Source organism: Neomonachus schauinslandi, chromosome 4, assembly GCF_002201575.2.
Source record: "Neomonachus schauinslandi chromosome 4, ASM220157v2, whole genome shotgun sequence".
In the NCBI taxonomy this organism is placed as follows: Eukaryota; Metazoa; Chordata; class Mammalia; order Carnivora; family Phocidae; genus Neomonachus; species Neomonachus schauinslandi.
Window position 1 is genome coordinate 117,669,619 of NC_058406.1, and position 144,179 is coordinate 117,813,797.

The 144,179-nt window shown below is 40.7% G+C and overlaps 1 protein-coding gene across 1 annotated transcript; it reads right to left on the reverse strand.

Moving 5' to 3' along the window:
• Nucleotides 1–27,578: 27,578 nt before the first annotated feature.
• CA8 (carbonic anhydrase 8) lies at nt 27,579–119,110 on the reverse strand. The gene is made up of 9 exons (XM_021688351.2): nt 118,742–119,110; nt 117,376–117,567; nt 106,464–106,588; nt 75,051–75,146; nt 69,120–69,182; nt 66,374–66,422; nt 64,644–64,756; nt 52,929–53,098; nt 27,579–27,605 (listed from the first exon to the last, which is right to left on the reverse strand). The coding sequence occupies exons 1-8, from the start codon at nt 118,839–118,841 to the stop codon at nt 52,964–52,966; spliced, it is 873 nt and encodes a 290-aa protein (XP_021544026.1). The 5' UTR covers nt 118,842–119,110; the 3' UTR covers nt 27,579–27,605; nt 52,929–52,963.
• Between the last annotated feature and the right edge of the window lie 25,069 nt (nt 119,111–144,179).

Genomic DNA, 144,179 nt, shown 5'->3' on the forward strand with positions numbered 1-144,179 from the left:
TGGATAGTCTTTTGGGGACCATATCACTGTGATCAAATCTCTCAGATTCTGTAAGACACCCTCAATATAATCAGGACAAATTACAGTGTAATATCTGTGTGGCTATTCTTGTGCAAAAGCACTGTTACTGCTCCATTACCTGTACTTTTTGATTATCTTCTAAAGTAGTAGAAACAAATAAAGATCGCATATAGAACTTTCTTTAAAAAAAAAAAAAAAAAGATTTTTTTCACTCAGGCAATATAAATATTAATCAGTTAAAACTCTAAAAGTCCTGTGACCCAAAATATTAAATCTAGAATAATTTTATTTAATGTTTAAAATATACAACAAGGAGCTTAAAGGGGAAAATAGAACATTAATCAAATAAGTTTTAATCAAATATGCAAAAGGCATGACTATAAATCCCTGGCCCAAAGTTAGCGATTAGATCGTTAGCTTCTCCCAAATTAACAGATTTAATAATATGAATAGATAAAGGCAGATGTACACATATATTTCTTAACAACACAATGGAATCTCAATTTGTAGCCCACTAATCAATTCAGATAGATGCCACAGAATTTTTTTAAAGATTTATTGATTTGTTTGAGAGAGAGAAAGAACAGGGAGAAGGTCAGAAGGAGAGGGAGAGAGAGAATCACCAAGCAGGCTCCTTGCTGAGCTCGGAGCCTGACGCGGGGCTCAATCCTAGGACCCTGAGATCATGACCTGAGCCGAAATCAAGAGTTGGCCACATAACTTATGGAGCCCCTAGGTGTCCCAATACCACAGAATTTTATAATTTATAAAGACCCTAAAGATATTCAAGATAAGATTTATCATCTGGGGCCTCAAATTATTCCATAACTTTAGTGTCCAATAGACAACTAAGCATACAAAAACCAAGACCCCATGAACAAAAATCAGCAGAAATGACAGAAAACTGAAATCGATCCAGACTACAGACTATGAAACAACTAGTATTATTATAAAGCCAAGGTTAAAATTATCAACACCAAAATGGAAACTATTAAACAGTGACATAGATGATTTGGAGAAAAACCAAGTAGAAATTATAAAAACTGAAAAATTAACAACTCAATGAAAAGGTTTATCAGATTATATCCAGCTGAAGCGAGAGCTAGTGAACCAGAAGATAGATGAAATTAGCGGAATGAAACATGAAGAAATGAAAAGACAGAAAATATTTTTTTAAGTGTTGGATATGCAAAAGTGAACAGCATATATAGTAAGAAAAGGCTCTATCATAGGTTTAGTTGGAGACTCAGGAGAGAACAGAAAAAATCAAGCAGAAGCAATATTCAAAAAACCAATGGCTAAACATTTTCCAGAACTGATGACAGATATCAACTCACATATTTGTGAAACCCAATGAATGCTAAGCAGGAAAATATAAAAGAAATACACATGTATATTATAGTGAAACTGAAAAAAATCAAAACAAATATACAACTTTAAAAGAAGCTAGTGAATAAAGGATAGATTTATTTAAATAACACAAAAGAACAAATAATCAATGACTCTCAGTTTTTGTTGGTCTGAAAAAAGTCTTTATTTTGCCTTTATTTTTGAAGACTATTTTGCTGCGTATAGAATCCTGGCAAAGGCTCTCAAGAGGAAAATGCTTCTGTCAGGAATGCAACAATGACATCACTAAAACTTCTATCTGGCCATTTGGGGCTCCTTATACCACCGAGCCAAGAGATGAAAAAGATGTTGGTCTACTAATTGGGGTGATTATTCCCATTTACCAAAGGAATATTGAGTTGCTGCCTGACAGTGGAGGCAAGGAAAACTACATCAATAACCCAGGGGATCCTCTTGGTATTTCCATGCCCAATAGTAAAAATTACTTTAAAAATACAAAAAGAAACAGAATGGGTGAGGACTCAGGCCATTCAGGAGAGAATGTTTGGCTCACTTCACCAGATAAAGAACCCAGGGAAGCTGAGATTCTGGCTAAGAGCAAGGGAGATACAGGATAGGCAGTCGAAGAAGACATAGCCAACAATAAGCTTGTGACAGAAGTGATGACTATATGAGCTTTCCATATTTTTTTCTTTGTTATGTGCATATATTTGCCTACTCTAGCCACTTACTTCTTTCTTCCCATTCCTATTTTATATATAAGTTACTAGAAATTGCATTTAGATTTCAGTTCTTAAGTAATAGAATAGTCTAGCTAAATTTGAGAAGGAATTAATATAATTTAGTAATGGATACAATGATTATTGGGACAGTGAGGTTTTTCCTTTTGGGGAAAGGATAGGAACTTTTACGTGTCAGATGGATGGATGGATCTTATTAGGTGCAAAGATAGAGTTGTTCTGATGATGTACGAAAGCTCAAATGTGTGTAGAAAAGTGCATCTGGAAGCTCGGTAGTCAAGAGGTGGACTGGGCCAGTTATCGGTTTATTGTGTCTCAGCTCCAAAGTCATATTTCACTGTCTAGTCTGCAAAAAAAAAAAAAAAAACTAGATCTGGACCCTTTGTCTATTTTTTTCCTTTGCCAGTGGCTGTAAGTTTTGTCAATAAAGGGTGCTGGGAAAGACACTGCAGTAGGAAGGGGCTTTCGACTGGGTTCTGGTGTGCTCATTTGGCAGGACTCTGCAGTGCATGCAGCCAACAGCAGTCCATTGCCAGCAACTTCCCCTGGCACCCTACTCAGGTGGTTTTGTAGCAGAGTGCCTTAGCGAAACACCTCCCCGTGAACAGCTTTCCCCAGTGCCCTAGAGTATGGAATGTTAGCAAGTTCCAGAGGGCACATTTCCAGCAAGTTCCACAGCATGGCACCACGGTGACTTCTCTGCCATCAGTGAGCCACAGCTGTGCCTCTGCATTGAGATCTGGATCTCAGCCCTGGATGGTATCTTCCTTGAGCACTCTACCTCAGCCCTAGGCTGCTCCTTACACTGCTGCTCCTGTATTCCTCAGAATCCTCTTTATTTCTCACTAGTGAATCTCTCATTAGGCCAATCCCCTATTACAGTTAATAATTCTTGATATTAAACCTTCCCTTTCAAATTCCTTTTCCTTTCAAATTACCATGTGGTTTCCCTCTTCTAGCTGGACACTGACTGACACACTGTGGTTTTCTCTATTTTTATTTTTCCTGAGGTTTATGGATTTTCTTGGATTCTAAAAAATTACTCTGTACCACCCTCTCTTTTTCCTCTTACTCTGAGACTCTGATTAAACATACGTTAGACTGCTGGATATTGTATCATAGGTCAGGAGATTTTGTTCATTTTCTCCAGTACTTTTCTCTCTCTCTCTCACTTTATTCTGGATTCTTTCTATTGCTTTGTCTTCAAGTTCATTTATCTTCTGCAGTGTCTAATCTCATGTTAATCTCATTCAGTCTGTTTGTCTTTGTGGATATTGTATTTTTCACCTCTCAGTTTCATTTGGTTCTTTATCATATCTACCATTTCTTTCCTCATCTTTTTCATGTTTCCTTTTATATCCTTGAGCATATGTAAGATTTATAAATGTTGTCTTAAGATCTTTATCTCCCGATTCCTTTATCTCTGTCGGTTTTTGTTTCTTTTATACTGATAGATCTTTCTCCTGGGTATCAGGCATATTTTTCCTACTTATTTGCAAGCAGACTGATCTCTTTAAATCATTTCCTGGCCATTGTGAATTTCATGTCATTGGGTGTTGGATTTTATTGTTTTCCTTTAGTATTTGGCTTTCTTACAGAATTTTACTTGCACATCACTTTGCTCTTTTCAAGGCTTGCTTAAGCTTTATCACGGTGGGCCTAGAGCACCTGCTTTAGGGCTAGATTGCCTGGAAACAATATTATGACCTTTCTGAGGATTCTTTCCCAAACCCCATGTCATACCAGGCTTCTTTACCCAGGCTGGTGCAAAGCCAAACTTCCCCCTGAGATCCACGTGAGCTCTGGGAATTATTTGGCCCACTGCCTTCTGGTGGCTCTCTTCTTGGCTTATGAAGATTCACCCCCACCTGCATGTGCAGACTCAGAGAGAACCCTATGTAGATCTCCAGAGCTCTCCTTCTGTGGGGCCCCCCTCTGGTACTTTGCCTACGAACTGTGACTACTTGCTGCCTCTCCAAACTACAGTCTCTGTCTCCCCAGTCAGCAAACCACTGGGCCCACTTGCGTTCTCTGTCTTGTGCCATGGCCTGGACACTGGCCCTCAGCAGTAACCTGGGGCGACTGTAGAGCTCACTCCATTGTTTTCCTTCTCTTGGGGTCACAGTCCAGTTTTCTAGGTTTCATGGAAGGAGAGTGATTTCCAAAGCATTTGATTCTTCATGGGCAGAAGTAGAAGTTCTGCACTAGCTATTATTTTATGCTTGCTTGGGAATTAATAGTGCAAATGCAACCCACATTTAAATTTATTTAAATAGCACACACCAACAGATATTTATTCCCAGGATTTTAATAATAATCACAAATCATGTTTTCCATCTAGCAAAGCATCTTTAAAAGAGATACTGGATGTACTCTGTTATTTGTGCAAATGTATGCTTTGCAATTAATACATCTCAATTTTTAAAATTATCCTATAAAGCTTTCATTCATTCACCCAACCACAACTTTTCTAAATAACACTAAGTTTTATGCCCTAAACTTCAACAACTACATTTGCTACTTGCTGGAGTTCTAAAGGGAAAAAAGCCAGAAGAAAGGACGCTGATGTTTGACAACGGTGAAATCTGAGTTTCACATGTATGTAATACTAGCTCACTTTCTGGATAGGAATAGAGGAGCACCTGCCTCAGGCCACAGAGCTAATTAGAGACCATGATGACTCTGATTGCAAGTTCAAACTCTTTCTAAACCATTACATTGTCTACACCCAGTGCTCCTGTTCCTCGTGATGACATTTAGCACTTACAACCTGCATAGAGAAGTGAAGTATTTATCCTTTGAGACAACTGCTACAGCCCACATAGTCATGCAATGGGGGAGAGCACTGAACTTGGAGCAGCTCACATGTATTCAGTGTCATCTTGCCACTGGTAAGATCTGTGTGGCCTCCATTCAGACCTCAGTTTCCACCTCAAGAACCACGTATAACCAGAGAAGTGAAATATAAAAGTTCCTCATATGTCAAAATACAATACTTTGTCTATTTATGTCTAAGAGTTTTAATCCAATTAAGTTCTAGGATATAAAGGTGTTAGCATCTAAGACTTTCTCTCTCCTCCTCAACCTGTCACCTGACCCTTTTCTCCTTCAAATATTTAATTACCTGGCTACCGTCATAAAATATTCACTGCTGAGGTCTGATATATGGAGGAATGAATATGCATTGTACTGAGTAGGCTGCCTGCCGCCCTCATTTACAGACTAATAAGGAATCTCACATGTGATGATCTGGCTGGTCAAGGGTTAAAGATTAGTAATTTCTGTTTCAAAAATGACAATACATTCCTTGTCACTTCCTAAATCTGAGTCATTCATATCAGCCTGATAGCTGACATTTTAAAGAATAGATCTTTCTCTGTGATTTTTTTTTTTCCATCAGGCTTATTTTTGCTACTTCTAAGGAAAGTGTCACAAGAAAGCAATATGTATGTACATCGTCTGAGCAGCCACCCTGGGTAAAGCATTAATGGAATGGGATGTTGGCTTGCGAGCAGATCTATGAGGAGGGGTAGGAGACAGGTGGAAGGATGCAGATAATCGAGGTGGGAGACAGAGAAAGAAATTTTGAAAACTTTGCAAAACAAAGCAATGCTATCAATGCCGAAAAAGGAAGAATTTTGGCATCAATATAACTACCACAGGAGGAAGGCTAAGGTTTTAACACTGTGCAAAGATCTTTCCTATAGTACAAAATTTACAAATGCTGTATGTTAGGGGTGCCTGGGTGGTTCAGTTGGCTGAGCATCCAACTCTTAATTTCTGCACAGTCCATGATCTCAGGGTCCCGGGACTGAGCCCTGCATTAGACTCTCCACTCATCTGGAAGTCTACTTGGGGATTCTCTCTCTCTCTCTGCCCCTCCCCTTGCTTGCGTGCTCTCTCTCTCTAAATAAATATTTTTAAAAAATCCTTCAAGGGGTGGGCCGCCTGGGTGGCTCAGTAGCTAAGCGTCTGCCTTCTGCTCAGGTCATGATCCCAGGGTCCTGGGATCGAGCCCCGCATCGGGCTCCCTGCTCCGCGGGAAGCGTGCTTCTCCCTCTCCCACTCCCCCTACTTGTGTTCCCTCTGTCACTGTGTCTCTCTCTGTCAAGTAAATAAAATAAATAAAATCTTTATTAAAAAATTCTTTAAGGGGTGCCTGGGTGGCTCAGTCGTTAAGCATCTGCCTTCAGCTCAGGTCATAATCTCAGGGTCCTGGGATCAAGCCCAGCATTGGGCTCCCTGCTCAGCGGGGAGCCTGCTTCTCCCTCTCTCTCTCCCCCTCTCCCTGCTTATGCCCTCTCTCTATATCAAATAAATAAATAAAATCTTTTAAAAAAATCCTATAAAAATGCTATATGTTAGAAAAGGTCTCATACAGTTACAAAGATGGATATTTCTGACATCTTTAGAAAGAAGCAATCTAAATGGCCACCAAGTCAGGAACAAATGAACAAAATACAAGCATAAGATAGAACACTCTACAACATGCAGAGACAGCAAAAATGTAATATTGGGTAAAAAAGATAAGATAAAATGATACTAACATAATAAATGCATTAATAAAAACATGCAATACTATGTAATTTTACATGCATTTTGATGAACTGGAAAGCTACACACTAATCATAGTGATTGCCTCAGGAAAACAGGTTAAATGGTAGGACTGGTTATAATGGTCAAAGGAGATGTCAGCTTCATGTTATGTTTCACATTTTTAACAAGCGAAGAACGCAGATATGACAGCTTTTTTTTTATACTTAACTCTTGGTGATAAAAAAGTCGGTATTCTTAATTCCATTATCATTGTTTTAGCTTTTTGTGAATTTTAAATTTACAAATTTATTGTCCAAAGTAAAAGTAAAATAAAAAGAACTCAAAGCCTGAGAATTTAAAAAATGATTTGTTTGGAGCAGTGATGGAGAGAAGACACTAGAGTCATGAGTGGATCAGAGCTGAGTAAATGTGACTTTATACAGTCTCCTTCTCAAGCTATGCACCCTGAAATCTGTGGAGGTGAATATATACACACACTTATTATTTATTATATTTATATAAAATTCTATTGCTTTTATTATTTATATATTATATGTAGTATATATATAAAACAAATATATATACATATACATATATATATTTACATATATATAAAACAAATCTGGTATGCTGAGATGTGCACTGTGAACCCCCAAGGAGAACCTTGGCTGAGGGGATAAAAAGCCATTTAAAAACCGACATTTCATTAGTATGGGATGGAAGTATTTGTATACTTTATATACTTCATCAGACTCTTTAAAAGAAACCCCAAGGGAAGAAGCAACGGCCAACGTGTTTTTGCAGGGGGGCTATTTTATAACGTTAACCAATAGTGGCTTAAGGACACAGAAATTAGAGACCCGTCGTTGGAGAGAAAGAAAGGTGAGAGGAAGAAGGGAGGAAGAACTACAGATGTCCATCAACGGATGAATGGATAAAGATAAAGATGTATATATATATATATATACACACACACAATGGAATATTACTCAGCCATCAGAAAGGATGAAACCTTACCATTTACATCAACATGGATGGAATTGGAGGGTATCATGCTGAGTGAAAGAAGTCAATCAGAGAAAGACAATTTTCATATGGTTTTACTCATATGTGGAATATAAGAAACAGCACAAAGGATCATAGGAGAAGGGATGGAAAAAGAGAATGGGAAGAAATCAGAGAGAGAGAAAAACCATGAGAGACTCAACTATAGGAAGGAAACTGAGGGTTACTGGAGGGGAGGTGGGTGCCGGGATGGAGTAACTGGGTGATGGATGGGCATTAAGGAGGGCACGTGATGTGATGAGCACTGATGATTTACTGAACTCTACACCTGAAACTAATAATGTTCTATATGTTGGTTAACTGAATTTAAATAATAAATAAATAAAATATTCTTAACTTTTTAGAGCTCTCCTTTTGAATTTTAAAAACCCCAGTAAGTCCTATATGATATTATTTATGCATTTAAAATCCACTGATTGAAAAAAATAATTGCAAAAACCTATTTTGAATTAGGCAATATTTCTCAAGAAGATTTACTTAATTACTAATTCAAAATTATCTTTCGATACTTGAAAAATAGTAGCATACTATTTTTGTTTATAGGCATTAGAGGAAGTATCTCTGATTCTGTGAAGCCTTATAACAACTTTGTAGACCCCTACCTCTTTCCATCAGACTGTGGCAACATTAATCTGGACATAATCTCTGGCTTTAGGTGTAAGATGATTAGAATAAATGGAAAAACAACTCCACAGAAATTTGTGGCATGAGTTCAGTAGAGAATTCTGTGGACTTAGAAATGGATTAAGAAAGCTTATTTGCCAAATGCTAAGTGGCAGAACCAGGACTCAAATTAATCTGATTGATTTCAAAGCTTGCGCTCCTTCCACCCAACACACAACACTATTTTTGAACATTGCATTTTGTACCTAACGCTAGGATGATTAAAACACAGTTAAAGCCAAACTTGACACAAGCCCTAAAGCGAAGATTTAAGCTTTAGATAAATCAGTTGATATATTATACTGGTAGAGGTTTATTTTACATTATTCCAACCAAGATCTTCCCTGGGAGCATAAGGCTGAGCAAACAAACCTGGTCCATCCATGAGGCAACCTGGCAATGTGGGCAGGGCCCTGCTGAATGGGCAATATTCACTGTCTTACTCTGTATCTGTGGATGCCTCATTCATGCATCCTGAGACCCTCTGTAAAAATTGTCTTTCCATTGTCCAATTTTAGTGAACAGAGAGTCAGGGCAGACCTGGATCTCCTGGACAAATATTTAACTGAAGAAAGTAATCAAATCACCTGGTGTTTAACAACCGGGTGCTCCTGACCAGGAACATGAGTAGCTAAGCAATGAAGCTGAAATCCTTAGTCATATTTCCAGGAGCCAAATGCTGACTCCCATTTGGAGTATGTTCCTGAGTAGAGTCCTGCCTCTATTTTGAAATGCAAGCACCATGGGAACAGAAGCTGATTCACACATCCCCCCTGCTAGCGCCCCAGCACCAGCACATAGAACAGTGCCTGAGACATAGAAGCACTCAAATATTTGTTAAATGAATGGATACTCGTGGCTGTGGGATTTTTATACCTTTCCTGTTAGTATAAACATAGTTCACTTGGAATAGTGATGAGACCTTTGAGTAGAAGACCAAGATTCAGCTTAAGAGCTGATAATCTCACTAGAGTACCTGAGAGCTTCAGCAAAGTGTTCACTCCCTTAACTTCCCCATCTCAAGGCCAGTGGGCCTTTCCAAGTCCTTCACCCATGATCAGTGATGCATTCCATAGGTAATGTATGTAGTTTACTTGCACCTACCTTACCTCATTCAATCATCACAGCTAATCTTTAAGGAGAATAATAATGCTCATTATTATTATTATCATCATTATTATTCCAATTTTACCAATGAAGAACCCAAATGTTCTTGTCAGGACTCAAACTAGTCCAAACAAAATGAAACACAAAAAGGTTAAAAAAAAAAAAAGTTGATTCCAAATAACTGAAATGTCCAGAACTGGATCCAGGTTAAGTTTAGAATCAGTGACTCAAAACATGTCAGAGCTCTGTCATGTGGGCTCTTCTCAGCTCTGTGGGCTTCCTTCTCTGCGGGTTAAAATTTATTCTCAGGTAAGTTCATTCCAGTTCCATAACTGGAAACTCAGTTAATACCATCCTTATAGCTTATGATCCTGGAGAAAAATAGCTCACTTATTCCTCTTTCCAAGAAACTTTAGCAAAATTCCCAGATTGCGCCAGTTTGGGCCATGTGTCCCCCCAACCCACACTAACCACCGTGGCCAATAAAGTGACGTTTACATTGCCCCAGTCCACATCATGTTATGGAGGGGCTCAGGTATTGGCCACCTTGTTAGGTAGAAGAGAGAGAGTTCCTACAGAAAATTGCTGGGCAGACGAAATGTGACAGACTGTCCTCAATACCAAAGCCCAAAAAATTCAGCTCCACATACACAATTCCATTGCCACTAAGAGGCTGAGCACCTGAGTGCATAACACATAAGTATTTACTGAGTAACTAAATAAATGTGAGCCTGTGTTCTAACTCCCAAACCCATGCCCCATCTACTATGCGGGTAGCCTCCTGTATTTTCAGCAAAATGCAGAACTACCCCCAAGTTCTCAAAGTGAATAGGATTCACCATATGGATTGACATAGAAAACTGAACCATAAAAATGGTCATTCTTAGAACAGTGCTACATAATATTGACCTATTGTCGAATGCTTTCTATTACTCTTGGTTGTAAGGATTTCCTAATTGATCTAATAGTTTGAAAATGCTTCATTTTCTGTGCACTTAGCCAGCCAACATCAGAAGTAGTTTCGCCCAATAGGAATGACAGAACTCGCTCCCTTAAGAGATAAGGAACAGGACCATCATGTTGCTACTATTTCTGTCTTCCATCTAGTATGTCTTATCCCCTCTCCTTTTCTGATTGATAAGACACTTGACTTGAATTAGTGAGAAAATGAGTGGGTAGCATCTGTAAAATGTTTTTAAACCTCCCTTTTATCTTGCAAAAGTCCAAATGATTTTTATTTTCACTTCAAGGAGAAAAAGAGAAACAAGCCTAAAAAGTATCAAGAGCAGGTGGAACCATTTGCATTTATGTTCTGACACTAAAGTATTTTTCTAGTGTCAACAAATGGAGAACTTTATTTTAAATGTTGCTAGACTCTGCCTAAGCTTCATTATTCCAGTCCGCTCCGATACAAAAAGGACAGATACTCTTTCTTTATAATCTAGGATTCCTGGGGAAAGATTGAGGCATCCTTTCTGGCTGGGAGGAAAATGTGTGACTTTTCATTAACGTTAGCAGGAGTGCTTTGTGCTGAAAAAGCAGACTCCATGTTTTTAAATGCTTGAGTGATGATTCACACAAAGCTGGGAAAAGCCTTTTTGTCTTATGCAGCTCTGACCACTGTTGCAGTACTGGGATTACGAATCACAGGAGGCTGTCCTTCTAAGACAGTTCATCCATCCACAGGCATTCCAGAAAGATGTCATGGCTCCTCACTGCAACATCAAGGGACAAGGCTTCCGGGTAACACTCTTGGTAGACCCTTATGAAAAGAAAGACTAAGTTAATTGAAAAACTGCTTAAGGCTGTATCTTTTCTCTGGTAGGTTTAAAGTCAGAGAAAAATAATAGTATTGCTCCTGTATTTGCAAAGGCTGAAGAAAATCCACTGAAGTATGTGGACACAAGAAGCTAATCCTGGTAATTTTTTTACCCTGTATTTACCACATAAACAGAATGATGCTGTTTTCTTATGTCCACTTCTAAATAAGAAAAAAAAAGTATAACTTTACAACCTTTTAAGTAAAACAATTATGAAATAAGAAGAGATATTAATGGTTTTTTAAAGATCCAATAAATCACATAAACTAGGCTTTCCAAGTGATATTTGTAAGTTACTGAAGATATGAAGAGAGGAAGAAATGACTGAAATTAATTCCGAAGACAAATCCCCATCAAAATGAGAAATAGTGCACTAGCTTACATTAAATGAAAAATCACTCGGGTGGCATAAAGCAGATAGAATAAATCCATTTTTTAAAGGAATACAAATATGCAAAGGAGCCCTGTGTAAAAATAAGCAAAAAAGAGAGCGGAAGACTGGACGCTGACCAGGTAAGGGATGAGCCCATGAGAGCACCACGGTGGGTTTGTCCCCCCTTTGGTCTTGCTCTGTCTCCCTACCCAGTACTCCCCCAGCCTGGGGACCTCTGTGTTCAAATAACTCTCCATGGGCCAGCAGAGGAAGGCCCAGTGCCCACCTCCTCTGCTTTGCCTTGTGGATGCCCATCTCCAAAGTCCTTTCCGATTTGTCTTCTATGGCTCGGAGAAGTCTGCTGGGTCTGGAGAAAATGGGGAACCTACAGGGTTACAGGATGCTGAGGGGGAAGTCGAGGGGGCCGGGCCCATGCATCCTCTTAAAGAACACTTTTAGAAAATACAAACAAGGTCAGAAGCTGATAAACAACCACATGGTCCATTAGTTTTTATCAAGAAGACACGCCCGTCCTGAGCATATGACCCTGAACAACTGTGTTGTCAGCAAATCGAAAAAAAGAAGGGTGATGTGGCTTTAGGATCACGTGAAGGGCCAGGAAGCTGCTGGGTGTTTTCCAGATCACAAATATTTCTACCGTGAAATCATGGATTCAGCAAGGATTGCTGAGAAGAGATGAGGGCTGGGGGAAACACACACACACACACACAAAGATTATGTTTTACATTCCCACAAAGATAAGTAAATTTGTATTTAGTTGTTACTGAGGTTTGTTTGTGTCTGGTAGCAAGTTCAGAATCTTTTACCTCATTGGGAAATCTGTCAAGCATCAGAAGTGTATGGGAGAAAACATGCTGTGGGAACCTATTAAAGAGACTGAAAATAGTCCTTACTTTGGAGGTGTTTAAATGCTACATGCGAGGAGCAGACATGGGCCCAATACCGTTTTTTGAGGGCAATTTACAAGTAAGACATTTAAAGCACGCAAGAAAACTATTTTCTATTTCTTGGAGTCTGTGGAGTAACGGGAAATGTTTGTAGATGACCTGTCCCACAGAGTAAGCTGAGGATAGCTACACTCATCTGCTCGTCAGATGAGTGACTCATGAGGAGAAGAGCTTATACAAAGTAAGGAGGCAGCCTCATACCCCAGCTCTCAAGCCAGGAGGTGGAGCAGGCACCTGTCCCACCTCATCAGCTTCTCCATCTTGCTTCTTGGCCCTGATCTGTCTCTGCCTGCCCACATCTGTGGGCAATGAGCCTGCCAGCCCCCAGGTTCCCCCCTTCCAGACCACCATGAATAACATGGGGGGCTAATCTCCAGAAACCTCAATCCCCTGTTCAAAATTCTTCTGGGACTTGTTGCTGGCTCTGTATCATTTATCCTCCAGTGTCTCCAGTGTCTATTATGGTGCATGCTACTTACGTGCTTGTAATTAACTTGCATAATGAATCCATTATCTCCGGTAGATAGATAAAGGTCAAACTTCATAATCTAGCTCTCAAAATACTCAGTGTGATTCCTTCACCTGCCTTTTATTGTACTATTTCTCCACTTTCTTGCATATATTTAGATTCAGAGAAAATGGCCCATTACCAACTCTGTACCCCATCCACCCTCCTCACACCTCTCTTCCTCTTTCTTCTGATCTATGTACCTGCCTCTCTAACCTTCCTCTCCAACTTTCAAGTCCAATGCCACCGTCCCCATGAAACAGTCCTTGCTCACCTCAGAATGTTCTTTTTTTTTCTTTTTTGAGCATATACTTCGCACCATCCATCTGGCTTTAGAAGATGCTCTGAATTATATTTAGGTGTGTGTCAGGCAAGAAGTGAATTTCCCTTAGCACGGGACACTAATTGACACACAGTAAGAACTCAGTAAGTATTCATGGAATACATAAATGATATGCTTGCATGCTGTCGCCCTCACTGCCAAGGGAGAAATGTCAGATGTTACCAATCATGTTTAATTACAACAGAAGAGAAACAAACAGAAGGAGGAGCGTATTACTGCACTTGACTTTGCCAGGTTTCCAAGGCCATCATAACCATCTTGTATATACCCTTCCTACTGTGCAACAGCCCTTGCGTTTGTGTATAGAGATGCCTGCTCACCGAAACATCAAATCTGCATCAGGACATGCATGGTATTAAAGATAACTATAGACTATATGACAAGCATTAAGTAAAATTATCATAATGGGCTTGTCTGACCCCAACAACATGTAAACCTTATTCTATCTTCGGCTTCAAAGTGAGTCTGGCCATCATCCCAGGAGGGATCTCAGTGAGCAGTACCTCTTACCCCAATCAGTTAGGGGACCCTGTCAGTGGGACTGCTCTCTAGAAAGCTCTACATCTCCAAAAAAAGATAATGCATCAACTAAATGCATCCAAGAAAATAATTTCCTTTAGGAATAGCTTCACAGTATTATATAGGGCGTTTGTTAAATATTTCTGATGGGTGGAAATTGAGAAGCATATAATAATATATGGTTACATAAATTTCACTGGTCCTGACTAGAGAGTTGGCGTGGAAATAAATGGAATGTGTACATTAAGAAAACTTACCAATGGTGATACCATAAATTTGGTGTTCTGTGATAGAAATGTATAAAGGAACACAATAAGGTAGTGTTCCAATAGTGTGGGATTAATTAGAAATATGTGAGAATGGAATTAAAAGGACTACTGTTAACTCACACTTATATTCTGGATCACCTCCCACAAACCGACATCCTGTCCAAGAAGGGACTTGTCCATTGTGTACGTGAATGAGACTTTCAGTCCCAGGGTGACGCTCAAGTCTCCTTGTCACTTAATTCTGTACTCAATGTGCTACCGCAAAGGGCCCTGCCCATTTCCTAACTATGCAATTCAATAATTCAGTAATTGCTGATTTTTTTAGAACCTTGTCTAAAACCCAGCTAACACAAAGCTACTAAAATTTTAATGTACTAGAACTAGAGCAAATTCAGTAGCTTTGAGTTCATAGGAACCAAATAACCATCTATTTTATCTGCTTCAGATTCTCTTGCTAGAGTGTTTTTAGGCAGAAACAGGAAAGTTCTGTTAGCATTGTATATTTGCTTGGTGGATGAAGGGCAACTGAAAATCTACTTCTGTGCAGACTTATTCATTTTTATGCACACCCCAAGATGAAGCAAACAGTCCATGCATTGCAATTGTTTGCCTTTGGTGCTCTATCATTATGAAGAAGTCTGATTTATCAATGTAGATGGCCAATTGAAGAGCTTACTTTCATTCACCCACCTGGCCCCAAGAGAGGCCTCATTAATGTGGGCAATGAACAGGCCACAGACTAAACAAATGCCGACTCTCCACTGGAAGCAGAAGCAATGAGTGTTGATATTTAGTGAATATAGGAAGTTCTCCAGATAACAATTCCACTTACCTTCACAGAGTTTTCAACTCTTTCTCACCTAAGTGGCTCTTGGAAATTAAATATTCTACTTCCATTTGAGATAAGACAAGCTCAAAATTCTTAACCTAACCATTATCTAGCACACACAAACCTGGGAATTCATGGATTAAAAAATATTGCCCCATGCTACCCAGATTTCATGTTGCTGCCTAGGAAGTCTGGTGTGTTGTGAGGGAATGTGGGAGGTAAGATTCCAGTCAGATTCCAAGCAGAAAGTGACTTTTTCCAACCAGATTGGTGCTAAGTATGACATCCATCATGATGTAGTGGAGAATGATATCACCAGAGAGAAAGAAGCTGCCATGGAGGACACCGAGAGCGCCTCCAGGACAGGAGGGGCAGAGAGCTGTGGCTTCATGTGGCCACTTCCATTAACAAGTCTGGGTAGCAGCCTCCATCTCACGGAACATTATGGCGGGAAGAGAGCCTTCAAAACAATCTGCTGAGAAAGACTCAGGACTTAACAACTGCATTTGGAATGAGTACGTAAGCAAAAATCAAAGAATTATCAGGGCTGAGGAAAAAAATTATGAGGAAAAAGGGAGTTGGCTTGGAAGAGAACAATCTGCAAACAAAAGGACAGGATCCAGAGAGAACGACATTGATTCCTTTTGTCACATTGCTTAAGGACTGACAACACTTCCTTAGTGAGGAGGAACTGCAGATTTATATTGGATTCCCTTGTCTCCTTTACAGTTTGTTGGGTATAAATAATAAGTAGGACTACCTTTACCGGTGTGAGCATCAAAACTGTTCACCTCTTTTTTTAGTGTGGCACTTGCAGCTCCACATAGCCTCATTCATAGAAAGTCTAAGTACCCCCTTGGGGAAAGCTGTCCAAGCAGGTACCATTTGCATCCCAAGGGAGCCAGTCTGGGCACTTCTGGTTTCTCCCATAGCCTTCAGAGTCACTCACATTCTGCATTGTTATCCAAGAGGGTGAAGGGTGGAGAGATCCAGAGAAGATTCCAGCCTCAGCCCCCAAAATACTGCCACCAGTCCTAAGCCCACAACCTTTAGGCTTTAGCTTTCATCGGATGTCCCAGATCAGCCTGCCCCTCCCACGTGGTGCCTTGTTTTGCTGGGCCTCCAGTGCCCTTCCCAAGCAGTGAACTACCACCAGGTTCCTCTAACTTTCAAACTCACTTGAGAGTCTTAGCTTCTTCCCTCCCCAGAAGGACCCTAGCTCTTCATGGAAATAGTGTCAACTCTACCCCAGAGCTCTCCTTACAGAGAGGAGCTCCCCTTTGTCACACTCCTCTGTGACCTCCCTCCAAGTGAGGCGTACCTACATGTCAACATGTGCATCTCTAAGAGGGGGTCCCTCAGCGACTCTGAAACACAAGGAAGTTACCTTGGGAGACTGTCTCCACCTAACCATACAAGAAGCAGGCACAGTCAGCTTTTTAAGCTATTTGCATCAACAGACAATAACATATAAAATGACACTAAGTAAACCTATTGACTCCTCATTTCAGAGTATGGCTTCACTCGTCCTTCACAAATTATTTCATCATCTTCCTTCAAGTAATTTGATATTCAGGCACCTAGTTGAGGCTGATCCTTCCTAAGGACTACAGCTACTTTTAGTGCCCAGCATGTGGGAAGAAGAAAAATGATGAGAAACTCCTCAGGAGATTTTGCCTTGGGGAATGATATTCCTCTCTCTCAGTATGGGGGTGACTAATATGGCATGTGCCACGGAGGGAGGTCCTGTCTGTGCGGAAGCCCAGGGAGAGCCAGTGGGCACAAAACCGATGATCCTTCCAAAAAGGCAAAAGGGAATGATAAGAGAAGACTGCCCAACACAGTCCCCTTCCAAAAGCCTAGGGCTCTTGGGCACTGGTGGTATGAAGTGCCTCCTTCATCCATGGACACACGGACCTGCCAACCAGCACGAAGAAAGCACAGAACCATAAGGAGGGTCCATTCCAATCTTATGACAGAGTTAATACGTGTCATTAACAAGGTAAGGCAATGAAACACCAGACAGTTACAGTTCTTCGGTCTTTATATCGTACTCAGTGTCATGAAAGCTTCTGTTTGCTATTTTGTCATCAGACTATTAAAGGTTAGAGAAAACCTACCTCTCAGTGTTTTGACCAAGAAATGAAAGACTGGAACTAGATATCAATCCTCTTGGATATGAAATGAGATCTGGGGAGATCTATGCAGTCTTGGATACGCTGAGAGGCTAAATGCAGAGGTGTACACATTGCAAAGTCTCCAGAAAGAGTGCAAGATGGGTGGGCAAGCTGAGGTTGCCAGGCAGCCTACCCACTGTCACTCCACAAAAGTGGGGATTGCTCTGACCCATTCTTCACTATATCCCCATCACCTCGCACAATGCCTGGGACTTATAAAACTGCACAATCAACAGTTGTTGCACAAGTGAATACATCTTTTATACATGATTAAGACAACTATATGGTAAAAGGGCTTCTCTAAGGTCTTAGACATTCCTATAAGTGATGGAGTAGTAACAGCAAACACTTAATTTAGATGCTCCCATGAGTGTTACAGTATTAAAAACGAACAACATAAGATTTAAATCTTGAGATCCAAAGATAAAGAAACTGATACCAATGTGATTAAGTACATGACTCTAGGTCACACGTCACTCGCAGGAGGACTCCGACGCAGAATTCAAATCAAGGAGTCTGGCTCCAGTCTATGCCTGGAACCCTCTAGAACACCAGCCCATGTGACCACCTGACACGAGGTGAGCACATAACTGGGAGTCAGTCAAAAACTTTGCCCAGTGAATGGTGTGAGGAATACCACTTTGAATCATCTAAGGTACTGACCTGTATTTATTACAGCCATTACTTTACTGTGGGTCTGGTTTCACTGAAATTCTTTGCTCCTTTTGTGACGTCTTCACCTCCTTTCATTCGTGCACCTGCCCCAGGTGCGTGCTCTTACTATATGTCACTTTCCACGTGCAGGCCCTGGTTTCCCTCCATTTGTCTATATGTTGGGGCTTCCTTTCCGCACATCAGCTGGAAGACATGGGTCATAGCTTCCTATTCCTGATTCTCCCACCTCACACGGTAACAGTGGGGACTAATGCTGTTGAGGCAAGTCTGCTTTGTTAAGAGCATTGTGCAATGCATTGGAAAGATTCCAAAGGAAATAAAAAATACAAATAATTCATCAGATGCAGAGGTTTGACCATAGGTACTGGACACATTTTTTTTTTCCTTTCTGGTCAAAAAAAGGAAAGAAAGTTTCCCTTGGCTGAATCAGAGGACAGAATTAAGAAACTCCAGAAATCAATTATGCCATCCTCTCTCAATAGTTTTTAAAAGTGATTTAGAAAGAAAGAAAGAAAAAAGTCTCTTCTGGACTCAATATTTTCTGCCTCCTTTGAACTAATTCCTATGGTATAGAGATTACAATGAGAAAAAAATATATTTAATACAAATGTGTGAGAATGTAAAAATACAGACCAATTGTTAGTAAGCCAGAAGAAAGAAAACTTCTCCAAGGGTAGTACTGAAAATATGTATCATCCTGCCAAAGATGTGTAAGTTAGCAACAATGTATCCTATAGTCTCAAGGAGGCTCTGAGAATAGAGCAAGGCAAGACTGGAACCCAAGGGTCAGAACTGCAGTAAGAAATAATAGGTGTAATCAATGTCCGTAAGATGTTTTCAAATATGTGGTTTTGTGCAAGGACTAGCAGTAATAATGGTCCTAACCTAGGTGTGATGTACCATCCCTTGGAGCTAACTGTTCACCTGCTTCTTGTCCCACACAACAGAGTACCACTTAGGATGTTTTCTCACATTTACATAAATGAGAAAATCACCTCCTTGGGGCTCTGAGGTATTAATTTCTCTTCCTGGGAAGACCCATCTCCCCACAAGAACTATATTTACATTTGCTTTGTGGGGACTTAGTAAATAAAAACCTGTGGAGTTATAGGCTTCTCTTAACTAGTCTCTGTTTTTCCCAGACTGCTTCACATTTCTGGTTATGGGTGAAAGCTGAGCTTGGCCATCTTGACTACTGAGCCTAAGAGCAGAGGCAAGTTCCTTTCTGCAAAGCCATCATAAAACACTCCCCTAGACTTGCATGTGAATTTTTTTAATAATGCCTCAAATATATTTATTGGATATTTGGAACCATTTCATATGAAAATAATTTCTAAGTATGAGTAGAAAAAAAGGGGAAAGAAGGCACATATATTACAGGAGTTTTTTTGTATGAAGATCATTTCATTCAAATGAGATTTGTTCAAAAAAAGTATACATAAGGAAATTTATTTAATATGACTGAAATTTCAAGGGCTCAATTTTCATCTCAGTCTTGTGCTACAATAATACTGTAGATCTCTTTTATGCCATAAAGAAGCATCGTTATGTTATAAAAGATAAAATGTTTTTCATGCAACATATAGACTTTAATCTGCATTTTAAGAAAATCCCTTTGGGCCAGATTCTAATACAATTTCACAGGAAAATTCCTATTGAGGCTGACTGAATTCCAATATAATTTGAAAGCAATTAAGGTTTATCAAAGGAATTATGCAGTAGAGTTATTCTGGAAATGAATCAGGCCCAAAGGCAGTAAAACAAGCATATTAGGTCTTTGGAGCAGCTCTAAGAAATTTCTTAAGTTCTATTGACTCACTAAAACTATAGTGTTCCAGTGGAGGGAGGGAGGACAAAAGCCTTATAAGGCAGTTTATACAGAGTCATTGAAAAGTTTCTTAAAACTTGATAATGTCATTTCCAAATGGGTATTCCTGTACAACCTGAAGTATAACACTTCTAGTATGCTTTAATAAAACATAATCTAAGCCTGATACAACACAAAATTTCCAATTTAAAATCCTTTCTTCTGTGTTGTTTTTATCTTTCTTAAAAATGTCTGAAGGGTCTTATTTCACCACCTCACTACCTCAGTGAGTGCCAGTTAAGAGTTTCACACAAAAGTAACACTGGAAACAACTCTAAACAAAGGAAGGGAACATAGAAAGGAAGGAAAGAATGTTTCCCTGTGCATATCCTCAGGGGTCACATTACATCATCAGTGTACAATACCTCATCTTTTCCATAACGTTCTACACTATTAATTAAATTTAATTAATTAAATATATGTTGCTTTTTACCATAGGAATATTTGCTGTATCAATATGCTCTAAAAAAGTGAATAGATTCTAAGGAAAATGAGATTTATCGGGAGTCTATTTATGCACATGCCACCTTAGGATTAAGTTTGTAGAGTTAACTTGAAAATCATCAGCACATGTTAGCTAATTGCTTTTAATTAGTTGGTTAAATAGAGAAATAAGATCTCAGGGTAATTAATTCCATAAGTTAGTGACTAGTATTATGTCAAGGTCATTTTCATTTTAAGAAATTTTACCAAAAACTACAAGTTTACCCTCAATCACAATGATGATATTTGACACAAAATTCTGGAAAATATGCTCACTCAAGTGAAAATTCCAAAAGGGAAATGATAGCCAGACATTTCAAGTTAATACACTATCTTAAATGAGAGAAAATTACATCCAGAATGACAACATGTAGAGCTTCACAGACCTGCTCCCCAGCAAAACAACTATGACTGATAGAATTGAAAAAAAAAACCAAAAGAAGAAATTTAAAAGTCTGAAAATTTTTCTAAGGACACACAGCAAAAGAAGAAACATTTATTCAAGAAAATATAAATCTCAGTAAGAACAGGAAGAGTATTTGGAATCTGAGCCATAAACCTACTCCTTCCCTTCCCCTACTCCAGGCTTACAGCACAATTAAATCTCCACTTTTGGTGAGGATGACCAAGAAGATGGGCCTCACCTCAATTCCCAATCAAGGGATACTAAACAGGCTGCAGTGGCTGAGCCCCTGAGAACTACAGCCAAGAGCTCACAGATCCCTTTCTTCCACAGCCCCCACTCATAGAGCAGAGGTTCTACACCAGATACAGCAAGCTGAGAATACTGGGGTCTTGATCACCTTAGCCCCAGCTCACTCATACAGCGGTAGTTCCATCCTGGGAGAGGCAAGCCACAAAGATCCGAGGCTATTGCCCCTACCCAGAGACCTATTTGCAAAGCAGGAGTGTCACTTGCATAAGAAGCAAGCCACTGACCCCACCCTAAGCTGAAGAGCTGTGACTTAAAGATTTTGCCTAGGGCAAGAGGCAGTTGGTAAGAGCAAAGAGCACCAAAACTTCTCCAAAGAATTAACTTTACTCATAACAGAGTGTGGGGAAGTTCAAGCCTGAGGTTGCTCTGGAAAACAATGGAGATTTTGGTGGCCAGTAATTAAGAGGAGACTATTAACTGTATGAAGGTAACAAGTTAAATCACTAGCTAGTTTATCAGACAGAACCACGGAAAGAGACAGCCAAGAACCCTCCTAGGATCAGAACAAATCTCACAGCTGGCCTCAAAACCATTCCAGCAAAGGGGTCCAAATTTAATTGAACCAGATGTGGAGCAATTTATGCCCCAGGGCATTGTCAAAAACAATGAAGCAACCAGCCAGGAAGTAGTGGACATAAGAGCTAGGGTGTTTGTGAGGCAAAGAGCTTAGCAGAGAGATCGAGGAAAGAGACCACCCAAGAGAGTCCTGTTACATCACTGTCGTCCCAGGATGACTGTGCACATGCCCAGAATTGCAGTTCTCTGAGAAGCTACATCACAGGCTTCACAGTGCATAGAGTAATAGATGTGATAAAAAAAAAAAGTCAAGTCATTAAACAAGTAAACAAAGCAAACAACAACAAAAACAAGCGGCGGGGGAATGGGAGGAAAGGGGAGAAAATGAGCACAGGATCAGAGAAATATGGGACAGTATCAAGTGTCCTAACAAGGGGTGCCTGGGTGGCTCCGTCGGTTAAGTGTCTGCCTTTGGCTCAGGTCATGATCTCAGAGTCCTGGGATCGAGCCCTGTATCAGGCTCCCTGCTCAGTGCGGAGTCTGTTTCTCCCTCTACCCCTCCCCCCCTGCTCTGGTGCTCTCTCTCTCTCTCTCTCTCTCTCAAATAAATAAAATCTTAAAAAAGAAAAGTGTCCTAATATTTGCATAACAGGAGTACCAGAAGGAGAAGAGAGAAGCAGGAAAAAAAATATTGAAAGAAGGAATGACCAAAAACATCCCAAATTTGATGAAACATTAATCTACATATCTAAGAAGCACAAAAAACTCTAAGTAGGATAAATACAAACAGATCTACACCCAGACACATCATAGTAAGAATGCGTAAGAGAGGGCGGGTAACAGGAAGGGGAGGAAAAAAAAAGAAGAAGAATTTGATAGCAGCAACATAAAAATGATTTGTCATGTAGAAGGAAACCCCATTAAGTTTAATGGCTGACATCTGGGACACCTGGGTGGCTCAGTTGGTTAAGCGTCTGCCTTCGGCTCAGGTCATGATCCCAGGGTCCTGGGATCAAGTCCCACATCAGGCTCCCTGCTCAGCAAGGAGCCTGCTTCTCCCTCTGCCTGCCACTCCCCCTGCTTGTGCTCTCTCTCTCTCCCTAATAAATAAATAAAATCTTTAAAAAAAAAGTTTAATGGCTGACATCTCATGAGAAACAATGGAAACAGTGGAGGCCAAAAGGCAGCGAGATATCATACTCAAAGTGCTAAAAGAAAAAAAAACTGTTAATAAAGAATCTTATATACAACAAACTATCTTTCACACATAAAGGTAAAATAAGTATATTCCCACATAAACAAAAAGAATCTGTTGCTAGTAGACTTGCCTTACATGAAATCCTTCAGTTTGAAACCAAGTGACCCCAGACAGCAATATGAATCCATACCAGAAACCAAAGAGCACTGGTAAAAGTAATTATGTAATTATAAAAGACAGTATAAGTGCATATTTCTTCCATTTCTTATTTAAAAAGCAGCTGTATAAAACAGTATTATATAATTGCACTATTAGGCTTATGACATACAGAAATGTAACATATTTGACACTAATAACATAGGAGGTAGGTGAAAACAAAGTAAGAAAATGGAGTAAGAAAATTACACAGATGGCAATGTGAATCCACAGGGCCAAATAAAGAACCAGAAATGATAAATAAGAAGGCTAACTTTATAAGAAATTCTATAAATAAGAAATTCTACTTGTCCTTTCTTTCCTTAGCTTCTTTAATAGACAAACAATTCTATAAAGTAATAATTATAACAATATATTGTTGGATTTGTAGGATATATATATGTAATATATAAAACAATAATAGCACAAAAAGGAAGAAGAGTGAATAGAGAACTATAAAGGTAATATTTCTGATCTCACTGTGATCAAGTTAGTATAAATCTGAAGTAGATTCTGATGAATTACATGTATATGGTAAGCTCTATGGGGCACCCCAGTGGCTCAGTTGGTTAAGTATACGAGTCTTGGTTTTGGCTTAGGTCGTAACTCAGGGTCATGGAACTGAGCTCCATGTCAGGCTCCAAGTTTAGCATGGAATCTGCTTGGGATTCTTGCCCTCCCTCTCCCTTTGCCCCTCTCCCTGCTCATGCTCTCTAAATAAATAAATACATAAACTTAAAAAAAAAAAAAAATATATGGTAAGCTCTAGAGCAGCCACTAAGAAAATAAAGTCCAAAGAAAGTAAAAGAAAAAAATCATTAAAGTAACTGAAATAGTACAATGGAAAATATTCACTTAATGCAAAAGAAAGCAATAAAGGAGGGACAGAAGAACAACAAAGACATGGAGACATGTAGGAAACAGAAAGCAAATTGGCAGACATAAATCCAACTACATCAACAGTAACACTAAACGCAAATGGGTTAAACAATACAATCAAAAGTCAGAGAGATTGTTAGGCTGGATGAAAAAACAAGATCCAACTTTAAGTTGTCTACAGGAGACACACTTTAGGGGGCCTGGGTGGCTCAGTCATTAAGTGTCTGTCTTTGGCTCAGGTCGATCCCAGGGTCCTGGGATCGAGCCCCACATCAGGCTCCCTGCTCCGCGGGGAGTCTGCTTCTCCCTCTCCCACTCCCCCTGCTTATGTTCTCTCTCTCACTGTGTCTCTCTCTGTCAAATAAATAAATAAAATCTTAAAAAAAAAAAGGAGACACACTTTAGATTCAAAAATACAAATACACTGAAAGTGAAAGAATGGAAAAGACAGATCATGCAAATAGCAACCATAAGAAAGCTGTAATGGCTATACTAATATCTTACAAGGTACTTTTAAAAGCAAAACAGATTTCTAGAGATAAAGAAGGACATTTTATAATAATATAAGGAGAACTCCTTCAGAAAGATATGAAAATTAGAAACATATATGCACCTAGCAATAGAGCCCAAAATGCCTGAAGAAAAAGCTGACAGAAATGAAAGGAAAAATAGATAATTCAAAAATAATAGTTGGAGCCATCAATATCCTATTTTCAATAATAGAAATAGGAAGATCAACAAAACAGAATACATGAACATCATAAACCAACCAGACCTAATAGACATCTACAGAACACATCAACAACAGCAGAATACACATTCTTCTCAGGTGCACATAGAACCATCTCCAGTATAAACCACATGCTAGGCCATAAAACAAGCCTCAACAGATTTAAAAGGATTGAGAACATGCAGAGTTAGTCCTCTCACCACAATGGAAGGAAATTATGTATCAATAACAGAAATTTGGGAATTCATAAATATGTGGGAATTAACCAACACACACCTAAATAATCATAAAATAAAAGAAAAAATCACAAGGCAAATTAGAAAATACTTTGAGATAAAGAAAGCAAAAACATAGCAAACAAAACTTATAAGATGAAGCAGAAAGCAATGCTTAGAGAAAATTTTATAACTGTAAATGGCTTTATTAAAAAAAAAAGATCTCAAACCAATAACCTCATCTTCCACCTTAAGATATTAGAAAAATCACAAACCAAACCCAAAGCAAGCGGAAAGGAAATAATAAAGATTAGAGAAGAACTTAATGAAATAGAGAATAGAAACACAGTAGAGACAACCAAGAAAACCAAATGCTAGTTTTTTGAAAGAGCGACAATATTGGCAAGCCTTTAGCTCAACTGACCAACTACAGAAAAGACTCAAATTATCTTAATTGACAAAACTTCTGAGGACGATATTACTTTACACACCATCAGGTACATTAATCACCATGAATCAGAGACACTTTCAGATGTGTAAGCTATGTGAAAAAGCACCTCAGCTTGTTGTGCTTTTTTTCCCTGTTAGGTAAACAAATCCACCCTAAATTACATTTCAAGATCCGTGAAATTTGTCATTTATCCCAAGTTAACTTCCTCCTACACCCCAACACACACACTTTTGCTTTGAGAGGCTCCTTCCTCAATTTCAGGGCCCATTACTACCTTTTACTTTCTTTCCCATGACACCATCAAAGCAGGATAGATTTGAGATCAGTTATTTGCACTTGTGTTGATTTACAAATTACACTTTCAAATTCATTCCTACACAAGCATACTCTCACCAGCGTTCATATTCTGAGTCTGAGGTACCAAAGTGTGGAAGGAAGAAGGGCTTTCCTATATTAAAGATTAGTAAGCCTCCACACAACCTTGCCAATGGCTACCATAAGCTGAATCAAGTAGTTCATGTCAGTCTTTTGACTCAAAACATAGATGGTAAATAAATTTGATTGCTTCAATTAAAAAACATTGGAGGGGGAAATATGGGCAACTAGATATTTCCCTACAGGTCATTTGAATTGTTATGTTTATTTTGTGTTTTTCAGGGACAGATGGTTGGAGACTACAGGAAGCAGCAGAAGTTAAGTCCAAGACAATCCCCTAGCTGCTCAGTACCAACGGCATCAGGGACAGAGGCTGGGTACCTGCACCCTGCTTTCAGGCCCCAAACACAGGCTCTACCAAAAGACTGCCAGGGCGCCTTTTGACTGGCTTCTCATCCACAAGAAAATGAAATCTTCGGAGGTCATCTTTAGATGTCAACTACTAATGAGGCAACACCTACAACCCATGTTAGGCGTATGTGGCATGTTTTAGTCGAGGAGAGAGGTCTTTAAATATGCTACAGTTTTTGCAACCATGCTTTGCCATTTCTTCATTTTTGCATAGGAGAAACTACAGAAAGAAGAATCCAGGGCTTCTCTCCACTTCTTAGAAGCTCTGTCCGATGCTGCCCTCCTGTGGTGCGGGGCTCAGGGCAGACCCCAAACCTTCACAAGCCCCCACGCTTTTCCTCACTCTGCTGCCATGCCCATCCTTTCTCTCCCTGCACAAGGCTCTACCAGGATCTTCCTTTGCTGCCATTTTCAGGGATACTCGGTGTGATTTTTATTTGTATTTAATGCTTTCATTATTTCAGCCTCTACCCAACACATCTAATATCTAAAATCTACCCAACACATACTTCTTGCACCTGTATGATTTCTAACTTAGACATTGTGCATCCCCAAATCCCTCCAAATTAGGACTATGAAGTCTTTAGTTTTACAATAATTATAACAACAAATAACATTTATTGAGTACTTGCTTTGTGCCAGGCACTCTACTGCTTTACATAGATTATTTCATTCCGTCACATCTAACTGCTTCTAAGCATATGCTTACATTTGCCAGTAGCACTTAAAATTAATTAAAATATATTGTTGATTATCTTGGAAAGCAATGTCTCAACATACTAAAGTAAAATCCATAGAATAAAATATTTTAAGGTCTTACAAAATGTACAACACTAAGTTATTATAGGATACTATTAAATTTATGTTTCTATCATGGAAAATAAAGCTATTTTCTGGCATGTTGTACCCACTTACTTTTAATCCTATTTTTATGCCTTTCTCAAACTCCTAGAAACCAGAGCTTCTAATATGTCAAATAAATACAATTAGATTCATACATTCAATTTGATCCTTTGAGAAATATATAAAGTGATTTTGTTCTTGCATTAACTCCCAAATTGTTTTGTATAATAACCAGCCTGACATTAATTGTGGCATGAGGGCTGAGAAACAACATGAGATATGACTTTTACTAATCCTTCACATTCCATTTTCAAGCCGTATGCTGTTCCTGATCAAAACTCTTATTTATTATCAAGAATTACATTATTCTCTGAATGAGTGAATTTTCTCTCAGAGACAGGAAATGAAGGATCGCTAACACTGGGAGTGTATTTTTCCTGTCTCAGTATTAATACATGATATATATTCATATTAGTAACAACTCTGAAAACTAGTTTCATTTCTTCTACACATAAGCAATAAACAGTATGTGCAAAAATCTGAGTCCTAGCAGCAGTGGTGTGGATATAGAATATTGGGTTTCTTTTGAAGGTACAGCCATTTCTAATACTTCATTAGAGCATGTGTAGAGGCAACTGTCACAGATGTCCATCAAAGCTGGATTAGATGAAGACAAACAATGCAGGCTTTGAGGATAAACTGTAGCTGCAGCTCAAAAGTTTCCGTTTCTCATCGAAGGGCACTATAGGATCATTGTCTTCCTCCTTGAGGCAAAAAGAATGAATCAGTTATGTTACTGACATCCCTCCACAGCAGACCGAAAAGTCTCTTTTGCAGTCCCACAAGAGACAGTGAGAACAAGATTTCATAAGAAAATGTGGAAATTTCAAAAATATCTTCACGCTCAAGTTTGTCATCTCTGCAATTTTCCCATAAAGTCTACCATCATTTTATTTCTGTGGCAGAATCTACTAGTGCAAAATTTCACAGAAGTATTTTCAACAGAAGTAAATGCTTGAACTACTAAACATTTCTGTACCATGTTTAATAATAAAATTCAGCTTTAAGTTATTGTCATTAACTTCATGTATATTAATCACAGATGGTAACTGCTTGCACACAAAGACCACTTCTTGCTAGCCCCCAAATAACTTTGCAATTCTATTAAGTAAATGGATAAATAATAAATACAAAATAATACATGACACATAGTCTTTTTTGAGATAGTGGATTTCCCATTTAGGAAAAAAAAAAACCGCTAAGATTTTAGTTCAATAACATCTATTCATGTTGCCAGCGATGGGAGTGGCAAAACCAACTTTCACATAGGTGCTGCACATTAACTGGTCCACTCTTTTGGACAATAAATACCTATTAAAATTCAGATGCATATACTTTCTGACCTGAAATTATATTCCTAGAAGCTTACTGTACAGATAAACCACCCAATCATACGAAGATTTTGTGTCGGGATATTCACTGCAGCAATTAAATGACTTCCTTCCTTAATCAAGTATAGAGTAGGACACAATAGAGTACTTGAAAAATGTCCACATAGGCTATGTGTGTATGGATGTATTATACATACACACATACACGTGTCTGCCCACATATGCATATGTACATACAGATACATGCAATTTCTGGAACAATTTATTAGAAAGTATTTGTAATGTGGGGTATATTTTTCCAAACCACACAAAGAAGATATAGTCCTAATCAAATCTTTAAGATCTCAGATAGAACTTCAAAGGTAAAATAGGATTTTGTGTATATATTTGACAATTATAACCCAGCAAATTTTAAGTCAAAGTGTCTCAAATGAAACTGATAATCAAAATTGTGAAGCCACAGCATTTCAGAGCTAAAAGGAGCCTAAAGGTCATGATGTATACATTTTCTGCAAAAGAAAAATAACCTGGAGTCCCCCATTACCTAAAATGTGTTCCACGTAAGTAAAAATTAGTTGGAAAAATGAATCCGTGTTCAAAAAAAACAAAACAAAACTGGAAACTCTGGTTAAATACAGTAACATATGGTTCTTATATGTAAAACCACCTCAGAGTTCTTATATACAAAACCACCTAACATGCTAATGTGCACTGTAAATCTCCTAAAGGAGGTTATGATATCCAGGATTCTCCAAATTTGTAGACTATCAGCTCTTGACTTAACAAACATCTTAATGGGTATCTTAATGGCTCCGCAGAACACTTTTGGAAAAGGCTAGTCGACAGGAATATATATTCCAAGTTTACCAGAGTAACGAAATTTCATTTTAAGAATATATGAAGCCATTCTAAAAATTAAACTATCATGGTCCAAAATACCAATTAAACAAAAGATAGTTAATATGCAGTCTCCCTAATCATACAAATTCAGGTCTTAACACAAAGCATTTTAACACTGAATGTTCATACACCCAGAGTGCAAGAGATGCACATACCCGTTGGTGTCTCATTCATTTTGAAGTTCTAAGGGTCTGATGTAAATGGTTCTCAACAGATGCTAAGTGAATTCTGGTCTACCAGAGTGTGGACTCTTCCTGGTAAATTTAGGTACTCACTCTGCTAAAATCTCCCTCAAGAAGAAACTAAAGATAATAATGCCCCCTGCTTGTTGGGCTTATTCTCCTCAACAAGGCACTGTGAGGATGATCTTTATGTTAGCTCCCCCCAAAGATGGATGCTTGATCTTGTTCACTGCAGAGAACAAGTTACCTGGGAAAATATTTCAATCGACTGCAATCTGCGGTATGGATTTGGAATCAGGGAGACCAAGGTTCAAATCCCAGCTCTGCCACCAACTTGCTGTGAGATTTTAGGCAATCTACTCACCCCTTCTGAGCTTCGGATGATAGCAGAACCAGATAGAACCTTCATAGGGTTGTGTGAGAATGTAACAGGACAACAGATAAAAGGTGACAACAGTGAGTCGCAGGCACATAATTGAGCTACTAGTGAGGATTTCGGTTGATTCTACAGACATCTCACGAGCTGAAAGTTGAACTATGCTATGGCCTATTATTTTCCATAGCATGTGTTCAAAATTTACTTTTCAGAATTTCAGAGAAAGTTTTCATGGAAGGAAATTACACTTGATCTCATTTGCACTGTGTTCCCAAGGTCCAATGCAATATCTGGCCCATAGCAAGCACTCTAAGAAAATCAAGTGTGTGTGTGTGTGTGTGTGTGTGTGTACATACATTAAAAAGTATAACAAAATGACAGGGGCAACTTCATTATATAATTTTTTCAATTTTTAAAAATTTGTATCAAAATTACACATTCACATAAAGGGTTAAATAGTTTTAGAATGTTTCTTATGAAAACTAGCAGGTCCCTGTCTCTTATGCCACCAATTTCCTCAACTCTTTTAACTGATTATTTCATTTACACCAAAGAGCTAAATAGTGTAATTGTATTACTCCTTTTCCATTTTTAGTATTGTCTCTTGACTTTCCCCATGGAGAATGAAGATTTGACCCTCCTTCCTCCTGTCAGACACCCCCCCCTCCCCGCCACACACACACACACCACCCACATGCATATAAACCCTTCCTTCACTCCATCCTTCCAATACGGTTATGTAGTAACTATGGCTGGATCAGTTTCTATTCTATTCTTCCCATTATTGTGATGATGTAAATCTTATCCAGAGCTGAATTATGTGTATTAATGTATCATTTTCTTCCTGCACTTCTTTTCCCCTTCTGGAGTGAATAACTGTGATTATCTTGGGGTTTTTCCACCTTAGTTTTCTATGTACTGAATCCAAAACTACCTCCCAATCCTCTGACACTCAGGAAGTTAAAGGCATATCATACAATCAACTTCTAGAACCTTCTCATTTGCTCACATCTGGACTCATGACTCCATCCCTACAACCCTACTTCACAAACATTCTGGGCATCTCCTTTGCCGTATCTCCTGGTTCCCAAATTCCCCATCTGTTTTCCCCATTTTGGTGACGCGTATCTTCTAGTAGCTTCCTAGGAAATAATCTTCAATGATCTTGATATTTAAAAATGGCTACTGTAAGTTTGGGTAAAAAATTCTAGATCAGTTGTAATTTTCACTCAGAATTCATGCTTGACGTTTGGCTTCCAGTGTTGCTATTAGTCTGATGTTCAAATTCCAGGTTCTTTCAATGTTTTTTCTCCCCGTAATTCCTCCCTCCGTGGCTAGGAATTTCACAATGGTAGTGCCTTGCATTTCGATCAACCGTGCTGGAAATTCAATGGGTCCTTTCAAACTGTAAATGTATGTCATGAGTCCTGAGAAAATGTTTAAATGATTTTGTTGCTGCTTCCTCTCTCCTCCATTTTCTCTGTTCTCTCTCTCATTTTCTGATTATTTGGACAATGGACCTCCTGCGCGGGTTCTCCAATTTTCTTATTTATCTCCTGGTTTTGCTCTATTTTCTAAGAAATTTCAGTTCTGCTTTCTGATTCTACTATAGAAGTTTTCATTTCTGCTATCATGTTTTCAGTTTCCAAAAGCTTTTTAGAATATTCCTTTTCTTCACAGCATCCAGTTCCTGTTTCATGGTTGCAATCTCTTCCCTTACCTCTCTGAAGATATGAATGATCACTTTTTTGAACTTTTCCTAAGTATTTATTTCTTATATCTTGCCTTCTTCTATTTGTTTTGGGTTCTTATGTATTATATGCCTTCTTCAAACGTCCGTAACTATTCATACCTAAGAATGGGAACCACCACTATAAAAACAACACCATCACCACCACAACAAAAGTCCAGAGTGGAGGCTCCGAGCACACAGAAGGCACTTATTTATCTGTCCTGCCTTCACCACAGAAGTACCAGCTGGGCCATTTCATTAAGAAGTCCCTGGGGTTCCTCAGATTCTCCAGAAAGACCCTTCCAGCCCCCAGTCTAGAGAGTAGAGGCCTTTCTGCCAGTGTCCTGGAGGCCAAGTCGGGGAGGAGCAAACACAAGACATGAGGATATTATTTAATTATCCTATTTTTCAGAGAGGTATCCTGATACTCAATTGCACCTAGGTCCCCTAATAGGCAGATTCTCTCTTCATCAGCTTTTAACAACTACACAGGATTCCAGCCTCCTCTCACTCCAACTTCTAGAGATTATCTGTTGCCACCAATTCCTGAGATTTTGAGAGATTATCACGTAAACAGGCTTGTTCCTCACATCTGCTAAGTCTGTCACCTCACAACCATCTGCTTCCAGCTTCCAAAATATTTTTGCTGCTGTCTCTTTTGTTTTCTCCATCCTTGGAGGTTTGTGCACTTAAAAAAAAAAAAAAACACACACACAAAAACCTTTCCTGTTATTTTAATGCCATTTGTGGTGGAAAACAAAATTGCCTACAATCAATGGATTACCATTATGTGATACAAAAGTTCTTTTTTATACATTTGTGTATTTTCTCAAGTTTCTACCATAACTATATTACTTGATAATCAGAATATATATTTATTCAGAAAAGCCATCTAAAGAAATGATACTTTCAATATACAAAGGCAATCAGACTGACTTGCTCCCCGCTCCCCTTTGGGACTTCCTTCAAATACCCATTTATGTATATATAAAAAATAAGAAAGCTTAACTCTAAAAAAGAATGTTCTGTTATACGATGATCACTGTTCATAACGAGACCCTGAAGTATGGCCATATCCTAAGAAGTCCTCTAAATCATCTGGTATTTCAGTATAATTGTAACAGATGCTATCTTTCACATGTGAGTATTTCTGAACCTTAAATTACCTTCCATGAAGAGACCCTAGGGAATGAGTGCAAATCAAATCACTACTGGGAGAATTTCCTGAAAAGCTATCAAAAATAAACTAGCACGTAAAATTAAAAGAAACCATAATAAAATAATAAAAAGGCACGCATGCCCACGTGCCCTACTTCTCAGAGGTCACTGCAGGTCTCAGGACTGACCTAAGTGTTAGTCTGGCTCAGCTCACTGATAACACATTAAAGCTTCCCTCCTTAAGTAAGATAATTCAGGGTAAAATCTCCAAAATAAGAATCTTTTAAGAAATAGGGAGGGGGATGCCTGGGTGGTTCAGTCAGTTAAGCATCTGCCTTCAGCTCAGGTCATGATCCCAGGGTCCTGGGATTGAGCCCTGCGTCAGGCTCCCTGCTCAGCAGGAAGCCTGCTTCTCCCTCTGCCCCTCCCTTTGCCTCTCCCCCTGCTCGTGCTCTCTCTCTGGCTCTCTCAAATAAATAAAATCTTAAAAAAAAAAAAGAAATAGGAATATGTTATACATGAGGATTCTCTCTCTCAGAATGGTCTCTTTGTCCTGTACACTAAAAGAACACTTTCCTGGGGGAGTTTTTATATGCTGTTTTAATTTGGAATTAGCCATGTACCTGATTTACTACCAACATTAGGCTGTAAGCCCCTTTAGGGAGAGTCTATATATGTCTGATTATGTTCTTATTTTCACACAGGCCCTAGAATGCCACCATACACAAAACAGAAGGCTAAAAATAAATGTCCTTCCATGACAAACAAGGATGCATGGCCACCTTTTTCCCCCCCCAACATACCCACTAATAACATCAGGTCATGAGGAAGGAAAGAAAGAGAGAAAGGAGGAAGAGAAAGGAAGAGGTCAGGAGTGTCCAATGCATTTGAAGATTCAAAGAAAAGAGTGAGGAAAATGCCATTGTATTTGGAAAGAGAAATCAAAGCATATCAGAAATAAGAAAGGGGTGCCAGATTATTTAACATTATTCTGAAAGTACTATATGGTGTGGTAAGTATTGAAATTAGAAAGAAGAAGACTGTCATTATTTACATATGTGATCATGGTCTGTTTAAAAAATTCAAAATAATCAGCTAAAATGTTACTGGAAACTATGTGAAAGGTCAGTTAAGAAAGCCAAGGACAAACCTAAGCAATTATTTGTTCAATGAAGAAATATTAACCCATAGAAAAATATAATGGAAAATGACACTAATCAAAATCGATAATGACAGCAATAACAGTAATAGTAAAGAAAGAAAAAGAAAACAATAATAGTAATAGCTCACATTTGTTGAACGCTAACCTCAGCTAGGCACCACGCTGTGCATTTTACCTTATTTCATTTCGTCCTCACAACATCTCTAGGAGGTTATTACTCTTAGTATCTTTACATCATAGATGAGGACACTGAGGCTCACAGAGTATATCATTAACTTGCCCAAGTTGTGGAGTAAGTGGTGATGCCAAGTTCCCCATCAAGCCACACCCAAAGCTGACTCTAGAGCCCAAGTGCACACACATCTGTAATAAGTCTAGTCATGACAAGAGAGAACCATCCAATGGATGAAGAACATAAAAACTTTTAATAAGCACCAACCTATGCATTGTTCCTTGATAGAAAGATTCGATACCAATTCTCCTTAAAATTATATATTCAATGCAATCCAAATGAAATATTCTAACAAGATTCTTTTTTTCTTTTCTCAAACTCTTTTCACACACCCCCTTTCTTTTACTCTTTATTTCAACCCATCTGATAAAATGACCCTATAGATTATCTGGAAGAATTAAGCATGTGAAAACAGCTGGGGGGGGGGTGCCACGGGGGAAGAAAATAGCCAGGAAAATTCTGCAGGAGGGGCTAGGTAAGGGATCTTGTCCTACCAAACACTGAAACATACACAAATGCCATAAACATTGTGAGCGATGCTCATGAATAGGCAGGTTGATGGAACAGGAGAGGGACTTCAGGAATAGAACCATGTAGTCACAAGATTCAATGTCGTAACATATTTTTATCCTTTTTAGTCAGATGAGCATGGATGAAAAATCTGAAAATAGTTAATGGTGGTGAAGGTGAGGAGAACTGTGGTTAGTGGAAGCATAAATGGATACAACTCCTGAGAAGAGCAATCTGCATATATACGTACTATAATTGCAACTCTCTGACCTGGTAACTCGTTACTAAGAAATTTTTAAGGAAATAGTTGCATAAATCAACCACAGTATGACTGATAGCAAAATACTGTAAATAACCTAAATGAATAATAATAGAGGAATAGCTCAATAAAATTTTGGTACATACTTAAAGGTAACTTATTTAAAAGGCAATCATTTAAAAGTATGGCATATATCTAGTCGACGGTATAAAAAGATACATTATCAAACAGACAGAAAAACAGCCTGGGGCACCTGCCTGCCTCAATTGGTAGAGCATGCAACTTCTGATCTCGGAGTTATGAGTTCAAGCCCCACACTGGATAGAGAGCCTACCTAAAAAAAAAAATAAAAAAAAAAAAAAAATTCCTCTGGGTAGCCTGGCTGGCTGAGTCAGTAGAACCTGTGACTCTTGATCTCAGAGTTGTAAATTCAAGCCCCATGTTGGGTGTAGAGATTACTTTAAAATAAAAAAATAAAATAAAAATTTTAGGAAAGAAAAAGAAAAATAGCCTGAATATAATCCCATAAGGAACATTCTATGTCTATATATCCCATAGAAGATAAATGCATAAAGAGAGATCAAATGGACAAAAATAACAATAAAGTTTAAGTATTCACTGAATACCTACACCGTGGACCAAAAACATGTTAAGCCCTTTACATTATCTCATTGTATCTTCCCAATCACACTATGAGGAACTTATGGATTTAACTGAGGAAAAAAGTAACTTAGAGAAATTAGTAACTTTTTCAAGATCACACAACTAATTACTAATTAGTGGTGGAGTCAAAGTGGAACCTGAGACATCTCCACTATGTTGTGGGGCCTTCATGTTCACGTCCTGGTGACGGCCGTCACTCACAGAGGATTTGAGAAATCATTGCTTCTTCTTTAGTTTGTTCTGTATTATTTGAATTTTGTCATGAACATGTATCATATTTAGACACATGGGAACAAAGAACAAAAAAAGAAAGAAATCAAAGGCGACTCTTGCCACAGCAATTTCAAGAGGTAGATGGAAGATGAACACATCTCAAGAAATCGAGGAGGAAAGAGGAGATGAGAAAGAGGTGGAAAGTATACTGAATGATAAAAAAAAAATTGGCAGAAACACCTTCTATAAAATATTTGATCAATGGTACAAGCGTACATACATAAAGGGACCCCATGAAAAGCTAGGGTTTTTTTGTTTTGTTTTGCTCCTTCTGCTTTTATTCTTGCTAGGACCCATACCCCTGCCTGCCTCACGTAACAGATAATGTCTGTCCTCGTTGCAGAGGTCAAGGAGTTAGTGATTTCTTTGGAGTCTTCAGCAAAATAGGTAACATCTTAGGAGTGACCAAGCAGGGTCATTATGTTTTCCAAGACCACTGACTCACCAAGAGCCCCGGCTCTAGGGCACACGTGACTTACGGAGGACATCTAAACACTCATCTTTGTTCCTGGATGTCTAAGAAGACATGTGCACCAGACCACAATCCCCAGTAAAAACCCCAGACCCCAAGTAACGACGAGATTCACTCTCCTCTCCCTTCCGAGTCTCCGAGACACTGTATCTGCACTCGCTCTATGTCCTCAGTGAACTCTGCTCTCACTTCGTCTTGGCTCGAGTTTGCTTTGTATCCTGCACTAAGCCAAGGACTATGTTGGCTGGTCCTGCAGGACCCACTCTGGGTCCTCGGGGACCCAGCCAGCCTGCATCATTAGCATAACCCTTATTATCATAACCCTGTATTTTAGCAATATGTTACCAAAAACTAAAACATGCGTGTTTTTTCCCAGAAATCTCATTTCCAGGAAATTATCTAAAAGAGGTAAGGAGGCAAAGATATACAAGGACTTCATAACTTTCTGCCCTTTGTTATTTGAAATGTGGTGCAGTAACAAGAGCTCCGGGTTTGCAGTTAAACTTACCTGGGTCTGAATCCTTGCTCTGTACTTTACTGGCTGTGACCTTGACCAAGTTACTCAACCTCTTTCAGCCTCGGTTTATCTCTAAAATCTAAGTCAAAACACAGGCCTCACAGGATTGTTGTGGGGATTAAATGAGATAAAATATAGCACCACGTCTGAACTATAACAAAGCACCCAATTCTTTTTATTCCCACCACTCGCTAATATGTTTAACTTAGAATGAATACATAAACTTTAATCAGAACTCTAAAATAAATCATACAGCTTGGTAATTTCTACATTATTCTGCATCCAAGTATCATAAAACATTAAACTTAGCTTTTAAGTTTGTTCAGTAGTAAACCTATGTTATGATACTTTGACACTTCCTCAATCTCAATTAGCTGTAAACCAATTAACAAAACTTTTATACACTACAGTGAGTCACATTTTTCTTTCTTCCCTAATCCCTGGTGTGTTGTAAGGGTGATTGAGTATCTAATTACTTCTTAATTGAATGCACATATTATACATTTTTCACTAGTTCAAGCTTAATGCTTTTAGTCCAGAAATCAAAGTCAATGAAATTAAGTTGAATTGGGATTTGGGCAACTATTACAATGAGAGAAGGTTTGTATTATGTCTAATTATAAGTAAATGTGGATTTTAGCATTATTTCCTATGGAAATATTTCAGGTACAGGAATGTTCCATAACTAATTTAGATGATTAATAACATTGTTATTCTTATTTACAATCTTTTATTCCTCATTACAGTGATTTTTATTGCTGGGACCCATTAAATATAATCATTCTTTAAAGAAAAGATACCATTAGAGAATCATTAGTTGTACCAAAATCAGAATGAACATTCACATGAGTGACTAGATGAGTTTCTCTGAAGCATAAAGGTTACAGGAATTCTCAAATGCTGCCAACAGAATAAAAACGTAACCTTGGAATATAATCAGTTACATTAATAAAAAATATTTATTTATGGCAAACCATAAAAACATTACTATCAAAATAGCATATCAAATTCAGTAAATACTTTACAGAGAGACTATTTTCATGAAAGGTTTTCTTCTTTCCCCCTTTGTGCATTATACAGGAGTGAAAAAAAAAAGTCTGAAGTAGATATTCTCCCAACAACAAAGGTCTGTTTGCTTGTTTATAGATATGGGGAGCAGCAATCTGAAATAACTGAGTTGAAGACCTCCTCCCACAGATGGCTAGATTAAGTAACTTTTTCAGGTCCAATTCAACTCTGTATTTCCAAGATGTCCTAAAAAGATTTTCTTTAGACAAGCCCTAAAGACCTTTATGAGTTTCTAAACACTAAAGTTACAACAAGAATTCAGAAATTTTGAAGGCGGTTAAAGAAGCACTGTAATGGAAAACAGACCCATCAAAAACCAATGTGGTTTTCTTGTTTTAACAATTTATTTTGAGAAGGTGTTACCTACCTAGTGGCAAATTTCTTGATCAGAGAAACCTCCACATTACCTAAAAGCGTATCAGATTCTGCCCCAAGATATTGGGTATTGTCTAGATTATTTTAGCTTTGTATGTTATCAAAACGAGTTTTAACTGGAACGTTTAATTAAACTGAAGTAGCCCCAGGGGGGAGAAGCAAGATGGCGGAGGAGTAGGAGACCTAAATTTGGTCTGGTCCCAGGAATTCAGCTGGATAGGGATCAAACCATTCTGAACACCTACTCACTCAACAGGGGATCAAAGAAAAGAATAGCAGCAACTCTCTGAACAGAAAAGCGACCACTTTCTGGAAGGTAGGACGTGAAGAGAAGTGAATCCGAGGCGATATTTGGGAAGATAGATGGGGGAGGGGGCCTCTGTCAGCTGCTACAGGCAAGTCATAGAGCAGTGGAGCACAAAATCGGAACTTTTAAAAGTCTGCTCCGCTGAGGGACGTCACTCTGGTGGCTAAGCGGGGGGTGGAACCCTCACTGGGACAGTGTGGTCTCAGGACCCTCGGGGTCACAGAAAGACCAGGGGTCCTTGAGTGTGGCAGAGCTCCCAGGTATTGGAGCAGGGAAGCCAGCTGCAGAGACGGAGCTGAGGTGCGGGCTCTCAGCTCAGGGTTGCCGTAAACCAGGCTCTGTGGCACAGTTGGGCCACTGCTCTTCCAGCAGGGACCCAACAAGGGGCGGATCTGGGGAGACTCCCTTTTCTCCCCCGAGAGGAGCAACACGGGAGGGCACCACAGGGATCTGCTGGGGTTGGAAACTCCACACGGGGTTGTGTGCCAGAGACAGAAAACGCTCGGTCACAGGCCGGGTGAGCACGGAGTGCAGATGGAGACCGGAGAGACGGGAGTGATGGACTGCTTTTCTCTGGGGCTCACTGAAGAGTGGGGCCCCGAGTTCTTGGCTCCTCCGGGGCAGAGATTGGGAGGCCGCCATTTCCTCCAATGCTGTACGGAAAGTTTGCAGGGAACAAAAGCTCCAGAGAGCAAACCTGAGCAGATTACTTAGCCCGGAACCAGCGGGGGCAGGGCAATTCCGCCTCCGGCAAAGACATTTAGGAACCATGGCAACAGGCCCCTCTCCCAGAAGATCAGCAAGAACAGCCAGCCAAGACCAAGTTTACTGATCAATGAGAACAGCAGAACTCCAGCGCTAGGGGAATACAGCAGAGAATTCATGGCTTTTTTCCCCGATTCCTTAGTCTTTCAAAGTTAATTTTTTCAAATTTTTTTTCTTGAATTTTTCTTTATCCCTTTTTCAACCAATATCTTATCAATCCCTTTTTTAAAAAATCTTTTTTATTTTTCATTTTTAGAGTCATATTCTATCCCTTCATAGTACTTAACCTTATTTTTGGTATATACATAAGTTGTTCTCTCTTTAAAATTTTGGGATACAGTTTCTTCTAACAGACCAAAATATACCCTAAATCTCTAGTGTATGGCTTTGTTCTAGTCTCCTGCCTGATCACATTCTCTCCCTTTTTTTCTTTTAATTCCTCTTTTTTTTTCAACCAACTTCTTATCATTTCCTTTTATAAAATCTTTCATAATTTTCATCTTTACAGTCATATTCCATCCCTTCATCGTATTTACCCTTATTTTTGTACATATATAAGTTTTTCTTTCTTTAAAATTTTGGGAGGCACTTTCTTCTAACAGACCAAAATATGCCCAAAATCTAGCATGTGGCACTGATCTATGCACCAGCCTGATCATATTTGATCATTTTTTTTTATCTTTTTCTTTTTTTTTCTTTCTTTCCCTTTCTTTTCCCCCGGTTTCAGGTCTCTTCTGATTTGCTTAGTGTATATTTTTCTGGGGTCAGTTTACTCTGTTAGCATTTTGTTCTCTCAATCATCTATTCTCCTCTGGAAAAATGACAAGACGGAAAACTCACCTCAAAAAAAAGAACAAGAGGCAGTACCTACTGCCAGGGACCTAATCAATACGGACATTAGTAAGATGTCAGAACTAGAGTTTCAGAATGACAATTATAAAGATACTAGCTGGGCTTGAAAAAAGCATGGAAAACATTAGAGAAACCCTTCCGGGAGAAATAAAAGAACCAAAATCTAACCAAGTCGAAATCAAAAAGGCTGTTAATGAGATGCAATCAAAAATGGAGGCTCTCACTGCTAGGACAAATGAGGCAGAAGAGAGAATTAGTGATATGGAAGACCAAATGATGGAAAATTAAGAAGCTAGGAAAAAGAGAGATAAACAACTACTGGATCACGAGGGCAGAATTCGAGAGATAAGTGATACCATAAGATGAAACCATATTAGAGTAATTGGGATCCCAGAAGAAGAAGAAAGAGAAGAGGGGCAGAAGGTATACTGGAGCAAATTATAGCAGAGAACTACCCTAATTTGGGGAAGGAAACAGGCATCAAAATCCAGGAGGCACAGAGAAACCCCCTCAACATCAATAAAAATAAGTCAAAACCCCGATATCTAATAGTAAAATTTATGAGTCTCAGAGACAAAGAGAAAATCCTGAAAGCAGCTCAGAAGAGATATGTAACCTACAATGGTAGAAACATTAGATTGGCAACAGACCTATCCACAGAGACCTGGCAGGCCAGAAAGGATTGGCATGATATATTCAGAGCACTAAATGAGAAAAATATGCAGCCAAGAATACTATATCCAGCTAGGCTGTCATTGAAAATCGAAGGAGAGATAAAAAGTTTCCCGGACAAACAAAAACTAAAGGAATTTGCAAACACGAAACCAGCCCTACAAGAAATATTGAAAGGGATCCTCTAAGCAAAGAGAGAGCCTAAAAGTAACATAGACCAGAAAGGAACACAGACAATATACAGTAACAGTCACTTTATAGGCAATACAATGGCACTAAATTCCTATCTTTCAATAGTTACCCTGAATGTAAATGGGCTAAATGCCCCAATCAAAAGACACAGGCTATCAGACTGGATTAAAAAACAAGACCCACTGATATGCTGTCTGCAAGAGACTCATTTTAGACACAAAGACACCTCCAGATTGACAGTGAGGGGGTGGAAAACCATTTACCATGCTAATGGACACCAAAAGAAAGCTGGGGTGGCAATCCTTATATCAGACAAATTAGATTTTAAACCAAAGACTATAATAAGAGATGAGGAAGGACACTATATCCTACTTAAAAGGGTCTATCCAACAAGAAGATATAACAATTGTAAATATCTATGCCCCAAACATGAGAGCATGCAATTATATAAGCCAATTAATAACAAAGGCAAAGAAACACATCGACAACAATACAATAATAGTAGGGGACCTTAACACCCCCCTCACTGAAATGGACAGATCATCTAAGCAAAAGATCAACAAGGAAATAAAGACTTTAAATAACACACTGGACCAAATGGACTTCATAGATATATTCAGAACATTCCATCCCAAAGCAACAGAATACACATTCTTCTCTAGTGCCCATGGAACATTCTCCAGAATAGATCACATCCTAGGACACAAATCAGGTCTCAACTGCTACCAAAAGACTGGGATCATTCCCTGCATATTTTCAGACCACAATGCTTTGAAACTAGAACTCAATCACAAGAGGAAAGTTGGAAAGAACTCAAATCCATGGTGGCTAAAGAACATCCTACTAAAGAATGAATGGGTCAACCAGGAAATTAAAGAAGAATTTAAAAAATTCATGGAAACAGGGCGCCTGGGTGGCTCAGTTGGTTAAGCCACTGCCTTCGGCTCAGGTCATGATCCTGCAGTCCCGGGATCGAGTCCCGTATCGGGCTCCTTGCTCAGCAGGGGGTCTGCTTCTCCCTCTGACCCTCCCCCCTCTCATGTGCTCTCTCTCTCTCATTCTCTCTCTCAAATAAAATCTTTAAAAAAAAAAAATTCATGGCAACAAATGAAAATGAAAACACAACTGTTCAAGATCTTTGGGATGCAGCAAAGGTGGTCCTAAGAGGAAAGTATATAGCAATACAAGCCTTTCTCAAGAAGCAAGAAAGGTCTCAAATATACAACCTAACCCTACACCTAAAGGAGCTGGAGAAAGAACAGCAAATAAAGCCGAAACCCAGCAGGAGAGGAGAAATAATAAAGATCAGAGCAGAAATCAATGAAACAGAAATCAAAAGAACAGTAGAACAGATCAACGAAACTAGGAGCTGATTCTTTGAAAGAATTAATAAGATTGATAAACCCCTGGCCAGACTTATCAAAAAGAAAAGAGAAATGACCCAAATAAATAAAATCATGAATGAAAGAGGAGAGATCACAAGCAACACAAAGAAATACAAACAATTATAAGAACAAATTATGAGCAACTATATGCCAGCAAATTAGATAATCTGGACGAAATGGATGCATTCCTAGAGATGTATCAACTACCAAAACTGAACCAGGAAGAAATAGAAAACCTGGACAGACCTATAACCACTAAGGAAATTGAAGCAGTAATCAAAAATCTCCCAACAAACAAGAGCCCAGGCCAGATGGCTTCCCAGGGGAATTCTACCAAACATTTAAAGAAGAATTAATACCTATTCTTCTGAAATTGTTCCAAAAAACAGAAAAGGGAGGAAAACTTCCAAACTCATTTTATGAGGCTACCATTACCTTCATCCCAAAACCAGACAAAGACCCCATCAAAAAGGAGAATTACAGACCAATATCCCTGATGAACATGGATGCAAAAATTCTCAGCAAAATACTAGCCAATAGGATCCAACAGTACATTAAAAGGATTATTCACCACGACCAAGTGGGATTTATCCCTGGGCTGCAAGGTTGGTTCAACATCCACAAATCAATCAATGTGATACAATACATTAATAAAAGAACAAGAACCATATGATCCTGTCAATAGATGCAGAAAAAGCATCTGACAAAGTACAGCATCCTTTCTTGATCAAAACTCTTCAGAGTATAGGGATAGAGAGTACATACCTCCATATCATAAAAGCCATCTACGGAAAACCCACAGCGAATATCATTCTCAATGGGAAAAAACTGAGAACTTTCCCCCTAAGGTCAGGAACACAGCAGGAATGTCCACTATCACCACTGCTATTCAACATAGTATTAGAAGTCCTAGCCATAGCAATCAGACAACAAAAAGAAATAAAAGGCATCCAAATCGGCAAAGAAGAAGTCAAACTCTCACTCTTTGCAGATGATGTGATACTTTATGTGGAAAACCCAAAAGACTCCACCCCAAAACTGCTAGAACTCATACAGGAATTCAGTAAAGTGGCAGGATATAAAATCAATGCACAGAAATCAGTGGCATTCCTATACACCACCACCAAGACAGAAGAAAGAGAAATGAAGGAGTCGATCCCGTTTACAATTGCACCCAAAACCATAAGATACCTAGGAATAAATCTAACCAAAGGAGCAAAGAATCTGTACTCAGAAAACTATAAAATACTCATGAAAGAAATTGAGGAAGACACAAAGAAATGGAAAAACGTTCCATGCTCATGGATTGGAAGAACAAACACTGTGAAGATGTCAATGCTACCCAGAGCAATCTACACATTTAATGCAATCCCTATCAAAATACCACCCACTTTTTTCAAAGAAATGGAACAAATAATCCTAAAATTTGTATGGAACCAAAAAAGACCCCGCATAGCCAGAGGAATGTTGAAAAAGAAAAGCAAACCTGGTAGCATCACAATTCTGGACTTCAAGCTCTATTACAAAGCTGTGATCATCAAGACAGTATGGTCCTGGTACAAAAACAGACAGACAGATCAATGGAACAGAATAGAGAGCCCAGAAATGGACTCCCATTCAACTCCATGGTCAAATAATCTTCGACAAAGCAGGAAAGAATGTCCAATGGAAAAAAGTCTCTTCAACAAATGGTGTTGGGAAAATTGGACAGCCACCTGCAGAAGAATTCTGCATTTCCTTACACCACACACAAAAATAGACTCCAAATGGTTGAAAGACCTCAATGTGAGACAGGAAAAATCCTAAAGGAGAACACAGGCAGCAACCTCTTCGACCTCAGCCGCAGCAACTTCTTCCTAGAAATATCAGCAAAGGCAAGGGAAGCAAGGGCAAAAATGAACTATTGGGACTTAATCAAGATAAAAAGCTTTTGCAAAGCAAAAGAAACAGTAAACAAAACCAAAAGACAACCGACAGAATGGGAGAAGATATTTGCAAATGACATACCAGATAAAGGGCTAGTATCCAAAATCTATAAAGAACTTATCAAGCTCAACACCCAAAGAACAAATAATCCAATCAAGAAATGGGCAGAAGACATGAGCAGACATTTTCCCAAAGAAGACATCCAAATGGCCAACAGACACATGAAAAAGTGCTCAACATCGCTCAGCATCAGGGAAATCCAAATCAAAACCTCAATGAGATACCACCTTACACCAGTCAGAATGGCTAAAATTAACAAGTCAGGAAATGACAGATGTTGGTGAGGATGTGGAGAAAAGGGGAACCCTCCTACAGTGTTGGTGGGAATGCAAGCTGGTGCAGCCACTCTGGAAAACAGTATGGAGGTTCCTCAAAAAGTTGAAAATAGAGCTACTGTACGACCCAGAAATTGCACTACTGGGTGTTTACCCCAAAGATACAAATGTAGTGATCCAAAAGGATACGTGCACTCCGATGTTTATAGCAGCAATGTCCACAATAGCCAAACTATGGAAAGAGCCTAGACGTCCATCAACAGATGAATGGATAAAGAAGATGTGGTATATATATACAATGGAGTATTATGCAGCCATCAAAAGGAATGAAATCCTGCCATTTGCAACGACGTGGATGGAACTGGAGGGTGTTATGCTGAGCAAAATAAGTCAATCAGAGAAAGACATGTTATCATATGATCTCACTGATATGAGGAATTCTTAATCTCAAGAAACAAACTGAGAGTTGCTGGAGTGGTGGGGGGTGGGAGGGATGGGGTGGCTGGGTGATAGACACTGGGGAAGGTATGTACTATGGTGAGCGCTGTGAATCGTGTAAGACTGTTCAATCACAGACCTGTACCTCTGAATCAAATAATACATTATATGTTTAAAAAAAAGAAGATCGTAGGAAGGGAATAATGAAGGGGGGGAAACGGGAGGGGGAGACGAACGATGAGAGACTATGGACTCTGAGAAACAAACTGAGGGTTCTAGAGGGGAGGGGAGTGGGGGATGGGTTAGCTGGTGATGGGTATTAAAGACGGCACGTACTGAATGGAGCACTGGGTGTTATACACAAATAATGAATCATGGATCACTACATCAAAAACTAAATGGTGATTAACATAAAAAAAAAAAAAACTGAAGCAGCCCCCAAAATAAGGCAAACCTATACACACATACACACACTCACGCACACACACACACACACTTCCAAGACCTATACAGTTAAACGAACTTTTTATGGTGTATTTTTACTAAAAATATTTTAAAATATGTTCTCACCCTTTTGAGGGTCCTATCAATATCTTTCTCTTATATGGTTTCTTCTCTAACTCACCGTTTTCCCTTCTTCAGGGGATGGCTTTCAAGAGGTCCGGGGTAGTTTCCTCCTCACTGTCACGGCATAATTCTTTCCTCACCCTCATGCCATTTCATTTCCATGCTGAGATTTTAGATTCCCTAGGTTTGCTATATGTAAGCAATTTGCTATATATAATCGTCAGGACCATAACTATTGCATAACAAAATGAAAATGTTAAAAAGAGGACTTCAGTCATTTCGTCATGCTTCCATGTTTCCTGGATAACTGCTAACACCTAGCTGCGGATCAGTAGCTCTAATGCAGATAGGTTTTCCAAAGCCTATTTTTAAAAAACTCTGTACCTTAAAAGCAAACATTAAATCAGATGCCAATAATAGTACCTTTCGTTATGGATGGCAATCACCACCACCACCAAACTCCCAACGGCAGATGTTGCCAACTAGTCACAGCACCCCTTCCCACTGTGCTGAGAGCGAGCTTCATTGTCCCTTTCAACCAATCACAGCTGACACACAAGCCTGACTGCACCACATCCTCCATGTCTTTTATTTTTATCAATCTTTCCTTAATAATCCTATGTAGACACCACATCTTCCGTGTCTTTTATTTTTATCAATCTTTCTTTAATAATCCTATGTAGAAGAGAGGGGGGTGCTCTTGTGACAGTCTAGGTGAGAAATGGGGCTAACTTCATGGGGTGTGATGCTGGGGATGGGGACACAGAGACAGATTTGGGAGCTGTCAGAAGGCAAATCTGCAGAACTGGATGATCAATTAGAAACGTGAGGTGAGGAGAGGAAGAGAGGTATCAGGTGTAACTCTGGTTTCTACGAAAACTGGAAGAGAGCCAGGTCTGTGAAGAAAGATTGTAAATACACCCTTGTATATATTGAGTTTAAGATGTCTTTGACACCTCCAAAAGAAAAGTCAGACAGACAGTCAGGCATTCAATACTAGAGTTTAATAGAGAGACCTAGTCTGGGACTAGGTCATCTGCAGTTGGTGGGAACAGAAACTGTAGGTTTTCTGTCCCCTAGCAAGCGAGCATGCCTCCTCACAGGTTGAGCTGTGAGGACTCCAACCGGAAGTGGCCTCCTGGAAGGTCCGAGTGCTGAGTGCTGAGCTTTTATACCTCCCCAGTTCCAGAATGACTGCTTTCCTCAGTCTCTGTAAACTCCATCATGAAAAAGAGAAACTCGAGAGAATGGACAGCAAATAAATGAGGAAACTGAAATGAGTGCCTCCTTAGGAGTATGGTTTTCTTAATAATTCATCTCAAAGTGGAAAAATGGAGCTAAAAAAAATTGATCTGAGGAAATTACCCAAAACAAGCACCCATGATGCAAAAGGCATAAGAGAACATGTTTAGAGGAGATCACCTGGTCTCAGGAATTTTCTTATGGAAAACATATGCACTAGGTTTAAAATCATGAAACCTACCATGTTTAAGGTATCAGACTATATGAATGTTCAACATACAAGTTGGCCCATGACTGCAAAATGTTCTCTTTTCTTCCTCCCAAACACAATTTTCTTTGAATTCATTGGGGGGAGGGGAGAGAAAAACCAAATCATTCTGCAATTTTTATCCACAATAAATCATTAACATTTCTAAAACATAGAAAGGGATATATGTGGAAGTAAGGATTATTTGCCTTGTTGAGTAATCTTAAAGAAATGCCTATACAGCTTTGATGCTTTTCATTCTTGGGTTAATAACAATTTTTATATCACATAATCAAAACATAATAGACAGGTTGAGCACCCTTGATATTTTGTCCTTTTCCTGAAATCATTTTGAAATCCTGTAGGAAATCATTCCATTTTCAAGAAATTCTATATGATACAGTAAATAGAAAACAGCTATATCCATCCAGTTTTCATTTCTCACCCTAATGCTGTGCATCAAGTTAAATTATTCAAGTGAGGAAAAGTCCAAGTTCTATTGACTGAAAATATGGCTTTGAGCTTTCCATTTGTCTAGGAAGGATAATAGCTTTTCCCTACTTGGTCATTCAGAATTGACGCTCTCCCTTTCCCCACGTAGCCCCTCCTTTTCTAGAACGCCTTATCCTTTTCTAACCTATAACTCTTTATGTTATAAAAGAGAACGGATAAGAAACTGATGCTTGTGATAGTGTTATTAAAGCTAAAAAGTCAACATTATTAATTGCAAAAGTACATGGGGGGAAGAGTTCAACACAGTCAAGGGCGGCTTCAAAGACCCAGAAACAGGGCGCCTGGGTGGCTCAGTTGGTTAAGTGACTGCCTTCGGCTCGGGTCATGATCCTGGAGTCCCGGGATCGAGTCCTGCATCGGGCTCCCTGCTCGGCAGGGAGTCTGCTTCTCCCTCGGATCCTCCCCCCTCTCATGTGCTTGCTCTCTCTCATTCTCTCTCTCTCAAATAAATAAATAAAATCTTTAAAAAAAAAAAAAAAAAGACCCAGAAACAAAAATGAGGGCAAGCCTGAAAAGGGATCCTTCAGAGTCATTTGGTTTATAACCCTCTTTTTTCTTCTTCCTTTATTTTTTCCCCTAATTTACTTGGAGGCATACTTAGATTTCTTCCCCCTTTTAAGGGGGGGTGGGGAGAAAGGAAACTATTTAAAGAGCATTGTGGCATACGTTTTACAGAAAATAAATAATTATAATTAAGTATAGTTACTGTACACATGTGCAGCTTAACGATATCTGAGCTACTGGGGAAACAGACAAGTCTTTGAGTAGTCAGAAAAGCTCTAAATAATGGGCTAAAACTTCATGAAACAGGCAAGTAATCATCTCATCAGAACTAAGTACCAGTATTAAGATACCAAGAGCAACAAGTAAACTGGACCAAAACTTTGGTGTTGTTTTTTGTTTGTTATTATTAAGATTTGGTTCTCATACAGAAAATTCAATGGGTAAAGAATCATTTCATGTCCACTGGCTCCCAGAAATCTGAACTAGCGCTGCCAAACTAAAGAATTTCCAGCACCTGGATGAGTTATGTGCTAGTTCTTTAAACAAGTATAAAACCATAGTTCATACTTCTTAAATGGTAATATAAAAAGTCACAGATTATTCATGGAAATAATAAGTCTTGGTTATCAAAGCCCTCCAGATGTCTAGACATGTCATGCAAAAAAAAAAAAAGTCATTTTAAGTCTAAAAACTAAAGTTATTTTAGTAAGACATAGCTAAAATAAACCTGAATTATTTTAAACATTTTTTTAGAGAACCACCAGAAAAATTTTTTTTTTCCTTTTCAGTTCCAAGAGCTTAAGTGAAACATTCATGCATTAAATTCAAAGTCTGACTGTCAAATCATTTCACTTTAATAAAAATTTGAATTACCTGCCTTAGGGCATTATTAAATATCAAATAAAAAGCACACATCCATAAGTCTGATTTCCCAATATAATTTTTATGTAGAACTATGACTAGATTTGTATTACACATTTCAAGATAAAAGGGTCAAAAATGTATTCATAGAAGGATGAAGTCAGAACTGGAGTTGCCTTTGAAAGAATTCCTGCACCATTCTTAGGAATTTGGGGGAAGGTGACCCCTCTTAAGTCATCTCAGTCACCAAGATAAGGATACAAATCCATCCTCCTTTCAAAAGACCTAGATCATAATTAATTTAAAGCCTTGAAAAATTATACATTATCTTCCTATCATATAAGGAATATGAAGCATCTGAAATACGCATAATCTCATCAACAGCATTTCAGTCTGTGTGCACGCATGGGGGAGATAAAAGAGTGATGGTTATTTAGATATTTAGAGAAAGGCAACTCTGGTCTAGGGCTAGATGTGGATCAAAAGTTCATGGTAATAATGTGATTTCATAAAAAGTGTCATTTACAGTTACTGATATTCAGAGAGGACACAAAACCTAGACTGGGGAAATTAATAAATTCACACTCACCAAACCTCACCACACACCTCCTGCCAGCCCACCTGCCCCTCCTACTGGGTCGCTCCTGCGAGCCCCCCATCCCCCTTCCCCTCTGCTCCAGTCTCCCACCTTCCCTTCTCCTCTCACCTCTCCTAGCCGCAGCCCCACTCTTCCTTAAATAAGAAAGGCAAGTCACGGAAATGCTAACTCTACAAACCACTGCCTCCGTCTCCCTTCCTATTACAGCCCAGAAAGTGTCCCTTCTGGTAATAAAGGCAATCTCCACATCTGCTTAGGATTTCATTGCCTTTCTTTTTTCGTAATCCCTACACCCGGGGTGGGGCTCGAACTCAAGATCCCCAGATCAAGAGGCTCATGCTCTTCCAACTGAGCCAGCCAGGCACCCCAGATTCCATCCCCTCTCAAGTCTTCAGAGACTGCACAGCTAGGATTAGCCCCCCTAAGAAGTGGCATCTTCATCGCCTCCCACCGACTGGCTCATTACCCCCACATACAGACAAGGGCTAGTGTTTTTTTTGTTTAAAAAGTGTCCCTGGATCCCTTCACCCCCTCTATTGCTGCAGCCTTCTGCTCTCCTCCCACCCAGCTCATCAACCACTGCCATCACACCGTATCTGCCCCTCCTCCCTTCCCACTGGACTCCACTCTGACACACCACCCTCACGGCAAGCTTGGGCATGCTCCCTGACCCCTGATGGGCAGTGGGTAAAAAAGAGGCTCTGCCAGCCAGGCTGCCTGGGTCCAATTTCAGCTCTGCTGCTCAAAGACTGCGTTATCTTGGCCAGTGATCTAACTTCTCTGTGCTTCTGTGAACTTATCTACCAAGTCTCACATTAAATTTTGTGAACACTTAATGAGACGATCCCATGCAGCATTAGAACGTGATACATGTATATCCAAGCTCCATGCCAATGACTCAATGACTCCCCTATTTGGTTCAGACCTCCTTTCTGATCTCCGCTTCTGAAAGTCCAGTTAGCTGCATGAAGGGTCCACTAGTGCGATTGACAGACATCTCTCATTCAATGAGCTCCAACTCAACTCTTTAACTTCCCAAGAGTCTCCTCCAGTTTTCCTGCTGTCATTCGATGACGGCACTTCACCCGCACACAGTTTCTAAAGCCCCCAAATCCCAGAAGTTATCTTTGATATTTCCGTCTCTCTCCACCATCATCCAATTTGTCAACTAGGTACTATCACTTTCAAGGTCTACTAAACACACTTTAACTTCTCCCCATTTCCACGGCTCCTGGTCTAGTATCCGAGTCTCTGCGTCTTTCACCTCGGCTACCCAGCACACTTCTAAAATACCTCCCTACTCCTACCCCTGGCCCACTATCATCCAATCTGTTCATTCTGCAACTACTGTGATCTACTGGAAACATACATGAGGTCAGGCCACGCCCCTGAGCAGAAGTCTTTAGAGGTTCTCAGTGCATCAACAGCAAAATAAAGATGCCTTAACGAGGCTGACAAGGCCTCCAAGATAAGAGCCCTGCCCCTTTGAGTCCTACACCCCAGACTCACAGGGCCTTCCTGTGTACCTCAATGCATCAAATTCTTACCTCCACAGGGAATAGCCCCTTAGGGCCTTTGCAAAAGATACTCCCTCTACCTGAAATCTCCTTCACTGCCTTTTTTTGTCTTCTCATTCATGGATTTATTATAAGTTGTAGTTGTATTTTTTCTGAAGTATTTATTTTAGTATTTATTTTTCTACTCTCAGGCTCCCCACAGGAGATTCTAAGTTTTCTGAGAGCAGAGACATCTATTCTTCTGACCTTTGATACCCAGAACCAATCACACGGTAGTGATTTTTGATCAAATATAATTTGAATTCTTTAACCCCTCCATCATAAGGCTTAGCTTAAAGCACTCTTGCATGTTCTCTCATGTTACCACATATGAATTACAGAAAGTCCCTTCGCAGCCCTACCAAAGCAACTTTGCCTGGCCCTCACCCTCTCCAAAATCCGAAGAGGAAGAACCATACCAGCTAACTCAGAAACGAAGAGTCAGGAAATGACTGGCATGTGGCTGGCTGATATAAGCTACGTGTAGCTCTCAAGAATTGCTAATGGGCCAACGGACATTCAAGACGCCAAGTGTTATGTGTCACGATGGATTCAAAGCAAAATGAACATGTTTCAACCCTTTAAAAGCTTGACTGTAACACAGAAAGTAAGAAATACACAAACAGCTAAATGGAAGAAAGAATGTGAATAGAAAGGTACAATTTAAGGGAGAAGCAGAGAATTCGTGCTGAGAACAGGATTTGGGTTGAGCCTGCAGGGTAGCTAGGATTTCAATAGGCAACAAGAGGGGTGGGAAGGACTGTATGAGCAAAGCACATTCACAAAGAAAAAAGACAGTTTGGATGGAGTACTGGATATATACGGTTATAGTAATACAGAAGCAAGAAAAATGGATTGGAGAACACATGGACAAAATGATCACCTCTGAAAATTCCCATGTCAACTGTCTAGCTCAAGACACTGTTTGAGCTTCTTGAAGCCAGAGACTTCTATTCATCTGTGACTCCCACTCTATACTGTTCCACTTGCACTCACCACGGTCCATTATACCAAGTCCAAGCTCTGTCCTGTTTACCTACGTAACTTCCAACCGATGCTTTCCTCTTGTGGGAAGCAGCAGTTGGCCAGCTATGTGCGCTGAACTATGTTATGCATTCTTAGGCAATTCACAAGGTAAAGAAATAATCCAGGATATAGTCATTTATGTATATTTGATCTTTGCCATGTCTGTGAGGTTTTATTTTGTCAGCTCTTTGGGGATAAGGTATGCATATATTCAATCCAATATATTAAAATGCATAGATTATATTTCAGTCAATAAAGAAACGTACCATATTCATATACCTAGTAAGTGCTTCTTGATCTTTCAAATAAAAGCACTTCCACAGGACAAGGATTTTAAAGCACGCCAGATCTGCCCTCGCCTACCCCGATAAAGAAGTCAAACATACATTAGATGAGGGTCAGCCCTGAGGCTCACAAACCCCTCCAGAGGATCCCTTTATGTTCCTCAGTCATCAGGAGGTGACTGCTGCCATTTCAAGGGTGCAGCATAGGGAGCCCTAAAAAGGACTTTTACCTCTTTACCTTGAATAAAGAGGGGATGCTTCTCTGCCTTGGGGCTCCTTACCTGATTAAGGCCAGTAGTAAAGCAAAATGGGAATTAAAGGCTGCTCTGGTGGGAAAATACAAGGATCGGAGGTTCTTTTTCAACACTGCATGAAATTTTTAAAGCCACCTGACTTGTAATTAAAAGGGTTTGAGAACGTGTCATCCCTTTCATCAAAGCGAAGTGCACTCACACTGCTACATCATCAGGATCACCGTGAGACTAACTCTGGTGTGACAGGTTTACAGGACTGGCAGCCCCATTTTCCTTACTCGATCTGCACATACCCAGGTGAAGGCCGTCTTGTTCCCATTCTCTCTGGCTACTGAAATGCGGCTCTAATGACTCTGTCACTAAGTGGCTGAGTGGGTCTAAAATTGTCTCCCAAAACCCCATCACAGCCTTCCACGAGCTCTGCCCCCTTCACATGTGTCCTCAGCCTGCGAAATTCTTCGATCTGAAAATAAAAACAGAGCAAAACAGCTTGATTATTTACTAGACATGAACAAGACTGGAGTTTCCTCAGTGACTTAAAATACGCATAAATTGTAGCTGTTTGTAAAAAGAAAATGAAAATTAATCTTCAAGAAGAGTAAGACGGGGGGCGCCTGGGTGGCTCAGTCATTAAGCGTCTTGCCTTCGGCTCAGGTCACAATCCCAGGGTCCTGGGATAGAGCCCCGCGTCAGGCTCCCTGCTCTGAGGGGAGCCTGCTTCTCCCTCTCCCACTCCCTTGCTTGTGTTCCCTCTCTCGCTGTATCTCTCTCTGTCAAATAAATAACATTAAAAAAAAAAAAGAAGGAAGAGTAAGACGGACTTAATTCTTCCAAACCTAGTAAGACATGAGACATCACTGCTGCACAAGAAGTGGAGACAGCAGAAGGAGAGGTAGTAAGGTCTCCAGACAACCCCAACAGCCACAGAAACCTGCTGGATTTGCTCATGCCAAAATGCAACACACCTCTCTCTAAAAGCTCTCACGCCTGTCTGTAACATAATAAGAGGCGAACAAATGAGTTAAGTGTTCCAAGCATAGCTTTAATTAATGAATTCCAGTATTACTGTATGTTAGCACTGATCAGGCGTTAGATTTATCAGATGGAGGTGTCCTTCATCACAAGACTCTCTCTGCTGCTCTTCTACCTTTTTGGAGAACACTGGTCTAATGAAAACCTTGGACTTTCCAAAAATGTAAGCCCAACTTCCCCCCCTTAGCAGTATCAATTTTCATGTTCATCTCCCTTTCTCAGGTGGCCTCCCCAGATCCCATGGATTCTCATTACACGTTAAGTCCCAGAGTCCCAAGGGTCAGTTTCTCTGACTTGACAGGTCTGTGCCCCCTAAGAACCTTCTGAGGAGTAGCTGAACCCTCCGAGAAGCTGAACCCTCCGAGGAGTAGCTGAACAACAAGCAAACGTGATGAACATTCGCCAGACTCATTCCCATCAGTCGATTTATCTACAGGACTCATCGTCTGCCATTCGCTTAAATGCCACATGGTCACATGACACAGTCCTCATTCCTTTCACAAAAGAGGAAAACTGAAAGATTAAGAGAGTTTCCACGTTAGCTGGGTCTGACAAGTCCAAGTCCACCTGCTCTTCTCCCAGCTCCACTGCCACCTCCTCAGAAATTCCCATCAAGCCAGTATAACCCGCATCTTCCATATATCGCAGGATATGGAACTGCTTTAAACAGCATCAATCCCCCAAAAGTCCGCCAGGTCTGTATCACAGGGCTTTATCTACAGAAGTTCTTCCTACAGCACAGACACAGAAGTCTGCCCTTCATGAACTAAAATGAAATGCAGGAGATCCACGAATTCAGGGGTTCTAATAAAAGTATAGACACCCCTAGAGACTTGAGGGACTCATGAAACCCCTGAATGATATGCAAAATTTTACACGTGCATTTCCTAAGAAGAGGCTCCCGGACCCCAAAAGAATGGACTCTCACAGGATTCTAATATTCCAAAAACTCGCATACATGTTGGGAAACAAAGCTGAGGGAAAAGGAAGTCGCTTGTTATATTAGAAAGCAAGTTAGAAATCTAACCTCTAAGGCCTGATTTTCTCATGTCTCCAAATGATTTCCCTAAATGTTGATTTCCCTACATGGGATAAGACTGACCCACTTGGTACTGTCCTGCTTTTTGCTTTTTTATCATACCTACGTGCTATCCTTCTACGGAAGTGCCAGTGACATAAGCAATTAGCTGTTTAATCTACACAGTGGTTTTTCCCTAGACCTTCTTGGGATCTTAGGTTGGGAATATAATATGAGCATCACCTACTGTTTGCTGCACCTGGAAAACTTCCAGAGCCAAGGCTGCATGAGAATCCCGTCCTTATTTGTGGCACGTATTTTTACTGAATTTTCTCTAAGCACGGAGTGGAAAGGAAATTAGTCAGGCTTTTTCAAACAGGAGGATATGAAGGCAGTTGGGCTATGCATCAAAAGCCCAGCTCAGAGGCACCTGGGTGGCTCAGTCAGTTAAGCGACTGCCTTCAGCTCAGGTCATGATCCCAGGAGCCTGGGATTGAGTCCCCCATCAGGCTCCCCACTCAGCAGGGAGCCTGCTTCTCCCTCTTCCACTCCCTCTGCTTGTGCTCTCTCTCAAATAAGTAAATAAAATCTTTCAAAAAAAATAAAAATAAAAAATAAAATTTTTAAAAGCCCAATTCACACCCTGGCTCGGACACCTAAAACCCAAACGACCAGACTACGTCTCCTCTTTACGCTTCAGTTTTCACATGGATGTAAGGGATGACAATAACAGCATTTGCAAGGACAGTGTAAGAAGCAAGATAATTCGGGGCGCCTGGGTGGCTCAGTCGTTAGGCGTCTGCCTTCGGCTCAGGTCATGATCCCAGGGTCCTGGGATCGAGCTCCGCGTCGGGCTCCCTGCTCAGTTGGGAGGCCTGCTTCTCCCTCTCCCTCTCCCCCTGCTTGTGTTCCTGCTCTCGCTGCATCTCTCTCTCTCAAATAAATAAATAAAATCTTAAAAAAAAAAAAAAAGGCAAGATAATTCATGAGAATCACTCAGCATACTTCCACGGCACACAGAAGGGTTCGGTAGATACTGGCACAACTTCTTTTGAAGCCAAACCTTTAGCATCTTGAGATAAATATTTAGCTAAAATTTTCTGTGCAAAAAGTATACTGGAAATAATAAACCAATTGACTGAGAAAACAAAGTCCTGCCCTCCTCGTACCCCCTTCTACGTGTAATCACAAGGAATGGCGGCAACTAGAATCCACACGCTATGCACGGGGTCACCGATGAGCAATGCGCACTAGAAAGTGTACTGCCTAAGCATATTTTAAGAAAGACTCCATTTCTGATTGACTTTGAAGCTTATTTTAAAACTAGGTTAATTTTATATTTACATATTCTGAAGTGATGAATAAATCTTTCAAGCCCCAGACCTCAGCCTGAAGCAAATTCTGTGAAAACAGCTTCTTCTAGAACAGACGATCAGAATCCACAGCCAGCCAGTCTCAAATCACTGCATTCTTGGAGAGAACTATTTCACAAGAAATGTTTTTCTCTGATCATAGCAACACTTTGAAGACTTCAAACATCAACAGAGATGGAGGGGAAAACACGTCTTTCTGAAATGCCAATTTTTCTGAAGTAACCACCCCTCAAAACCTTTAGTCACTTCAAATGGTATCAAGCGCGTACTGCGGTATCTCCCACTGAAAAGAGAGAGAGTGAGAAACGAGCAGAATAATACTTCAGGATAAAAGTCTGCAACGAAATTCAAATGTCAGGACAGTACAGAGACTATCACACGTATCAGTAGGGATGATTTCGTCAATTTTTAATGCTACTCTACTTAAACATGGCTATTGGTTTTTAACCAATTTACAAGAGAGAAAGAGAGGACAGAAACCCAAGCTTCAGGGAGACATGCTTGTCTTCTGAAGGCAGCAGAGTTGAGTAGCTATTCTCTGAATCGGGCGTGCACTCTGCTTGGTCTAAAGCATTGACTCCAACCTCCACTGACTCATGAACCAGATTATTCGCTCAAAGTTCAGCTTTAAAACCATTTTCTTTAGGAGTGCGTTTAAAGTGCTAATTTACAGGGCTTAGGGTTTGGCATTAATTATTTTTAAAAGTTCCCAAGTTCCTGTGCATATCCTCTAACAAATGTCTTTTCACTTGCATCTCTGTTACCACATTAAAATTAAGAGAAAAAGAACACATCAAAGTCAACGTTCTCATCTCATTTTTTCTTTTATCATCAGGCAACAAAATACATGAATTCGAGTAATATAATTCCTGATGGAAGCCATCAAGAAAGAGTCAAAAGCCAGCTATACTTAAATAGTCCATAAATACATATATATACTGAGATTATGTCATTGATAGGACTCACCACCTTTCATGTACTCAGTCTTATTGTTATTTCATTTTCTTCAACACACTATCTCACTTTTTTTCTAAAATCATTGCTTTTTTTTTTTAAAGACTTCTCATCCATAAACCAACTCATCTGTCACTGACTCCTTAGTCTCATTTCTAATTTTTCTGAGGAAGAGCTCAGAGAAGAGAAGATCCTCTGCCCAGTACAACTGATGCCAACTTGCCCTTCTTCCAATCCCCAGTCCTGGTCTCTGCCATGGGTCTTCCCATCTTCACTTGAGGGCAGCTACTGAGGAGCTACACATAATGCAAACTTAGTCAAGAATTACAATCTAGGGCGCCTGGGTGGCTCAGTCAGTTAAGCGTCTGCCTTCAGCTCAGGTCATGATCTCAGGGTCCTGGGATCGAGTCCCACATCGGGCTCCCTGCTCAGCGAGGGGCCTGCTTCTCCCTCTCCCTCTGCTTGCCACTCCCCCTGCATGTGCTCTCTCTTTCTCTCTCTCTGTCAAATAAATAAATAAAATCCTAAAGAAAAAAAAAAAATTACAGTCTATATAGAGTTCGTGACCACAGAGGAAGCACTATCATGGAAGACACTGAGGAAATACATCCCAAACTCCCCACAAGTGCCTAAAAACCACACATTTTAAGAAAGGGAAGAAGGAGTGTCCCAGGAGAATCTAGAGTTGCACGGTCTCAGTGTGGCCCCTGAGCATCTGAAATGCGGCTGGTCTGAACTGAGATGTGTTGGCAACACAGGACACACCGTGAAGTCAGACTTAGCATGAAGTAACCATGTAAAAAATCCCACTCATGCTTTTTTTTTTTTTTAAAGATTTTTATTTATTTGAGACAGAATGAGAGACAGAGAGCATGAGAGGGAGGAGGGTCAGAGGGAGAAGCAGACTCCCCGCCGAGCAGGGAACCCGATGCGGGACTCGATCTTGGGACTCCAGGATCATGACCTGAGCCGAAGGCAGTCGCTTAACCAACTGAGCCACCCAGGCACCCCCCACTCATGCTTTTTCATATTCATTACATGTTAAAATGGTATTTGGGGTACACTGGGTTAAAATATACTATTTAAATTCATTTCAGCTATTTATATTTAGACTGTTTTATTGTGGACACTAGAAATCTTAATCTTATATATGTGGCTCACATGGTTTCCACTGGATATTCAATGCTTCCCTTAAGAAACTCTGCATTCTGCTGTTACAATGCGGTTCTAAATTACACATGGAAGTAAACGCCAGTAGACAAGAAACAGGGGTCCTCAAAGCGTGCTTCCTGGAGTAAGTTCCTCTCCCAGTCCTACTGGATCGGCAACTCTGGGGTGGGGCCCAGCAATCTGTGTTCGAACAAGCCCACCCAAGTTTGAGAATCATGGATACGGAAGAAAATTCACAACAAATGTTCCCAATCACTTGAAATCATTTTCAAACATGACCATGTGGTGGTCCCACAGCAACTTGGGTCTTTAGAACCCACGTGGGGAGCACACAGACAAGAAAGGCCCTATTGCTGAGTCCTGGACCTAATCAGACCTCTTTCGTCACCCAGGACCAGATGGGCTCTCAGATCCCACTGGCCAAGCACACACCATACCCTGACTCGGGCTGTCAGGGCTAGGAAGAGTCCCACTTCTCAACCTCTAAGAAATATGTAACGGGGAAGGATGAAGAGGAGGCAAAACCAAGAAGAAAAGAAAATTGAAGTGGTTTTCCAAGTTCTTACAGACATATATCCACATAGTGAAAAACAGTGAACACATTTATGTTCCTTTGCTTCACTGGTGTTACTGAAGTTGAAAGAGAAAGAAAAAAACAAAGACAGGAGCATCTAACTGGAGAAAGCAGATAAACTAAGAAGTAGGAATAGATGAGTAAGGGGGAAACAGAAAAAGAAGAGAGAAGCAAAGTAGAAAACGGAGAGTAAACTTAATCATTTCTCTGTGTATGCGTGCATACTTGCACACATGCCATCATATTATCAATTCCGAATATTGTTCACATTTTCATGTCTCTGAAAATCAGGATGGGTCCTACAATTTGTTGACAGATTTGATGAAATTTGGTATTTTATTCTGTTCTTGGAATCTCATCTCCAAACATAACAATTCAGCTGAAAAAATTTTTTCCTTCAGCTTCCTAATGCTTAGACCACTATTTATTGAAAAGTAATTTAACAGTTATAGATCACAGCAAAATAAAATTACACGCATTGAAATCCATCCAGTTGCATGTTTTCTTCCCCTAGCATATGGTATGCTAACCAAGAATAAGATGAAAAAATTCAGTTGAGCAGGGGCTTCCAGTTGCTTACTCTAGAATTCTGAGTACCCAGGAGGATGTGAATGTTCCATGATAGGCTTAACTGTCAACGCTGCACGTCAACAGATGACTCCTCCTTAATTGAGATGCTGTGCATTTCATTAAAAACTATGATGATTTAGAGCCTTTTCTGTAATGTGGCTAGTGCAGACATTCTTATCCTATGGCAGATGGTACATTTCAAGAGACCAATTGTTTCCATAATAATATCCAGCAGCTTAATTTACATACATTAACCCCGAGATCTAAAAGGAAACATTTTTTCTTCAATACGAAGTTTTATATTTCTCAAAATACTCAGCTATGCAAAGATTCTACCTACTACTGGTCGTTCCTTTTGTTATTTTATATACAAATAATATTTTATAATCCCTCCCTCCGTCTCTGTTCCTCTTTAAGGGTAATAACATGAGACGTCTCAATTTTTCTTGGTCTGAATTCTAGAATCCCAACCTTCCCTTTAGTCCTCATTTTTACTGCCCTCTCTGGACCCTTTCTGTTTTTGCTCTGCTTTCTCTGAAGTTATATGAGCAGCAACAGTTAAAACATTTGAGTCAAGAACAGACTAATTTACATTCTCCAAAGATTGTAATTTTTTTTTTCCAAAAACAACCTAAAATGCATTTTAATGTGTGTGTGTGTGTGTGCGCGCACGCATTTTAACACCGTTGTCCTCTGAACAGATGCTGTAATGGAGCTTTGTGCTAATAGTACCTAAATCTTTTTTCTTAAAAAGCTGCAGCTAATTGGAAAGTCATCTATTTTCAAGAGCAGTTGATGTTATTCTTTCCAATACACATTCCTTTGGCTTTGGCTCCCAATTAGGAAGATATAGGTTTTCCCAACAATCAAGGAAATGACTTGGTGGGTTAAGGTTATTAGAGTCTGTCACCGGCCTTACTCAAAGGGATAATAGAAAGCAAGGTTCCCTTTGAAGCCAGCCAGACACAAAGGCAGGCACAGTGATTTGTCTCTGAATTTTGGCATAACGTGCTAGGCAACAGGGGAGTAAAACTTTATTGCTCACATTTACAGAACATCAGTTAACATTCACAGTATACTTCAACAGTAACATTCCCACATATTAACATGCTGGCAAGGGAATCCTTAATGGAATTCCAAGAGGAATTAAGAATGTTCTCTTTTGTGGCTCAACAAGGTTAATCTCAGCTAACTTCCAATAAACAGAAATTTATTGTGCTGATAAAAGTTTTATTCTTCACTAAAAGGTTTGATCTATTTTTAGAAAAATACCCCTAAATAGAGCAATGCTGAACAAATGGGACTGCAGACTCAGCTTCTTCCATTTCATCTCCATGCCTGAGACCTCTCCTTGTGGCTCAATCCAATTAATACTTTTCCGCCCTTCACTTAATGTGTGTGCAGAATCTGATACTTTCCATCTCTCCACTCCCTCCTCCTTAAAACTCACGCCTCCCTTGGCTTCCAGATATTACATCCCAACAACCTCCTGACTCTTCCCACCCCTTGAGTCATTCCATGGGGACAACTGTCCCAATGCATGGCCCTATCAGCTCCCCTCCCTATGCTCTGCATTGTTTCTTTTTCTCTCCCTAAAGGATCTCCTCTTCTCCACATGTGGCTTCAACCATCACCTATGTATTACATCCCTTTCTTGGGACATCTCAAAGGCATCCTCAAACTCTCAGCATTTACAACCACAAACTCATAGTACTCTGCATAAAGCCTGCTCTTCCATTTTTATCCCCTGTCATGGTGAAGAGCGACATTACACTCATCAGTCACTCAAGCCAAAATCCAGGGAGTAATATGTGGCTTCATCCTCCCTGAAAACCCTCCTATGTCGTCAGTCACCAATTCTACTGATTCTACTGCTTTATTATTTCTAAAGCCATTCCTCTCCTTTCATCCCACTTCACAATCTTAACTCAGATTGACATCTTCATATGGGAGCTACAGAGAGGTTTCTCAAATTTAGACTTGGTCTTGTCTCTCTCTCTTTCTCACAACGTTCCAGTAATTCCTTGCTGCCTTCAGGAAGCCTCCACAGCACAACATCAAGGCTCTTTGGTGAGTGTCAGGCCCATGATCCCCTCTCCAATTGCATTTCATGACCCTGGCCCTTTACACTAACTGTGGACATCTCCAAAGGCCTCTGTGCCCATGCAGAGTCTTCTTCCCCAGTCGGCAATGCCCACTAACACTCACACCACACCCCATTATCTGGCCTGGGGAAGGTCTACCAGATGGCTAAATCTTATCAAGTGCCTGTCCTATGTGCTAGGGCATATTCATGTCATACCAAACCACTGTTCACATGAAATTACTATTCTTTCAATGTGAACATATTTGCCTTTCCCCCCAGATGGTGAATTCCTTGAGGTCAGAACCATGTCTTATTGGTCCTCCATTTGCAGTGCTTACTACAGCTCCTGGAATATAGAAAATGCCAAATTACCAAATTAATCAACGAATCCATGAATTAACGAATAAATTATCCACCTTACTCTCAAAGGAGAAATTCCACATCCTAACATCTGACTATGACAAGGGTAAAGGAAGATAGGACTACAGCAACATACTACCTAATCAGTAATTTGCTTGTGTTCATAGAATCAGGGACATGTAAAGGCCAATGAATGAGTCCCCAGCAAAACATATTGTGTATTAAGCTTCAGTGTTTGAAACTTAGTCATCTAAGATGTTGTGCTACTTACTGCAACAATGAGGAAATGTGTATCATTGTCCTTAAAAGCAAGGTGTAGGAAAAGTAAATGCAGAGGGATGTTCGCTCTTTGATATACGTCACTCCCAGAACAATCACAACTCTCCCGCCTCAGTTTAGGACAGCTGAGGCTGCAGTCTCAGTCTGACCTGGACGGGTCAGCCAACAACGGCCTTCACATGCCCACCTGCTCATCCCAAACCTTCTTCCCTGCTTCAGAAATGTGGTATCAGCGAGAGAAGTGACTTGGAGTAACCAGATGGCAAATGGAGAGTAGTAAGTCCCATGGGACCCTACCAGCTTTGGAAGAGTTCTCTTATAAAAGAGTTCTCTTATAAAAATTTTCTCAGGAAAACCTCCCAAGAGACTGCTTCTCCCATCTTCTCCACTCTTCTTTTCCCATACTCTTTTCTTTCATCTCATTTGTTTGTGTCCCTTGGCTCCTTCTCTTATGCCAATGATCCCTAAATCTGTATGTCCACCTCAGCCTCTGAAGGTCTCATTCTGTGTTTCTGTCAAAAGAAACCAAACTCCTCCACCTGAGGACACAAAACAGGGCGAAAAGGTAGAAACCTTCTCTAGTACCAGTGAGATTTTCCTGACAAGGTCTCATATAGAAAGAGGATCTCAAAGGAACTGTGATATCATAAAGGGCAGGAGTTGAAAGGGGACAGTGTTAAGCACCCAAACCACTGACAATCACCCGGAACCGGGTTGGATCCCAAAACCACCTAGTGGCATCTGGGCCCATTTCTATAAGGTATAGTTATTTGCCACTCGGGCAGGCAGCACCCACCCTCCTTAAATTCTCTGAGGCATCTGTCACTATTAACTTCCCTCCCCTCCTCCACATGTTGGCCATCCTCTCCCCCATCCTGGGCCCCAGGACATCACTCCCTCTCAGGTGTCCTTAAGTCCTTCTTAGCTCCCTGCATGGTACCATCTCCTCCAGGTATACTGAGGTTTGGCAATCAGCCGACTGTCTTGTCTCCTCCTCAACTTGAGCTCAACTCATCATCAAATCCATTTCTTCTTCCTGGACATGAATCCTGAATGCACTTCCCAGCTCAGCAGGGAGTCTGCTTAAGACTCTCCCTCTGCCCCTCCCCTGAGTTGGCATGTGCACACACCCATGCTCTCTCTCTAAAATAAATAAATATATCTTTAAAAATAAATAAATAAATCTCTTCTGTGAGAGGTCACTGGAATGTTGAGGTTTCTTTGTTACAGCAGCTACCATCTTTGTGGTTAAAATCCAAACCCGTAATTATTAGTCCAAACTTCTATCCCTAACATTAGGCTCAAATTTCTAATTTCTTTCCTCTTCTTTACCAGACTTACTCCTAATATTTTTCAGGAATTACTCCCAGTCCCACCTAGGCCAGGTTGGGTTTCTTTCCTATGTGTGTCTGGAGCACCTTACTCCTCACAATCAACATAACCGTCTGTATGATTGTCTGCCTCTTCTACTCTATGGTAAACATTTTGAGGGTAAAGACTGTGTTTTAATCTCTATATTCTTTGTGTGTCTGTTTGGCACTCAGGAATAGTTTCTTTTAAGAACACAGGGATATATGAATAAATAAGGGATTTGTCATATTAAAAATATGAAAGCCGAAAGGTGGTGTGATCAAAGTCTGTAAAAGGATGGAGAAGCTGAATTGGGAAGTTTTAAAATTAATCCTTAGAAAAAGAAAAAGAAGAAGAAACTGTTAAAGGTTGAAAGGATTTTGAAGATTTAAGGACAAGCAAAGGAAGGCTTTACTGAGTAGTTAATACACTTAAAGTTCTTAGAAAGTGATAGGAAATGTAATAAAAATTTGTAAAAAGTCACTAAAGGAAACTTCATTTGTTTGGAGTATAGCCTAAGCCCTCTGAGGTTGATCATGAAGGGAAAAATACAGCCTTTTAGAACACATCCCTGAGATCCCTGGAGGACAGGAGACATTTAAAGCACCTCTTTTGTAATAATATCAAAATCATTATTTAAACACATTATAATGATGTTGCCTCATGTTCCACCAGCTAACATCCCATGACAGTTCAACTCAGTGCCCCCACCCACTGTGCATCAGCATTTAGAGCACCTACGCAAAGCCCAAGGTGAGAAGCAGGTGACCAGAAGTGGAGCTAGAGAACAATCCAGCTCTTTCCAGAGCATTCTTTTTACCTCCTTCACCCTTCTGCTTACAGAACTTTTCCTGTGCAAGCCAAGGAAGAAGTATTGTACAAAGCCCACATGACTCACAGAAATAAGCAACAATTTCACTTCCAAGACCTTTCTCCTCTTCACTCCTGGGGAATCCCACACAAAGAAATAACTAGACTAATCAAAAGTCTGACTATTTCAGTGACTTGTATTTACTCTATAAAAACTAACTTTTAAAATACAGATCATAAACGATAGCTGGCTTTTATTCATCCCTGACCTTTCAATTGCTTTCACTGGTTCAAGACATCTAACTTTCATCTGCGAAGATGTGACTGATCTAAAGGAAGCTAAAACATAAAACAGACATTTCCCTTTTACAGAAATAGTATTTAACCTTTAGCTCAGAACTTCTTCTGAAAGATTTGAAGTGCTATACTCACCTGCAGCTGGGATATAGTTAAAGGGTATCGGAATAATATCCAGGTAACACCTTCGCTGCAAGGTGGAATGGTAAGAGAGCCTTCATACACCCAATAATCCCGCAGCAAAGGATCTGTGCAACCGGGTGGACATGTCACAAAACAGGAAATTAATTAATAATAATTTTGAAGATGCCAACAATAATCTTCAAAATTACAAACTGCCTATAAACAACTTTTCCAAATGAGGTCATTTTCAACTACAGCCTCACATATGCATTCTTAAACTAATCATCACGGAGAAAATAACCAATGGGAAAATACGATGAGCCCTCTTCCTAATATTCATAGTGATTTCTATCCATGTATCACTATATAAGCCAAAGATGGCTATCCAAACCTGATATATACATATATGTGTGTTCGTACAGATCCAGTTTAGTCACTTTAGAAGAAGTGGATCTGTGTTGTTTTTTACTTTATTGAAGGATTTACCTGACTTATTCATCACCTAACCCAATACTAACTACATAGGAGGCACTATTCTAAGCATCTCACATGAACTCATTTAACCCTCACAACAAACCAATGAGACAGGTACTATTACGGTACTATTATTAGCCCCATTTTTCAGATGGGGAAACTGAACCACAAAGGGTTACATAATTTGCCCAAGGTCACCCAGCTAATAACTGGCAGAGCCAGATTCAAAACTAAACAGTCTGCCTTCAAAGACTGTGGTTTTAAACATTCTGTCTTAGCCCTCTCTATACATCTCCCTCAACAGCAAAACACGGAAGTCCTATTATGACAGGACAAAACAAATCATTCCTATGTAATCTTTAAGTTCTGCATTAGAAGAACTCTCGATCAAATATGGTGGATAAATGTTCAACACATGGTAAAAACTGGTTTGTTGTAAAGCAATTAAATGTAAGCCGTAGATGATACATACAGTGCATCAGCCTATTTGGTTTTGTTTAAAACACTAAGAAACAGGGGCGCCTGGGTGGCTCAGTCATTAAGCGTCTGCCTTGGGCTCAGGTCGTGATCCCAGGGTCCTGGGATCGAGCCCCGCATCAGGCTCCCTGCTCCGCGGGAAGCCTGCTTCTCCCTCTCCCACTCCCCCTGCTTGTGTTCCCTCTCTCGCTGTGTCTCTGTCAAATAAATAAATAAAATCTTTTAAAAATAAATAAACAAATAAACAAAACACTAAGAAACAGCATATAATTTAGGCAGAGAAATGTGAAGACCAAAATTTTGTACAAAACAACCTTTAACTACAAACTATGTTTTGAGTATTTTATACCCAATTCTTACCTGTGTAGGTATACCTAAATAATTAGAATAACATCTATAGGATAGTAGCACTGCAGAGTTTACCTTATTAAAATTAGATATAAAATCTAATTCACTCTAGAGATTAGTTAAGAACCTCACTGACCAATCCTAGAAGTATATCAAAGTTATGTTATTATGCTCATGCTTTACACAGAGGTAGCAATTTTTGCAAATGAAAATCCAAAGGAAACTCTTCAGAGAATAATGGAAAAAGGGACAAAATGTTTATTATTTCAAAAGGTTTACTCCCATGTGTAGAGCAGTCTGAAACTGCTACCTACTACAGAGAAAGTAAATTGTAAAGAAACTTTACTAACTAATAACATATGGCTATATGTATTGGGAGGTAAACAACGCAATCATATTCACACAGTTAAAATTCACCTGATGAGATCAAGATTAACACCTACCTGGTAATAAAGTATTAGGATTGAAGCAGGGTATTGTTTTGGACTTCCCCTGAAAAACAAAATTCACCATATGTTATCATTAGACTCCTAAATTTTATTATTTTTTATTTTTTTAAGATTTTATTTATTTATTTGACAAAGAGAGACACAGCGAGAGAGGGAACACAAGCAGGGGGAGTGGGAGAGGGAGAAGCAGGCTTCCCGCCGAGCAGGGAGCCAAATGCGAGGCTCGATCCCAGGACCCTGGGATCATGACCTGAGCTGAAGGCAGCCGCTTAACCAACTGAGCCACCCAGGCGCCCCAAGACTCCTACTAAATTTTAGAATAAAAAAATTGTTAGCACTGAAAACGCAGGTTGACATCTTTCTCAAATGGCACCCCGGACCGCACAGATCTGGCGTTGTCTCATTCTGTCTTCTCACCAGAGCCACATTGGCTGATTCCAACAAGACACTCCTGCTCTGAGTCCATAACTATTTCTTTGCGACCACAGTTCAATTTCCCCTATAATTTCAGAGTGAAACTTACAACTGTCTGTCCAGTGTCTGTCTGTCCCACTTTTCCTGCTCCTAGCACATCCACACCAGAGAGTTGGGCTTTGGTGTAAAATGCCTGTACCCTGGTTGGTTCAGAGAATGCTTTTGAAATGACCTTCCCCCTGCTACTCTGACCTCAGCTCCTAATCTTGGCATTACAACCTGCCTCCTAAATTCTCATTTTGTTTCATTTGCATTTGGTAACTTGTCTCTAGGATCTATTGTAGATGCTCTCTTCCTGCAGAGAGGGAAAACTAACACCTGAATGAAAATATTCAATTCTATGGGCACCTGGGTGGCTCAGTCGGTTAAACATCTGACTCGGTTTCGGTTCAGGTCGTGATCTCAGGATCCTGAGATCGAGCCCCAAGACAGGCTCTGCATTCAGCATGGAGTCTGCTTGAGATTCTCTCTCCCTCTCCCCTCCAGCTTGTGCTCTCTCTCTCAAATAATCTTTTAAAAAAAAATTCAATTCTAATCAACTTTTATCAAAGTTGTATTTAAATTTCAATAAAATTGGGGCTCCTGGGTGGCTCAGTTGGTTAAGCTACTGCCTTCGGCTCGGGTCATGATCCTGGAGTCCCAGGATCGAGTTCCGCATCGGGCTCCCTGCTCGGTGGGGGGTCTGCTTCTCCCTCTGACCCTCCTGCTCTCATGCTCTCTGTCTCCCATTCTCTTTCTCAGATAAATAAATAAAATCTTTTAAAAATATATAAATAAACAAATAAATAAATTTCAATAAAATTAAAATAAAGAATTTCACTAAAATATTTGTGCCATTGTTCAACAGTCACATTTGCAATCACTATTTTAAACAGTGCCGCTTAAACTGCTCAGGCCCTAGAGGCAAACAGACCTGTCGCAGTAGTTGGAGGTCTCTTGTAAGATGACTCTGTCAATGCAGACATAACAGGGCAAGTTAATGTGTAACCTCTTAGTCTCTTCCTTACTTCTAAGAACTATTTGACACATTAAAGAATCCAGCTTACCTGCTTCCCACCAGCCCCCTGTATTCCATAAAGACGGATGTTGTATGAGCTGAAGCAATAAAAGAAAATTTCTCAACCCATTTCTATTGGACAAATGTCAGTCAAAATACGTCCTTCCCTCTTCTTACCAGCTTTTTGACTAGTCTGTGCTTTCCCTTGGTAGCTGGATTCATTCTAAGCCTGCTCAGGAAATCTATGGTAGATGTTTTTGCCCAGTCCAAGATGCCCTGGGTTTGCGCTGGCCTAGAGCTAATCAGACTTCATTCCCAGATTGATTTTTGGATCAGCCTTGGGTCTTTGAATCTCTGTGCTGTATCTGCAGTAGCCATCCAGGATTAAACTACTGCCCTCCAAGGCCACTCAGATTCAATCGATTCAACGTGAGCGTAAAAGGTACTGGTTACAACAGAACTTGGCTTCCCAGCAAAGGTGGGCTGAATCACTACAGAGTCGTATCAAACTAAATCACCTTCTCTGAGATATGTGATCTTACAGCTTACGTGTACTTGCCTTTTTTCTTTTTTTAACATAAATGCTTTGAAGTATAGTCGCCATAATTTTTGCTTCATTTACGCAACTTTCCTATAACCAATGGGCGTAAGGGGTTAACTCAGCAGGCCTGGGTTGCTCAAAAAGCTGCCTGTCTTGAGGACTGGCCTTGACTGGCTCTGAGGTCTTGGGATATTCTGCCTGGTAAGAGTGTTTTTGTATGCCTGAGGCCTCGGGCCATGCTATACCAGTTGGACCCATAGAGTTTACCCCGACGACAATGTGATTTGTGATGAAGGCTTGGTTTGGCTGGGGCTGGGGGCGGAAAGGATGGAGGCAGGGTAGTGGAGGTCAGTTACACAGACACTGCATGCTCACATAACTGACCCCTCATAAAATCCCTATACACAAAGGCTCAGCTAGGCTTCCCTGGCTGGCCACACTTCACATGCGTTGTGGCACATCACTGCCGAAAGATTTAGGTTCATCCCCACGTGATTCCACTGGGAGGGCGCAGCTGGAAGCTTGTGCCTGGTTTCTCCTGGACTTGGCCCCACGAACGTTTGCACTGTCCTCGTTTTTGATCTGTAGCCTTCCTCTGTCATAAACCACAACCATGAGAGTAACAGCTACTCTATGAGTCTCCTTGGAGTGAATCATCAAATCTGAGAGTGGTCTTGGGGTCTGCTTTCATAACCAGTATTTTTATTTTCTTTTAAATAAAAACTTACCTTGTACTGGATATCCTGGAGTATTTCAGTCACAGCCTTCAAGCCTACGTGCTCTTTTCCTATCTGCAATACATAAAGCATAAACCATACCACAACCATCTTTAAATAGTTTGCTTTCATCCAAAAGAACTAACAGAAAGTGAAGCTCAAGTCTACCTGAATTTCCTTCTCAGGGAATAAGTAAAATACCTTTTCATTAATAACCAGGTCAGCACCTACATAGAGAAATTGAAGTTGTAAGAGAGGCTAGCACAAGAAAGTATTAGTTCTTGGGGCGCCTGGGTGGCTCAGTCGGTTAAGCATCTGCCTTCGGCTCAGGTCATGATCCCAGGGTCCTGGGATCGAGCCCCGCATCGGGCTCCCTGCTCGGCGGGAAGCCTGCTTCTCCCTCTCCCACTCCCCCTGCTTGTGTTCCCTCTCTCGCTGTGTCTCTGTCAAATAAATAAAATCTTAAAAAAAAAACAAAAAAACTTAGCTCTTAGACATTTTAAAGAATTCATTCTAAATTCATCTTGCTGTGTACAGATTATCACCCACTGTGCTATCTGCAGTCGCCCCCTGAACACTGACCCCCGTGCCGTTGAAAATCGCGTATAATGTTTGACTCCCCCAAAAACTAAACTACTAATAGCCTACTGTTGACCAGTATTTTGAATGTGACATGCATTATATGCTCTATTCTCACAATAAAGTAAGCTAGAGAAAAGAAAATGTTATTAGGAAAATCATAAGAAGGAGAAAATACATTTACAGTACTGTAAAAAATCCATGTTTAAGTGGACCCATGCAGCTCAAAGTCATGTTTGTTCAAGGGCCAACTGTATATCAAATGATAGAATACTGCAATGTAAACATTTCAAGGATATTTCTGAATTAAAATTGCTCATCACATTCCAAACCCTTTCATTTTTGCCTCTGGCATTCTAGATCATTGTTATAAAGATTGTACCTGTGCTGGGGACGCCTGGGTGGCTCAGTCAGTTAAGTGTCTGCCTTCGGCTCGGGTCATGGTCCCAGGGTCCTGGGATCGAGCCCTGCTGCATCGGGCTCCCTGCTCAGTGGGGAGCCTGCTTTTCCCTCTCCCTCTGCCCCTCTCCCCACCGCCCCCACTCGTGCTCACTCTCTCTCAAATAAATAAATAAAACCTTTTTAAAAAAGATTGGACATAGGGGCGCCTGGGTGGCTCAGTCGTTAAGCGTCTGCCTTCAGCTCAGGTCATGATCCCAGGGTCTTGGGATCGAGCCCCGCATCAGGCTCCCTGCTCCGTGGGAAGCCTGCTTCTCCCTCTCCCACTCCCCCTGCTTGTGTTCCCTCTCTCGCTGTGTCTCTCTCTGTCAAATAAAATTTAAAAAAAAAAAAAAAGATTGGACATAATCATATAATCACCATTTTATTCTTACACACATCAGAATATGCTGTTCACAGATTTCTACTTTAAAACATTATATATCATTACACATTTTTAGTGTAAAAAATGCTCCAAAGAATGTGAGGTTTCAAAAGAAATTTGACATTAAGTATTCTTGACTTTAACTTTAAAAATTATAAACGCCATCTGATTTCCACTTTTCAACCGGGTTTCAACGGTCCATGATAATGGAGGACAGTAACGACAGGAGGTAATTTAAAATCCGAGATAAACAATGTTATCATTTGCTTTTTCTCTTCTGCACAAATTTGTGCAGGATGACCTACAGGAGTGAGGAAAGCTGTCAACATCTCCACATTCCCAGTTTCTCGCCATGTGTACCACATGAGAAATATGCCAGGTGAAAGGGCATCAGAGAGCAAAGAAAAGAGACAAGACACTTACATAATCTAAGACAGGCCAATCGGTTCAAAAGAGTCAAGACTTCAACTATTTCCCAAGTGTCTGCCATTCCTCAGACAGGCTTTAAAGATGCAAAATGAATTCTCTAAAGTTAAGAAAATAATACTTCAGGCAAGTGCACGCGTTGAGTGCAGAAGCCTGGGCCCGATCTTCGGGGCAACCGACCTCCCTTCGCTGTACTGGTTTAACCGCAGAAGAGGACATGGACCGTCCTCATTCAATTAATATCACCCATTATTACCCTCACTCAGAATGCCCAAACAGCATCAAATACAATTTTTACATATGTTAGCACTTAACTCTCACGGGCTCCTTCTTCCATTAAGATTCCGTACTTTATGGGCAAGAGTTTTAAATCTGCAACAAACTCCGGCTATTACTCCATCTCTTCCCTTTCCTTCTTTGCCAGATCTCTGTAGGAAGAGGTGATAACCACCAAACAGCAAGTATAGACGCTACTCTGCACAGCTGAGTCCCCCAAATCCTAGAGCAGGCCAGGTGACAACACAGCCTGGTACCAGGAGTCTGCCAAGAACCACAAGACCCATTACCTCCTTACCGCTCACCATCCAAAAGGCAACCCGTCAGCCCTGCCCGGCCCTGGCCATGTGCTTTTCCATTTCTCACTCGAACCTCACCTCATTGCCGTTGTGCCCTCTGCAACAGGGTGCCACCACCTGCTGGTCTGTGTGAACCCCTCAGGGCTGCTCAAGGCCCAGCTCTCCCGGGCCTTCCGAGTGGACGCTGTGCAGTCTCCCCCAGAGACAGGGCTGAAAGCTGTGGTCAGTGCCCTGCGGGTACCCTCCGATGCATACTCTGACCCACAGGCACAAAGGCCGTCCTCCGAGTGGACCATCCTCCTCAGATACTACCATGCTCTCCTTGTGGCGAAGTTCAACTGTCGCCAAGTTTTTTAAAAAACGACCCACTGGTCACTCCCCTGTCATCATCACCTCCTGCTGCCACTACGGAGGACTTCCAACTCCCTGGAATGCGTCTTCACCCCTCAGCCCATGGCTATCAGCCCCCTTCCACCTCAGCACCCATCCTGAGAACATTCCCTGAATTTGTTTTCACTCCAAAAACTTCAACTCCGAAAACCATTCCCTCTGACCCCAACTTCTCATCCATGCAGCTTTTTTTTTTTTTTAAAGATTTTATTTATTTATTTGACAGAGAGAGAGAGACAGCAAGAGAGGGAACACAAGCAGGGGGAAGTGGGAGAGGAAGAAGCAGGCTTCCCCCGGAGCAGGGAGCCCAATGTGGGACTCGATCCCAGGACCCTGGGATCATGACCTGAGCCGAAGGCAGACGCTTAACGACTAAGCCACCCAGGCGCCCCCTCATCCATGCAGCTCTTACCCTCTCTTCTCTCTCTCGCCATTCACTGATCTGAGGAGCCACGGCTCCGAGGAGCCTCTTGGCTTTGTCTCTTTCCCTTCCTACCTACTGAATGACACCTCTCCAACCATCCTCAATTCTCTAATCCCTGTGTCCCCCCCAAATCATCTGCTCTGCAAAGAGATCAATGCAACAATTTGCGAGAATTTCCTACTCTTCTACTTGGATAGAGAACAATCCACAAGATCTTGTCCTGCACCATCTATGATGTTCAGTCATAAGTGGGTCTCCCACACTGACTGTCAAGTCTATTATCATTCCCCTCCCGGGCTATTTCAAAACCCAATCCCACACCCATGCTTCCCTTGCTCTAGAAATAATTCTGCTTGGTATGTCTCAGAGATAATGAAGGTCATCAGGCATGAGCTCCTCTAACTTCCTGCCTTTCTTCACCTTTTTTTTTTTTTAAAGATTTATTTATTTGAGAGAGCGAGAATGAGAGAGAGAGAGCACATGAGAGGGGGGAGGGTCAGAGGGAGAAGCAGACTCCCCGCCGAGCAGGGCTGCCTTTCTTCACCTTTAAATCCATCCCATTTCTACCCACTCTTTCTTCCTGACCCTCTGTTTTGGAGAAAGGGTGGGTGCCCCCTGGTCTCTGAGGTTAGTCTAGCCACAAAAGCTCTCCATCCTGCATTCTATCCTCTTGTCTCCTCCTCTTATACATCAAGTATCCCTTTTTTTGCCAGTATTTTTAAACTCTGCATCTGCACTAGTGCTTTTTGCTCAGAATAAAAATACAGGCAGATCGCAGATCTTGAAATGAAACAAACAGAGAACATTCCTGTACATCAGCATGAGTTATTACCCCATCTGTCTTTCTTTTCTTGAGCCACGCTGCTTGAAAGGGAAACCTACGCTCACTGCCTATGCTGACCCCCTCCCATTTTCCCACTCCTCCTGCCGAAGTGTGAGAGCCCCAGATGGACTTCAGTCCCTCTCCTCTTTGCTTCGGTGGACACTCCTCATCAGTTCTTCTTTCCTTCATGAAACTCTTCTCTCAGTCTTTCTGTAACTTTACTCTCTCCTAGATAACCAGAATCTCTCCTTACAGCAAACTCAGGGAAAGTTAGAACCAGTGCGCATACTCGCAAGCTTCCCCAGGCCTACAACAATGAGCTTCTTCCTGGAATACTGATGCTGGTTCCCGGAGTCCTGGCTTTCAGCCGAGTGCTCTATTAGTCCACGCCACCTGTCCTATGCTAAGGATCAGTTAAGTGAAAATATTCTCATATTTAACTCCATTCACAAATATTTGTTGAATACCAACTCCAGAGATGAAACAAACATGCTTACTTCCCTTCTAGAAATGACTGCTCAGGTATTTGTATTATTTTATTTCACTCTTATTTTTTAATAACAAGACACTGCCTTCTACTTCTATTGCCTCAACTTCTCAAATTTGGGTGCTTTATTAACTTTTTCAGGTTACAAAAATGGATTTCAATAGTTACTACTTTAGTACATTAGAGATTATCAAAACATTTTTACCGATACCTTGATACCATAATTTTATTCTACTTATACAATGCAGTTATAAAATAGAAGAAATACAGGGCCCTGCCTGTTAAAAAAAAAAACAAAAACAAAAAACCATGAAGTAAACAGTAAGAAGGTTCATTTAAAACTGTAAGAATTTGCTTTTAAATTCTATGACATGTGTCATACTTTCAAGATACTGATCTTAAAATATTAAAAGGCTAAAGCCAGATGGCTGCTTCCAAACATCAACAGACAAATACCTGAGAGAGAAATTTACAATGGAAAACTGTTGTGCTTAATAATACTACTGAAATATATATGACACAAAAAAGGCAGGTTTGTGAAGGCCCCGCTGTCTTCGGAAAATTAAGTTACTAACGATCACTGGGCTAATGTGACGCTCAGGTACCACGTTCTCCAAAAGGCAGCCGAGAACCACGCAGAACTGCAATTACAGCAGTGGTTTCTGGTCTTGACGGTGACACCATATCTGTGTGTGTCTGTGACCGGTGACTGACCTCTCTGGCCCTTAGTTTCTCTTCTGTAGGATGGGGAAGGAGAGAGCAGAGTCTCTTCTACCTCTTAATCTTTTAGGACATCCAACAGATGACGAGACAAAGTTAAAAGATCCACGGGGGGAGAACTAGATTAAATTTTTACTTTTGAAAGTATGTAGTCTGAAAATTAATTTAATTAATATCCTGTGCCCACCACGAGCTCAAATCTAAACTTTATATTGACTGTATCCACCAAGATCTTCGCCAGTCTTATTTCATCAGTGTTTTTCTATCGGACACTTCAAATCATCTTGGACTGAAAATTATTAATAACAAAGAGCTAAAAGAGTCTACTACATGATTACATCGTCGATTTTTCTTCGATTTCACAGCAAGCCAGGGTCCAAAAACATTTTCTAAAATCCTTTTTCATTAATAAAATGAACTTTGCCTTCAGGACATCTTCGACATCATTTCTCCAAAGACCCTGAAGGCCAGTTGGAAGAAAATGTCTACTGACTAAATGAACCATCTTCTACCAATGACTATGGCTGCCCTCTTACGAGCCAGAAAAATCAAGTGTTCTCTTTTCAAATTACCTGTGTTCTCTGCACAGGAGTTTAAAAAAGTAATAAAATTGAGAGAGCACACAAAATATTCTGCAAAGGAATCAGAAATAAGCATCCCTGAACAATACAACAGTCACGACAGGGGATGATTTACCTGAACAAACAAAGCAATGATGGCAATGCCATGTGGCTTCCCCACGGCCTCATCAATACTGCCAAACAGGGTGGAGTTCCAGTGGATCAGATGGAGCTGGGTAAACAACAGACAAGTCGCTTCGTTAGTAATGCATTTCTAGTGAGAACCACAAAGATAGACCAACTTCTCCTTAATTGTTATCTGTTACATCTCTATGGTACCACATGCAACAAAAGTAGCCCAAATAGGCACACACAGACCACTTCTTTAATCCAGGTTCTCTGTAGGAGTTCCTTTCTTCTTATTTCTGAACAGAGGCAACGCTCAGTGGGTCGCAGCCTCTTGAGTTCCACTTTAGTGCTAATCAGGAGCACATCTAAGGACACTGGCAGATTGCACATTGATTTAGTTGCTTTTCCTTAAATGCCATCCCCTCTGGTTCTCGAGAGGACAAAACTTCGGGTCTGGGCACAAACACCAGCACTCATTCCAGGTATCAGTACCTGCAAAATCACATACTGTGTCACCTGGTATTTCCATCAAAAATAAGACAAAGCCGGCCTCAAATTCTGGTAAATTATTTCAACTCTCTAAGGATATACAGAGATAGCACCCTGTAATGCTGTATCTTCTTAAAGTCATGGTAATATAATGAATGTTGATGTAGAGCTCTAAAGGAAGGCCATTTCCTGCACCGGAGATAAAATTTTATCTGTGAAGGAATGACAGACAATGCTCTAGAGGACTCCCGCACTCCTGGCTTCATAAAGCTTTGTAGCTTTCAAGTTTATCTAGAATATGTACTTGCTCTTACACCACTGATAAAACACTTGCAAGAAGCCAAATTCAATTCCCCGGTTTAAATCAAATGCCCACTGAGGGTCTTAGTAAAACAGTAGCTAGGTAAACCTTCTGCCTAGAATGCTATCTTCATCATTATAGCTTTTAATCAAGTTATAATTACTTACCATGTTAAAACACTGTCTCGTTTAAAAATCAGTTCTGATCCAAAAGGACAGAGCTAAAATTCAATCACGATGTCATTTTAGCATCCATATTAAAATGTGAAGGCAAATCATCACGGGAATAGTCACCGACTTGCTTTTTCTACCTGCTGAGTTTGTCCTACTAGAATTCAAGATTATAAAGCTGACCGCTAGAGGGAGGTAATGAAGTCCTCTGCCTATAATAGAAACGGGAACCGAGAAAAAGACCACATTCAAGGCCAAGCTAGGACAGACCATGAAAAACCAACATGGACCACGACTGCCCAGTAAATGCAACTGTCAAGGCACTGCCTTTGAGAAAACAATGCTCTATAACGTTTCAATTAATAATGAAAGACAGACCAATTTTAATCTTTCCTCTTCTGGCTCCAACAATAGCTGGAGTCCCAGTGGTACAGATAAGTGTACAGTGTACAGATAAGAACCCACTGCCTTAATTAAATAAAGAAGGCCCAAGGTTGAAAGCTGTTTTTATTCGGCAAATCACAGAGTTCAAATGAACGTCTTTTTCTCACTTCTCATAGCAACGTTACAGAGTATTTTTTCTGAAACCAAACAAGCCAAAAAAAAAAAAAAAAAGGCTGGTTTCTTTTTGTGTTTCGCCTTGCCACTCCTTATAACTCAGCAACATCATGTACTCACACGTGATCTTCAACACCTGCTTCACGGTCTTTTTGTGTTTTAAAAATTGAGGGTCCCCACGCCATAAGTGCATGCTGCACAAGGTGACTTTGTTTCAGAGAGTGAGTTTACAGTGAAGAAACGGGACAAATGCTACCTGGACCAGGGGAGCAAGGTCGGCATCCACAGTCATCAGTCGTGTTGACAGCGTGCACCCTGGACAGGATGTGCTGAAAATGACATGTTACCCCCGTGGTCTTCCCCCCAGTAACCTATAACCCCAGTCTAATCATGAAGAAAACATCACAGGGATCTCAGTAGAGGGACAGTCTACAAAATACCTGACCGGTACTCCTCAGAACTGTCAAGGTCAACAGAAACCAAGAAAGCCTAAGAAAATGTCAGTGACAAAAGGGGCCTAAGGAGACATAAGAACTAAATGTAACATAATATCATAGGTGAGCTCTTACAACACAGAAAAGAAGTTAATTTAAAACTAAGGAAACTGAATAAAATTCAGACTTCATGAAGTACAGATTTCGGTCCACCAATTCTAACAAACATAACATGCTAAGGTAAGATGCTAATAACAGGGAAACTAGGTATGGGTTATATGGGAACTTCCTGGACTATCTCCACAATCTTCTAGAAATCTAAAAGTGCTCTAAAAAAAGGGAAATGTTGACACCTCGGCCAACCCAAGCTAAAAACGGGTAACTGGAAGATCGCTAAGACTCTTGTGTGACTAGCACATAACACAGAATGAACTAACCAGAGAACCTCTACCACCTGCTGCTCATTCTACCACCTGGGTCTTAGCGGGTCAGTGGCAGAAGAGATTTTTCCCTCACAATCAACATGGGACCCAAGACTGGGAAACACAGTCCTGTTCTGGTACTTACTGGAAACCCTCTTCGCTTGGAGGCTCTTGCTCTCACTTTAAGACCAAACATCATTAGAGATCCTCTTTCCATACCTTTAGAACGTGGTTAATTCAAGGACCAGGCAAATTTCCAACACATTCTGGAAATCAGCTATAACCCAGCAGTAGTAACTTCGCTGCATGACCCACTAACATAACGCTCCACATTTCCACAGCCTCTCTGCTTCAGCTCACTCTGTGCTCCCCGAGTCCTTCCTCACTCCACCTGCATTAGTGTGCTAGGGCCACCATAACAAAGCCCCACAGACTGGGTGGTGCAAACAACAGAAATGTATCTTCTCGAAGTTCTGGAGGCTGAAAGTCCAAGAGCAAAGTGTCAGCAGGCTTGGTTTCTTCCAAGGGCTCTTTCTTCGTCTTGTAGATGGCTACCTTCTCCCTCTGACCTCACATCATCTTTCCCCTGTGTGTGTCTGTGTCCAAATTTCTTCTTCTTATATAAAGACACCAGTCATACTGGATGAGGGCCCACCCGAACCACCTCATTTTAGCCTAATTACCTCTATAAAGATCCTGTCTCCAAATATGGTCACATCTTGATGTGGCAGGAGTTCAGACCTCAACATATGAATGGGGGGAGGGGAGGCGCAATTCAGCCCATCACACTATCTAGCTCACCCTTTCCTCTCTCCCCACCTTAATGAAAGTTTTTTCAGGTCTCGAAAGCTTGAACTATTCGTATCGACTTCTGCTCTCCTACAGCCCCCTCCTTATTCCTATCATCTTATACTTTGCCTTGTATTAGTCTTGATTCTATCTCATAAAGCAAAGCCATAGTGATGGGAAATTACCATTGCATATGAAGAACTAAAAGTACCTCTGAGGGTAGCTAGAGCGTATGTACGTCTGACTGTGACAGGAAAGATGAGGCTGGAAGTTAGAGGGGTTCGGGTGGCACAGAACTTTAAATGTTATCGTAACTGTATTTTGGGGAACACTAAAAAATATATTAGCACAGTGACTATTATTATTACTTATGCTGCTTAGAATCAAATTTGCCCATGCCAGCGTCCGTCCTTCTAAAGTCCTATGGCAGTATGAGGGTAGAAAAGTAGTGGAAGATGGGACACAGGAGGCTGGAAGATAAGCTAGAAGGATATCACAAAAGCTCCAGCTGAAAGATCATGCCAGACGTGCATGATGGCTCATTTCATGGGTCAACATGGCTAGGCTATGGTGCCCAGCTGTTTGGTCCAACACCAGTCCAGGGGCACCCGGGTGGCTCAGTCGGTTAAACGTCTGCCTTCAGCTCAGGTCATGATCCCAGAGTCCTGGGATCGAGCCCCGCGTCGGGCTCCCTGCTGAGCAGGGAGTCTGCTTCTCCCTCTGCCTGGTCTGCCTGCCGCCCCCCCTGCTTGTGTGCTCGCACTCTCTCTCTCTGACAAATAAATAAAATCTTAAAAAAAAAAAAAAAAAAAACAGTCTAGATGTTGCTGTGAAGGTACTTTTTAAAGATGTGATAACACTTAAGTCAGTAGACTTTTAATAAAGAAGATTAATCCCCATAATGTGGGTGGGCTTCATCCAATTAGTTGAAGGCCTATGAGAAAAGACTGAGGTCCTCTGAAGAAGAAGAAATACTAACCCCAGATTATAACATACAAATTCTGCCTGAGTTTCCAGTCTGTGACCTGCCCTGCAGATTTTGGACTGGCCAGTTCCTGCGATCTCATGAGCCAGTTCCTTAAAACAAATCTTAGTTTCTCTTTCTGTCTCAGATATGTATTCTCAATATATAGTTTCTCTGGAGAACCCTGATCAATACACAGGTTGTAGAGACAAATGAACAAGCAGAAAGTGTGACGACAAATGAACAAGGAGAGAGTGTGAAGAAAATGGAGGTTTAAATATGAACAAGACTAGTAGCCATAGGAATAAAGCCAAAGGACTCTAACAATTAAAGTGACAGTATTTGGAATTTCCTCTCCTAAGCCTAAGTGGAGTTCCAGTAGGGAAGGGGGACAGAGGGACGAAACAATCCACAGATGATCAGAAAATACATACCAGAACTTCTGCTCATTTATTTCTGTCCTTTTTAAAATTTCAGTTTCCCTATGCCTCACAAAATAATTATATGTACAGAAAAAGATCTAGATCAAATACATATGAGGATCAAATACATATGAGTGCATGAATATAATTTATTACTGAATATACACAATAGTGAGGATACGTGCTCCAAAATCCGCTGAGGGACAAAGGAGTTTGAACGGAAAGGCGTAGGACACTTGAGAACATGGTTTAGAAAATGAGGAAGCAGCCCATCCAGTCAAAGGAAGGCTTTGGTAGAGGTCCAAGCAGTTCTTATCAGTCTAGGGAGCTTGGAAGCTAACTTCAAAGCCTAACAACAGTAGACGCAGGCTCTGGGGTGTGTCTGGTCCGTGGTACACTACAGAGCGCAGAGGCGGGGATGCTGGGCACTTCTGCAACTCTGTTGACAAATTCTGAGAGGCAACATGCTCCCACAAAAGGTCTCTGAGCTAGCAATGAAGTCCTGGATTCTTGGTTCGGTTCACGGCTCTTTAGCTCTGTGAACTTCTCAAGTCACTAACTTGTCTGAGCATCAGGATCTGTAACATAAGGAGGGCTGTGTCTTCCCAGCTGGGCTTCTTCACACCTCTCTCCGCCCGCCCAGAGTACTCTCTTTATTCCTAGATTTCTCTCACGGTTCGCGCTCATTAGCATTAATTATATGCAGGCAGCAAAGACATAGAAGCAGGGTGATGAATTTTGAGAATGGAGAGCAGCTTACTTGAGAGTGAAGCCCAAGTATTTAAATGCCCCTGACCGTTGCTAAGGAGTCTAGGGGTTAGACGGCATTCTCGTTACGTCTGCCGCCTAGACGCACGACGATCCCACTCTGGGCAGCCGCCTCACTCCGTCGGAGTCCGCGGGACTCAAGGTGACTGCAGGCAGGGCTCTGCCTCACCAAGGCCTTCTGGAGCCTGAGCACAAAGCACAGCAGGTGGCAGAGGGCCTGCCTCTTGCCCTCTGAACCCCCACTCCTGCTATGGCTACCAACAACAGTAGTTGAAAAAGAGAGGAGAATTCTTCACCCAAAAACAGGGCAGTTCTCCACTCTCCCTTCAGAGACTCGCCCTCAAAAGACAAAAGGTGCTGGCTTCCTCCCAACGTGGGCATGTCTGAGTAGAAAAAAGTGGTTTTCTCTATCAAAGCCAAGTTTTTCCTCACTTCTTACTGTTCTCCACCCCCCAACCCCACCACTGCCTAACCACGAGGCCTCAAGCTATGTGGCCTCATGTGAGTTAACAACGTACGTATTAGGAGAAATAAGAAAGCAAAGATCCATTATTCCTCTTATCAGCATCATGACCATCATTCCTTCCTATTAAAAGAAAAAAAACACCTGACCATTCGATAACAACCGCAAAGCACCCTTTGATAGTTTCCGAGAAAATCTTGGAGCTTTTGCTGTAGGGCTCACAAATTCAAATTTCCTGCAATTGATTATGCCGCTCTGCCACTAGTACCCGTGAAACGTTAATCTTAATGTACTTAACTCACAGCGATAGATAAATTTGTCCAAAGTTATGAAACTGTGACAAGCCATAGCCTTATAATCACTTATTTGTCACCAAGAAAAGTAAGTTTGAAGATTTCATGGCAGCCTAACAGAAAGCTATCTTCAAGATAAATGAGGTTTATTATTAACATAAATAACACGACAGCATTAAAGTACAAAAGAATGAATCATGAGGAATGGAAAAAGCAGTAAAGGCTGAAAAGGCACTTATGACTCACAAACTTCATTCTCCAGCCCTGTGCACTCATTCGCACAAGTTCTGTGAAATTGCTTATCCTCAGATGCTTGATGGACAATTCCTTTCAAATGGCTTCATGTCAGCTCAAGCTGAGTATCGCTAGAACCGACATCAGCTCCCTTCAAAGGTGCCCTCTTACTGTCTCACCACAGAGCCCCAACCTCCTGGGCTTGAGACCTTGACTCCCCCCAAACCCCTTTATCTCCAACTCACCAACGCCTTTCCTGGCTCCTAATTGTTTGCATTATAAAGCTCAACTGATGTCCATTTCATGCAGCTTTCACCACATTTCCTCTCTTCAAAAATGTCTAATTTGCTTTATTTCCTACCCACACAAGATTAAATTTCTCTAACCCCATCCCTCCCCATCCTATCTCCAAAATACTCAAAACAAGTGAGACTCCTGACCATTCACAACACCCTCCCTATTTTGTTTATGTTCCACTCACTTGGAATGCCATTCCCCATCCTGTCCTGAGACTTATCCAAACTTACCTATCTTCCTGGTCCTCGACAGGCATTTGATAGAGAGACAGACAGACTGAAGACACAGATGATGGGAGATGGAAACAGATACAACTTGAACCAATAGATACGAAGGAAAAGGGATAACTGGGGTTTCCACCATATATCACTTCCCAAAAGAAAGATGAGTTCTCTTGTAGAGAGGAGTTGAAAGTTACATCACAACAGTCCAACTGGTCTCCCATGAGTAAGCAATGCAGAATGAAGAACTACCTTAAGAAGAAAGGCTGACAGTACGGACTACAGATATCTTTAGATATCTAGAGAGAGAGCCTTACAGAGTCCGTTCACCCATGGATCCAGTCACAAAAAAGAGTGACAGAAGGGCAAAGACTGAGCTTTCAGAAATGGTGAGATGAGAGAAGGGGGACTATCAAATATGCAGGAGGAAAACCAGAAAATTCCAAAGTCCTGTTTGGACAAAAGAGAAAAATCCTTCTAGAAGAAATTGTGGTCAACGGTGTCAAGGCTCTGCAACAAAGCCACAAAGAAACAAAAGAAAATGAGGAAAGGAAGAGATTTGGGATTTATTTCTTTTTAAAGATTATTGAGAAGGCAATGCAATCAAATGAAAGCAGCAGAGGCAGAACATAAAGATGTTAGGATAAAACCAGCAGGGCAAGGCCACTCATCCAAGAAGGTGGGCAGGGAGTATCAGAAAACAAATCAAGAGGTAACTACAAGTGAGTGCTAAGTGATTTTTTTTAAATAACGACAAACTGTATGCTTGAGTTTAAGTAAAAGTCACCTTTGCCTTTAGTATTCTTTTAATCTATTCTTTCAATGGACAAAAGTAAAACCTGAGAGAATCACAAACTGCTGTAAGTTTTGATAAATCAGAAGTATTCCATGCACCTATGAACTCACATGCAATTGCACCTAAAAACCATTTTTCTGCCAAACTATAGTCATCGAGAACTTTCCTCTGAGCTGGGCCACTACCTATCATAGATTCATCAAGAAAAGATCCTGGTACCTAGGTGCTGATTTTTTGCTCAACTGCTTCCCTTAGTCCCAAAGAAATTCAACGATGGAGAGCTGCAGCCCATCTCCCACCAGATTCTGAGTTTCAAAAGCCAAGAATGTCACCTCACCCACGCTCCATCACACTCCAAAACACCCATTATCAGAACACTCGGGAAGAGCTATGAAATGAGAAAAAGGAGAAGAAAAGATAATGTCTCGGCTACAGTTAACACAGAGATGGTTGAAACAAAGAAGACATTAAGTATTCAAATTTTAAAAAGAACGGGAAACTGGAAGTGAAATGTTTTGAGTAACAAAGTGGGAGCAATAATTAAGTGAAAAAGAGCAGAAAAAGCAGCCCCTCTCTACAGATCCACTCCTCCTTAGATGAAGCAGATAAACTGAGATTTAGAGTGTATTCTTTTCAGGTGCTGCTGTACTTTAAGATGTCATGGTCAATATATTATGCAGCTATTACTCAGAGAAGGACATCCAAGGTGCAGACAGATATAATAGTGACAAAGCGCTGTAAAGCATGAAATGGAAAATAAATTATTCGAAATTCTATCTCTGACTGTCACTTACTGGTCATGTTTGCCTAAACTTAATTATGTATCCTCTTACGTAGGTAGAAGAAAATAGGAGGGTCTGTTAAGACATCTCAGAGCAACTTCATCTATTAATATATTAATATCAAAAGCTATTTATAGTGTTCTTAGGGTTCGGAATGGTCAATTCAAAAGGCACTGGAGTTCTCTGTAATTTCTAAAAAGATTTTTTTTCAAAGCAGAATGACCTCTTTGAATGCTAATTTCCTTTTGTTTGCTTTGATGCTGCTGTCGTCTTCGAAAGAGAGCATTTTAATACTGTTAAGGCTCTTCTCTCAAAAACAGAAGCTTCCTTCAGGAAATTCACTAGGAAAGGTTGGAAAAGGCTTGTTGGAGCAGTCATGAATCAAAGAAAACAAACATATTGTTTTGAATTAATTTCTATTGAATGTAAGAGCAAAAGCAATTAAAACAAATTCTTTGACATTGGCTTCTTTGCTTTCCAAGAAATATCCCCCATCTTCTTTTTAGTTCCCTGTCTTATTTTATTAAAAAAAAAAATCTGAATTGTGGGTTATGGGCTGCAATTAACTTGCCATAACTGAAATTCTCTATATTTCATTTGTTATTCTATAAAATAAAGGCGGCTAAGGGATGTCAAAGGGTCTTGGTGTTATAGAACAGAAGTCATGTATAGACTGCCTCTGTTTGCTCTGTATGGTGAATCAGTAAATAATGTCTGTGTTCTTTCCTCACTGCCCCCAAATAAAAAACACATTTGACACGAGTTCTGAAAGGATGGCAGCATTCAACAAAACATTTACGGAGCACCAGTAATCCCTGGGCTTTAGTGTTCACTGCTTTCAACACTGGAAACACAAAGACCTCAAATCCTTTTATAATACAGGGTATGAATAAATAAAAATATAAAACTTCTAATTCAACGGAAGGAAAAGATGAGTGAAAGGGGTCAGTTGCAATGTAAATTACGGAGGATGCTTTGGGTGTCTGATTTTTTTAATGTGTTCTGATGTGTGACATTCTCCACCAGGCGCTGCTCATTACAAACATGACCTCACTTCAATCCTCACTATCTAATGACCTCTTCCTAATGACAGATGCTAGGACTGCCACCAACGCCCCATCTTGACAAGAAGGGAACGGAGGCACAGAAGGCAGAGTAGCCATCCAGGGTCACACAGCTAACAAGCGACAGAGCCAGGAGGTGGCCCAGGCGGTGGGGCTCCACCCTTCCGTGGCAGCTCTGTACTCCCAAGAGGCAAGGCAAGAGAAGACCGATCAGGATCAGGGCAGGTTTCGCAGCGTACTGTTCACACAGTGCGTGGAGGAATGACACACAACGTTCTCTCTTGAGACAAGAAAAACCAGGGAGAAAGAATGAAGGGTGTACAAACCAAGAAACGGCTAGCAATCCAGTCACGCCGTGCCTGATGCCAGCAGCACACGGTGCCAAGGCGCACACCTGCTGTGAATGAACACTTACTCACTCTGAGCTCCCGGGGGAACTACCTGAGCTCTAGGAGTCTCTGCTATAGAAGAGAGATCGTACTATCTACCATTTAAGGCCCTTACAAGGGCAAGAGATACGACATGGAAAGCTTCTGGAAAATGTCAACAAAGTGCTGGCTAGAGCCAATGAGAGTGCGGAGAAGCAGGAGGTGCCAACAGAAAGATACTGTATGAAAACTGCATTAAAAGTCTTGGAAAACAAAGGTATGCCCATCTACCTTTTCTTTTGGTTATTTTCTTATTATGCTGCTGAACTCACCTATTTATTGTCCTCAAGGTTAAAAGTAACTACTAAGTTTTTCCATTATAGAAAGCTGGATCATTTCTATCAGAGTCGCAAAATTCAAATGCCTCTGGGAAGCAGGCCGATCAATGAGGGAAAGCACGTGATGAACAGGGAGGGGGAGAGCTAGGAAAAACATCCTCTTGCCTCTTCTCTTCCCATTGAGCATATTGCTGTTGGATGATCCTATACACTCCCAGGACTTCCCTGGCCATCTAGATGGCCATGATTCCAAAATCAACATCTTTCACCAAAATCTGCCCTGAGTCCATCTCCCTTTACTAAACTGCCTACCGAAATATTTTTAAATTAGCTTTTCATCATTGAAGTCCCTCCACCACTCCACAGAGCTGTGTCCCCCTCTTTGCTCCTAGCTCTGTTAACGGACCTAAACCAGAAATCTCTTTCATCATCTTCTTCCCTTACAAACAACCAAGAGGTATGTCCTGCCATTTTCTACCTCCTTAAAATCTCCCACCTCCATCCACTGGACTTATTCCCATGAGCAATTCCTTAGTTTAAGATATCTGTAATCTACTGCTAGAATTAAGGCCCAGGTCTCTTAACTAATCTCCATGCCTCCAAAGTTGGCATTTCAAATTCATTCCTCACCTTGCAGTTATATGGTGCAAATCTTATCATGTCACCCTCCTTAGGAAAGCTCATTCAAGGCTTCTTACTGCTCCCAGGGTACAGCCCACACTCTTTAATATGTCTTTCTATAATCTTCCAAAGTGTGCCGGCTTTATTATATATTAACTGTTTCACATATGTTGGTGGTAACAATAACAGTAATAAGCTCTTTTTAGTAGTAAGAATACACATAAGACGATTTTAATTGGGCTTAAAATTCAACACTATTTCATTTCTCTGTAAAATACCTCTGTCAATTTTCATATTCCAACTTTATATACCTAATACATTGCCTATTAACCTAATTTTCAGGAAATACATTTTAAATCCAATTACAGTATTCAAAATATTACAATTCACAATAAAATGCATTTATCTGACAACGTTAAAGAAACTCCATTTTAATCCTCACTGTACCTGAAAAGGTACTTGTCTGTTAACACAGCACACTCAGAGGCTTTCACTTTTACTTTGTGAATTGCAATTATCTAGAGCAAAAATCAGAATCATTTCGGTAGAAATATGAGAAGGCATATATTGTAGAGGGAAAAGAATGGTACTCAGTCTGAGTCTCAGCCATTACCGACGTACCTGGGGCAACTTATTTAACGCCTCTTGACCGGATTATCCAACTGAAAAATACACATAACATCTACCTCTAAGGGATATTTTAATGATTAAATAAGATATGGCACATGCCTGGTGCATGGGTGGTCTTCAGAAGTATTAATGCTTGTCTCCACAATTCCCTGAGGACTGCAGGAAAATGCACCTTGCATTAACTCCATGGACATGAGATAATGCAAGGGACATAAAACTTTCCAACAATAACAAAAATCTTGTATCCTCGAAATATTCTGAGAAGAGTGAACTCTGACAGGCTAAAGAAATAAACGTATACATAGAAATGCATGTCACAGATTTTCACAAAAACATTCCCCCCACCAATAGAGGAATTTCCCCCTGGCTCTACAACCAGATGAAAACGGAGAATTGTCGTAATCCTCAAGACAAAAAGCTCTGCAAAAATCTACACCTATGTTTTTCCCACAAAGTACTTCCTTATTTACATAAGTTTTGTAATTTACTTTAAAGTCGTAACAAACTAATCCAACTCACTTGTTGCTCAAGAGAGTTGCACAAAGAACCATTCTTCAAGCAAACTCACTAAACCACATCAATTCTAGTGCTAACCGAAGGGGTACCATGTTTCCCTGAAATGTGTTAAGCCTCTCCTGCTAACACAGGAGCAATGCTACAGGGAGCCAAATGCGAATCAAATTATTTTAAAGGGCCTTCTAGAAAGCCGGGTTGTAACCTACTACTGACCTCAAACATGGAGTCCAAGTTTCTTTTCAATACCGTGACAAGGTAAAGTATCACTTTGCTTGATTGAGATGGAACTTGTACCAAAACAGGTCGAATTAAAAAAGGTCAAACTAGGAACAGGAAAGGCATGAATGGGTGTGACCCAGAAAAGGCACAACAATTCATATAGGAAATTTAACCTACGTTTATATGGCAGCGCACTTCAATTTTGTATAGCTCACACTGACTTAGGGGAAAAACATTTCTAAGACAAGATGATCACACTTGGCACATAGTCCAAAATGAATCATCACCAATGACCACAGTGCTTCCAATGTTCAGAGGGCAGATATGGGAAAGCCAATTAGGAAAGGAGATCCTTACCTAGGGCTGAATTTGCCTACTGATGGGGCCTGTCTCTCCAGGACTGACCAGAGTCTCTGTTTTATGACACTTACTCCCCTGGTCCACAGTCACGGTTGTCAGACCAGTACTTTTACTGGACTCCTCAAGACCTTTATCATCTTGGCTATCCAAAACCACTCAAAAAAACGACAGAAATTCTAACAGAAACAAAATTTTTTTTTCCAGAAGTCTTTAGTATAGGTAGAATACTTGTTTTATTTCTTTTTGAGGATTTTATTTATTCATTTGAGAGAGAATGAGAGAGAGAAAGAGAGCCCGGGGGGGCCAGAGGGAGAAGCAGACTCCCCGCTAAGCAGGGAGCCCGATGCGGGACTCGATCCCAGGACTCATCATGACCTGAGCCGAAGGCAGTCACCCAACCAACCGAGCCACCCAGGCTCCCAGAATATTTGTTTTAGACCAGTGAAATGTATCAGTAAGTAAAACTGTATTTTTGTGTGTACATGCAGTCTTAGAGATGGGCCCCTTAGAAAAGCAAGGACCCCTCCTTGCTTGACAGTAACATAACCCAGAACATAATTTTGCTATCTAAAATTATTCTACAGGTGTAGAGTTACTTTATTACCTTTGCTTTTACAGAACACCATATGTGAGATTTTTAATTAACTTGCAGCTAAGCCTTAAACAAGAATGAAAATTTAATGGAAACCCTGTTTCTGTGGGGAAAATGGTAACTACTTTATAGTGGGCACTCCCCAGCACATTTTCAATAAGGCACTGTGATGAAGGTAAGAGTGAGGACTCACTACCCTGTACAAAGGTCGACATTCAATTTATTATAGCACGCCTAATGAAAATGTAATGTTAGAAAAATACAAATGAAAATGAGAAAAGCATAATCACTATAGAACATATTTATTGAGGACTTACTATATTTAGCTAAACTGAAAACCAAAGGCCTGTTAAATTTTGAAAATAATTCCAGAAGAGGTGTCTTGTGGGGCAAAAAGCCACTTTTCTGGTAGTCCTCTATTTGGTCTGAATGTATGTTCCTACTTTCAGCAGACACAACCAAATTCCACTTGCCATCTGTTCCCCTATCCTACCCTCCATGCAGACAGAACCTCAATTGCATATACGTATCAGGAGGCCAAGTGCTTATGGGAAGGCTAGACCACCCCCCTCAGCCCCACAGGGTGAACCTGATTAAGCTAAGAATTACAGCCTTGTCATTGACCTTGAAATGACTGTGTCAGGAACGTGCATGTACAGAAACTCTGGACAATGATACGGGAGGGGAATTCTGACTGATGGTAGGGGTGAGGAAGACTTCTGGAATTCCTAAGACTGGTAATAGCATGGATGATGGCAAACACTTTGGTTAACTGCTCGGCAGCATCCACCATGCTGCACTATGCCTTTCCTACAATCCAGGCCGGGCTACCCTTGTAAGTGTATGAGCACCAGACGGCTAGAATATTCACAGAAGTTCTATCCTGACAGACAAGATTCTGAATGTAATCCAAATGTCTGTCAGCAGTGGAAACATACTGTGGAAAATTCATATAATGAAAGTAAATTAAGCAAACATAAAGTACACACCACTGGTGTAGAAGATTCTATAAACGTAATGCAGAATTTTAAAAATCTAAGACACAAAATAACAACTGCTATGACTCAACTTATATAAAATCCCAAGACAGGCAAAATTTATCTTTGATGCTGGAAGTCAAGATCACAGTTAACCTTGTAGGAACCATGAAGGGAGCTTCTGGGCTACTGGTTATTTCTGTTATGTTTACTTTCTGAAAATGCAACGAACTGTCTATTTGTGGTTTGGGCAACCTTTCTGTGCATATAATCATTTACTTATAAAAATGTTTTTACTGTAAAAAATAGAGATGGCACCAAAAGCACAGCTAGTAAGAGAAAAAATTTGGTAAATTAGATTTCATCCCAATCAAAAAGTTTTGGACATCAAGCAACACCTTCAACAAAATGAAAACATAATACATATGGATGGCAAGCAGCCACATGAAAAGATGCTCAACATCACTAGTCATCAGGGAAATGCAACAAAACCACAATGAGATACCACTTCAAATCCACTAGAATGGCTATACAAAAAGACAGACAATAACAAGTGTTGTCCAGGATGTGGAAAAACTGACAACCTCATACAGTGCTCTCGGGACTAGTGAAATGATGCGGCCCCTTTGGGAAACAAATGAGCCATTCCAAAAATGTTAAACCCAGAGCTACCTTAGGACCCAGCAGTGCCACACCTACGTATATGCCCGAGAGAAATGAAAACGTGTGTCAGCACAAAACCTCGTACACAAACGTTCGCAGCTACGTTACTCACAATGGCTAAAAAGTGGAAACAAACTAAGTATCCATCAACTGGCAGATAAAGAGCATGTGGCATATCCATACAAATGGAACGCTTTCCGGCAATAAAAGTCATAAAGTACTGATACAGGTTACAACATGAATAAATGAACCTTGAAAACTTCGCGTGGTTCCATTTATATGAAATGTCTAGAATCGGAAAGTCTATAGAGACAGAAAGCAGATTGGTGGTTGCCTAGGGCGAGGGGTGGGGGGTAGGGGATGGGGAGTAACTTTTTCTTTTTGGGGTGATGGAAGTGTTCTAAAAGTAGACCAGGGGGCGCCTGGGTGGCTCAGTTGGTTAAGCGACTGCTTTCGGCTCAGGTCATGATCCTGGAGTCCCTGGATCGAGTCCCGCATCGGGCTCCGTGCTCGGCAGGGAGCCTGCTTCTCCCTCTGACCCTCCCCCCTCTCATGTGCTCTCTCTCATTCTGTCTCAAATAAATAAATAAATAAATCTAAAAAAATAATAATAAAAGTAGACCAGGGTAATGGCTGTGCGACACTATAAATATACTCAAGCCGTCGACCTGTATGCTTTAAATGGGTGAATCTTATGGTATGTAAATTTTATCTCTGTAAAACGATTTTTTAATGCAGGAAAATACAACTTTTAATCACTAATTTGTGAGGATGTGACACTTAGAGGTGATACAGCCATCTTGCAATGATGAGTGAACAAGGGCGAAAAGCCGAACTCCTAAAATGCCTTAGCAGAAAAACAAAGCAACTGACCCTTAGAAATATGGCTTAGCAGCTGAATTAACCAACCCTGGAACTGCCCTTTGGGACTTTCTGTAATGTGGAAGGGAAGTGTCTGATCATTTCTTTGTTGTGTCTCCTATTACTTGCCTGAAACCAAGACACTCGTCTAAAAGAGACGGAGGATGCTAAACAAAAGCACTCCGTTGGTTTCTTACATCAAATCTCCTCGATGTATACATAGCCGAATAACTTAATAAATAAAAGAAAAATTTTATTACAATTCAAATTTGGGCTTCTGGTAGACAAAATGGAATATTTCCTGAAAATAAATTTCCGTCTAAGAATACACAAAAGTGGATGGAACTTTTTGCTCTCACAGAGCTTTTCACAAAAATATTCTAACAGGCATTTTCTACATCGTTATTTTTAATACTATGAAAAATGTAAACCAGTTATCAGTGAGCAGAAAATGTATCATCAGCTGCAGCAATTTCAGGAGTATAAATCCAGTCCTAAATCTCTTATGCTCACATTAGTATTTCTTAATAATAAGCAGTGGATTTTATCAGTAGTTTATTACTGAGGTGAGTAGCTTAGTAAGTTTCAAGAATGGATTAATTATTGATGTGGATGAAGACAACATATGCTACTATGACAGCTACAATCGTAATACGTAAACTAAGGGCATAAAACAGCCATTACCTAGGATTAAGAATATAATTTCCCCTTGGTAAAGTACTGCATGATTAGGCTTACTCGGGAACATTACATACTCCTCTGATACCAATAAGCAGTAGTGATTAAAACTGCAAATGTTTTCCCATGACATTGCATGAAGAGAAGATACTATGTACTCTTATATTAACTCACTTACCTAGAGCCAGATTTAAATAGATGCATAAGTAAATAATATCAGCTGCTGCAATAAATCCTGGTTAGTGACCTCTCTTCTGAGTTCAGATCTGCATTTCGAGCCCCTTCCTGGGCATTTCCACTTGGAGGAAAGGCAGCTGTCAAATTCAGGCATTTCAAAGTATACCCCATGATTTTCCACCACAACAGTCCCCCGGAGGTCATATTCAAAACATATCAAAATATACACTACGATTTCCCACCAAAGCAGTCCCCCTTTCTGATATTTCTTAAAAGGTCCATTTTTCCAGTTACTGAGGCTCAAATCTTAGAGGAATCACTGATTTCTCATTTCACCTGATCTCCAGAAAAGCTATCAAAACCCTTTTTGGTCTCTGAATGTTCTCTCCCCACACTGTTTCTAACACTGTTTTCTTTGTCAAGGCCATTATCCCAATTGTATTACATCTGGTTTTTAAAATGACTTTCCCAAAGCATCGCACCTTTCTGATCATTGAAAATTATTAGATTTCACTAGAAGTACAGTTTTAGCAGGGAAGTGATTTTTGCATGCTTTGTCACTGGTGTGTTCCTAGTACCTAAATTGCCTGCAACCTACATAGTAAGTGCTCAATAAAAAATCTTTAACTGTGAAATGTAGAACAGTGATCCCCACTGCCCTTAGTGAAATGCCATGTATATATCGTACATCTGACCAAGGAAAAGTGTATCAGTATAATCCTGACATTCAAGAGTTTCCATTCTTTGTCCCCAACCTGCCATTCAAAACGTATCTCCAGCTACTTAATTTCTAGATCCCCTAAACTCCAGCTACAATAGATTGCTATAAAATCGCTATATTTATATGTTTACATGTACATGGTATATATGTATAAATACCTATATATATTACTAAATGACTGTGAAATACAATGGAGAAAAACACAGCAGGTTAAAGAAAGCTAAAGTTAGCCTCACTGATCTTGTGACATTTGAATAGAGACCCAAAGGTGCTAAAGGAACAGGCTGTATGCCTCTCTGGTGGATAATATTCCAGACCAGGGGACTGCAAGGACAAAGTCCCCCAGGTGGGAGAAGGTCATAACTGTCTTATTTACCTCCCCAGAACCTGGCACTATGCCTAGAACTTTCCCATCTGTTCTTTCACACTCACTTGTCTATTATTTATTTAGAGCCAGGATTTGAGATTCTATTAGAAATCAAACAAACTTCCAAATGTAAAATTCCTAGAATTTACCTTTGAGTTTAATTATATAAAAATCTCAACCAATCTCAAATCCAGCACAACTTCAGTTGACCCTAACATCCTTCCTCCAGAACTCTCTCCCTCCTGGCATTCCCCATGTCATTTCACAAAGCACAGTGCTCCCAAGCCTCCCGCTCAAAATCTCTATTCCTTTTTGACAAACATAACACTATGTACATGCCCACTAAAGATTATCACCCCCCCAATTATAGTATTTGGCCAGCCCACTTTTACACCTACTATCTTCCCCAACCCCAGCCCCAAAAAGGAGGGCTGGGAAGAGAAAGGCAAAGCCATCTGCCAGTATCTCAAATCTTTGTCCCCAACAGGATTCAATATTTACTCAATAAGAGATGCACCCAGGATGTTTCTGATGTTAGACTCAAATAACCACGATAATTCTTCCTGTCAAGGCGGTTCAAATTTGACTGGCATCGAGAAGCACAAAGTCTAGTTCTCCAGAGTCTTCTGGCTCACCACACCAGTAACGCCAGTAATGCCAATCCTAATAACCTAAAACGAAATTCTGTGTTGTTTGCACAAATACGGTTTCGCACCGAACTCAAAATCAAGTCTCTAATAAAATTTAGACATACGGAAATGTAACTATCCACGTAACCTGATGCACTTTCTTGTATGTTTTTCCTGGTCAATATCCTTCCTATTTCTGCCACTTTAATTTTTAAAATACAGAAACTTTTGAGAGCCATCGGGGCACTGACAGGGCACAGACACCTATGTTAAAAAATAACATGGCCAGAGGAAAGGTAGGAGGAGGAGTCACTCTGGAAACAGCAAGTGATAAGGGCAAACTGTAGCAATTCCAAGGAGCACAGATATCAAGAGAAAGTCTCTTCAAAAACACCACCAGGAGAGGTTCTGCTAGGTGTTGCCTAGGAAAACCAGGACAGAAATACATGCTACCCAGTGAAGATCAATGCTTTCAGACTATCAAACTAAAGAGAGGGGATGAAAATCCCAAAGCTGAAAATTATTTCCCTGAGAAAACAAATCAACTCCAATTAACAATAAACACAAACTAAAATCTGGCAATCCTCCGTGTAATGCACTCTCCTGTTGTGTAGAGAAAGCTTAGCCCTGCTTTCATTAAGACTCAAATTGTGGGAGGCGCCTGGGTGGCTCAGTCAGTTAAGTGGCTGCCTTCAGCTCAGGTCATGATCCCAGGGTCCTGGGATCGAGCCCCGCATCGGGCTTCCTGCTCAGCGGAGAGCCTGTTTCCCCCTCTCCCTCTCTTTCTGCCTACTTGTACTCTCTATCTCTCTGTCAAATAAATAAATAAAATCTTTAAAAAAAAAAAAAAAGACTCAAATTGTGTAAGGCTAAAGAGAATTTCAAATATTTCTCTCTCTTCATCTTACCTACAGATGAGAGCACCTTTACAACCTTTCAAGGAACTGCAACCCCAACTTGTGCTGTTTTTTTACCTAATTTGAGAGTGTTCTGGGATTAAAAGCAGTAGGGATGTAATTGAGTCAAGTGACACTTATTAAAATAGTATCATTTATTAACCCAAATTCATCAGCCTCTCCCTACTGTGGTACTTCACTTTCCGATTCCCTCATTTTCCTATTAATTGTCCACGACTATTTCAATTACTCAAGTTTCATTTCTCAGCACATTGGCCTTTTCAAATCACTCATCAAGCCCTATTCCACTTGTCCTTTATGACAAGCCTTGTGTCCACCTCTTCCTTTTCCATATCATTTGTTTCCTACCAAGTTGTCAAGGCCCAGCTCCAAAATCCATTCTTTTCCACAGCTTTCTCTGAGTCCAGCAGAAATCCACTATTCTATGATATGTGTTCCCTTTTATATGTTATCCTCTAAAGATTTTTTCACACATAATAGCCATTTTTAAAGAATTTATTTATTCATTTATTTTAGGGGGAGAGGGACAGAGGAAGAGAAAGAATCTCAATCAGACTCCCCAAGGAGCACAAAGCCTGATGCAGGACTCGATCCCAAGACCCCAAGATCATGACCTGAGCCAAAATCAAGAGTTGGCCATCCAACCGACCGAGCCACCCAGGTGCCCCATAGCAGCCATTTTTAAAGGGTCTGTCACCCTGTTGGGAATACGAACTTCTTCTGGACCTGGGTTATTTTTCATATAGCAGCACCACACACAGCAGCAAATACATAATAGCTGCCCCCAAGTGTGTTTTGAATCGTTTTAAATCTAACCCTCCAATTATCTCTTCACATGTTTTTATCTTAATTCCACTTCTTCCAACAACACTACAGAGTCATTAAATACAAATGCTGTTGTCTTACATGTTGTGTATCTCACAGGGTTTGGCTTTAAATACAGACCCCTAACAAATGTTGGCTAACTGAATGGTACACACCACTCCACCATCTTGCCTTCCTAAGAGGCTCAAAACCCAGTCGTAGCTTTCCTTTCACTTGCTCACGGGGACGCCAGCCTCTACAACGGAAAGCCTCAAAGGAGGTAACCCCTTGGAGCTCAGCAGAGGAAAAGGTAGCAGACATTACTAATGGTACAGTCTTTATTCCAGACCCAAGCCACTGACCGACACTGCAAGCTCTAGATCGGCTGGAAGACAGCAAGATTGGGAGCACCATTAAAGCACATCAGGGGTAATAAGTTAATTAGAAACAATGCCCACTGATAAAAATCTGTGTGTGATATCTGTTCTCCGTGACAAGGTGGGTAAGTGACATTTGTTCTTAAAAATTATTGCAAAATAGTTCCAGCGCTGTACAACCCAAATTTGGAATAGGATTAATAATCTAAGCCCTGGAACCAGCTCACCATTTTTGAAAAGTGAAACAGTTATTTATATATGTAAATACAACTATAGCTTTGGTTTAAACAGTGACTGTCCCAAGCTGAGATGTTGCGTTGGGCGAAAACCCACCCAAGTAAATTAGAAAGAAAAAAATTAAATCCTGCACATGCATCAAAATCCTTGCTCACTCCGTCTCCCAGCTCGTTCTAGAAAGTGGGAAATTGTGTGACTATCTTTGGTACAAAGGAGCAGCAAGCAAAAAGGGAATGATTTGGTCCCAGATGGTTAAAATGAGCAAACCTACAATAAAAGGAAACAGAACTTCCTCCACTGATTCCCAAAACGTAGGTGTCTCCTGCGTCGAGTGCCATCGAATTTTAAAAAGTATGAGGGAGAATTTTGAAGAGTCTTGTCTTATTAACAGGAAATGCCTCTTCCCTGTTCCCGGCTCCTATAAAGAGGGATTTTCCCTAAACAGGACTCTTCCTCCACACTCCTTCAACTAACTCCTCTTCTTTTCTTCCTCTTTTGAAATTTGAGCTACCCTTACAGAGCAGGCTAATAAACCCTACCTGGAACCTCCCCCACCACTATCAGCTCTGTCCTCCCTCTCACCTCCTCCCCTTGCCTGCAACTGAATGGGCAGAGCCTTTTCTCTTTCACGCTGAACTATGTCTCCACTGTCATTCTAGTCACGATACAGGTGACATTTTGTTCTCTGTATGATGACTCTAATAATACCCTATTTCCTAATCTTCAAAACTCAGGCTGGAGAAAGGGATTCCTTTATGGATCTCCTCAGAGAACTCATCAATTTAGAGAACTCATCGAAGAATGCTCGCGACAAATACATTAACTCTGAAGCCAAATAAATCGGTTCCACTGAATAAGCTCTAGCACCCGGAGCTCTAAGTGACTCGTTAAGCTGTGTTCGGAGAACATACTTGCCTCAGGGTCCCCAAGTGAAAACATTAATTGATGGAAAATAGGTTCATCTTTCATCTGTCAGCCCTTACAAGCATAAATGTTCCTTCTGGACCTAATGTTTACATTCAACAGTTTAAAATCTGGATTTCTTTTCTATTCAAGGCTTCTAAAAAAAAAAAAAAAAAAAACCAACAACTATACCGTCATAAGTTACAACATTTACATCCAATACAGCTAATTATGCCCTTAAAATGCTTTTACAAAGTACTTTAAGTGAACACCAGATTGTGTTTAAACCACCGTATGAGACACTTAAGTGGCTGGTGGCTCCAGCATTAACCCCGTTAATTTTTATAGTCTCTCCCTAAGTTTCATAAGGGTAGGTGCAACTGTATTATCCTTATGTACCAGCGCAGGAATGGGGCTGAAATGGCCACACAAAAGTCCCACAGCAAACCCCACGGTGAAGCGGAATGAGTGTGGCTCTCCCTCACTGACAGTACCCATCACCAGAGCAGGCTTCCTCTTGGAAAACCAGGGCACCAAAAATTCCAGTTTCCCACAGGGTCATGGCATGTTGTTCTAGGATTCCATCGGGAGCTCCTGTTGCGTGGCATCCTAAGAAGCTAAAAGAAAAAAAAATGTATACAAGCACAGCAAAGCTGTAGCCAGGGCACAGTTATCTTACCAACATCACTGCGCCATTTTAAGTGGTCATTTTTTTTTTTTTTTTGAGAGAGAGAGAGAGAGAGTGAGAGAGAGAGCAAGCACAGTGAACTGCAGAGGGAGAGGGAGAAGCAGACTCCCTGCTGAGCAAGGAGCCTGATGCGGGGCTCAATCCCAGGACCTTGGGATCATGACCTGAGCCGAAAGCAGACCCTTCACCAACGGAGCCACCCAGGGCCGCCCCTTAAGCGGTCCTTCTTAAATATAAAAAACAGAACAAAACAAACTTAAATAGCTTTTATACTAATTAAGATCTTACAGAGTTAAAAATCTCTTAATATTCTTTTGTTTGATTAGAAGTTTTATCATACCATTACTCAACAACCTGACACAGGAAATATTTTATTTTCACTACAAAATAAGCTGATATAAATTCTACTGCATATACACACATAATAATCATAAAAAGATGTCTCAGGAAATATCATATTGACCAGACTTGTAGAGGATAATATATTCAAGTAAAGGGGGGTACAGGGATTTTAAAGAAAACAAAAGACTTCAAATTTTTTCTTCATTCATATTCTATGTAGTAACAAAAAACAACAACAATAAAAAAAAAACCCTTTTGTTTTCCCCTCAGGATACTTCCACTAGATTTTTATCATCACAACTACAATTGCCCCTTTGATGTCCCCCCATCTCTTCCTAATCACAGGAATAACATAGTAATAGGGATAATAATACCTTTCTAATATACGAAAAGGTTTACTCCTTGCCAACCTCTGAGCTAGTTTCGAGCCCCTTACATAGACAGGAACATCAAGGCTCTAAGAGGTTCAGTAGTTTGCCCAAGGTCGCAGAGCTGAGATCTCAGTCCTGGTTTTTCTGCCTTCCCAGCCTAAGCTTTCACCAACCTGAGCACTCTGACCCCCCTCCCACATAGTCCCACCAATAAATGGCCTGGGTTCTCCAGCAGCTTTCCAGAGCCTAAGACCTTTCTTAACTTTCCCCTCACCATCAAAACTTTCCTATCATGGGTCTCAATGAGCCTAATTATGTTAAGTTATGGCAGTTAAATTAACCCTGTAGCAGCGTTACACCTAAAACAGTGCCTTTCACATTCTAGTCGATAAATATTTTGTTTGGTTGACAATCATTTACATCTCAAATAATGTATCTGCTTTCTAACAAGTGACTTCAAAACCTTCCTCTAATTAGCTTCTGACAGCCAGAGTCTGCATATTGCATTGACAGGATAGAGGGAATGATGCCCTTTAACTGTCATGAACACAACTGATTTAAACGCTCACCGATTTGGGGGGGTGGGGAGGCGTGGGAGGAGACAACTCGCATACACGGCATTTGGACTTCCCCAGTGTAATAAACCCTACTTGTTGTCTTTCCCACTCATTGTTATCTCCCTATCACTTAGCCCAGAGCATGAACAGTAGATTCCAAAGAAACACTTGATCAGATGCATGGATGCATGGATGGATGGATGAACAAACAACAGACGGATGAATGGATGAATAGACGGAAGTGAGTTATTTTAAAGATGGCCACTTGGTTACGGACTATATATTTAAATCAGAGTCTATTTTTTATCTGAAGACTATTTTTTTAGAGGGTGGGAAAGGGACAGAGAGAGATGGAGAGAGAGAATCTTAAGCAGGCTCCACGCCTAGCAGGGAGCCTGACACAGGGATCGATCTCACAACCCTGAGATCATGGCTTGAGCCAAGATCAAGAGTTGGAAGCTTAACCAACTGAGCCACACAGGTGCCCCGATCTGAAGACATATTAAGGAGATATGTTTTATTGTAGAATTTAGATCTGTTAGAACCCAATTGAAAATATTTTCAGTCTGCAAGTCTATAGCCACCTATAAATTAAATTATATATCATATACATTTACAAAAACAATTTTTCATTTTGTACAAATTTGTCTTACGTTGTAAAAATATACATATAAAGCATTCTTTCAAATTTAGTTTGCCAAAAACATTTTATACATCTTCAAACAACAACAAAGAAAAATCTACTAAAAAAATTTACAAATATAAAATCAAAGGTAAGTTCAAAGACTACTCAAAGGTCAAGCTGGCCTTATACACTTCTATTTCTAAGTGGGAGTGGCAGATTGCCACATCATGTGGTACAGCTAAAAGAACATTTCTGTTTGTTCAACACTGTAATTTATTTTCTATTCAGTAAACTGTGAAGTTTCTACACTAAATACATTTTCATAAATGAGAAAATAAACATGCTAAATCAAAGCAGGAACTGTGATTTTTATGGAGTAAAAATGCAAGTGTTCATCAGAATTCAGGAAACAGGAAATTTGTTTTTATTTTTTTACCCAGATGTGAGAGGGAGTTTCCACAATTATGACCACAGGAAGGCCATAGCACAAGATTCTAACTCCTTCATCTGTCTTTCATGAGGCTCACTCTGCTAGCCCCGTGGAAGATTCCAGGATGCCAAATTATAATCATAATAATCATTCTATTGACCGTTTGTTCCTTTGTCTGGTCAAAATAATAAAACTTCCCAGAGAAATTGAACATTCAAATTTTGAATCATTTCCTTTAGTTATCAGTCTTTACTCGTCCTCCCTTTTCTTCTCCTAAAGCAACCTCAATCCAAACTATTAACTACCACTGCAAATAAAATCTCAACACTATTGTTGATTTTCCCAGTAAGAATTAGCTTTCAAAAGTGGGAAACAAAAAAAGCACCCCTTGATGCTTTTTATATTGCATATTTAAAAAATAAAAAGAAGGCAGTTCACAGGTGTCGTGTGGCCTCTGCCATTTCCTACGTGTACGACCCTGAGCTAGTCTCCTTCTCCTCCAGACCTTGGTGAGCACCCCAGCAAAGTGGGGGGACGACAGAATCCATTAAACCCACCCCAAGCCCCAGGGGGCAGCAAGGATTCCACCTTCGTGACACCACAGTCCTGTACCTTCACGGAGCCACTGAGTTTTGTCTTCATAGCCTGTAAAGCCAGGGCCCCATGCCACAGCTTTGCAACAATCCTACACAAGGTACGACATGCCCACCTCTGAATGCGGGTGCATGCAGACACAAAAGCCCCTCACCGGGGTGTGTGGGGGGAGGTAGGGAGACAAAGACTGCTGTGTTGTCTCTTTTGATCTAACTTGTTAGAGACAAGACCAATATTAAAGGATAATTCTTTCTTAAATGGAATATTTAATTAAGCAAAATACCCCCTTCTCTACCCAGGCTGTATACATTATGGCTTCCGGTAAGTTGCCCTGTGACCCTTAACCTTTTGGAGCTTCAGATTTCTCCTATGTTAAACAGGAGTTTGTGCTGGGTGAGCTCTAAAGCTCCTTTTTGAAAATAAATTAATTATATATCTTATTAAAAAATAATAATAATGATGATATATCTCATAGATCTGATCTCATCACGTTCTCTCACTGAAGTCAAGGAAAGTCAATGGAAGTCTCTAATTTGGAAGCGATTCACCAACATGAAGCTCTACTTGAGCTATCCATGGAAATAATGGAAATAATGTAACTTGAAAAGATCCTCATTTCACTGTTAACCAGGCAAACTCTTCCTGGTATCTTCCCAGGGTAGTAAAATAAATGAATACAAGATCAATGTCTTTCAGTCAGGCGAATACACAAATGACTTGGGAGGCAGCGAAGCAAAAGGCCAGATCATTTTTACTAAAAGAAAACTTAAATGGCAGACACTAATATTTGCCTGAAAAGGAAAGAGAGAGAAATAAAAGGATCACTGGGAGACCTGGGACTTGGAGGGTGGGGAATGTAATATTCAGAATTGCCACTATATCATGAGATAACATTCTTCACAATGTTCTGTTGGCCTATTTTGCAACCAAGGCCTAGACTCTTTGCAACTGAAGAATCCTGCTCTGCACACAATCAAACTTACTTTTTCTTTTTTTTAAATATTTACCTAATGCACTCAACTTCCCGTAAACAGCTGGTATGTGGCTCAGTTACCACTGAACCCTTTCAGCAATGGCTGCTCTTTAAATATGCAATATAAAGATAAGCATGTGTCCTACAATATGCTCTTTCTTGGTAGTTCACTCTCCAATTATAAACTTTCAGGCCCGCAGGGCCAGAAAGACAGACCCACCATGCATGATCTCCTGCTGGTCTGTGGGCAGGACCAGTGCCCATCCTGACAAGACTATCATTCATCTTCAGTGAAATGAGAAAATAGAACTAACGTAGTGAGTTTTTTAAAAGCTAGAATCTGTTCAACTTACAGTCTATGTTTATTCTCAGACTGCATCCTTCCTACATTTAGCTGGTAAAGATGTTCTCTCTATAAAATGATAGGGACAGCACAGTTAATATGTTCTTATTTAGAAAAAATAAAACTTGGCCACACTATTGGTTTCCCCCTCCTCTAATTTTTTTTTAAAGACTTATTTATTTATTTATTTATTTATTTATTTGAGAGAAAGAGCAGGGGGAGGGGCAGAGGGCGAGAAACACAAGCAGACTCAGTGCTGAGCACAGAGCCGACGTGGGGCTCGATCTCATGACCCCAAGATCGTGACTTGAGCCAAAATCAAGAGTCAGATGCTTTATTGACTGAGCCACCCAGACTCCCCTAATTTTTTTTTTTAATTTACTGCTCCAGCATAAAATCTAAATGCCTGGGAAGCACTCTTCCACAGAAGTATGAAAGTAGCGATTCATGTGTAAAGATTAATCATAATTTCCAAGAGCTATACAGGCCACAAAGTTAGGCTACCTCGAAGTCACAAAGAAGCTGACAGTCTTCTCAGACAAGAGACAAAATCAGAATATACAGTCTGAAAGTCAAATGTGAACCTCAATACTCAGAAATTCCTCTATCAGTTAGATTTGCAACAAAAATTAACGGGAAAATAAATAATTCCGGTAGTATGGTGGATGCACAGAGCACACCACTGTGAGCAAAATGGCACAATTCATAGAGCATTGAAGTTGGACTTTAAGAGCTATAGTATCTAGTGATGTCCAAAGAAGGTATGAAGCTTCTGCGGCCACCAGAAGGACAAAGACACAAGAACTAAGTTTGACTGGATCTCTTAAATCAGCAACCTTCTATTCCTGTTGCCTTCCTGATTAAATATCATGATGCAAAATATCTGTACACTAAGTAAAAGAATTCTAGCTGGTAGACATGACTCAGACATTTGTAAGAATATAGTTAATACATGCAAGCCCATTAGGTTTTCAGGTAACAGGAAGAAAAATGCAGTACAATTTATTTTTCTCTTGCTAAGGCACTGTCATGTAAGCATAAACCTCGAGTATTAATAATAGAATCCAGGTTTACAAGATGAAAGCATAGTGAGAATGTCAGATGCCGTGGAAGCTCGTGTGTTTCTCAAAACTAAAAACTGCAAGAAGAAAAAACAGAAGTGGCCTGCTTTATCCATCTTGCTTAACGAAAGAGCTGCGGTTTAAATTGTTTAAAGTCACAAACTGTTAATTTTTGGAAATGATGTGGATGCTGGCTACTAGTAGTATCAAAAATATATTCAGGATCGTTTTTGCTGTATTTGTAATTTTAAAAAGTTGAAGGAGGTTGATGAACTACTGTTAGAAGCCATTCCTGTGTTACATGTAACAGACATGGTAATTATTTGTTTATAATGTTTAGTAAGCCATCCATTTAAGTTTAAACAAAATCAATAAAAACGAAGTTATGTTGCGGTGCCGGGGTGGCACAGTCGGTTAAGCAGCTAAGTCTTGGTTTCGGCTCAGGTCCTGTTCTCAGGGATGTGGAATGGAGCACTGCATTGGGCTCTGCGCTCAGTGTGGAGTCTGCTTAAGATTCTCTCTTCCTCTGCCCCTCCCCCCTCAAATAAATAAATAAATCTTTAAAAACAAAAAGGATATACGTACACATATATGATCTGGAAATTAAAGTTAGTCTTAAAATGCAAATAAAATATGGAAAAGGTCTTAAAACTTTTTTTAATCACATACTCAAGAAGGTACCTACCTGATCCCCTCACTCTCCACTATTCTATTGGCAAGGTGGCCCTTGTCTCCAAGGTGGCCCTTGAGGGCAGTTCAGGACCAGGGGACCAATGGCAAGTTACCTACCTATCTCCACGTTAGCCTTCTCATTCCCTCCTGGACTATTCTATGTGACGTCTGTCTCTTCTCTCTTTCAGCACACCATGTGAACCCTCTCTTCCTTAAAACCCAGCTCAGGGGCGCCTGGGTGGCTCAGTCAGTTAAGTGTCCGTTTTCGGCTCAGGTCTTAATCTCGGGGTCCTGGGACCGAGCCCCGCATCAGACTCTGTGCTCAGTGGTGAGTCTGCTTCTCCCTCTCCCTCTGCCCCTCCCCACTGCTCATGCTCTCTCTCGCTCTCTCTCAAATAATAAATAAAATCTTTAAAAGAAATAAAATAAGACCCAGCTCAGTATTCACAGCCTCCATTAAAACAAAGCAAAACAAACTAAACAGAAAACACGTGGCTTGTAGATTCTCCCTCTACTTCTGCACAGCCCCTGCATTTATGCACTCAGTAGGATAGAGCACTAAACAAACACTGGATGATCATACAAGTATTTTCTCTAGGACTGAATCAGGGATAATCTGGGATAACAAAGAATATAAATATTATTCATCACCTATTTTGGAAAAATTACAGCCAGTAATTCCATTATCCTAAATATAAATATTTCTGCAGAAACAAAGCCTATCAGAATTTAATCTTTACTCAAAACAAACCATTACCTGTGTTTAATGGACCAGAGCAGTTAAAATGCCACCAAGTAACAGGACCAGTCTGAACATGTGGTCTGGAAATTCTATTTGACCACAGAGCAAAAAGCACACACCACTGACTCGCTTAATCTAATTAAGCTTTCCCAAGGCTGTAAATTCTGTGTGTAGCAAGCAAAGCCACTAAGTTCTCGTCCAGAAGTTGTTGCCTACCCAATTACTCCCATCTCTCCCTCTCTGAAGATGGGTCAAGAGGAAACGATGAAACAGTCTTTCAAACCCAAAGCAGCCCTGCCCATCAGTGTCCTCCAGCCCCTCACTCTGCCCTCCCCTACCCTGCAGGTTGCACTGTTTTGGACCGCTTTGAGTCCTCTCTCCTCTCTGATGCATCCTGGTGTGCGCTTTTCCTTCTCATGTTGGGTAAGGACAGTGCAGTAACCAGAAGTGACACAGAGACAGGGCAGAATTGTTTTAAGGTAATACAAGTGAAAGGATGTCTGTAGGCACTGAGGAAAAAACGTCTCTAGGATGGTTAACGTATGAAGTCCTGACTGTCCTCATCAAGGCCTTTATCACAATCCGCAATCACATACTCAGGTGCTTCCCAACTTACTGCAACCGATTCCCCTTCCCCTCCCTCCTTAAAACACTTAATATTTCACTTTTAAGACTCGAGTCTTGAGGCACCTGGGTGGTTCAGTGGGTTAAGCGTCTGGGTTAAGGTCATGATCCCAGAGTCCTGGGATCGAGCCCCACAATGGAGAAGCAGGGGAGCCTGCTTCTCCCTCTGCCTCTGCCCCCATTCATGCTCTGTCTCTCTCCCTCTCTCAAATAAATAAATAAAATCTTAAAAAAAAAAAAAGCATTCAAGTCTTTTTTAATGAAAGGGATATCCTGAGATTCCAAAGGCACTTTTTAAAAATTGTAATTAAAGTAATATGGAGAAATACTTCCTCTACCTTGATTCTATGAAGTACATATATCACTTATAGGAATTATACAACAGTGATTTTCAGTCACTGAGGTGGGACTGGACACATTATCTAGCCATGTTCAATTCCATACTTAAGGATACAGGCAGTTGGGAACAATAGAGAACGAAGACCGGCACCCCGGTGGCCCCCAAAATATACTGCTATTTGCCACCGAAGTGCTATTTCCTGGAGAGAACTGTGGGTCCTTACAGGAAGACACATAAACAAGGCCTGGACCAACAGCGACATCGCCTGAAGTTCACCAACACGGACTGTCTCTTGAGTACCCAGCAGTGGATGAATGATGAGTGTAAAGAGAAGAATGCGGGGGCGCCTGAGTGGCTCAGTCATTAAGCATCTGCCTTCAGCTCAGGTCATGATCCCAGGGTCCTGGGATCGAGCCCCGCATCGGGCTCCCTGCTCCATGGGAAGCCTGCTTCTCCCTCTCCCACTCCCCCTGCTTGTGTTCCCTCTCTTGCTATGTCTCTCTCTGTCAAATAAATAAATAAAATCTTTAAAAAAAAAGAGAGAAGAATGGGAGGGAGACTTTTTTTCAGCTTAGTTAACGTGGGCCATTATAACAAACGACCACTGACGGGGTGGCTTACACGGCATTTCTCTCTCACAGTTCTGGAGGTTGAGCGATCCAAGATCAAGAGGCTGGTAGAACTGATGTCTGGTGAGGACCCACTTCCTGGATTGCAGGCAGCCATCTTCTTGTCGTGCCCTCACATGGCAATGAGCAGGGAAGAGCAAGCTCTCTCTGGACTCTTATAAGGACACTAATTCCATTCATGAGGACTCCACCCTGGTGACCTCATCTAACCCTAATTACATCCCAAAGGCCCCACCTCCTAATACCATCATATTCAACATACACCTGGGGGGGGAAGGGGGAGAGGCACCAACACTTTGGCCCGTAACGGGAACCCACAGGATCAGTGAAAGTGTAGACACTGAAGGTTACAATCCATGAGTGCCATGGCACCAATGTGTCAAGTATGCTGGGCACACAGAAGAGGAGCAATTAATTCTGCTTAGGGAAGGGACTCAGAAAAAGTCCCAGGGAAGAAAGGATACTTCAACTAGGTATTGAAGAAAGAGTAGGAACTGACTAAGAAGGTAAGTGGAGAGGGAATTCTTCAGACAAAAGAATGACACCTTAAAAATCTCCTTCTCTCTCTCTCTCTGTAATTGCCTGGGGTGAATAAAACCAACTTACCAATTTTAATCAGAGCTAAACTAGACTTTTGACTAATGTTGAGATTTCTCCAAAAGTTATTGGTTTTCAGTTTATCATCTATTCGTAGCATCTACAAAAATGACCTACTGAATTCGCAGAGGCAGCAGAATTTTTAGAACAGTAACAATACTGAAATGAAACTTAATAGTGTAGTTTACCTTTGTGGCCAATCGCCCGTGTGCATTCTCCAAGCTCACCAAAGTTGATGGGAAGTGTCATTTGCTGCCCAAGCATACATTTCCTTAAGTACTTTGTTATTTTAATATAAATTGATAAAATTTAAATGCTATATACCTACTTCTAAACTCAACCATTCTCAGTAAATCGCTGAATACTTTAATAAACAATAAGATGTTTACAAGATGATTTGTTATTCTTACCTCCATGGGAAAAGCTTTGAAATTAACTGTGTGCTCAGAACCACGCTGGTTTTCTCTCCCCCAATGAAATCTAACTTCATACAGTTCAAATTCATGCCCTTGAGGCAATGGACCTCCTGACAGAACTGAAAAAAGAAAGTAAGTTCTGTTTAAATAACAGAAAACATATTCATCAGTACAGTAGAATACTGTAGAATAAACATGGGGGACGTTTTTTGACAGAAAGCTCTTGTGAGCTCTAAAGATTAAATTCATACAGCCAAAATGAGAAATATATTCTAACTGTGGGAAGCATTCACACTATCACACTGATACAGTAAAGTTCAAAAACTCTGAAATACTTGGTAATATTGCATACCATCAACTTCTTGTGTTTCAGGTAAAGGAGTAGACAAAGAAGACACAGAGGACCTATCTCTCTGAGACTTACACTTAGCACTACTCAGGAGACAAGGACAGGGTTTATGTCCCAGACTGACCAACAATTTGCTATCAACCAATCAATTAATTAAACCTTGTTTACAGATCATCCATCTGTACCATACTTTCAATTTAGAGAATAAGTGTAAGCTAACAAAATTACCCTTGAAAAGAATGTTCACACCAATATGATTTTCCGAAAACAAAATCACACTTATTTACCATTTAGTACCACAGAAATGCAAATGAAATAAAATTATGATAAAATATTAACAATATTTAAAATGTTAACATTTGGGGGGGGAAATGTTAACATTTGTTCTACAGGGCCCTGCCTCTATTTCTTATTTCTGGATAGGACCCAGAACTTTGTCCCAAACAAGAGCACTCTAAAGGATGATGAAAAATACATTTGTGTAAAAGAACCTGCCTTGAGGCAATAAAACATTTTCCTTAGTTAAACACACCCTAATGTCATAGAGAAAAACTTCGTTCGTTACAAATGACCAATTTTGACACAAATGAAGACTGTCTGCATTTTTCCTATAAAAACCGTGAATTCTAGGGGCGCCTGAGTGGCACAGTTGGTTGAGCGTCCAACTCTTGGTTTCGGTTGAGGTCATGATCTCAGGGTCCTGGGGTCCAGCCCCGCGTGGGTTCCCCACTCAGCATGGAGTCTGCTTGAGATTCTCTCTTTCCCTCTCCCTCTGCCCCTCCCGCTCGTGCTGGCTCTCTCTCTTTCTCTAAAATAAATAAATAAAACCTTTAAAAAAAAAAAACCTAATTGGTATCAGCTAAGAATTATAAGTTATTTTTAGTCCAGGAGATGACAAAATTTATCCCCTCCCCCAGGAAGCAGTCTCTGAAAGAGAGGGGCACTCACACTTGGGCTGGCATTGCGGGGGAAGCAGTACGCCCAGAGCTGAGTGCCGCACAAGGGAACGGGCCTGTGTTCAGCCTTACCCTAAACCCTAGAGGACAGGAAAGGGAATTGGTGTGGCAAGATTTATTTGTTTGGCTGGTTCTTCTTCTAATCACTTGTTCCAAGAAGAATTTAAGGCTTCTTACATCAAGTACCTGTCATCCAGCCAGAAGGCATAAATCAGAAAGAGCAAAGGGAAAACGAAGACAGAGACAGAAAACAGATGGAGACGCGAGGCTCTTGCACAAATGAATGCCATGAAGTCCTTACGAAAAGTACCCTATATGTGTGGTTCTATTCTTTCTGCCAGCTCAAAGAAGAAAAAGAGCATCAAGCAGCAGAACACAACTGTAATTTTCCTCTCCAGGGGGAAAGGAAGTGAGACACATGGACGTTAGGATAACACTATCTCACACACGATTTTTAGGTTTTCTTCGTGCTTGGTCTTATTTTAAGTTGTACAACAAATCAGAGGGGTCAGGAGCGCCTGGATGGCGCAGTCGGTTACACATCCAACTCTTGGTTTCAGCTCAGGTCGTTATCTCAGGGTCGTGAGATCGAGCCCCACATCAGGCTCTGTGCTCAGTGCAGAGTCTGCTTGAGATTCTTCCTCTCCCTGCCCCTTCTGCTTAACCCCCCTCTCTCTCTCTCTCTCAGATAAATAAATCTTAAAAAAAAAAAAGAACTAGAGGGGTCAGTCAGTGTCCCCATCCCAATGAACAGGGGAGAAAGTGTGGCTGGGACAGTTCAAGAGTGACCTGCCCTGGGGCACCCAGCTAGCCAGCTCCAGGAGCCTGGAACTCCAATCTTCTGACCCACATCTCACCCTGAGACAGGACAGGGAAATTCAAATCTCTGCGTCTGTGAGCCAGAACTGAAAAAAACAATGAGTTCTTTAAGCCTGGGCTTCTAAACTGCAGTCCCTCCTTTGAGTACTACACCTCATCCTATTTCCCAAAACAATAAAAAAAAAAAAAAAGTGAACACATGGATCACAAAGGTTTACAGATATCCCAAACTGCAGAGCAAGCACACGGCATGTTCTCCAATAACCATCCACACTGTGGATGAAACACTTGTATTTCAACAAGCAATGCCACAGTTTGTAAATAACCTCAAAAAATCACTCCTTTCCCACTGGCTGCCCCATGTTGGTCTTAAGAAAAACCAGGAAGGAAGTCTGGACTGTACCCACTCCCAGAGGTGGAATGTACCCCACCTCCCAAACCAAAAAGAATCCATGGGAAAAAGCTTCTTGTAACATCCCGTGTCACACTCCGGCCTCCACCATCAGAACTCGAAACACTCCCCACACTCCCCTCAGCGGGGCAGCGAGGGCCTGACCTGAGGTGTGGGGGCCAGTTCCCTAACACTCTACTGTCTTTTTTTTTTTAAAGATTTCATTTATTTATTTATTTATTTGAGAGAGAGACAGAGATAGTGAGAGAACAGGAGCAGGCAAAGGGAGAGGGAGAAGCAGGCTTCCCGTGGAGCAGAGGGCCCGATGCGGGGCTCGATCCCAGGACCCCGGGATGATGATCTGAGCCGAAGGCAGACGCTTAACCGACTGAGCCACCCAGGCGCCCCCCTAACACTCTACTTTCAACAGAAGGTGGAAATTGTCTTAGAGGAGGCTTAGCTCCACGTTGCTGAGGAAAAAGAAAGGGCAGCACTGTGAACGGAAGCACATGTGACATGGAAAAGAGGATTTATAAAATCTTTCCCCCAAACCTCTTTGTAGGGCACACGCACAGAAGCGCACCATACTTCTGAGCTGGTATAGAGCCGTCTACCCACACTTTCCTATAGAAACAGAGAAAAGTGACCTTGACAGTGAATTCAGGGCCCCAAAATACAACACCCATCTGATCGATGCCCAGTATTTCTTTCCTAGGAACCAAGCCTTTAGTTTAGAACTTGAAGACAGAGCTGCTATTTTAAAAGCCCTAGAAACTCAAACTGCACCAATTTATGTGTTGACAGGGAGCAGTTCCAGGCCCACAGGGCTTCATTTACTCATCCTTTCAATTAATATTTTTATACCAGGTACCACATTAAATGCTTAAGATATACTGACTTGGCTAAAACGACAACATTCACTAGCCTCATGGATCTTACATTCTATTAGAGTGAAATGAAAATTCGCACGTTTATGAAGATCAATGTTTTGCTGAGTGGTATTTGGTCACCGCCTGGCAGATTTGTTAGCTGTGATGCCATTATGTTCAATAAAATTATAATGAAATAAGACCCTCACGGGTCTTACACTCCACTGGGTTAAAAAATAAACGCAAAGAAGGGAAGCCTTTTGCCCAGGCCTGGTCCCCAGGGAGAGGTGACAAAGACGCCGCTTTCAGCCAGCAATCAAGGCTCCAGGTACCTTTTCCTTTTGCTACAGATGAATAGTCCAAAGTTAAACCACACTAAAATCACATGGGCTGTACAAAGCCATAAAAAATAACAAAATACCGAATTCAGAATTTTATGAGGTGCCAGCTAAAAGCATTACCTGTTCATCCCCCAAGAATGATTGCATTGACAGACTAAAAATAAATAGTACCTCTGTTTTACCCATTTGGCAACATCCTCTTAAAGCCTTATTCTCCCTTTTCACAGCTTATTTTTTTAATAAGAAAACTAGTCATATCAAAAGGGGTGCACTTTTCCTACATTTATGAGCATCAAATTTTGCTGAGTGATACTTTGTCACCATGTGGTAGGTTTATTAGTTGTGATGTCATTGTGTTCAATAAAATTACAGTAAAACAACATGAAACTCCCACTGATGACACGCTGCACTTCCTTAGAATAACACACTGGGGAAAGAATATAAAATAAATTGATGCCATTTCCACTAGCTGCTTTTTCTTTAATGCTCTTTAATAGGCATGGCTGTTATGCTTATACACATAAAAAGAGCTCCTTTCAGAAGCCTCTGCAAAATCTGAGAACCCCATAAAGACATGATATATATGCATTTACCTAAATCTAGCTAAGCTTCCATAAGCCTTTGCCGAAAACAAATTTGCCAGAGAGTTCAAAGGCTGTTGATCAAGGCTTATCCCCCCTCGTCTCATTTGAGTTCAACCCGCATTTAAAGCTGGACTCCATGCCCAGCCCTGTGTTGCCCACCAAGGAGGTAAAAACAAGGACACAGTCTCTGTGCTGGCTGGACATTCTCAGTGCTTAAGAAACTTAATACTGTCATTTAAACGTGAGGAGCAGTAAGGGAAAGTGCGAAGGAACCAGGAGAGCACCAAGCAAGGGCCATGCCAGAACCATGGTGGCATCGGAAGATCAGAGAAGACTTTCCAGAGGAGATCACTAAGCAGTCTGGAAGAGGAAGCTAAGGGAAGTGAGTAAGTACATTCCAAGCAGAGAGAAGGGGCTGAGAAAGGCCTGGGTCTATTTCAGGAGAATAAAAGTAGGCTTCAAGATGCAAGCACCAGGAAGGGACTTGTAGGCTATGCCTAAGAGCTGGGAGTTTATCATGGAGGGAATCACCAACAGCTTTTAAGCAGAGGACTAATATCTTCTACATTTTAAAATGTTATTCCCAGGGGTGCCTGGGTGGCTCAGTTGGTTAAGCCTCTGCCTTTGGCTCAGGTCATGATCCCAGGGTCCTGGGATCAAGCCCCGCATCGGGCTCCCTGCTCAGCTGGGAGACTGCTTCTACCTCTCCTGTTCCCTCTGCTTGTGCTCTCTCTCTCTCTCTCTGTCAAATAAATAAATAAATAATCTTTAAAAAATAAAAAAATAAAGTGTTATTCCCACACCTTCATGGACAGTGGACCAGCAAAGCGCAAGCCTAACTAGTAGGCTGTCATAACCCAAGCACAGATGGTAAGGTCCGGAGACAGAGTCCACCAGAGCCGTATCTCCAACATGGAGGGAAACTGTTAATGGTCCCTGATGCGTCCCTCAAACATCCCTAAAGACCCAAACAGTTCATTCTCGATGGGTCTAAAGATTTTATAACATCAGTTTAACTTCTAAGGAATCCAAAATGTATTCACAAAACGTTCCAAAAATAGTATAAATTAGTTCTTCTAAAAAGCATTTGAAATCTTAAAAGCAAAAAATCAATTCTTTTACTCCCTTTAGCTTCTAACCTACAGTTTCATTTCATATTAAAGAACGAATATTGTCAGCTCTTAAGAGTGGGGATAACATGGGCAGTATGGGGAGGAGGCCAGTTAGCCCGGGTCTGCATAAGCAAAGGGAAGCAGATTAAGGCAACTGTCCAGGTAATGCAAGACCCCCAAAGTTAGCTAATAATAAGGACAATCATAAAGAAATTCAACCCTGACATCTCATGTAAGTAAACAATACAGAGCCACTTCCTAAGTGAAAACAATTTTAAGGTATTTTTGACAACTTCATCTTTAAATCAGCAAGGCACTACAAAAAAGTTGTCGTTTTTGAAAAAAAAAAAAAGTATGATTAATAATAAAAGTAATCCAGCCTAAATTTAATATTGAGAATTAGAAAAGACCCAGAAGTAAACTGTCTAATTAGGGTTTCTATAGTAAGTTACAGCGAAGGGCACAAATGACCTATCCTGATTAGCAATTTCTCCCACACCGATGACCCATTAAAAATGTCATTACCCTTAACACAACTTGTCATGAAATGGAATGACATTCTATTGCAGAAGCTTGGCCAGTCTCACACTTTCTCATGACTTGAGCAAGTATCCAACCACTCAGGCTAGAAATCTATAGTTATATTTTTATACTTAAGCTACTCTTTATGCCGCTGTATCACGTCTGATTTTCAATCGTGTACACTAAACGTGGCAATTCCTGTGTTACACTGATTCAGGGGTCCGACAGAGAGATTAAATGACAGATGCGGCAGCCTGAATAACGTTCTCCGTACTCCAGGAGATCACAGGACCCAGAATGTGAAGCTCGGCTCAACTCCACGTTAAGAGGCACTCTGTCACCTTGAAAGATGCTGAGAGCAGAGGGCGAAGCACAGTGACGGGCACCCAAAGCGTGGTCCAGTCCCAGGGGCTCCTCCCCAGCGCATCCTTCCAACGGGTCCCTCCTCACCCGTTCCACCTGGCCGAACACTGACTTCCTGTGGATGGCATCTCAGAAATCTCCCCGTGTCATCCCTGATTTTCCACTAGCACGGCCAACACAGCCGCGTCCCCTCTCTCCCAGATCCCGTCTTACTCACTATGGCCCGGTGAATGTTCCTAAAACAACATATTTTACAGGAAAAAAAAAAAAGGTTATACTCTTGAGACTTGATTCAAGATCCCTCATGAGTTTGCTCCAACACAGCCTCTCGATGTATATATTAATCTCATTTACCATGAATCAATCTTCTCTTCCAGATACACTTCAGATTCACTTTTCCTCATCCAACGTCGAGACCTTCAAATCTCTATGTCTTTTCTGCTTGTTGCCCTCTCTTCCCATATAGTCCAATCTTCCCCATCCAAATGCTCTTCACTCTTCAGTGATCACTGCAAATGCTACTTCCTCTGCCCATCCTCCCCTAATAATGGCAGCCCAAAATCATCTCTTCCTATACATCTATCTTTCATAATCCACCACTGTAATCTTCTTGAGGGCAGGTTGGGGGCTTGATTTCTATTTACCTGATCCAAAGCAGGTAGGTAAAACAAAGATTATGTCTTTGCAAGCCAGAGAAAACCAGTAAAAGAAGCCAATGCAAATTGCTAAGTGGAAGAAGTCAATGTATGCTTCCAACTATAAGACATTCTGAAAAATGCAGAACTATGGTGATGGTAAAAAGATCAGTGATTGCCAGGAGCTGGAGAGAGAAAGGAAAGAGTAGGAAGAGCACAGAGGAGTTTTAAGATGATGAAACTATTCTGTAGGACAGTATAATGGTGGAGACATGCCATTATACATTTGTGGAAGTCCACAGAATGTACAACACCAGGAGTGAACCCTGATGTAAACTGTAAGTTTTAGGTGATAATGATATGTCAACACAGGTTCATCAACTGTAACAAATGTGCCACTCTGGCTCGACTCTTTTGCCTGTGGGTCAACAACCAGAATGCTGACAGTCAGGTGTGAGCCCCCATATCCCTTTCTCCAGAAAAATGGGTAACATGGCCTACAGACGTTCCTTCTACAACATGGCCAGATCCTTACATGATCACATTACTGTGATATCCACCAGATCACAATCCCTGCCCATGTGCACAGAGCTTCTAATCCAATTTTTAGACTCATTCTTAAATATGAACAAAGAGCCAAAGATAACTAAACATTTGAGAAGAACTCCCATCTTAAAGAGAGAGACCAAACAAATAGAAGAACCCAGAATAAATAGAGACATAGAACAGAAAAAAAAAAAGCAATATAGAAAACAATGGAAAAAGAGTCTGCATTTATAAAATAAATAGCAGAAGCTGTACTTGAACAACTAAGAAAAATCATAGAAGAAGCACAGCTTTTTTAGAAGTAAAAAACATAAGAGCATGAAATAAAAGTTTAATAGAAAGACCAAAAGAGGGGCGCCTGGGTGGCTCCGTTGTTAAGTGTCTGCCTTCAGCTCAGGTCATGATCCCATGGTCCTGGGATCAAGCCCCGCATCGGGCTCCCTGCTCAGCGGGAAGTCTGCTTCTCCCTCTCCCACTCCCCCTGCTTGTGTTCCCTCTCTCGCTGTCTCTCTCTCTCTCTGTCAAATAAATAAAAATCTTAAAAAAAAAAAAAAAAAAAAAGACTAAAAGATGTAAGTTGAGGAAATCTACCAGGAAGTAGAACAAAAAGACAAAAACAGAGGAGTTATGAAAGAATAAAGGAAAAACAGAGAACTTACCAATTACATAATGTAAGAAAATTTCTAAGAAATGGAAGACACAGTTATCCTGATCAAAAGGCCCACCAAGCACCCAGCACAGAGACACACAGGTATCCAAACATTAGCCCTCACATGCCCTTCTTCTCAGGAAGTTACTGGAAGATGGACTATAGGAGGGAATAAACCAAGAAACCCCCTGAAATGAGGGATCAACTTCGAAAGTGGCTGCCCAACATTCAGGAAGCATGGTATTGGACACGGGAGATAAGCAGAGGGACCTCCTAGGCATAAGGTCCAGGGCGCTGCAAGTGATGGCTAGAGGGCAGGCCTAGAGATCAAGCAATCCAGAGGGGCAGAAGAAGGGAGAGGCCTCCAAGGGGAGCTGGGAAGGACCAAAGGAAGGAAGGGAGGGACTTCTCAGTGTAGCTGTGCCATCTGTCAGAGTCTGGAAATAAAATCATGATAGATAAAATAAGAAAATAAATAAACAAGACTGCATTAACTCCAGGGGAGAAAAACTCCACACTGTTCAATAAAGGAAAGAGAATATAGCCTCAGCTGGAAACAACAGCTACACGGTCATGGTGATAAAAATACTGAGAATTTAGAGAAAAACTGTAACTTAAGTATACAGGGACAACAGAGGGGCAAACCATGATGGCGGAGGGTAGTAAGAGAACCAGCCTCATTCCCATAGCAGGGAGTTCACAGATATCTTAAATGTCAAAGCAGGACGGTATGAACCTATCCATAAGGGATGGAGACAGGAGAAGTAGCTAAGAATTCAACGTGGTTGTCACCAGGGCAGAAAGTTTTAGCTGGGGCCTGGGGGGTAGGGTCTCATCAGGGGCAGAGAGAAACAACATATAGCACAAGTCAACTATTTAAATTATGTGTATATCCTATTTTGATAAAGATAATCCTTGAATTAAATAAATGAAGGATGGGGTGTTCGGGGCTTGCAGACTACTCCTTTGAAAAGCTTAAATATCCTAGGAAAATAAATGGTCCACACATGGTATTTTTTTGTCCCTTCTTTTTTAAGTTTGAGAAATATGGAAAAGGCAGAAACAATGAAGAAGACATTATTCCAGCAGCAGAAAGGAGACAGGGCATCTAAAGGTGCAAGCTCTCCAAGGAGGCAGGAGTAAGGGGTCTGGAACATGTGTATCCAAATTAGGCTGGGACAGAGAGCTCTCCCCTGCTGGTCAGGGGTGGAGGATGGAGGGGACTGGACTGCAAGGGAAAAACCTTGTGGTTAGAGAGTCGAGGCACTGCTTGATAGTCTCTGTTTTGGGAATGAGTGAAGGGGCCAAGGAAAATCGTGAATGTTTGAGAAGGTACCAGAAAGAAATGTTAAATTCAATTTGATCAAGTAAACTGGATCTTAGAGCAGAGAGTATGTGTACTCAGTCATTCCTCCATGCTTCCATATTTCATAACTCTTCCATAACATCTTTATACTAATACTTTAAAGGACTCTCTTTTCACTAAACTATGAATCCTCGAGAATGATCTTATGCCTTTGTCTATGCATACAGACTCACCGCAGTGCCTGATGTGAAATGCATTTTTGTTCTATAGATATATAAATGTTTATTTCCAAAAATACAAAGGCATGTCAACACACCAACACACATTTATTACATTAATATGCTTTTTATAAACCAAGACAGTCAGCATTTAATAATTTTACTATAGTTTAAAAATAATACCTAATGTCCCTCATGGATAGCCCCCCCCCCCAAAAAATCTTATTTAAGTTCAAATTTACATCTGAAGCTGTCTCTCTTTGACTACATATAATAACACCTAGGATCTGTTTGGGATGATGCCCATACCTTAACCCAACTGAGAACATCAGGGAAGACTACATGAATCTATGACTAACTAGCTCGTAGATTCTAAATTAAAGCTCAGGAACATTCACAATGAGTTTTAAAACAAAAATTCCATAGTTGAAAATCAATGCCTGCCCTGTCAAATAATAAACCTGAAGAGTTTATGGTTTGAAATATCAAAGTATTGATTCAGAATTAATTTTGAGTACAGGTGATCTCTGTTCATTAGTACTTCCTAATATTTCAACATACTCTAACTTTATATTCCTTCCAAGAGAGAAATCCAACTATTCACTAAGAAAAGCATAATATAATGCTAATTTTTAAAAAATTCTTTCTTCTCCCCTACATTTAAGCCAATTTCCTTGATAATTTCCAACACCTTTTCCATAAAACATTTCAAATCCATCTCAAACTGGTTCAAAGGGGAGAGGAAGAGCTAAAAATAAATACAAACAAGAGTTGTGTTGGCTATTTAAATCTTTTACTAAGGTTAGAGAATGTTTTTGATTGCTATTAAAATCCTTGCCACGTTAATATAGTAGAGAAAATTAATTTGAGAAGTCTATCTCGAATGCCAGATTGTCAATAAATCCTAATCTTTAGTTTTACAAAGCAGTGAAACAGAGAATTTTAATTTTCTAAATGAATTAAGCTAATGAACAATTTAGGACAAAATGCAGATTAGTACACCTGCATATACTTTTCCTTAAATCTCACAAAGTTTAAGTTGATCAACTAAGGTTGTTCCAGGAATCATATAACACAACCAAACTACCACCTCCATAATTTCATCCTTTTATCCTTTCAAAAACGTTTTAGAAATGCATTTTATAGTATACTAAGCTATCCTGATAATGGTAGTATGTTAATTCTACCTTTAACTCCATGAGAACTTCTAATTTACAAAGGCATGCAAAAGCATCTTCTAATATACCTGATTTTGACTTCAGGATAACCTGAATGGTATGTCCATCATTGGTGACTTCGCAGTCTCGGCAGACCACATAATTTGGGGAGAGGCGGACATCCAGCAGTGAGGGGTCATATCTAGCTTCTCTTGAGTTTAAGTTAATGGGAGACTGGTATTCCCCATTAGCATCAGGAAACACCAAGCCCCACTCAACACCTAAGCACAAAATAAAGCAAATTTAGAATAGGTTAAAAGAAAGTTCCAACAAAATTTAACATGTAAAAGCTACTTTAGACACTGTTTATGATCCTTGACATTATTAAGGTTATGACTATTCTTTCTTTACAGATGAAGTATGGTAAATGTGTATGAATTTCTGCATTCATATTTTCAATGATATAATGCTATCAAATACCACACACAAAGTATTGTACTAACAAAATATTCTATTTGTCTTTGTCCACATAGATGTAATAATACGTGATTCTAGGAAATTTAGGTCATCTTTAAGTGACTGAAAAAGAATCAATAGTTCCACAAAAATTTCCTCTGCTCATCAGTTCAATTACATGCAGTACTTGAGAAATACCTGAAACTCTGAACTTGCTTGATGAGAGCCAAAAACCATAAATCTGATGCTAGTGAATAACCACCTCTTATCAGAAATGCAAATACAGCAATTTTGAAGTGGGCATATGCATATATACGCACACCGATATAATCATACAGTATATACATATATTCTCTTAGCATATTTTATAAAATTATAAATTCCCCATTTGTTTCGACATCAGAACCAGTGGTCAATTAGGAGCACCACTGGTCTATTACGAGTCCTACATCTTCCGCGATAAATGGAGCAAACAAAACTTTTTAAAAGTCAACCCCCTTCCGACCAAGCCCACTGATTCAGCTTGAAATTTGGGGCTTCTTTGGAGTTGAACACTGTTAGGACCCTTCATGCAAAGAGTAGTGGCAAGAATGCTTTCCCCCAGCAGGGTCCGCACAGCAAGCAAGAAACGAATAGTTTCGGTAACACTGTGTACCTAAGGTGCTGAGTAACACAGCTCTTCGCGGGCACTCAGTACACACAAGGGTTCCAGGCGCAGCGTAAGGCCGGCCCTCCGGATGGCCGCAGGTGCCAACTGTTGCGCGGCAGCACCGCCCGGCTCCCCGACGCGAACGCAGGTGGCGGGCACGCCCGCTCTGCCTGCGGCCGCTTCGGCCCCAAATCGGGCCTGGGGAGCGGGAAAGCGACAGAGACGCACGTGGGAAAGAGGAGACGCGGCGGTGCTGGGAGCGCGCGAGAGCTGCAGAGACTCGGCGCTCGGCGGGACGCACACGCGGGGCTCGGGACCCCGGACTCCCCACCCGACTCGCGGCCGGTTACCTTCTTCGTATCCCCACTCCACCCCCTCCTCCTCTTCCTCTTCATCCTCTTCCTTCTCCGGGAAGGCGACGGAATCTTCGATGAAGCTCAGGTCAGCCATGGGAAAGGCCGTGGGTCCCCTCGGCGCTCTCGCCCGAGGTGCCTGCGCGGCAGCAGGGAAGCGGGCAGGAGTGGGAGTGTGAGCGCGTGGGAGTGTGAGGCCGAGCGAGAGCGCGTGGGGGTGCGAGTCCGCGAGTGTGTGAGTGTCAGCGCGCGCGTGTGGGTGTGAGCGCGCGAGCGGGCGCGAGGCGGGAGCGAGGCGGGAGCGGGCTGGGCCGGAGATTTCGCGCGGCCGGGGCGGGGAGCGCGCGTCTCGAGTCCCGGCGGAGCGCGAGGGGAACCGCAGCTCCAGGAGCTGCAGCGGGCGGATTATAAACACGACCGGGGCGTGTCTGGCACGGGAGGATCCGCCCCCTTCGCTCGGTGGCCCCGGCGCCGGCGGCTGGACAGCAGGGAAAGGGCCTGGGGCTACCGGCCCCACAGGGGAAACTGCGGAAGCCCGGTCGCCCTACCTGCGGGGTTGGCTCCCCACTCCCGGCTCTCCCACGCTTACCTTCCAGAAGCCTGCGAATCGCCCAAGGACCCGTGTGTGCAGGCCCTAGACGCGGGGCTTTCTACCTTATTAACTTTCGGCTTTCCTACAGGAAGTACCCAAAAAAAAAAGTGGAGGGGTGGGTCGGGAAGGAGAGAGATTAATTGCCATGGGTAAGAGAAAAGAGAGGGCTGGGAAGACCCTGTAAGAAGTTTCCCACTCTGAATTTTTATTATTGGCTATTTACTTTATCCTTCGTCCTTAAAGGACGGTGGAAAGGAGAATGGAAAAATTTCCAAGAAACTTGTAGTTCTTAAAACATGTAAGACAAAATTGTTTTAATCCAGAGGAGTGGATATAATTTGGAGATTTTTTTTCCCTAAAAGAAATTATCTCAAAAGCAAGAGTACTGACAAGCAATAAAGAAAGGGTGTTTGGTATTAGTTTCAGAGTCTGGGGTGCTGTTGCAAGTACAGCTTGCTGTGTACACAGCTCCCAAACGCCTCGTGAAATCGTGTAAATAATGAAATGCACACATTGCATAACAAACAGGAACCTTCCTGATCCTAAGAGGTCGCACTGTTACCTCTTAAACGGACTTCCCAATGACTTAATCCCTTAACCCCCGTGTTTCAATGCGTTTTAAAAGCCCCAGCTAATAACCCCTGATCGGGTTAACTCCATATTTTTAGAAGCTCAGATTTGGACCTTAAGCAGAATTTGTTTTTTGGGGTGTTTTTTTTTTAACTTTTTTTTATGTTATGTTAATCACCATACATTACATCATTAGTTTTTGATGTACTGTTCCGTGATTCATCGTTTGCGTATAACACCCAGTGCTCCATTCAGTACGTGCCCTCTTTAATACCCATCACCAGGCCAACCCATCCCCCACCCCCTTCCCCTCTGGAACCCTCAGTTTATTTCTCAGTCCATAGTCTCTCATGGTTCGTCTCCCCCTCCGATTTCCCCTTCATTTTTCCCTTCCTGCTATCTTCTTTTTTTTTTTTTTTTCTTAACATATAATGTATTCTTTGTTTCAGAGGTACAGGTCTGTGATTCAACAAAGCAGAGTTTGTTTTTATATGCTCTGTGCACGCACCAAAACGTCTGTTAGCAGTTTGAATAGCCGGTTCTTAAATCATCCCATCTTGGGCGCCTGGGTGGGTCAGTCGTTAAGCGTCTGCCTTCGGCTCAGGTCATATCCCAGGGTCCTGGGATCGAGGCCCACATCGTTAATAAAAAAATCATCCCATCTTTATGAATGCTTAATTCCTCACAGGATGGAGATGCTCCTCCTGGGGATTTTTAGGTTCTGTAGGATGGAGATGCTCCTCCTGGGGATTTTTAGGTTCTGTGCTCCTAGCATTCAGTGCCTGCTCAGCCCTCCACTTTTTTTTTTTTAAAGATTTTATTTATTTATTTGACAGAGAGAGAGAGAGAGAGCAGGAACACAAGCAGGGGGAGTGGGAAAGGGAGAAGCAGGCTTCCCGAGGAGCAGGGAGCCCGACGCGGGGCCCGATCCCACGACGCTGGGATCATGACCTGAGCCGAAGGCAGGCGCTTAAGGACTGAGCCACCCAGGCGCCCCAGCCCTTCACTTTTTAAAAAAGCCACTTAACAGGTTATTAGAAATTACTCCAGAAGGTGGATTGGGATTGGCGGGGGACCCTCAAATCAATCAATTCTGACACTTCCTGGAACAATTACCTAAAGAGGTGAAACTATTGGTCAGCTTTAGCTTTGAGGATTCCAAGCACTCGTAAAAAAAAAAAAAAAAAAAAAAAAAAAATCCCCCTTAACAAAAAGACTAAAAAGTCTACCATTATGAGGACTTGAGCCACAGTCTAAGAGACATGAAATTCATTCTTCATTCACTGCCTTTAGGGTGTTCTTTAGTGGATAGCCTCTCTCCTCTGCTCTTCTAATAAGCCTGAGACTGACAGAAGTATAAGTCTACCCTATAGTTTTTAAAAATAATAAGCACTACCGAAGTATTAACCATTTTCACTCAAGTTCTTCTAAAAGGAATGTTTCATTTATCTTTCCATTGTTGAAAACTTTTTCACAATCTTGAAATTTTCATTGAGGTTCCTTTCTAGAAGTATATTCACACATTAATCAAATGCTGCAGCTAATGCAACCTGTAGAAAATAATAAAATCATTTTGCCACCCTGAGCTCATCAGTAATGTCCATACCCCTTGGCCCAAGCGTGCATAGATGCCAAACTGTAACTGTTGTGTGACCACCAGTTTCATTTAAAGTATCACATGAATTATAGAGATGTTTACCAAACCAGAGGACAACAAAATCACCATGGAAAAAACTCCATGTTCCATGAGTAAATGGTGTGCCATATTTACTGCAGACAGCCTGAAAGATTGAATTACCAATATTGAATTTTGTAGCTAATAGACCATCTTGTATATAGTCAACAATATATCACTATTCATAAATGCAGTTAACCACTAGACAAACATATGTTTACCCATACTTGTTCTTTCTAAATTATTCAACATCATGTGTATAATGTAGCTCCCCACTGCAAGCCTAGGATACCCTACCCAGCAACATATGAACCATTCTACTGTGCATCCAAGTATTCAATTAACAGCCTTAATTGCTTTGAGACTGTGTGCTTTAGATTTCTGCTAATTAACAGCACCTTAAGACCTTCTCTTCTCAGGTCCCTGTACTATATTATCGCTAAAGATGGAATTTCTATTTCTAGTTATTATAAGGTATCTGTCACCATAAAACCTAAACACACAGATGGAAGATATAGGCCAATTCTTTGATTTATAAACTAGAACAAGCACACCTAAATCTAATATCAGAGAATCTAAAAATATTCATGCTCTCTATTATGAACATAAGTACTCCACATATCCCCATATGTAATTTTAAAAATATTTCAACCTAATATCATATTTGATTCCTTAAATTAACTTTCTATTGCTCGCTTTTAGTGTTTGCATAACTGAGGTCAAACCACATCAGTAGAACAATTTGTTAAAACTAAGACCTATATAACAAATTACTATTTGATACCAAGAAAATAGAAATACCTAAAAAGGGACAAACTGATCTAGATGCCACAGGGACAAAGAGACACTAAGATTGCTTCACAGCACTCCTGACTTACACACCCCTCTCCTCTCAATCTTTTCCTATCCTTTGCCTACCTTATCAGAGCTTTCTTCTTGTGTTGGTGAGTTTCAGCCCTACAGTCGTCACGAACAATTATTACTTAATTCTTATGTGCATCTTATGCTCTGGGAGCACCTCAAGGACAGAGCTAACATATGTATGTCAAAATGGCTTCTAACTAGATTGTAAATTTCTGAATTTCAACAATGAATTGTGTTCCTTCATGTGCACTGCTCTGCATTGTGCACTGTGGGAGACCCCAAAATGAATTAACACTCCTTCTGCCAGTAAGGAATTCATAGTTCTCTTGGGATTGGGGGGGGGGCAGGGGGAGTCAATAATTAACTATAATAAAGGCAATATATTTAATAGAGATGCAAGCACCATTACATCTGAGGAAGATGCAATTCATACAGATGGGAATGACTGAGCAAAGTTTCTTAGAGAAGATGGCTTTTAAGGCAAATGCAAAAGGATGAGTAGGATTTAGAGGACAGTGAGTGAGCAAACAGCATTTCAAGCACAAGTAATGATGCCAAATCATGGAAGTCCTGATTGTGGATCCGTTTCTCCATGAAGTACCGCCGTGACCTGCCAAAACCAATCTAGATTACTCAAAAAAAGTGTGCTTCAATGGGATTATGTCTGAAGAAAGATTTCTTTGGTTTAGTTTGTTAGTCTGATTTTTGTTTGGTCAGTAAAGACATTTTTAACCTTAAAAACAAAGCAGTCACCTATTTTACCAGCAAAAATAGATTTATTTAGGAATATCAGAGAATTGCAATGGCAAAACCATAGGCAAGTCCAACAAATAAAGGAAAGGGATATTACTTTATGGAGAAGAAGGAGAGGTTGGAAGGGGTTGTTTTGAATGAAAGCCCATAGGAGAAAAGCAAGAGTTAAAGGTGATAATGGTTTCTTACTGGCTGAGTTGCAGGGATGGTTCATTTCTTGTAAGAGATATATAATGGACATCATTCCCTATTGGGGCCTGTAACTGATGATTTTTTCCTGTTGACAATTCTTCTATTCAAGTCTGTAATTGACAATTCTTCCTATACTAGACATTTGAGAAATAAAGCTCCCCCTTTCTGTGCTCCCCCTCTGGCCTCCCAACTCCATTTTAGTGAGGCTTCCCTTTATTAAATTTCACATCAAAATTTTCCTCCTTATGTATATTTTGATTTCTGAAGCTTTCAAGCTTTGCTTATAAGGCAAGAAGTTCTGATTCTTTCATATTTTTTCTTATCAGATTAATCTATTTTGCTTGCTTACAGCTTTGTTTATGAACCTACTTTGGTTTGGTCTCTTCTCGATCTTTGTCTTCCAAACATCAGTTTTTAGTCTTCAGGCTTGGTGTAGCTGTGGCAGATTGTTTTATTGTTTCTGTCATTCGCTGCCCCTCTCCATGAGATTATACTTCACTGACTGACCATAGAACCTGCTTTGACCAATTGAATATGGGTAGATATGCACATGCCACTTCCAATAGAAGCCTTAAGGAGTTGTCATGTGGTTCCACCTCCTATTTGTCCATCTGTCCCCAAATTATCCAAGAAAGGCACTGCTTCTTCAGTCACTCTGGATCCTGGCATGAAGAAGACCCATAGATCAGAGCCACAGGCAACCAGAAGTTGACATGTAATGTCAGTGAGAAGTAAACCTTTGTTTTAAAAGCCACTGAAATCTGGGGATAATCTGTTACAGCAGCATAACCGAGCACAATCTAGCTGTTACAGTAGCCCATCGGGTAAAGGTGAGTCCAAGGATAATTTTCCTTTCCTCAAATGCTTTTTTCATCTTTTTCTTCAGCGTAAAAGTACCTCTCTGGCCTGCAAGGAAACTGAACAGTCTCAAGCTGTGCCCTTATCCCACCTTGCAAAGGTCTTAGAAGCCCTGGCCCTAAGTAGGATCCTCATAATCTTACCACACAGTGAGAAAGCCCTTATCCATCAGAAATCCCCATCCACTCTAAGTAAACATAGGCTATAACTTCTGAGGTCATACCACTTATGCGTGGGACCCCACATCTAGCACCAAAATGACAAAGGCTGCAATTGGGATGTGAGATCATTATAGTGATGCTTCTCGAATCTACCTGTATTAGAAAGCAAAACTTTTTTTAGGGAACCTTCCTAGTATTCTGCCAAATGAAACTCCCACTCAAGTGGTTAGAGTGCTTCCATATACCATGTACAGATCTCTAGCCCTGAAATTATGATTGTGTTTAAAATATGTACTTTATAGCCATCTCCTCCTCCAATCAACAATGAGCCCCCAAGAGCAAAAGATTCATCTTATTCCTCTTTGTAGTCCCCACATGGTAGGGACCTAGGAATTTATTTCCCTGTGCCAGCAACCATATGGTGACCTGATTAGCCTTTATAAGTATATTAGTGCAATAAAAATTATGATTACCAAGGTAGAAGCTTTCAGAGTGCAGTGGGGCCACAAAAAGAGGGAGTGGTCCAGTTTACTTGGTGGCAGGTGTGTCAATAGGGGCTTCATAAAGGAAGTGACATTTAAACGGTCTTGAAAGATAAATAAGTGCTCTTTTGCCCACAGAAGGGAAGAGGAAAGGAGGTAAAAAGAACAGACTAGTCCAAAGGAAAAATAAACAACAAAAACTCAAATACAGAAGCCAGCAAGACTTCAGCTTTTCTTTTTCTATGGCATTAATAGAAGGTTTTCTACAGTTAATAAAAATGCAAAATGACACATTCAAATAATGTGTCTATGTTTGTCTTAGTGATTTCTTTTTTAAAAAGCCTCAAAATAATCTCATGATGTGGAGTAAAATACGCAGTAGATGGTATACTTATGTGAGGACATAGTATTGACAGAACAATACTAAAAATGTACTGAGCCCTTTTCAACATTACAAGGAGATGCAATGGCCAAGTTAGACCAGTGCCTTGGCCACACCCATACTTCAGTTCCCACAGCAACTGAGATACCTCACTCTGCCTTACAACATGCTATTTAGCGGTAGGAGATAAAGGGGTGCCTCTTACACAAGATGTCAAACCAATTCTAGGAAAGTAATCATTTGAGCACTGTGGTTGTCTCCGAAGATGGCCGCCACAAAGCTTGCCCTCCTGTAGACACATGCCACTCTCCCATTCCAGGGAGATTTCCCCTCCCCTTATATCAGAGCCAGCTTTGTGACTTGCTTTGTCCAACAGACTGTGGTAGAGTGACCCTGTGCAATTTGGGGCTTAGCCTTCAAGAGGGCTGGCCAGTTCCTCTTTTGCTCTCAGAAAACTCGTCATCATGAAAGAAACCCTACTACCCTGAGCCCACGCCATACTGTTAGGAAGAGCAAGTGAGGCAGGTCATGATAGGTGGAGGAGCACAGAGGCTTAGGTGCATGCATAAAGCCCTCTCGGACCTTCTAGCCCAGCTTAGCTACCAGCTGAATGCAGCCGAGTGACCCCAACTGAGGGTATGTGTGGCAGAAAAACCCTGCCTGAATTACTGGCCCCCGGAACTGTGAGAAGTCATAAATCATTGTTTTAAGCCAGGGAGCTCTGGAGTGGCTTATTAAGCAGCATGGGTAACTGAAACAAAGTAGCAGATACTACGTAAAGCAGTTCCCACTTGGTTTCCTTTCATTCTCCTAAGAGCCTCAATATCGGCTCATTTTCAGGTGAGAAAACAAAAGGCTCAGACTTGTCTGTGGCCACAGACAGGTGGTGGGTGACCTGAGGTCTGTCTCTAGAACCCAGGCTCTGGGCTGCCAAATTGACTGCCTTCAGAGTTGGTGAGCTCAGCTAATGTGCCCCATCACCACCATCAGGAGAATGTGGGTTGCAGGAACAGTTTAGAATCAAACACCAAGTGAAATGCACTCCAGCCCTCTTGCATCCTGCCTCTGAGCAAACTGGGAGATAATGCTGGGCCAGTCTTGGCAGCTGGGGGTTAGGAGGGCTCAAAGGGGAAGGGTAAAGGAAGCTAAAAAAGGAAGCTTGGAAAAAGAGACCTACAACAACTGAAACTTTTTTTTTAAGTATAAAAGACTTTATTTTGTGGGCTGTTTTTTGGTTCCAAAAAGGATTAAGCGGAAAGTACAAACAATTGCCATCTACCCACTTCTGCAGCCCAATTTCCCCTTAATATCTTGCCTTCTTATGGTATATGAGCTAAAAATACTGATACATTGTTATCTACTAAAGCCCATAGATTACATTAAGATTCACTCTCCCTGTCCTACAGTCTATGCATGAAAACTGTACTTAGGTATAGAAAAGGGAATCAGTGGCTGGAATTATATGTTGAAGAGATTTGCTCTTAAACCAGCCCTTGTCTGCAGGCTTAGTCCACCTCTGCTTACTCCTCTGACCTCTCCCTTCTCTGTCTTTGTGGACCCTATTCCCCCCTTCTTTAGCTTTTATGCCTCACGGCACATGGTCCACAGCTTGGCTTCAACCTCAGGCTTGCCCTACTCAGACTAACAACCCAGGATTAGATGTCTCTTGGTAGACTGCAGAGTCCTCCCTCCTTGGCTGGTGATTTATTCATCACCCATTATGTATTAAGTATGAGATATGATTTAGCTCATTAATTCATAATATGACAAAAGGTATTTTTTTATAGATGAAGAAACTGAAACTCAGAGAGTTAAGTGCTTTAGCCATGACCACACAGCTAACAAATTAAAATCTGAACCAAGTCCAGCCAGCTCTAGAGCCAAAGCTTATTCCATAACCCTCTCCCACCTCTCACTCAGAGCCAAGCTTTAGCCACTATTGTAGCAAAAGCCCATTCAAGCCCATTCAAAGTGTCATTAGTTATTCATCCTTTCACGTTCACAACCAACTCTCAATGGGATATGAATTAAGTGCCTACTTAGCAACCTAAAATGCTACTCTTCAAAAACAGAAAGCGTTCAAGATGTTTTATATTAAATATTTCTACTTCATAAGGAGTTTGTGTAATGAGGAGGAACCAGGGACACTAATGAAATACACAAAGCAATAAACATTTCTAATGCTAATGGAGCACAGCATGTTTACATTATGATTGGAACCCCATTGATTAGACTTCACTGAATATTACTTTTAGCATAATTATCAATGATGGAAGAGAAAGTGTAGCTTGGTGCTGAGTACATGCTAAGCACTAAACAAAACTGACTGCACTAGTTTCAACTGGGCCTTAATTATTTAAAGGGCAGTAACATACAACATTGTGACTTGATATTCCCCACCTTGACAAAGGAGATAACAGAAAAATAGACTAAAACTACAACATGAGAAATTTCGGTGAGACACAATGATTATCAGACAGTAAGAATTATTTAAAGTTGTCCTCTCCAAAAGTCTGATGGAAACACCTCTCTCATTAAACGTATTATTATTATTAACATTTAACGTTGAAAGACGTATAGTATAGTATAGTATAGTATAAAATATTATATAATGGTTTTGTCGCTTACTAAGTTTTGATCTTGATCAGATTATTCAACCTCTCTTTGCCTCATTCTCCTCATCAATGAAATGGGAACAATAATAGTACCAAACAAAAAGGTGATGGGATGATTAAATAAGTTCATATAGATAATGCACTTAAACTAGAACAGTCAGTTCAACTAGAATGCTTGCTTTGGAAATGCAAATTTGTTCTGATACAATTGGTTTATGAGGAACAATTTGAGCACAACAAGACTTCCCTGCTGCTTATGCAGTTTTGTCTGTGTGAAACACAAGACTAACACAGAAAACTACACCCAGGTGAACTGAGCTGTGCAAGGAATACACTAAATGCACACATGTGCACACCTCAGGCATCCACAGCTACGTTAGTTCACCATGGGTCAGCCGCCAAGCCATCCTCATCTGAAATGACAACTGTCCGTCAGATTTCAAGGAAACTTCCTCCCACCCCTTCACAGTTAACTCACAAGCTGCAGCCTTTCTAGTACCTGCTTCCACAAGCAAACATCAATCTTCTCCAAGTTAGAATGCCACACTAATTTTAGCACTTACGCACTTCTTAATCTTTGAAATGTGTAAAAAACTACCATCTTATTACATCCCTTTGTTTTTTTAATATGTCACTGATGAAGTTTTTGAGCATTGTGCCCCGAAGCTCATTTTCTCCATAAGCCCTGTGATGGTTACTGCCAATTTTGCATAACACGTTGGTCTTTAAGAACACGTGTGTCACCTTATAATAAAACTGACTTGCATGTAATAAACACTCAAATAATGTAATTATTATGGTGGTAATTATAAGAAACTGACATTTAGTGTATATGACCTGGATATTTTCTTAGGTTATTTTATGTTTGGGTTAATTTGATTATTACCATTATTAGTTTGATTACTATCTATATTAGTAGTAGTAGTAGTTATTATTATATTCATAGTCAGAAGTGGTCTTTATGTTTTGCACATTTGTGAGACTGCCCAAAGCACATAAAACAATACAAGAATAGTCCATCACTTAAGGATTTCAAATATATTGCAAACCTTAGGAAATTGACCATATCCCTTTGAGACCAAAGATAAAAATAGGACCTGCTGGTAATCAGTAGGTGACTCTAGATATTTGACTTCAAGGTCGTTTGGTTTTAGACAACTATATGTATTCTAGACTTGTTTTCCATAAACCTCTTTAACCAATGATCACATAGATGGGGGGGGGGGGAATTGATATTTACATTTCAGATACAAGGGAAGTAATCAGTAAGTCTACCAGAGGAGCTGAGTTTATGGGAAGAAGGCAAGAAGATCATTTGAGATGTGAATGTTTGCACACTTTCTGTCCTACTTCTTATGCATTTTCAAAACCCAAGTCACTTGTGAGCAACCCTCAAGGACACGATGAAGATACAAACACCAAGTGCTGACTTTCTTTCAGGCAGTCGATCAGTACTGCAACTATATTGCTCCACCTAAGCTTTGATGACTTGAACGTGCCCTTTCATTCAACCATCCATTCATTCAGGCAGCATTTATTAATTAAGTACTCTGTGGAAGATACTGTCTATAGGCTTGGGATACCAAGATGAATGGTGTACCCACAGTCAGAATGCCTCCAGTAATGACCTTGATAAACAGACCTTACAAATCATGGTGTGACCATTGGGGAAGATCCCAGAGATGAGGAGCTTGTAGGTTTCCCACACAGCATCAGTAAGGAAAGTCCAACCTACATAAGCTCCAACTGCAAATCAAAGAACAACTGTGTGTACCTTCATTGTGAAAAGAACCACACATACACACATATTGCTTAATCCACATTCATACATTCATGATGTTGACAAGAGTAGCATTCCCTTCTATGAAAGACAAAAATATGATTCTATAAAAATATCAACTCACAATTATTTAAAAATATGAAGATTATTTAAAATTATAAATAATTATGCAAATGTAAATTTGCTTCATAATCATGATTCTTAAATTGCTTCTCAAATGATGTCTGTAGCTAAATTCATTCCCAACTCACCCAACCTGTTTTCACAACTTACTTTTCTTAGGTTCTTTACTTTCAAGAGGGAAGCTACCATTGGTACAATATAGAAAGCTCATAATCAACCTGCACTACTTTCCTTCTTACAAAAGCAATATTCCTCTCTAATTCAACCCTGCTAATTCCATTTCCAAGCATGTCTCTCAACCCCTACCTTCCTTTTCATTCCCACAGCTACTGTCACAGTTCAAAACTCAGCCAAGTTTCACCTGGATAGTCCTGCCCCCACTCTGTCCTCAGTTGCTTATCTCCTTTTCAATGGTGAGGGTAACATCCTGTCTCTTTCCTGCCTAAAAATCCCCCCTGATGCCCTGCCACTTACAGTTATATAAGATCTGCTTTCTTTAGTATGGAATACAAGGCCCTTAAAAAAGCTAGCCATATCTTATCAGCTAGCTTCATTAAATTCACTCAGTAATTAATCCAAAACTCTAACCACACAAACTTATCATTAGCCATAAAATACTCACAGTTGTTTTCATGCCCACCATACAGTTTTGTATAATGTTTTTTCTTTGACTCCCTATTCCTGGGTGGATATGAGGATGGGGAAGCTGGTAGGTGCACAGGTAAAGGAAGACTTTATCACTGGGGATATGTGACTCTTTTCCTAGGCTAGGAACTGACCGCAAACCTATCTCGTTTATCTATAGTTGCCTTGCTAGGGTCTAGTAGTTTCCCAGTAGCTTAATAAATTTATAAACTGATGACTTTAAGGCACCGCTTCTCTTGCTACAGCATTACAAAATAAAGCAAAGACAATCAGAGACTTATGGCCCCAGAGAATCTGACTCTCCTGGGAAGGCGCCTCACACATGGCCAGATTTCCACTAAAAGGACATGCAGAAATCTCTTTTGCCCGTTTCAAACGTCTTTCACAACTATTGACTGACAGAGGAACCCTTGCAGATCCCATCATTTAAAAGGCAAAATTCAGGGGCGCCTGGGTGGCTCAGTCAGTTAGGTGTCTGACTCTTGATTTTGGCTCAGGTCATGATCTCAGGGTCATGAGACTGAGCCCTGCATTGGGCTCCGTGCTAGGTGTGGAGCCTGCTTAAGATTCTCTCTCCCTCTCCCCCTGCCCCTCCTCTGCTCTCTCTCTCAAAAAAAAAAAATAATAAAATAAAAAATGCTGAAAAAGGCAGAGTTCAGAGAGGTCATGTGATTCCCCCCAAGCTTACACTTTTAGTGGCTGTTTCAGGTCTTTTGTTAATGCTTGACATTCTTTCCACTCTCTTTGGCATTTCTCTGTATCAAGAAACTCCCAACCTAGAACTCTAACAAGCTTCTCTTCTTTCTTCCCACTGGCGCTCCCTAGGTTTCCAAGTTTCTCCGACAACACTTTCTTGGAATCTCTTTGCAGAGGCTCTAGATGTACGAGTTCCCTTGTAATTCATGGAGTTATCCCAGATACTCAAAACACAATGAAAAATCCAAATGCTTCCAGCAATATCTCTAGTAGTTTCACCATTGATTTTTTGGATAGACTCATGTATCACTAACATCTGCAGAGCTGAGTCTTGTCCTACTATAACGAAGTCTTCTTTTTTTTTTTAATTTTATTTTATTATGTTAGTCACCATACAATACATCATTAGTTTTTGATGTAGTGTTCCATGATTCATTGTTTTCATGTAACACCCAGTGCTCCATGCAGTACGTGCCTTCCTTAATACCCATCATGGGACTAACCCATCCCACCACCCCCCTCCCCTCTAAAACCCTCAGTTTGTTTCTCAGAGTCTTCTAATCTGAGTACTTCTTACAGTCATCCCAAGTGAAAAAATTAAATAATCTTAGTATGTTATTTCTGCCAGAAAAAAAAAAAAATCCTAGCTCATGTTGTGACCCAGAAAAGGAATCTCTCATGATAAAATGAACTTAGGAAAAAGGTACTGGAGAAAAGTCATATGACAACTTAAATGCTATTCTAAATTATCGACATGATTCTGCAGATGGAATATGCATGATGCAAAAACATCCTTATGAACCTCATTCAGAATACCCAAAGCAGTGACTGTAGTCTGCGTGAGAAACTAAAATAATGGTCCCAGATCAGTTGTATCTTCGGAAGAATTCTTTTAAATGAATTAACAGCAGCGGCTCTAAACTATGGGAGAAGGTTAGAGCCAAGAATCATAGTTTTTAAAAGTTCCACCAATTAATATCAATATACAGCAGGGCTAAAAATCACTGGGCTAGAGCAAACCTTCACCAAACCAACCCACAAGTGTCTCCAGTTTCTCCAGAGTGCTATGAAATTCTAAAAAGTTATTTAAATAAATTCAATGTTAAGCCTATTAACAGACACAGGAAAACCATATTTCACACCAAAGTAGGGGAAGGGGTTAGGGCAGGAGCAGCACTGAGCACATTCTGAGCACCAAGTGTGAATCAAATTCAATTAAACTTATTTGCCATTTAATCCTCATGACAACTTTGTGATGTATTATTATCTCTATGATACAGATGAGGAAACTGAGGCTCAGAGAGTTAATGTAACTTAGCCAACATGGCAGAAGCAATAAGCAGTGAAATTAGAATATGCACACACAGGGACGCCTGGGTGGCTCAGTCATTAAGCATCTGCCTTCGGCTCAGGTCATGATCCTGGGATCCTCCTGGGATCGAGCCCCGCATCGGGCTCCTTGCTCAGCAGGGAGCCTGCTTCTCCCTCTGCCTGCCGCTCCCCCTGCTCATGCCCTCTAAATAGATAAATAGATAAATAAATAAATAAATAAATATCTTTAAAAACTTTAAAAAGATAAATAAATAATATCTTTAAAAACTATATGCACGCACAACCTGCTAGCTTCAAAGATGGTATGGCTTTCATTGCTCCAGTAATAGAACATTGTAACTCCAGAAATATGTGGATAATTAATAAATAGCTGCTGACTGATTGTTGATAAGCTCAAATCTGTTTTTCAAAAATGTATTTGACATTTAAAATGTATTAGATACTTACTGATAGATACAGTTGAGTAGCAGGATGCTAGCTAATTAGAACTCATCATTTCTCACCCTGTCTACTGCAGTTGCCTACGAGCTGTTCTCCCTCCCTCTCGATTCTCTCCATCTTGAATACCACTTACTCTCAAAACTCCCATGTGGTCCACACAGGATCTATCTCAATTGGGTTGAATCAGCCACTTCTAGAACTCCTACAACACCAAGTAATTTCCTGTCCCCAGATATAATGCCACGTATTTCCTATTGTATGTATTGCATACGGTGCTCCCTCCACCCAAAAGGAGAGCACCTCTTGTTACTTCTTCTGCTCCCCACCCCCAAACCTCCTTATCCCCTCACTGCCTGCAAAACTCTACTCAAATTCTTTCTCCCTGCCACGCCTTCCCCAACTCCCACATTTTGCAAAAGCAGGTGCTATTCTCAAACCATTTGCGCCATGATTATCACTTATGTGTGTTTCTCTAGCACTTGAGTATAATGTCAGTGGTTACATTTTCTCTTTGCATCTCCAAGACCTGTAAGAGTCAGGCTTATCATAGAATGCTCACAATAAATGCCTGTTGACCAATACCCGTAACAATATTTTAATCTTTTTTTTAATAACCTATAACATGTTTTGGAAACTCCATAATTTAAAATGAAAATTCTGAGTCTGCTGAGAAGAATTTACACACTTCCAAGCAAAAATAGCAAATATATTATTTGATATGATACATACTCTGAAAGTCAAAGTCCTATTCTTACATGCCATCTCTGAGCCTCAGTACACCTAAATGAATTCTTTTTTATGAAAAGCTTTGTAAATTTTTAATTTACATTTCAAAACTGTCTATATTTTATATTTTTAAACCATTGATTTTGGTCCTCCCTGGGAATCGCCCCAGCATGAATAAGCTTCTCCTCTGTAACAGAAACCTGATGGGAACCTGGTGTTCCTGACTAGCTAGCACATCCAAGCCCAACTATATTTGGATTTGATGGAAACCTTGTGCATTTGTGAAGATCATGAGAAAATGTCCCCTGTTTTATTACCAAACTTCCAAAGAAAGAGAAGAAACTTTTGTTTCTTGGCTACATGAAAAAAAGGTCTGTGTTTCTTGTATCTGCTGAGAAGAAACTTTTGTCTTCTTGGCTACCAAGAATATCCAGGCCTGTCTCCTTTCCCAAAACACTGAAATGCAATTCCCCCTCCCTTTTTGTTGTTGTTGTTGTTGTTGTTGTTTCCTTTTCATAACAGCTTTGGGGCTAACTGATTGCTTGAAGGGGCCAAACCAAAACACCTGTGCAAGAAATGTGGATTTTGATACCATATGTTGAAAATGGAATTCCTTATGGATGTAGATGGGTATAGCCAATGGATAAGCATCATTGGATAAGACCCTAACTAAAGCTTTCCCAAGGAGAAATCTAGACACATGACACATTCTAGTTGGGAATGATGTGGTATCAGTAAATTAGATATAGCTGTGATTGCCAAATCCTGGAATAAGAAAATTAAAGAAAGTTCCTCTTGGAAATCAAAAGATATAATTTTAAGAAAAATAACAAGAAGGTCTACTTTATATATTTACTAAGCTTCAAAAAGTATGATATAAAATTATGATTATAAAGTGATGATGTTGTTTAGCAAATTTATAGTTTCAAGAAAGATTTAGATAAAATTCAGTAGCCCACAGATACATTACAAAAGAAAAACAGATTTATATCTCTGGAGTCTAACGCATTGGGAAATCATGCCCCGTCATTGAATGCCCTTTATAAGAATACAAAAATCTTAAACTCCTCTTTTGACTTACTCCTATATTAATGTTTATATAGTCTCAGTGAAATTTGTAAAAGTACTTCTGTTGAAAATCAAATGCATATAAAACATTAGGAACTCAAGATGATATAAGAGAGGAAACTTTCAATGGAGACTGAAAAAGTCAATCATTTTGGATTGACAGCACCCAGAAAATCTCAATTTTATTGCACAAAGACCATCATTTAACAAAAAATTAGTGACAGATGTCCAAAATGTATACCCATTGTCAAGAGAAGCATTCCTTACCTTATGTGTAAAGATCTTAGGTTTTTCTAAAACGAAGTTTTATAATGCATTTTATAATGCATGGTCCCAGAACCGCAGTATCAGCTTCACCTGAGAAATTGTGAGACATGCAAATTTGTGGGTTCCACTCCAGACTGGGGAGATGGGATGTAGCCCATCAATAATGTTTTAACAAGGGGCGCCTAGGTGGCTCAGTCGTTAAGCGTCTGCCTTCGGCTCCGGTCATGATCTCAGGGTCCTGGGATAGAGTCCCACATCGGGCTCCCTGCTTGGCAGAAAGCCTGCTTCTCCCTCTCCCCCTCCCCCTGCTTGTGTTCCTGCTCTCCCTATCTCTCTCTCTGTCAAATAAATAAATAAAATCTTTAAAAAAAAAAATAACAAGTCATGCAGGCTAAAATTTGAGAACCAGTGGTCCAGACCTGTGCTAATAAAATCATTACTAGCTATATGTTGCTATTGGATATTTGAAATGTGGCTAGTCCAAACTGGGATGTGCTGTCACGAGGAAAATACACACTGGATTTCAGAAACAGCACAAAAAAATGAACAAAAAATTTCATTCATGGTTTCAATATTGATTATATGCTTAAATAATAATGATTTGGATATATTATGTTAAACAATGTATATTATTAAAGTCAATGTAATCAGTATTTTTTTTAATCTGGCTACAAGAAAATTTAGAATTCCACAAATTTTAATCTGGCTACAAGAAAATTTAGAATTCCACAAGTTGCATTGTATTTCTAAGAGACAACACCGCTCTAGACCAAATTTGTAAAAAGTGTAACAATTGGCTCCACAAAATTCCTATAAAAAAATTCTATAACCTCTGCTTGAGTATTTCCAATGGCAAGGAACCCACAGCACTTTCATATTTGAACAGCACTTTCATATATTGAATCAAGATCTGCTTTGCTGTAACTTCCTGGGGTTTTTTGGTTTGTTTTCCCTTTATCCTGGTTCTGACCTCTTAAACCACAGAGAAGAAGGACAACTCTTTGCTTCATGACATTTCTGTAATACTGTATAACTTGAATCACTGTCAACAATGTATCTTATCTTTGTCAGGTGGAAAACATCCCCAGTGCAATAATACTCTGTCTTCCCTGGGCTGAAAATATCCTACAGTCTCCCCACCCCCACCATCATTTGTCCATACAATGCATGATTTCAAGAGTTTCTACTTTCCCGGTTACTCCATGCTAAATATTCTCCTCCTTGGCAATGTCTCTCCTATAGGAAACATGGTCCAAATCCTTGGAAATGGGCCAAACTGATTTCTCATATCCTCTCAGGGGAGCTCAGAGCATTGTTAGCAGACCCTCTGGGGTTATCTAATTCAATAGGGGTGTGCTCTTCTGATTGCCTTTGATTGTGGCTATTTTACAAATCCGTAGGGATAGACTTTAAGTTATAGAAAATGGGTAACAATGCAAATGTTCGCCCATAGCAATGCAAATGATTACTGTTCGTGCCAATGCAAATGGGTTTTGTCTGGCAGAGGACATAAATCTCTGTTAAGTCAAAATCTCATTTTAAGTAGATTTTAATTAATGAGTTAAATAAAATACTTAACACCTGTTTGTTTTCTTTTTGTGATTTCACCTTTCAGAAAATGATGCTTTAACACTTCGGAGACAGGCTTCCCAGAGCACAGTAGGATATACCAAATGTGGTCTGAGTACAGTGCACTCTCCCATGCCTGCCTGGTTACTGAACACCCCATAACTCCAGAGCTTTCTAACAACCTCATTAGCACCTACTGACACACTGAGTCTATGGTGAAACAGAACATTTACTTATTTTCTTCACAGATGACACTCCAGCCAAGTTTCCCCTATCCTGTACCTTTTGTTTTATAACTCAAATACTAGATTTTTTTTTTTTTTTGACATTATGTCTTTTAAATTTAACGTTGAGAATTTGAGCACATCGTTCCAGCCCGAGGATACCACTGTCACTTCATGGATCTTTTGATCAAAGTGCAAAACACACGCCAAAACCACTCAGAACTTGGGGAGGCTTTTGGTAATCAAGCTCTAACTCCATGGTTAGGATGAGGGAGATGAAGGGAACTAGAAGCAAGTTCAAGCAGAGGCTGAGGCAGGTTTTGTGGGGCCTGAAACTTAAGACGATTTAGGAGTGTGGGATCCTCCTCGGGAAGAATAATGCAAAATTGTCTACCCTTCTTTTATGTGATATCATACTTCAGTAAAATTACTGTCTTCAAAAACATGTAAAATTAAGAATATAAAACTGCTGGAGCCTCTCCAAGAGCCTTGCAAGGGACCCCAGGAAACCGAGGGACCCTGAGCCCAAGCTTCTGCTCTGAAGGTCAGTTAGCTTATGGGCATAGAGAAAGTCAGTACCTGGTGCTGCTGACTTGTCCTCAGTACCTGGTGCTGCTGCTGACTTGTCCTCAGTACCTGCTGCTGCTGACTTTATGCACAGGTCACAAGTTTTATGTCATTCATGTCTGTGGCTCCCTACCTCTTTCAAAAGATATGTATAAAACAACATGCACCTATTTTTTTTTAGAATCACTTAAAAATTATTCTGAGCTTATAAATAAGCCTCAGAGATAGCTGTTTCCTAGTGCCTGAAGTTAACTCGGTTTTTTCCCCAGAGTAAAACCATAGGGAAATTGCTCTGAAATTGACAGGTAGGTGAAATTGAGGTGAAATGTATCAAAACAATATGTCTTACTTTATTTTTTTTTAAGATTTTGTTTATTTATTTGACAGAGAGAGAGACAGTGAGAGAGAGAACACAAGCAGGAGGAGGGGGAGAGGGAGAAGCAGGCTTCCTGCCGACCAGGGAGCCCGATGGAGGGCTCTATCCCAGGACCCTGGGATCATGACCTGAGGTGAAGGCAGAGGCTTAACGACTGAGCCACCCAGCCCCCCCACCATGTTTTACTTTTGTAATTAAAAACACTCATAGGAATTTTCAAAAGAAAGGGATTCAGGGCCCTCCAGGGAGGCCAGTAGAGCATCCTAGTTCCCTTGGAGGTCACTTCCCATGCAACGTTTGTAGGTGATGATGAGCCAGCAAAACCAGCCTTCTCACCCTGTCCTATTTTCACCTTCCAATTCAATATTTATAAACACATTAAAAGAAATATTCGAAGACCCTGAAAGTAAAGACAGGTCACAAAAGGAAGGCTAGAAGGGCGCCTGGGTGGCTCAGTCGGCTAAGCGTCCAACTCTTGATTTCTGCTCAGGTCATGATCTCAGGGTCCTGGGATCCAGCCCCACAGTGGGTTCACCTTCACCACTTGTTGTATAACCTTGAAAGATTACTTAAACTGCCTGAACCTCAGTTTCCCCATCTGTCAAATGCTGTAAAATAGGGATAATAGCAACATTTCCCTTATGTGGTTATGGAGATAATACGTTTAAAGAGTTTAGTGCACTGCCCAGTATGCCCTGAGTGCTTAGGAAAAGGTTAAGGGCTATTATAAAGTTTGTCACTTGTCATTTTGTATTACAGTGACTTTTTAACAGTTACATTGAAATATAATTTACATAACATAATATATACTTGTTTAAACTGTACAAGTCAATGGTTTTTAGTATACTCGCAGAGTCATGCAAACATCACCATCATCTAAGTAGAGAACATTTTTATCATCTCAAAAAGAAATCTATTAGCAGTCACTACCATTTCCTTCGCCTGGAAGAACCTCCAGTACAATGTTGAATACAAGTGGTGAGAGTGGACATCCTTGTCTTGTCCGCAGTCTTAAGGGGAAAGCATTCAGTCCTTCACCATTTAGTATGATCCTTGTTGACAGTTTTTTGCAGATTCTCTTTATCAGTGGGAGGAAGTTCCCTTCTATTCCTAGTTTGCTAAATGTCTATCATGAAAAGGTGGTGGATTTTGTCACCTATTTTTCTGGGTCTATTAAGATGATCGTGTACTTTTTTGTCTTTTATTCTATCAATAGAATATATTACTAATTTTATTGATTTTCTGATATTAAACCAACCTTGTGCTCCTGCAATAAATCCTACTTGCTCATGGTATATAATCATTTTTATATTTGGTTTGCTAGTTTTTTGCTGAGTATTCAAAGATAAGAATGTATGCCTTAATTAGGTCCAGATAGCTAGGTGCATAACACACATTGTAACATGTGTCCAGAGGAGCTAAAACTAGAAGAAGTCACATCCTGCTGTTAGTAAAGGATACAAGGTCCAAACTTACTTAGAGCAGAAACTCTCCCTGGAGTAATTATGTTAGAGAAATCTGCTGGGTTTTGCATTATCAGAACTACTAGGCACCGCTTTCAAACCTGATATAAATAATGCAAAAATGTATTTGGTAAATTAAATATATATATATACAGCTATATACAAAGGGCTCTCTGTGAATATCAATTGATGGTGTTAAATAATGTAAAGAGAAAAATGCCTGAGAAAAAGAAAGAGATGTCTAGGCCTTGAGAGAGGTTAAGAAATAGAAATAGTGGTGAATCGAACATCTATTCATTCATTTTAAAAGCATTTGCTGATCACCTACTTGTGCCAGACTCTGAAGGGATAACAGAAAGACCAAGATACAAACCTTGTTCCCAAAGACCCATAGTCTAGTGTGGAAGGCAGAGTGATAAACAAATAACTACACTGCAGAGTAATAAGCCCAGAGTTGAATATGTGCAAGGCTCAGAGGCAGCCCAGAAGAGGGAGTAAAGAAATAATGGGCAAAATCTGGAGAAATGAATCAAGTAGGCCTTGGTAATCAGTCCATAAGTTTATTATTTAAAGAAGTTCTAGAACTTCATGACTATGTGACACTGAGCTTTAGAAAAGCATATTTAACCAATGCTTATATGGCACTTAATTGTTAAGTGCCAGTTACTGTTCCAAGCATTCTGCAATTATTAATTCAATTACAATCCAATGGGGTAGTACTATTATCACTCCCATTTTACAGATAAGAAAGTTGCGTCTCTGAGAGGTTAAGAAAGTTGTATGATTTCGGGGCACCTGGGTGGCTCAGGCGTTAAGCGTCTGCCTTCGGCTCAGGTCATGATCCCAGGGTCCTGGGATCGAGCCCCGCATTGGGCTCCCTGCTCAGCAGGGAGTCTACTTCTCCCTCTCCCTCTCCCCCTCCCCCCCGATTGTGCTCTCTCTCTCTCTTTCTCAAATAAATAAAATCTTTTAAAAATATATATATAGGGCGCCTGGGTGGCTCAGTTGGTTAAGCGACTGCCTTCGGCTCAGGTCATGATCCCAGGGTCCTGGGATCAAGCCCCACGTCGGGCTTCCTGCTCAGTGGGGAGCCTGCTTCTCCCTCCCCCACTCCCTGTTTGTGTGCCCTCCCTCGCTGTGTCTCTCTGTCAAATAAATAAATAAAATCTTTAAAAAAAAAAAAGAAATTTGTATGATTCATTTTGTTTATCGGTGAACCTAGGCATTCTAGCTGCAGGTTCCATGATTTCACTGCTATGCTGTGCTGCTATAAGAACTTGAGTTTTAATCTAATCTGTTTCCCAGGAAGTACTTCTAAAATTAGTTCCCTAGCAATCTTGTTAAAAAGCACATTCAGATTTAGTAGGTCCAGTTTGGGGTCTGATATTCTGCATTCCTTTTTTGCTTTTTTCTTCTTCTTCTTCTTTTTTTTTTTTTAATATTCTGCATGTCTAACAAACTCCCAGATGATTCTAGTGCTGGTCTTCCAAGAGACTAGGATCTGCTGTAGTTTTTTGTTTTTTGTTTTATGATCTTATTTATTTATTTGACAGAGAGAGAGCACACAAGCAGGGGGAGCAGCAGAGGGAGAGGGAGAAGCAGGTTCTTGGCCAAGCAGGGAGCCTGACGTGGGGCTCCATCCCAGGACCCTGGGATCATTACCCAAGCTGAAAGCAGACGCTTAGTGGACTGAGCCACCCAGGCACCCCTGTAGTTTTGGGGTTTTTTAATATGATATATTCATTTATAGATTTTTTTTTTCTCCACGTCCACTCCTGTGCTTGTGGGGAAATTATGTGCCAATTTCACATCACCAGCATGAATACTTTTGGCTCCAACCAACAACCTCTAGTACCTGCATGTCCTGTGTTTAAGCACATGAATGGAGCAAGCTAGTTGACAGAGGGAAAGATCTCTTAGGCAAAACGCAGGGACAGAATCAGGGAAGCAGGAAGAAGAAAAGAAGTTTGGGAGTAGATACCAAGGCTCTTGTGAAAGTTGTGATGTGTGGGTGTTTCTATATGTGTGTATACATCCCTTTCTGGGTTTCAATTCCAAAACGGATAAACCATCTCCAGGTCTTATAATCCAAGCGTTCATTCTATACACACATGTTCCTTAGTCTACTGGAAACTATTGCTATTGCTAACATGAGATGAGATCATTGTGAGTATCTGTGCATCATCACTGGGTACATATTCATCTCCTCTATATGGATTACTAGAACTTCGATCACGATTTCCGTTGACTAACAAAACTGACTTTTCCACAACACCTCATTTATTTTACAACTGCACTTCTTCCAAAGTTCCATTAGTGATTCTACAGTATCCTCATTTCACCTTGTAAACAGGCAATTTCTCTTTTCTTGGCATAATTCAAATTTATCCCCAATCTTTGACTACAAATGATTTCTGAAGGCTTTGCATGGGGAAATCTTACTTCTTTTGAGGAATCTGAGTCATGGACCACTGTCTAAGAATCCAGTATATGCCAGTGGGTTATTTCACAACTCATGGCAAATTCCCAAAATTTAAATGAGAGAAAACAGTTGTAGCTCAAGAAATCATTTTGATTTGATTTGATTATTTTTTAAAGATTTTATTTATTTATTTATTTATTTGGGAAAGAGAGCGTGAGCATGAGCTGGGGGGAGGGGCAGAGGGAGAGGGGGAAGCAGACTCCCCGCTGAGCAGGGAGCCCAATGCGGGACTCCATCTCAGGACCCTGGGATCATGACCTGAGCCGAAGGCAAACGCTTAACCAACTGAGCCACCCAGGTGCCCCAAGAAATCATTTTGATTTTAAAAAATGATTGCTTTATATTTGTGCCAAGTGATATGGTGATGCTGTGGGTGAGGTTCACAGAATGCTCAAGCAGAGCCAGGTGCTATTTTGCATATGTTAATTTCCTCAAGCCCAAGCTCGCAGCAGGACCGTGCTCCATGTATTCCTGATTGTTAGGCACTCTGAAACAGCTAACCAGCTCTAGTCCTTATAAATAAGGGACACATGCTTGCTGGTGCACAATAACTGTTATTGCCATCCAATTTTTGTTTGAGTAAGCAAAGGCAAAGAGAGGTGAAGCGAATTGCCCAAGGTTGCACAGCTGGTAACTCTGAGACCCAGAACCTAAAGCCAGGAAGGTGAGATCTAGAGCCAAGCTCGAAACCACCAGGTTTTGTTGTGTCTCAAGAGTGAACAAAACCAGGGAAGAGTCCTTATCAAAAAGAGAAATCATGGCCTCATTTATAGGTAAACTGTGCCTTAAAGCCAACAAAGTAAAATGTGTAACGAGTCAGCCAAAGGTTTTCCTACAAAGCTGCAGGAAATGGAATCATTGCTTTTCTAAGAGCAAGAGCACCACAGGCCTGGCCTTGGCCTCTGCCCCGAATGAAGGGAACTAGAAGGGCTGGAGACTCCCATGGAAAAAAGCAGATGAGGTGTCCCATTGCTGGAAAGCAGCTCTGTAAGAAATGGAAGCAGGTGTGTGGAGAAGTCCAGAGGCAGCCCTCCTACAGACAGTATGAGCTGTAGGAGTTGGAGGGCTTAGCCAGTGAGTAAGGCAATTCATGAGGATGAAGCCTCCCCTGAATATAAATCCTCTCACTGTGGCCATTTCCCTCAAAAACTTGTTTAAATTCCTACCCTCCTACTAAACTGTAGGCATCTGGTTACTGTTGTTCAATGGCAGCCAGTTGTAGGTTTCTTGCTTTAGTCAGATTTGGTCAGTGGGAGGTCGGGAAACCAATCCATGAATGCTGCAAGGAGACAAAAATGGTGCTTGTCCTTTGTTATCTATTGCTGATTCATGGATTACTCGAAAATTCAGGGGCTTGAAAAAACTGATCATCTCATGTCTTCCATGGTTTGGGGATCTGGGCACAGCTTGGATGCCACCTGTGGTTCTCACAAGGCTATAGTCGGGGGTGGGCTGGGGCTGCTGTCATCTCATGGTTCCACTGGATCAGGTTCTGCTTCCAGCCTCCCTCACGTGGCCGTTGGCAGCCTCAGTCCTTGCTAACTGTTGGTCGGAGACAGCCCTTGCTAACTGTTGATCCTTTTTCACGTGGACCTCTCCACAGGGTAGCTCACAACATAGCTGCCAGTTTCCCTGAGAGAGAGAATCAGGACAAATCCAGAGCCTTTTAATAGCTTAACCTCGGAAGAAGCATCCCGTCACCTCTGCCCCATTCTGTTTGCTAGAAAGGAGTCAAAAAATCCAGCCTCTACTCAGGAAGAGGATAACAGGGGCTGCCTTAGAGGCCAAAGGAAGACAGAGACTGTGAAAGATGTGATGAGGGAAACGTCTTATCTAAGCCTAAAATCATGATTTATAATACAAACACACTTCTCTGCATATCTAAGCTGCAAGAACTCAATCATATTATTCAAATATATAAGAAAAATGCATGATGTTTTCTTACCTTTTGTCTGAGTTCTCTGCACATCCTCAGCAATTTTCCTTCCCTGCTGCACCATTTGACCCTTGAGAGTCCCAGCATCGGTGACCTATCATTCGTTGAGCTACCAGTATTTGGGGCATGCATGTAAATAGGGTAGTAATTTATCATCCATATTGGGACATTTGGAGAGAATATTGTTCCTAATTATATAGGGACAACAGGCAAACCAGGATGCCAAGGTAGTGCTTTAGGGGGTGCCTCTCCCCCTTCCACTCCCCTTCTCCCCCCATCCCCCATCGTTTTCTTCCTTCATTCACTCTTCACTGGATCTCTCCATACCACTGATTTTAAAGGTGATCTGCGGGGGGAGGGGGCACCTGGGTGGCTCAGTGGGTTAAGCGTCTGCCTTCAGCTCAGGTCATGATCCCAGGGTGCTGGGATCGAGCCCCATGTCAGTCTCCCTGCTTAGTGGGGAGCCTGCTTCTCCCTCTCCCTTTCCCTCTGCCTCTGCCCCTTCCCCCTTACTTGTGCTCTCTCTGTCTCTCTCTCAAATAAATAAATAAAATCTTTTCAAAATATATATAATAAATAAAATAATATATAATATA

Coding starts and splice junctions, on each gene's coding strand:
- CA8 (XM_021688351.2), bottom strand. CDS start 118,841: ATGGCTGACCTGAGCTTCATCGAAGATTCCGTCGCCTTCCCGGAGAAG. Junction 69,183..75,050: donor TCATTGCTTTGTTTGTTCAG/GTAAATCATCCC, acceptor TATGTATTGCAG/ATAGGAAAAGAGCACGTAGG. Junction 64,757..66,373: donor TCCTAATACTTTATTACCAG/GTAGGTGTTAAT, acceptor CCGGTTGCACAG/ATCCTTTGCTGCGGGATTAT.